The 144,179-nt window shown below is 38.4% G+C and overlaps 2 protein-coding genes across 5 annotated transcripts in view; one reads left to right on the top strand and one right to left on the bottom strand.

Annotated features, from left to right (window-relative positions):
* Window positions 1-38,790: 38,790 nt before the first annotated feature.
* Window positions 38,791-109,271, bottom strand: esrp1 (epithelial splicing regulatory protein 1). Of its 3 annotated transcripts, none has more exons than XM_039736339.1 (15): window positions 108,946-109,271; window positions 108,448-108,576; window positions 106,797-106,910; window positions 105,759-105,873; window positions 102,174-102,266; window positions 102,012-102,066; window positions 101,664-101,774; window positions 101,444-101,576; window positions 101,312-101,354; window positions 96,706-97,007; window positions 94,027-94,245; window positions 79,502-79,700; window positions 75,988-76,159; window positions 50,329-50,479; window positions 38,791-40,810 (listed from the first exon to the last, which is right to left on the bottom strand). In XM_039736339.1, the coding sequence occupies exons 1-15, from the start codon at window positions 109,075-109,077 to the stop codon at window positions 40,661-40,663; spliced, it is 2,118 nt and encodes a 705-aa protein (XP_039592273.1). In that variant the 5' UTR covers window positions 109,078-109,271; the 3' UTR covers window positions 38,791-40,660. The 3 variants fall into 3 exon arrangements, with proteins under 3 accessions (XP_039592273.1, XP_039592274.1, XP_039592275.1); XM_039736340.1 differs by having other exon boundaries at window positions 79,514-79,700; window positions 108,946-109,268; XM_039736341.1 differs by lacking the exons at window positions 105,759-105,873; window positions 106,797-106,910; window positions 108,448-108,576; window positions 108,946-109,271 and adding an exon at window positions 105,671-105,747 and having other exon boundaries at window positions 102,174-102,293.
* Window positions 109,272-135,132: 25,861 nt separating this feature from the next.
* virma (vir like m6A methyltransferase associated) overlaps window positions 135,133-144,179 on the top strand; it is a 161,687-nt gene continuing 152,640 nt past the window's right edge. For both annotated transcript variants that reach the window (XM_039736377.1, XM_039736376.1), the window contains exon 1: window positions 135,133-135,198. In XM_039736377.1, the coding sequence (XP_039592311.1) occupies window positions 135,136-135,198 (63 nt within the window). In that variant the 5' untranslated portion in view covers window positions 135,133-135,135. The remainder of the gene's footprint in view (window positions 135,199-144,179) is intronic.

The raw sequence follows: 144,179 nt of genomic DNA, 5'->3' as shown, positions 1-144,179 counted from the left end.
TGGAACCTATCAATTTACGCGACTGAAAACTGCTGCCCATATCACATTTACTGAATGAGTGCATGAGCTTGAGGATGCTGTTGCTACACAAGCAGTGTACTGACTATACTTGTGTGTATACTTTAAGTAAATCTGGAGGATTCCACCAGGTGGCAGTGCCAGAAATCATCACAGTGAAAAAACGTCCATTTTCACTGTGTTGAGAGTTGAGGGAACACACATGTTAAAAATAAAAATTGCATTCTGATGCTGTTGCGAAGGTGCAAAAAAAAAAGAAAAAGACGGCAACAGCAACACAGAAAATGGTATGCGAGACCTTTAAATGTATCTTGTCATTACGATAGAGAATATGCGATGTTTCTCTTGCCTATGTGAGAAATTGATGAAGAAAAGCACCACAAATACTTTCGCATGTCAGCATTTAAGTTTGATGATTTGCTTCACCGCATTGAACTATTCATTAAACATCGAAGCACGCAGACTGATCCTGTTAGAGCTGCAAGTCTGCCGTGACATATTGATAGTAAAAATCGATGCTGAAGTTACATGCCAAAACTTGAACACACATGCCACTCAAATTTTTGCTGGTATTGCAACTCACACACGCATCACGTTAATTCCTGACAACATCAAAAGAATGCTGGGAATGCATGGCAGCTATGATGTGTGCACGTAAGTGTTCTGGGAGGGAAGTATAAACTGGCCCTTAGTGTTAGTGGTAGTGAATAGAGGTTTAAAACTCTTGTGTACATTATTCGTTATTGCTACATTATATGCATTGTATTTCTGGAGGAGCATTCACTGATTGTCATCTCTCGTGCACGTTTTATCAGAGTCAGTCACAGAATAGTTGAACTGGGTCATTGGGTATGTCACAGTAGGTGATGACTTTATGGCAACGCACCTACGACTGTCTCTGATTCCATAAGATTATGTAAATGAAGCCTGCAACTAAAAATCGCTGGAAAAGTCACATAATATGACATGGGATTTACTCCAACTCAGTCTTGAAAGGGGCTGAGTTTACTCCGCCAGCACTGAACACAAGGCAGGACACAATTCTAAATGGGTCACCAGTCTGTTACTGGGAACACTTACAGACACACCAGCTGGTTACACCAGCCCACTCTGGAGTCATTAGTTGACCATATAATGTGAAGGAAAATAGTTTATTTGTGCTCTCATGATGCTACTTTAAAATCTGCTGAATGTTCACATTGATTGAGAAAACTGTCTCATTTGTGCACATAGAACATGCATCCTAATTCATCCAGAATTTCATACCACAAACCCTGAAACATTGTCTTTGTAACTTTGAAATAATTCAGTGCTAATGAATTCCTCAAAAAATGCAACTCTAGTTAGACAGCGGTTAAAGTTTCTTAAAATATATTGATAAATTTTCTATGTAACTTGGCTTTATAAATGAAATGCTGCATTATAGCTATGGTGTGCTGGGCTCAAATTCTGTAGCTAATTGTCTTTGTGGAATTTGCACATTGTCATTATGTCATTCCTCCCTGGTATTCCACTTTTCCTTCCAAATTTCAAAAAACATGTTTTGAGTTAAATGGCCTCATTTGAGTGTGTCTGAGTGTGTGAACGGGCCTTGTGCTGCTTGGATAGGCTCCAGTCCTGTAACATCCAAACCTGGTGTAAGAAGGCCCTTGTCCAGAACGAAAGCTGGAATGGAAGGACAGCCATAGACTGGCATCTCATCCAGGTTGGGTTTAGAACCCTTACCTAGACGGGAGGACAAAACATTGAAGCAATAGGGGAAGGCTCCTTTTTCAGAATTTTTATCCTCAATCCACTAGATGGCAGCATCCCTTGGGAACCATGTGGACACCTGAAAGTCATGATGGGAGTTGTAGTGCCATGAATCAGCCCTGCTAGGTCCCATGGGTATAGCCAAGGGGTGTTGTGGGGATTCAAGAGTCCAATTTGTTTGGGACTGCGACTTGACTTGTAAGGGCTTCCATTGAATTACACAATGGCACTGGGAAGTACTCCTATGTCTGGCATAAAAGGAAGCCATCCAGCCTCCTCCAGTGGAGTCAGAGTCAAGAGCAAGGAAGGCAACACTCACTGAAGGGAGGTGGACAAAGAGAATTTGCTTATAATTGTGCTTGTACAACCTTGGAAGAAACCTTTGTTAGGTTTGTTTATAAAAAAAACCCCTCTGTTTTGAACCCATGCATGTATTTGTAGGGCGGCATGGTGGCGCAGTGGGTAGTGGGTAGCCTCACAATTAGGAGACCCGGGTTCGCTTCCCAGGCCCTCCCTGTGTGGAGTTTGCATGTTCTCCCTGTGTTCCTCCAGGTGCTCTAGTTTCCTCCCACAGTCCAAAGACATGCAGGTTAGGTGCATTGGCGATTCTAAATTGTGGTGTCCTCTGTCACTTCTTCAACTTGTCCTTAAGGCTTCAAAAAGTGCCACTTCTGTGAAGAACATATTGCATTAATCCTGACCCAGTGACGGACTCTTCACCTAATAACTACAGACCAGCGGCACTTACATCTGAAGAACTTTGAGAGGCTGGTCCTGGACTATATGAGTCCTCTTGTGGTAGACCACCTGGACCTGTTGTGGGTTGCCTCTGGGACAAAGGATGCAATTATATATATTGTAGTACAGTGCATCCGGAAAGTATTCACAGCGCATCACTTTTTCCACATTTTGTTATGTTACAGCCTTATTCCAAAATGGATTAAATTCATTTTTTTCCTCAGAATTCTACACACAACACCCCATAATGACAACGTAAAAAAAGTTTAATTGAGGTTTTTGCAAATTTATTAAAAATAAAAAAACTGAGAAATCACATGTACATAAGTATTCACAGCCTTTGCTCAATACTTTGTCGATGCACCTTTGGCAGCAATTACAGCCTCAAGTCTTTTTGAATATGATGCCACAAGCTTGGCACACCTATCCTTGGCCAGTTTTGCCCATTCCACTTTGCAGCACCTCTCAAGTTCCATCAGGTTGGATGGGATTTTAAGATCTCTTCAGATTCAAGTCTGGGCTCTGGCTGGGCCACTCAAGGACATTCACAGAGGTGTCTTGAAGCCACTCCTTTGATATCTTGGCTGTGTGCTTATGAACCGTTGCCCCAGTCTGAGGTCAAGAGCGCTCTGGAGCAGGTTTTCATCCAGGATGTCTCTGTACATTGCTGCAGTCATCTTTCCCTTTATCCTGACTAGTCTCCCAGTTCCTGCCACTGAAAAACATCCTCACAGCATGATGCTGCCACCACCATGCTTCACTGTAGGGATGGTATTGGCCTGGTGATGAGCAGTGGCTGGTTTCCTCCAAACGTGACGCCTGACATTCACACCAAAGAGTTCAATCTTTGTCTCATCAGACCAGAGAATTTTGTTTCTCATGGTCTGAGAGTCCTTCAGGTGCCTTCTGGCAAACTCCAGATGGGCTATCATGTGCCTTTTACTAAGGATTAAGGAGAGTCTGGCCACTCTACCATACAGGCCTGATTGGTGGATTGCTGCAGAGATGGTTGTCCTTCTGGAAGGTTCTCCTCTTTCCACAGAGGACCTCTGGAGCTCTGACACAGTGACCATCGGGTTCTTGGTCACCTCCCTGACTAAGGCCCTTCTCCCCCGATTGCTCAGTTTAGATGGCCGGCCAGCTCTAGGAAGAGTCCTGGTGGTTTTGAACTTCTTCCACTTACGGATGATGGAGGCCACTGTGCTCATTGGGACCTTCAAAGCAGCAGAAATTTTCTGTAACCTTCCCCAGATTTGTGCCTTGAGACAATCCTGTCTCGGAGGTCTACAGACAATTCCTTTGACTTCATGCTTGGTTTGTGCTCTGACATGAACTGTCAACTGTGGGACCTTATATAGACAGGTGTGTGTCTTTCCAAATCATGTCCAGTCAACTGAATTTACCACAGCTGGACTCCAATTAAGCTGCAGAAACATCTCAAGGATGATCAAGGGAAACAGGATGCACCTGAGCTCAATTATGAGCTTCATGGCAAAGGCTGTGAATACTTATGTACGTGTGCTTTCTCAATTTTTTTATTTTTAATAAATTTGCAAAAATCTCAAGTAAACTTTTTTCACGTTGTCATTATGGGGTGTTGTGTGTAGAATTCTGAGGCTGTAACATAACAAAATGTGGAAAAAGTGATGCGCTGTGAATACTTTTCGGATGCACTGTATATGCTCCAAAAGGATTCTTCTCACCTGGATAAAGCTGGCAGCACTGTGAAGATGATGTTTTTTAATTTCTCCAGTGCTTTCAGTACCGTCCAACCATCCATGTTAAGTGATAGAGATACTGTATGCAGGTAGATGAGCCTATGGTGTCCTGGATAATGGATTACCTGTCAAGGTTTGTGAGACTCAAGGACTGTGGTTCTGGCACAGATGTGTGTAACACTGAAGCACCACCGTCCTGTCTCCTTTTCTCTTTACTTTGTACATCTCAGACTATAAACATAACACCAGGTCATGTCACTTGCAGCAATTCTCAGAAGATTCTGCACTTATGGGATGTAATAATAAAGGGTAAGAGACAGAGTACAGAAGTCAGGTCAAAAAGTTTGTTTCTTGGTGCAGAGAGAATTGTTTGCATCTTAATATCAGCAAAACCAAGGAACTGGTTATTGACTTTCACTGCACCAAAGAGCCCCTCTGTCCAGTCACTGTTCAAGGAGTGAATGTAGAGGTGGTTCACTCCTTCAGGGACTGGGCGGTCCACATCATTGACTGACTAGACTGGTCTTATAACACAGTGGAACTATATAAGAAAGGGCAGAGCAGGCTCTTTTTCCTCAGCGGACTGCATTCCTTTTGTGTAGGAAGTAACATTCTTCACCTCTTCTATAACTCTGCAATGGCCAGTGCGATTTTCTACACTGTAGTGTACCTAACAGGAGCAGCCAAAACAAGAAGAAGAAGTGTCAACAAGCTGATTAAAAGGGCAGGCTCAGTTGTGTGGTACACTCTGGACCCCCCAAAAAGAGGTAGCAGCAAAGGAGAAAATTAAAATAAAACTAAATTCCATTATGAACAATGCTACACATCCGCTCTCTGACACACTCATACTGATTACTTTCAGGAAACAAATTATTTAACAGAAGTGTGTCAAGAAACACTACTAGGATTCCATCATACCAACAGCAATATGCCTGTACAATGCCTCACTAAGCCTTTGACAGCCAAGTTAGAAGTTTCCTTGCTTTTTAATTTTCTTGCTTTTTATTCATTCTGGTGTGTGTTCACTGACTCATAGCTGAAGGAATTATTACATTGCACAATTGATTCCATTCAGGATAATTGCAAAGAGGTGTTACTGCTGGCAGAACTGTCCTGTAATTTTTTTAAGAACCTTTATCAAGTTGTCATGTTTTAAGTGGCTTTATGAGTTTAAGCCCACTCTGTTAAGGTTACCTTCAGTAAATTCTTCTCTTGTTTGGCACTTTCTAATTAGGCTAAGGAACAATTGGAGGTGGTAATCTGTTAATGACAGAGTCCCTTGTTTGGTAATTTGCAGATTGCATAAAGAATATCAGCCACTGAGTAAATGGTGTTACAGAGGGTATGGCTCACTATGCAGGGTATCTGCCTGAGGGTGAAGTCCTGAAAGTTACCTCCAAGATCTGTTGGTATGAACACCAATATTTGATTATTCCCTGGGAAGCCAGATGGACGTGAAAGGAGTCAGTGCCTTGGGAAGGTGGACAATATCATGTCTTTAATGTTTTGAGTCCTTCTAGTTTCATTCTCACACATGTTTTTGCTTTGGATTTTTTTGATTGTTTTAAAAATATGTTAATATAATGTTATTTTATGCCTTGTATTTGTTTACTGTCACTGCCACTTGTTGATAGCGCTTGTGGTAGTTTGTTGTTGGCAACAAGATGGCATTGCTGTCACATGGCCAATGGAAGCACTGATGGGTGACATCACAACAGGTCAGGTCATGTGAGGTAGGAGAGTATGCAATGGTACAGAGTATTGCCGCACCCACCACATGATGAAACAGGTCAGGGTCCTGGTTGGCAAACCCCCAGGCAGACACACAGCACAGTCCCACCTTCTGGAAATGACCCTCTATCTACCGCAAACCAGGTGTTACGTGAGAGTCCCCTTGGCCTGGTCCAGCCACTTGGGTCCTCACCAATGAGGATCCTATGAGCTGGATCACCTTTGGTGCCATAACTGATGCTCCCTCGCAATGCAGGTAATGTTCCTCATTCAGGACTCCATGCGCAACCACTCATGCGACACAAAGTCAAACCAGCGGTACCCAAAGATTCTCTGAAGAGACACAGTACCAAAGCAGTCCAATCGTCATCTCAGGTCACTGGATAGCATCCATGTCTTGCAACCATATAGCAAGACAGGAAGCACCAGGACTATAAAAACTTGGACCTTCGTCCTTTTTCAAAAATATCAGGAGCACCACACACCCCTTTCCTCATGACCCCCCATGCTCTCCCAATCTGTCTACTGACTTCACAGGAAGAGTCACCACAGACATGAATGTCACTGCCAAGGTAAGTAAACCTCTCAACATCACAACCTGGAATACTATTTAAAATAGAGGCACTATGAGTGTCATCTCTGTTTCATTGCAGTTTGAGTAGGTAGTTCAAATTTATTTAGGGAGCTATGATTTTGCTTGTTTAGTGATTTATGGGAGCAACGTGCTGGCTAAACCATTATATAATGACTGGTTCTCTCAGAAACAGCTTCTGACCTGGGCTTAAAAAATGATTTTTTTTTGTCAGGAGGTTTAGTGTGGAAAGGGGTTCAACTTGCAGAAGGAAGAAAGACCAGAGTAGAGAAAAGGCTGAAGAATCGAGCAGGAGCAGATATAAAATGTTAGTATGGAGAGAAAGTGCAGCAGGCACCTTACATGTTAGATTGGAAAGAAACCTGCATTTGTTTAGACCCATGGTGAATACAGGATATTTGTTTGCTTTTCTTTATATTTTCACTTTTTACTCTACAATACCAAAGCTTTCCTCTATTTTATTTATTTTTATAGTTATTTATAAAGAAAAATGGCTTCTTAGGCTCCATATTTGGTTGTGGGGGTCAACTCAAGAATGTCCCCCACTAATCACAATGTACATATTTTTATTTATGCCCATGTTTCAATTAACTAACAAAGACATAGATGCAAAAAAATTAAAATGCCATTCCGAACCCTTTAACCTCCTGCAATTGCTAAGACACAAAACCTTTCTCAGTGTCAACAAACATGCTGCTGGGAGAAAAACCGTCATGACCGTTTTGTAGGCCCTAGGCATTTACTCACCATTGTGTACAAGTCCTATTTTTGTCTAGTGTTGACCTTACTTTAACAGCAACAACAGGAACATAGACATGCCACATCCTAATACTAGCTCTAGGGTACAGTAAGTAAATTGCACTTATTGTTTGAAACATTTCTACTTTTATTAAATAATGTTTTCATTTCTGTTTATAGCTTTGTTGCTCTTTATTGTTTTAAAATGAGCAATAGGGATGGTTAGGACACATTTCAGAGACTCTTTCCTGAGTTCCATCCATCACATTTTTGAAACTGCCTTTGAAAGTCACATGTGGTCAGAAGTGCCCTAGGCACAGAGAAGAAACTAATCCTCATTTTTTTTTTGTTTGTATTTTTTCTTTGTATAATTATTATTTTGTCAGGAGGTATATGACACCATTCTTTCATAGGAATGTCAATAAACTATTTCCTCAATGATAAATGCAAATCTCTCCTGAATGTTCAGTCAGGTATGACACGCTCTAACACGCCATCATTGATAAACGTTATTTCTTGGTTGTGTCATCCAAATTCTTTAATTTAAATATTATTAAACAAGTGTTATTAATTTCATGGTACCAGAGGCATAAAACAGCACCTCTAAGTGCAAGGCAGGAACCAATCACCAGTTCTTCATGGGACCCAGTCATGCACACACCAACAAAGCACCAGCACAGAGTTTGCAGTTTCTCTAACACATACAGCACAGTACATCTTTGGAATGTGACAGGAGCACCCAAGTAGGTTCAAGAAGACCCCGCAAACACAGACGCCAACCAGGTGTTGGATTTCAACCCAGAAAGCTGCATCGATGCAGAAGGAAAACTAAACGCTGCAACAACATTATAATGTTAATGGGCTCTGAAAGGAAATACTCCTGTACAAAAAAAAATCCTACCAGTTATTGAAAGTTATGAAGTAATGCAGATTAAAAAGTACTATCCATAAAATACTGTACATATAAAAATTAAATCCACCAACCCAATACAGGGAAGTTAATCTTACAGAAATATTCATTATATGACAAACATCTCAATATATATTCTTTCTTTTCCATTTTACCATACCTGCTTTGTCCAATGCATGGTTGCTGAAAGCTAGAGTTCCTTCTTGTAGCGTTTTAGACACGAGGAAGAAAGCAACTCTGGAGAGGCCACCAGTCCACAACAGGACACACTCACAGTCACAGAAGGGTTTCTAAAGATACCTTACAGGTGGGACCCTGGAGATTATAGGACATCACGGACTCTGAGGGTGATTTTCAAGCTGCACCAAACTGCCTCAATGTCCGGTCACTTTTTAAGGTGTGGATGTGGAGGTGGTGCACTCCAAAAAATACATAGGGGACTGCATCATTGACTGGCTGGACTGGTCTTATAATACATTTGAACTATATAAGAAAGGCAGAGCTGACTCTTTTTCTTAGGAGACTGCATTCATTTAATGTGTCAAGTGACATCCTTCATGTCTTCTACAACTCTGTGATGGCCAGTGCAATAGTCTATGCTTTGGTGTTCTGCGCTGGTAACATCACTTCAAGAGATGCCCACTAAAGCAACAAAATAGTTAAAATGGCAGGCTCAGTTATAGAATACAGTCTGGACACCCTGGAGGAGGTAGAGAATGCAAGAATTAAAACAAAACTGAGTGCCATTATGAGTAATGCTGCACAACCCCTCTCTGACACACTAACACTGAGGACTTTCAGGCAACAAATTATTCAGCAGAGGTGTGTGAAGAAACTGTACTGGGGCTCCTTTATACCACCTGTGTAATGCCTCCCTGTGACTGTCACAGCAAAGTCACAAGTTTTCTTTTAATTTTCAAGCTTTTTAGTCATTCTGGTGTGTATTCAGACCAATGTGTGTGTGTGTGTATATATTTATCTATCTATCTACAATGCATCCGGAAAGTATTCACAGCGCATCACTTTTTCCACATTTTGTTATGTTACAGCCTTATTCCAAAATGGATTAAATTTATTTTTTTCCTCAGAATTCTACACACAACACCCCATAATGCCAACGTGAAAAAAGTTTACTTGAGGTTTTTGCAAATATATTAAAAATAAAAAAACTGAGAAATCACCTGTACATAAGTATTCACAGCATTTGCTCAATACATTGTTGATGCACCTTTGGCAGCAATTACAGCCTCAAGTCTTTTTGAATATGATGCCACAAGCTTGGCACACCTATCCTTGGCCAGTTTCGCCCATTCCTCTTTGGAGCACCTCTCAAGCTCCATCAGGTTGGATGAGAAGCGTTGGTGCACAGCTATTTTAAGATCTCTTCAGAGATGTTCAATCGGATTCAAGTCTGGGCTCTGGCTGGGCCACTCAAGGACATTCACAGAGTTGTCCTGAAGCCACTCCTTTGACATCTTGGCTGTGTGCTTAGGGTTGTTGTCCTGCTGAAAGATGAACCGTCGCCCCAGTCTGAGGTCAAGAGCGCTCTGGAGCAGGTGTTCATCCAGTATGTCTCTGTACATTGCTGCAATCATCTTTCTCTTTATCCTGACTAGTCTCCCAGTTCCTGCCACTGAAAAACATCCCCACAGCATGATGCTGCCACAACCATGCTTCACTGTAGGGATGGTATTGGCCTGGTGATGAGCGGTGCCTGGTTTCCTCCAAACGTGACGCTTGGCATTCACACCAAAGAGTTCAATCTTTGTCTCATCAGACCAGAAAATTTTGTTTCTCATGGTCTGAGAGTCCTTCAGGTGCAAACTCCAGGTGGGCTGCCATGTGCCTTTTACTAAGGAGTGGCTTCCGTTTGGCCACTTTACCATACAGGCCTGATTGGTGGATTACTGTAGAGATGGTTATCCTTCTGGAAGGTTTTCCTCTCTCCACAGAGGACCTCTGACAGAGTGACCATCAGGTTCCTGGTCACCTCCCTGACTAAAGCCCTTCTCCCCCGATCACTCAGTTTAGATGGCCGGCCAGCTCTACGAAGAGTCCTGGTGGTTTTGAACTTCTTCCACTTACGGATGATGGAGGCCACTGTGCTCATTGGGACCTTCAAAGCAGCAGAAATTATTCTGTAACCTTCCCCAGATTTGTGCCTCGAGACAATCTTGTCTCAGAGGTCTACAGACAATTCCTTTGACTTCATGCTTGGCTTGTGCTCTGACATGAACTGTCAACTGTGGGACCTTATATAGACAGGTGTGTGCCTTTCCAAATCCTGTCCAATCAACTGAATTTACCACAGGTGGACTCCAATTAAGCTGCAGAAACATCTCAAGGATGATCAGGGGAAACAGGATGCACCTGAGCTCAATTTTGAGCTTCATGGCAAAGGCTGTGAATACTTATATACATGTGCTTTCTCAATTTTTTTATTTTTAATAAATTTGAAAAAACCTCAAGTAAACATTTTTCATGTTGTCATTATGGGGTGTTGTGTGTAGAATTCTGAGGAAAAAAATGAATTTAATCCAGTTTGGAATAAGGCTGTAACATAACAAAATGTGGAAAAAGTGATGCGCTGTGAATACTTTCCGGATGCACTGTACTACAATATATGTAATTGCATCCTTTGTCCCAGAGGCAACCCACAACAGGTCCAGGTGGTTTACCACAAGAGGACTCATATAGTCCAGGACCAGCCTCTCAAAGTTCTTCAGATGTAGATGTGGAAAAAGTGATGCGCTGTGAATACTTTCCGGATGCACTCTATCTATCTATCTATCTATCTATCTATCTATCTATCTATCTATCTATCTATCTATCTATCTATCTATCTATCTATCTATCTATTTATTTAGAAACCTCCTTGATTGTATCCCCTTAGAATAAATCTTAAAGGAAGCCAGTGAAACATTCTTCAGCTGAGTTAAGAACAGCTCACTAGAAAGAAATAAGAGAAGTTAGAGGTGAGAGACAGAAAAATGGGAGTGGGGGAATGATGTGTAGTGGTTTTGAGTAATGACAAAGTCAAGAAGCCAACTTACTGCACTTCTTTATTCTTCTTGCATTCATCCTGACTTTTCCTTCTGTTTATCCCAGTTGGAAAAATAACTAGTCTAGGGTATAGATAGATAGATAGATAGATAGATAGATAGATAGATAGATAGATAGATAGATAGATAGATAGATAGATAGATTTACTGCCATAATTTTGAAGTTTTTTGAGGAACAGAATGTATTTCTTTGTTTATTTTGTGATTGTGACTTTATTTGTATTATATTTTTTTATTTTACCATTTTGGTTCTTGCTGGCACTGACATTTTGTGTTTCAAAGTGCCTTTTGCTGTTATCAATGCTCTCAGTTGATATTTTGGTGGTGTGCCGTGCGACACTCCTTGATTTAATTTTTATTTGCCTTTTTCTTGCATTATGTAATAAATTATTTGTTTCATTGTTGTTTTTTTATACTTGTAGAATCCATTTCTATAATCTTTTTCTGTCTTTTGTTTGCTATCATAATTATGAAAATGTAACTACAACATTTCAGTTGTTTTTTGGGGATTATCTTGAGAGTTGCTGTCTTGCGGGATTTTTGATTACCCATTGCGTTGGTTTCACACTGGAAGTTCATGGTGTGTGACATCATGTTGAGACAGTAGTTCTCAACCTGTGGGGCGGGCGAAATAACAAAAAGAGGGAGCACGAAGATGTGAAAAAAAGAAAACAAGAATCAAAAATATGAAAAATACATCTGTTGGAACTAAAACAAATTAACTTAAACTACATTCTGATACTAGAACAATAAATATAGAGCTAGATAAATGTCGATAAAAGTTAAGTAGGTATAATAAAATATGCATCTACATTTCAAAAAAATGTTAGGGGGGGGCGCGATTAAAACTGCTATGAAAACTCGGGTCGCAAATACTTAAAGGTTGAGAAACGCTGCGTTGAGATAAAGGTCATTCCTGATTTTTTATCTCTATCTGAGATTTTGGATATAATCCTTTAATAAAGCAAACCTTTGTTTGTTGCTTCTGATTTTTTTTTTTTTTGCATATTTGGCATATGCAGTTTTTGGTTTCATCTTACGTATTGGGCTTTGTTGAATATATTTTTCTTTATGGTTTTGCCATGGCTTTTTTTTCTTTATCTCATCTCCTGATTGTTAAAATCAGTAGCTAATCTTTCTATCTCTGCAGCACATGGTGATGTTAGCTCAATTCTGTAGTTATGACTTTTTCCATGAGTCTTTTGTCAACCATTCTGTTGGTTAGTGTGTTGTGTTTGCTGATTGGTTTGGCTGATTTTTTTATTTAAGGACTTTGCACCATGTTTTTAACTATATTTTTCCCCTCTCCTGAGTTTCTGGCTTGTTCCATTCCTGGTTTTTCCCCTTTTTGTCAACATTTTCAGAAAATACAGGCACATATGGATCCTCCTTTCCTGCACACAGTCTGTGTTCTTGTGTACACCTTCAATCTCCACTTCCTCTCATAGTGTGGTTGCTATCTTTTTTAAATGCCCCAATTCTGGGGTGGTATTCACTTGTCTTTGAAGGTATTAGGAGACTCGATAGATTACCAAGTAGAAAGTCAAAGCTTTTAAAAGTGTCTTAGATGTGTTTCACCTGATTTACACAGGCTGATACGATACATATGGTGGTGCAATGGTTGAGGAGTCTAGGGTTGGAATCCCAGCCTAGGACCTTTTTTGTGTGAAAGTCTCCATGTTGTCTTGTCAATGTGTTATCCTTGCAAAGGAGGGAGGATGGGGGAATCTGAATTTAGAAAAAGCATGCTTAGTGCTCTGTGGCAACCCCTAACAGGAGCAGCCGAAAGAAGATGAAGAAGAAATGCTATTGTAAGAGATGGCAAAATGGGGCAACAACCCTCAACAGATACCACATTGTCAGATTTAGTTTTTTGCTTAGTTTCTTTTTGTTATTTTGTGTCCTCCCTATCAACATCCTTCCAATGTCCATTAGATCCAATACATTCTTTTTGCGTGTAATGGTTCTTGAGGGCTTCATTTAGTTTTTATTTTTTGGTGCACTCATTGTTTTGTGTGATATGGTTTACTTTTGTTGCTCAGGGGGCGGCACGGTGGCGCAGTGGTAGTGGGTTCACTTGCCGGGTCCTCCCTGCGTGGAGTTTGCATGTTGTCTGCGTGGGTTTCCTCCGGGCGCTCTGGTTTCCTCCCACAGTCCAAAGACATGCAGGTTAGGTGGATTGGCGATTCTAAATTGGCCCTAGTGTGTGCTTGGTGTGTTTGTGTGTGTCCTGCGGTGGGTTGGCACCCTGCCCAGGATTGGTTCCTGCCCTGTGTTGGCTCCAGCAGACCCCTGTGTTCAGATTCAGCGGGTTAGAAAATGGTTGGTTGTTGCTCAGGTTTCCAGTAACGCTTTCTTGCTGTCTAAGGCTTTTGGCACAGGTTTCAGTTTTTGCCATGGCTACCATCGAAGCTTCAGTTACAAAAGGAATGACACTTTGCTTCAAATAACAATTAAATTCTGTTTAAGATTGTAGGTTTGCCCTTTAATTTGTTTGAGTGAATGATCATTTTGACCTTTGCTTGTTCTACATCAGGATTAGGATTTAATGTCTTTAATTCATCTGTCTCCCATACCTCAAATCTCTGGAGTACTACTCATCTTATGGACAAAGTGGCTCATTGGTCATAGTGTGGCCATTTTGGAATTATTGCAGTTATAAAAAGACAATGGGGAACTGCTTCTTTCATTACTTATATTTAATGTATTTCACATGTTTTGTTAGGGGCTTTATTGGTTGCCTTACAAAGGGTTATTGAAGAGACTGACAGAGCCGCGCTTTGAGCATAGCAACTTAAGGGAAATTTCTGGACAACACTTAGGTTATCAAGATAGCAACCACTTTTACATATTAAAATCAACATCTTAGTTAATATTTTGTCATTTTAATTACCTGCTTTTAAATCTAAACTCTGAATAATTGTACAATGCATGTTTGGAAAAATCATAAATAAATATAATATAGTAATATGTCTGTTTAAATGATTTATAAATGACTGCCTAAAGCTGTGTAGCTTACAAACATCTATGGAATTTTAAAGAGAAAAGTGTTCAGATTTCTTCCTGTTTTTCAGGCACACATTTTAAAATATATGAGAGCGTAGTAAATGGTGGCTACAGTTTTAAAATGAATCATTCAAGTGATTTTACATAATTTCTTGGTGCTTGATAAATTAAATCTGGACAGTGGGCAAAGTAATAAAAACAGAGATAAGGAGCATCACGTTGTATTTGTCAATAAGCTGTTGGATATCCCCTGGTTCGAAATGAAGCTGGAACTGGAAATTGTGGATTTATACTTTCTGTTTCTTAAACAACCCCCATACTGTTTCAGTGTTACATTGATCTAAATATGCAAGAAAAATTGCAAAATTGTAATTATTAGGTAATTACAGTATATCACCTCAAGACAGCATATAAAGTAAATGAAAGAATTGAGCTCAGCAGCAGACTGTTAGGGACACCTTGAGCAACAGTAGGCAGTAGTGAGGGGCTGATGTCTTCAGACTTCTGTATGCGTTGTGAAAATGATTTGACTCAACACACTGAAAAAGGTTTGGGGCAGCTACTCATCTATTGTCCCTGGCTGCAATGGGTTTGAAAATCAGACAGAAGTGTCTTCAATGGAGTCAAAAAGTGAACTGAGTACATGTTGTAAAAATGGCGGCTTTAAATGCCAAGATCGGAAGTGACATAAGGGAATCAGAATTGGCCTTCTTCTGACGTCACAACCAGAAATGACGTTGGTCTAGATGCCGGAAGTGGCGTTCTCCTAGGCCCAGGAACCAGAAGTGTCATCTTCAGGGATGAGTCAGACAGGTTTTCCCGGGTCTGGTATGCAGAGACAACAGAAGAAGGTTTAGTGGACCCTGCCACCCCCTGGCCTGGCGTGGAATTACCCTCACTTGGTCCATACAACGTCCTCCTCCTACTCGCACATGCATGACAGTGTATAAAAATGATTTAGGTAAGTATGACGTAAGCCAGCTAAGGCCAGTACTTGCCTGAACAAGCAAATTCTCAGGCCTTAGTAGTTTAATGCAATAAGTTGAAAGTATAAAATGTAGTATGTAAATCTGAAAGTATATTCTTTCCATTGGAAAAGATCTTTTATAAAGCAAGTTTTTTTTTCACATTTTTACTAAGTGACCAGGAAAAAGCTACAATTAATTTCCTTCTGGTGTGTTTTAAAATAAGACACAGGTCATGAGATTGGATATTTCTCTAAAACTGTAGAAATTCTACTGCCTAGAGGAACCAGAAGGCACTTTGGAATAGTTTTGAGAGCAGAAGATGATAAGTTCTAAAAAATGACACAATCTAATTGATTGAGATTGATAACCAATAAGTCAAAATTATGCAAATAATAATAACGCTAAACTAGAACTGAAGTTGTAAGACCACAGCACACAAATCTTTGACCAGAAAGTTAATACAATGAAACACACACACAAGAATTTATAATCTTGGATAACCAAGAAGTGCGTGCTGCTGACCTTTATACCATCATGACTTTGTGACAGTGACATCACGTGACACATACTTCTGATTGTCACAACCACTCCTCCATGGAAAAACAACATGGCATCAGTAAAGACTCAATATATTGATATAATATTTGACATTGTGGTCAGCAACACAGGAGCGCCACAGGGGACTGTACTTTCTCCGGTCCTGTTCAGCCTATATACATCAGACTTCCAATATGACTCGGAGTCCTGCCACATGCCAAAGTTTGCTGACGACATTGCTATCGTGGGCTGCATCAGGAGTGGGCAGGAGGAGGAGTATAGGAAGCTAATCAAAGACTTTGTTAAATGGTGCGACTCAAACCACTTACACCTGAACACCAGCAAGACCAAGGAACTGGTGATGGATTTTAGGAGGCCTAGGCCCCTCATGGACCCCGCGATTATCAGAGGAGACTGTGTGCAGAGGGTACAGACCTATAAATACCTGGGAGTGCAGCTGGATGATAAATTGGACTGAACTGCCAATACTGATGCTCTATGTAAGAAAGGTCAGAGCCACCTATACTTTCTTAGAAGGTTGGCGTCCTTCAACATCTGCAATAAGATGTTGCAGATGTTCTACCAGACGGTTGTGGTGAGTGCCCTCTTCTACGCTGTGGTGTGCTGAGGAGGCAGAATAAAGAAGAAGGACATCTCACGTCTGGACAAACTGGTGAGGAAGGCAGGCTCCATTGTAGGAATAAAGCTGGACAGTTTAACATCTGTGGAAGAGCAACGGGCATTAAGCAAACTCCTGTCAATCATGAAGAATCCACTGCATCCACTAAACAGTATCATCTCCAGGCAGAGAAGCAGCTTCAGCGACATACTGCTGTCACTGTCCTGCTCCACTGACAGACTGAGGAGATGGTTCCTCCCCCACACTATGCGACTCTTCAATTCCACCCGGGGGAGTCAATGCTAACATTACTCAAAGTTATTGTCTGCTTTTACATGCATTTTTATTACTATTTAATTTAATATTGTTTTTTGTATCAGTATACTGCTGCTGGATTATGTGAATTTTTCCGCTTGGGATTAATAAAGTATCTATCTATCTATCTATCTATCTATCTATCTATCTATCTATCTATCTATCTATCTATCTATCTATCTATCTATCTATCTATCTATCTATTAAAACATTCAAAAGTAAATGATAGAAATTGATTCAGCAACTCAAAAAACTATTGTTGCTTCTGTAAAATTTCAGATTAACACTTGAAAAACTTGAACAGCAAAAAATCTGAAAAATGTCAATGATTAACAAGAACATTTAGAAACAAATATTTAATAACAATAGTTGATTTGAATAAAAGCAGGAAAGGGGCATTTAAAGATGTAAATATGCTCAGTGTTGCCAATACTACTACTGTAGGCTGAATATGGTGAACGGAGTGAAGGACATTGACATTGCTTACTTTTAAAGGTCATATTTTAGATAAAATTTGTTTGTTGTGTACTGCATTTAAATGGTTAGGGAGTGTTAAAAATGTGTGCTGTAGAGTGAGGACTGAAAAAAAAACTCATTGTGCTATACTTTTCTGCCACTAGATGTCAAGCTAAGCCCTATTACAACAAAATTAAACCATCACTGGATTTTCAGTACTGTAACTGCCTTTCGACTGTCTACAATGTAAGTGTGATACTGCAGATCTATTCATTTTTCAAGACAATAACATTCTTGTATCCATTTCATCCAACAGAGCATGAATCTTTTCCAGTAGCATTGACCGCAAGAAGGAAATAACCCTGCACTGGGCCCACTAATCCATGGGAGAATATGGAGTCACCAATTAATATACTGTAATCTGAACATTTGAACGGTGAGGAAGAATAATCTATGCAAACATAAGAAGAATAAGCATGCTGTACATGGGCAGAAGATTCAAGCATGGATGCTTGATTTGTGAGGTGGCAGGACTACCCATTGAACCATTAACAAAAACAAATGACATCCATTATCCAACCCACTATATCTTAACACAGGGTCACAGGGGTCTGCTAGAACCAATCCCTGGGCACAAGGCAGGAACCAATCCCTGGGCACAAGGCAGGAACAAATCACGGGCAGGTCGCCAACCCACCGCAGGACACGCAAACACAAAGGACAATGTAGGATCGCCAATGCACCTAACCGGCATGTCTTTGGAAACCCACGCAGACCAACATGCAAACTCCACGCAGGAAGGACCCAGGAAGCGAACCCAGGTCTCCATACTGCAAGGCAGTGAGATTGTACAGAGCACCAACTTTAAAGATGTTAACCACTGGGGAAATCCGTCAAGTAACACAAGAAGAAGGGTGTCTTATCAAGTATATAAATATATAAAGTATATGATATAGAATAAACTTATATAGTATATAATGTAGGTATACCCTTCTGTTTTTAATACTCTTCAATTAAATGAAATTAGCATACAGTAAAGTATGAATCTGTGATGGAATGATGTCCCATTCAGGGCTCTTTCCTGTCCTGCACCTCAGTGCTCCTTGTATAGGTGCCGAAATCCAGCAATTTTGAATTAGATTAAGCAGGTTTGAGAATAAGTTCATTAGAGACAAGTACATTTTTTACATTAGAACAGAAAAACAAAATTGCAGTCTCCAGAAAAGTGAAAATCCATTATGATGTGATAGCCACAGTCATCAAGAAAAGGCAGGTAAAGGATTTGAGTTCTTCGACCATTCAGCTTGTTTCTCTGTGTTGTGTCATGTATTAACATTTAGGCTTCTGTCTAGGATTTTATTTAATGAAGGTCCAGATATCTGGGTGGTGGCTCATTCCTTGTAGGATTTATATAATGATAACCATAGACTACTTCAATTAAGGATAATTATTCCTGATTTTTCATGCATCCTTAATATTTTAAGATATGTGTCCCAGGTTTCTGTCCACCAAAATTGTACTATGGTGGTGCATCTTATCAATTGGTGCAAAGTCATCCCTATTAAGGAGACTACAGCAGGCAGCTGGCTAAAACTAAGTTGTTGGCATGTAGAAGTTAATATTTGCCGGGAGAGTTAGGCATTCTGTGGTGCTTTCGGATTGGGAAAATCATCATGGAAAAATACACTATGAGGTTGTTCTAACCTTACCCTGCAATTTTTAGTGATCAAAGAGACCTGATGTCTACAGTAAGTTTAACATCTTGTGCAAAGGTAAGTACCTCAGCTGTCACTGTTTCATGCCATGGCTCTTTAATTTGCGATTCGACAGGATATGTGTTTATTTGCCTATCGGATATTGATTAGACCCTGTATTAGGGACAACCTGTCAAAATCTGGAAATACTGAGCTACTGAGACTGGTCATGTGATTGGCGTTCTCCTTAGGCAGACAGTTGTCTTGACGGACAAACAGACAATGATGATAAATGATGATAAAAGGATTTGTGACACAGAGCTCTCCATCTGAGCAAATCCTCAATGAGTGATGAATAGTGCCTCTGGTTTGCACTGAACTACACACCTTGCACCCCACCTAATTCTTACAGAAAGAAACAAAGAATAGACATTTGAGACAGCAATTAAAAAAGAGGGCAAGTCCACAAAGTGAAAGAAAATGGTGCAATGGTAACTTTTTCATTGTATACATAAATCTGATTTATCTTCAGGGTTATGTTAGATGGACCCTGACATCTCACATGAAAGACAGCAGACTTACACTCAAATATCAAACACAACTTTGAATATTGTACTTCTTGGTCATCAAGATACCTCTGCTGAGGTTTATTAAAATAAACCTAATGAAGAAAATGAATCGCATCTAAAATGAAGAAGAGTTGAACCAGCTGCTTGTCATCCTTGGTTGGTTTCTTTCCTAGAATAGCTGATCACTGAATTGGTTCTGTTACTCATGACCTTGAACTGGATTAAATGGCTTAAATAATGGACAAGTAGAATTTTAAAATGACTTCTCAGCAAAACTTGAAATATATTGCTACTATAACTGTGATCAGTGGGAGCCCTCTCAAGCTATCCCCAACCTCAAAGAAGACCCAAAGAATTTGAAAGTATAAAATTATGAGGAATTTTCTAAAATAAAGGAAGGATAACTGAACAGGGAGAATAGTAAGTGTAAAAAAAGAAACAAAAAATGATAAAAAGGCTCATAGCTCACTGGGCCTCCCTGTACAGTAGGCGCCCCTGCTTGTCTCATGGGTTGCAACACTCTCACCTTCTTCACACCCTGGTCCACCTTCCTTCCTCTTGTTGGTGAAGTTCTTGCCCAACGCTTACCTCACTGCTTCCAGCTCAGTGGCCCCATGGCCAGAATGAGTTGTTAAGCCCTGGCCTCTTAGTGCTTCCAGGAACACCTGGACCTGGGATCCCGGACACACAAAGTCCTGGGGCTGTATGAGCCTCTTGTGGCCCCAAATGTTTCTGCACTCCTGTAGCACCATAAAGTTGTACTGGTGAGGTCCAGATGGGTTGTCCTCACCGGTATCTTTGAGGGTTTATGAGGTAACATGCCAGAGCTCTATATTGCTCTGTAAATGCTTGGAGAACTCCTTACAAAGTAATAGAAGTTTCCATATTTGAACTGGGACCCTGCATTCCCCAATTATGTGTTGGCAGCACCCTCTGTTGGTCACACGATACGATACAACTTATTTTTGTATTGCACTCTTCACGTTGCATTTCTTTAACACCATTTAAATGTAGTTTTCTAGTTGTACGCCAAATAATTTTTTATGTGGTCAATAAAATAAAACCATGGCAACATAACTGGTGATAGAACAGCTGTTACACCAGTCACACGGATAATTTCATATAAGATGTGCCTCATAATGAGAAAATGAGTATCATACGAATGAATCACTGTGAAGTTGGCATATTCTCACTGCGTCTGCATGAGTTAACAGCATTTCTAAGATACTCAGGTTTCCTCCCAAAATCCCAAAAGTGGGTATTTCAGATAAATGTTAGCTCTAATTTGGCTCTGTATGTGTAAATGTGTCAACTGACCCTTCACTCTTTTAGAACTTATTTTTAGGATGATAGTGTTACCTAATTCTTAAAATTAATCACTAATGTGTTTGTGTTTGAATGATTTTTTGTTGTTGTTGTTGTTATTGAGAAGACTGACGTTTTGACTGGCATATGAAAGTAAGAATTTCACTGGACTCTGTACACCTGACAATAATGACGCTCAGCATATAATTAAAAAGAGAAAGTATTCTACTGTGTAAATAATATGGCAAAAACTAAAAAAGGCCACCTAAATCTCAATGGCAACTGAACAGATTCAGACTTGTCTTTTATGAGTCACTAAAAAGGTATTAATAAGTCTAGCATAACAATATGGATTGTGCAATGCCATAGCTCTACAGGAATGTCTGTAGACTGGTTACACAGATTCACTGATAAAACTCAATTTTTCTTTTCTGCTTTTACTGAGAACTATTAAATATAGTGAACTTTTCCTAAAAACAGGCTACAATTTTTAAGTAGCTCTGTATAACATATAACATTTTAAAACCTGCATAATCCAATCCTATGCTGGCAGAGCAGGGTACAGGTAAACAGGCTTGGACATGGCACCAATCACACAGGGAACCAGTTTAAATTCACCAGTTAACCCAATCTGGATGTCTTTGGGAGATGGGAGAGAAAACCCCAAATAGACACAAGGAGAACATTCAGACTCCAAACAGACAATAACCACAGATTTGTTCCCTAGGTGCTTTATCTGTGACGGAACAGAACTAAACACTGTGCCACCATGTCCTTCTCAAGGATTTTTTTTACACTGTTCATAGGCTGTACTTTAGATTAAGAGAAAATGTTTACGTGGGGGAAACAGCATTTGGGAAAAGTCAAAAGAAATTGTGATTAGAGCAGGAGCCATCATGCTCCCTATCATCAATTAGTTCTATGAGCACATGAGAGATACATTAGGAAAAGACAGACCTTCCTGGATGTGTTATGGCTCCGTGCTTCCCTGTTTCACAATGTCTTGTTTGCACCTTTTTCCATCATTTAGGCTGCAGTGTTTTCTTTTTGTATGGCCCTCGGAAGATCCAGTTCTTGAGATACAAGAAGTCTTTAAAGACATCTCTCCATAGTTCTAGGGGTCAGAGGAGTGAGTGAGTGGATTGTTAAATTACTGGTTCCTCAGCATCCAGCAGGAAGAGACTTCCATTTCTTGATGTTTTGCTTCAGTTTCAGGGCATTGCTACAATTATGACTGCTGAACATTACAAAACATCTCAGCTTCAGGACGGAATTTGCAGATAATACACTCAGGGAGCCACAGTTTGTCAGATCTAAGTTGAGAGTGTGGGAAAAACCTGAGAAACTCCAGACACCTCTGAGCATGGTATTCTCTTCTCTTTTCAGCAGACGTCTTCAGAGACGGTCAGACTTAAGAAGTCCACACAGAGGTGCAAGGAAGTCTGCCACAGCCCTGAATTTCTTACAGTGTCAATGAAGCTATTTCTGTTCATTTGCCTCCAGGACACTATAAAAGTATCTGAGACGGATAAGTTGCTCCAAGCTATTTTAAATAGAGAAACTCTGTTGCTACAGCTGAAAATCATACTTTAACAAAGTGTAACTCAAGGGAAGAGCAAATTGGAACTGACTAACGCATTATTGAAGAAGAAGGCTTGTACCGTCTCCATCGACTGGCCCTTGATTTGCTTGGATAAAGCCATTCTTCATTGACGTTGTGCTTGTGACAACTGGTCAAAAAGCACCTTCTAAGACTCAGAGGTGGTTCCTGTATTAAAACAACTCTTGTTTAACGTATTGAATGTTTTCTTTCCACGTTTTTTCTTTTTGAGTTGATTATTTTAGGAAGATAAAGAGGAGGAGATGTTGAGAGCATGCACTGATAAGCGTGTTGCCGCACCTACCATACAACAAACCACCTAGATTGGGACCCAAGTGTAGCGGGAGACACCTCAGCACCACGGTGCTGGATTTCCAATCCTGCCACCAACCCCCAAGTTCTCCCTGCAAGTTGAAGGACCTGCTTACACCAGATTAACGTCATACCCAGGACAAAGCAATTGCAGGTTAAGGGCCTTTCTCAAGGGCCCAACGGAGTACAGTCAACTTATGGCATTTACGGGAACCTTCTGATTGCCGGCACAGATCCCTAGCATCAGAGCCATTTTCAACACGGGAATATTTTTTTTAATAATGGACGATGCTCAGTTTCACCTTTATAAGGTGAGAATTAACACTCTGACATATATTGTTTTGTTTCAAGCAGCTTAACTGATGACAGGGAAATTTTTGTATCCTGGATGACCAATGAACTTTTGGTGGTCCAACAATTTTGCCTTGTTGTATTCCTGCCATTAGGTTTAGGTGTGGATGTTTGAAAATAATTTTAAAATGATGTCATCTCAAAATTCAGCCACTTAAAAAACTGTCACTTGACAAGCAGGTTTTCTAGCCGGTAGTTTGCAAATCAAATCCTGATCTAATGATATACCAACTGAAATCCCTGAGGCAAGATATGAGCTTCTCGTTTAGTGAGTAATGGGGGAGCAGTTCAACAAGCTTTTTATTTACAATGGGTGATGTGGCTTTTGGATTTTATATACAGTTTTGCATTGTTTGGCTTTTGATTTGACTAATTTAAACAGTTGATATTTAACAAGCTGTTTAGGAATGGATTAAACAGTGTTTGTTGTATTTCTTTGTAGTCCACAGAAGTTGGCTTTTTTAGGGCTATGAATTAAATAAAAAGCTAATGAGAAGGCATCTGCTGTATACAGTATTTCAATGTATGCAGTGCATCTTGTTTTCAGGGTTGAAACCTGTGAAAATCTAATCATATAACATAGCAATGCTGCATGCTACGTTATATATTTCACTGATGTTTGTTTCTCCAGCATGTCGTCCTCCATTACACTCCTTATTCCTGTTATTTCTTCCTGTTAACATGTCCATCTCCAAGGCCAATGGGTCTCTCTTCCCTCAAGGTCTTTGACTTCTGGTACACTGTGCTTGCTCCCCTGGCTTCCTGTTGCTGCAAGGATCCAATTCAAAACTCTTGTCTTGACCTATAGTTCTCTGATCAGGTCTGCTCCTCAATATGTCCAGTCCTTGATCTCTTCTTATGTCCCTTCAAGACACCTCCATTCTGCCTGTCAGCTGGCCATCTCTCCTCTTGCCAGCCATGCCAAGACTGGACAATGTTTTTCTGCAGCTTGCTCCAAAGCTGTGGAATGATCTCCCTATGTCTAATCTTGCTGCACACAAATTACTTTAGAAGATGTTTGTGCTATCCTGGAGGTGTTGTTCTACCTGTACAACCTGATTCAGCTGCAGGTACCGCCTCATGCTACCAATAGTGACAAGGACACTAGCAAAACACAGATCTAGAGAAGAATTAGTCAGGGAGGATAAAAAGAGAACAATTGTCTGTGGCCACCACCTGCCAAACCATTCGTATTCCATTGCTGTTGCCTCTTCAGTGCACCTGTTGTTACTTTCATTTGCACCAAAGCAGGTGAAGTTGATTCACAATCGCTTCTGCTTCCTAACTGGACAGATTGATATCCCTGGCGCTTAATTGACTTGGTTTTAGAGTGTGATAAATAAGTGTTCCCTTAATGTTTTGAGCATTGTATGTAAATAAAGTGCCAGGCTAACATACTGTATATTTATATCTATCTATCTATCTATCTATCTATCTATCTATCTATCTATCTATCTATCTATCTATCTATCTATCTATCTATCTATCTATCTATCTATATATCTATCTATCTATCTATCTATCTATCTATCCATCAAGAAAAAGAACAAAATCATACTTAGGTGGGATGATCAAAGGGAAAGTACTGAGTATAATACACAGAAGCCTCAAACCAGAATTATAAAATACAAATCTGTCCTCCATGGGAACCACGTTTTACTCCGTAAAGACAATGAAGAGTAATCCCACCCTAAATGGTTCATGTATTAAAACCATCCCCTATCACACGGGTGTCAAACTCCGGTCCTGGAGGGCCGCAGTGGCTGCAGGTTTTCAGTCTACCATCTACTTAATTAGTGACCAGTTTTTGCTGCTAATTAACTTCCTTTGTCTTAGTTTTAATTAACTTGACTCGGGCCCCTTTGTTGTTTCTTTTTCCTTAATTAGCAGCCAAATAATAGTGAGATACAAAATAAGCCACTACATGACCAGCTCTCCTGTGCCCATCACACAATATCTGAAAATAAAGAAAGGTGAAGGTCTCAGTAAGGTTGATCTCTCAGGTCACCAAAACATCTTGATGGTGATCTTAGAAAAAACAGAAAAATCAACAGCTTTGGAAATGTCTTCTGTGGCAAAATGCGAGCAGCAGCAAGCCATGAAATTAAATAACGAGTTTAATTAACAGCAAGTATCGGCTTCTCGTTAAGGAAGTGATTGGAGTGAAATTGGTTGGAGTTTAAAGCCCCAATTTAGCTGGTCATGTGTTGGCTTGTTTCATGTCTCATTTCTGTTTGACTGTCATTTAATGAAGAAATTAATCAATTCAGAGCACTGACAGACGATGCTGCGGAAAACATTATGTAGCCTGCAACATCAACCTGCATGACTAATGTGGTGGTGGGTCAGTGATGGTTATGATAGGCATATCCTTGGAGGGTCACACAGACCTCCACTAGCTAGGCAATGGTACCCTAACTACTGTTAGATACCTGGATGAACTCCTCAGAGCCATTATCAGACTGCTGGTGCAGTGGGCCCTGTGTTCCCCCTCGTGCAAGACAATGCCCGACCTCATGTGGCCAGAGTGTGTAGGCAATTCCTTGATGCCATTGACAGGCCTGCACTTTCCCCAGACCTGAATCCAGTTAAGAACCTCTGAGACATTATGAATCTGTCCAAGAGCTCACTGATGCTCTGATCCTGGTCTCGGAGAAGACCCCCTAAGACACCATGACACCCCAGATGTTGTTGTGAGTGCATACAGGCACTGAGTCACATTATGAGTTGCCATGATGAAATTCACACAAGTTGGATCAGCATGTGATTTGAGTTTTTGATTTTGATTTTTGTTATAATGTTGAATCCAGTCCTTAATAGACTGGTGATTTTGGTTTCCATTGACCATTGTTATATCCTTTTGTTCTCAGTGAATTACACAGTATTACCCTGTAAATATTTTTCCCTTGAATATCTCATTCATTGAGATTTGATGTGTGATTTAATAGTTCCTTTAGTTTTTTTGAGCAGTGAACTTATTCATTTTTGTTGGTCATTGTATACAACTGTCACTTGCCTGTTTCTTCATATGCTTGCCTGTGTCAAAGCAATGATTGTCAGTTTTGTGCCCGCTGTAAGACTTGTGTATGCACAGCCAGCTGCATAAGCTGGTGCATCATAACAGCAGTTGTGTCATGTCGAAGCCAGGGTTTCTTCCCTGGCTGAGGTTTAAAATCATGTTTCATTATTGGTTTTGTCTTTGTATTTCAGCTGTGTTTGTTAAGCTTCATGTGTTTTCAGGTGGTCCCACAAAAGGCGGGGCCACCAGCCAATCACTGCCTAGAAATGCCCTTTGCTTTATAAACTTGGAGGGTCTCCCACAGTTCCTGATGGTTCAATTCAAACGCGCTAAGGAGTGGTAAGTTTACTTGTGCTTATTGTTATTTCTTTGAATTATTGGATCTCTAGATATTCCACCTATTGCTCTGTTTTTTTAAATTGCCTTCGACTTCTGCACTATTCGACATTATTCGACTTAGATTGCCTTTGCTTCAGGCAATTCCTTTTGCCCTGTATCTAAAAATATTCTGCATGTGCCTTTATTAGTAGACAGGCTCTGATAATGATAGCCTCCTCTGGTGGGAATTTTTGGAAGTGCTTTTGGAATTTTTATGAACTCTTTAGTACTTTGGGACTCCTAGTCCATGACAGATTGATGTTTTAAAAGGTTCCAGGTCATTTTTTCCTGATCTTTACCTCTTGTTTTGTTTTTATTTACTTTTTCAGTATTTTTTTTGGTCCTGCTTTTTTGTAATTGAATTTATTGCTAGGCTCAACTCTCTCTTCATTGAGTTGGATGGATGAAGAAGATCCTTACATGTCACATGTAGGCACTATGAGCTTAAGCATTCCTAAGCATACAAATCCTGAAAAATAATTCAAAATGTCCACTTGAGGGGATAAAACGTATAAAAACCTGGCTAGACACACAATGGCAATGAAGCATCTTTTTAAAATAAAAGATTTATTTTTACAAAAGTTCTGTTAACAAAAATAAGCTCCAAGGAGCACAAAGGCACAAAAGGCAGTTCCTTCAACAAGCATACAAGTGAACAATATCCCAATTCGATATCCCAGAGGCAAAGTCAAAACACAGAAAAAAAGGTCACAAAAAATCCAGTAAATCACAAAGTAGAAAATAAAAATGGAGGAACTCACCACACCACAAGCACATTCACAATGAACTGCAAGAAACTGTGAATTTTCCTTTATGGTGCTGAGTGCAGTCCCTTTGCAGTGACAGACAGTTGGCCAACCTTTTGGGAACAACCCACAAAAGACCAACAGACAGCTGTATGTGAGGCTAAGGGACTATGGGTCAGAAATGATGGTGTGTAATACTGAAGCACCTCAGGGAACTGTCCTGTCTCCCTTCCTGTTTACCCTCTACACAACAGACTTCCAGCACAATACCAGCGCTTGCCATCTACAGAAATGTTCAGAAGACTTGTCTATCATAGGCTGCATTAATGATAGAGATGAGTAAGAGTACAAGGAGACTTTGGAGGACTTTTTCTTGTGGTGGAGGGACAACAAACTGCAATTCAGCATCAGCAAGACAAAAGAGCTGGTGGTGGACTTCTGGTGTGTCAAGTAGCCTCTGAGACAAGTCACCATTCAGGAGGAGGATGTGTAAGTAGTGACAGTAATTCTGAACAGCATGTGTTTATCTCATTGTTCTATTGATTCATTCAAGTCTTTTGTGAAATCAATGTTATTATATTGTACTAGTGGGCTTATCCCCTGCTTGCTTTGCATGCCAACCCCTGTGGCCTGCGCTACGCACCAGCCACTTTGCGTCTCTGCTGCTCGTGTTGTGAAGAGGGGGGCTGAACGCACCCCAATGAGATGCAGTCGCTCCTCCATTACCCCCTCTTAATTGGTGAAACAATGGGAAACAAATAGTTTTTTTTACCTCTTCTTTGCTCTATCAGCTGCTGGCTGGCCTGCTGCGACTGCTGCTGCTGTGCCACGTGCTCTGCATCTCCAAATATTTAAAAGCCTATACAGCAGCTGTCTTTGTCATCTACTCTTTGTCTTTTGTTTCCGGACCCAGGCATGGTTAAATCTGTTGGCACAAAGACTGTTGGCGGGAGTTCTTGATATTTTAGTTTAAAAGCAAAATAAGAATCTGAAAATCTAACAACCACACATTAAAGTTTGATAAATTCCGAAAGGAATGATACCAAACATATATAAGTAGGTTTGAAAATAAGACTGATTTAAAGCGTGACATAAAAACATGACATAAAAACGTCACATAAAATCATTACACAAAATCGTTGCACTTTTAGGCTTAGGCTTTTATATATAGAGAGTAGATTATATAATATGAATATATTTTATTGTATTATATGTATTATATATACTTTACTTGACTTATGGCTGTGCTGTTTTAGAGAGAGAGAGAGAGAGAGCAACTTTTTCTGAGAAATGACCAGGGAGTGGACTAAGTCTTATTTGGGCTGAAGTTGCAGCCAGGGAGTCAGATAGCACTACTGTCAATGACTAAAGACTAACCAATATTCAAAGTCTTAAAACCAGTAAAAGATTCCAAAAACCATAATAAATCATAACTAGAATAGCTAACCAAGAACATACAAAGTTTATCCAATCTTAGATAATTATGTGATGCACACACTTCTAGAAATTGTTACAATGACAACAACCAGTGCAAAAGTACAAAAAAAATGGCGACACCCATGATAAAACAATATAATGGGAAGTAAAAGTTAAAGTCTTAATGTGGTGATACAAACACCCTGGGGGTGTTTTATTAATGTATTTAATGGTTTTAATTGATTTTACTTGCAACCTGACAGCTTAACTAATGCTGGTGAGGGATCTGCGTGTGAGTGTGTGCGTGTACTGGCTTAATAATGTAATTGCCGTTTACGTGATGGTGCAGTAATTAGCAGAGACCAGCTGTAGAGAGACTAGCCAGAGGTGGCCACCTCCAATCATGGAGAGCTGCAGTGGCTGCAGGTTTTTGTTCAAACACAGTTGCTTCATTAGAAGCCAGTCCACACCAATAACAGATGTTATTTAATTGCATGGCTTGTTTGTGTTTTAACTCTATATTGCCATTTCATTCTTAAACCAAAGATTTTTTTTCTTTCTAATGATACATGTGTCGTCCAAGTGATTTGAAGCCTAAAACGGATGAGTAATTTTCAGTTTTTCACTTTCTCTTCAGTTTCCATCTGAGTAATTAATTAAACCAAATAGTGAATGATGAATACACATGGGTGGAAATGGAGACAAGCTAGACGTAGAACTACTGGTTCCTTTGTCATTTGTATCTTATTGCTAATAAGAAGCAATTAAACAATGAATATAGCTGTTTAAGAATGAATTAAGCAATTAAGGGTTCAAAATCTTAACAAGCAGGAAAACTAAAATGAAACAGAAAATATCATTTGAGCCATAAGTGCATCATCAGCAATGAATGATTTCTCATGAAGCAATTGGGTTGGAACAAAAACTTGAAGCCACTGTAGCCCTTCAGGACCGACATTGTTCAAACCTGATTAAAAGAGCACGAGTTTTAAATAGCACTGTGGCTCTCCAGGATTGGAGTTGGCCACCCCTGGACTAGACAAATAAAAGGGAGTGGGTTAGTGAAGGTAGAGGAGAAGTTCATTTATTTTAAGGCCTGAGAGAAGGGATTGTTTGTTGGAGAGGTATCCATGAGAGAGAGACAGAGAAAGAGAGTGGACAGTATGGGCAGCATTAGTCCTGTTGACCAGTTAATGAGATCAGGACTGAAGCTTGTTGCAGAGATTCTAAGTAGTGGCTGTGATCAAGTCTGGTGAGCAGTGGAGCAGACAAAATAGATAGAGACCACAGGGGATTGCTGAAGATGGGAAGATCCAAGGCATGGTGGCATCTGATGGGGATGGCAAGGAGCCCTGTGGAGAATGACTGAGGTGGCAGCTCCAGAACTGTGGTTACCAGCTGAGGTGGCAATTCAGGTCTGCCATTACTGTCTGATGTGACAGATTGGGATATGGAAGACTGGGTACTTGCAATTCCTTGCAATGTCATAGTGTGGAAGTGAGAGAAAAATGAACAAAAAGAATAAACCTACCGACCTTTGGGACCTTAAATGTATTTATTTAATGTATTTATTTGCACCTGAGGGAACTGTTTTGATTTTAATGACAGGATTTTATTAACGTATTTATCGAATTATGTATTAAACAAAACTGTTTCACTTTTGTGACATATTAATTCTTTTTTTTAAATATATTTGTACACATTTTTGATCTAAAACTCTTACCTATCTCCTCATTTTTCCAGGTCCTTTTCAGTACATGACTACTGATTTCCCGAGAGGGTGGTGCCCATGGCACTGGGGCATCACATTTACTAGAAACCTTCTAGGACAAAATAAAAGATACTGATGAATTACTAGGGTAGAAACCCCCCAATAGGCTATATATCTTTAAGAAAATGGCTTCAGAATCTTCTTCTTCTTCTTTCGGCTGTTCCAGTTAGGGGTTGCCACAGCGGATCATCTTCTTCCATATCTTTCTGTCCTCTGCATCTTGCTCTGTTACACCCACCACCTGCATGTCCTCTCTCACAACATCCATAAACCTTCTCTTCCTCTTTTCCTCTTCTCTGGCAGCTCTATCCTTAACATCCTTCTCCCAATATACCCAGCATCTCTCCTTTGCACGTGTCCAAACCAACGCAATCTTGTCTCTTGTCTCTAATGTACTCATTTCTAATCCTGTCCATCCTCATCACACCAATGCAAATCTTAACATCTTTATCTCTGCTACCTTTAGCTCTGTCTCCTGCTTTCTGGTCAGTGTCACCATCTCAAACCCATATAACATAGCTGGTCTCACTACTGTCCGCATATTGATCTAGCAAAATTTTACACCGTATGTCCTTCCTGACGTAGCCCTCCCCATTTATCCAGGCTTGATACCAGCACTAAAAAACACACTGGTTTGTGCATCCCTTATGGCTGGGTTAAGAAAATGACTTCAAAATAATTATTAAAAAGTTAGGAAATCAACGCATCATAAAAACAGTAAAACAACAGTAAATGCATTATTTGCATTTTGTCTCAAAAATTTAATTAGATATGTAGTGTAGCAAGTGGCAGGTGGTGGTGTCCAGGCAGCGTCTCTGCCCCGGTTTCTGCTTGTTGTGTTGCAGAACCGGACCCTGGATAAGCAGTAGGACCCGCTTTGAGGGAAATCTGCCCTCGCGGGACAGGCCGCTCCGCTCGACAGTCTTCATTGGCGATGGGGCACTTTTCGAGTGGCTGGGGGTGGTACCCAGCCGGGACACCCAGGAGGACTGGAGGAGGGCTTACATCGCCTCCAGACCATGAGGGGGCGACCACCCTGGTGGCTTTGGGGACCACGGGAACTGAGCTTGGAAGCTCAACCCTATAGGGGCCCAATTTTCAACGGCAGGGGGTGCCCGAATGCCTGAGGAGCCCTGGCCCTCAGCAATTTTGCCACACCCGGAAGTCCTGGGGGGAAGAAGATCAGGGACACCCAGAATGCTTACGGGTGTGCGGCCGGTACTTCAGCCACACTGGGGGAGTGCCGGCGGAAGCTAATCGGGAGGCACCTGGACCATGTCTTGGTGTGTATAAAATGGGCTGCCTCCCTCCATTCGAGGGCTGGAGTCGGGAGAGGAGAAGGACAGAGCTCGGGAGGAAAGGAACAAAGGCGGCCTGAAGAGAGTGAGGCATTTTATTGAGGCCTGGACTTTGGGGGAGTTTTGGGTTTGTGTGCACCTTGTAAATAGTATATAGTGTAAATAAATGTGTGCATGGTGCTTAAAACCATGTCTGCCTGTCTGTGTCCGGGCCATCTTCCACAATAGGTATGATGTCTACTAATGTAAGAGTAGATTTAGAGTGAACACTGAAGAGATGAGGCTTTCCTATTAGACTCACTCCTGTCTTAGTTTTTTCACGAGTGAGGATGATAATCTTCAATCTAGTAGAATTTGATTAATTTCTACAACCATAGACAACCATCCAGAATCCTGAGGGGCAATCTGAACAGTGAAACTGATGGCATATTCTTCAAAAGAAACAGTGTTATGTTACAGTTAGGGCATTCTCCTGGTTTGTATTCATTTTCTGTTTTATGGTGTTTTTGTTATATTCTGTTAATTTTTATTATTACTTATTACTTATTGCCTCTTTAAAATAGAACCCATTTAATGCACATTGTGGGTCGAACTCTGGGTTCAAGGCCACCCCGATGTCTTGCTGCTGGGGGCTCCTTCTGGATTTATATTCTCAGTCATAAGTGAAATTCAGCAGTGGTGCATTGAGTTTGTGTAGGTGTCTGAGTAAGTAGTGCTTTTCATTTGTTATTTCTCTGGTTACTGGATTATTTTGCTTGTAGATATTAGATATTGTACTTGGGATTGTGTTTTGGGACTTTTGTGCCTTGGATTGCCTTTTTTTGTAACTCTTATTTGCCTTTCTTTTTCTGTTTTTGCTAATATTTTTTCTTTCAAAATATTCCCTGTTGGGAAGTGTTTATACTGTTTTTCATGGTTTCTCTCCCTTGTAAGATATTTTTGTAAAGTTTGGACCTTTTCTTTATATTTTTGAACATTAAAAGGCCTTTGTAGGCTGCAGCCAGCTGATAGTAGTTTGGGAACTGGCTGCCTTCAAGTGAACCTCTTCTGGGTAGGCCAGTGTAGGTCTTGTCTGCTTGTATGGGTCTTTTGGAGGCTTCACGGTCTTTACGCCATGTTTGAGACTCCATTTTACAATATATAGAAGTTGACTAAATAAAAGTGATTGAGTTCTTATTTTATTTTAATGCCATAGAGTATTATTTGTAATTAAGACCTGCCCCGCCACACATCAGAAAACACTGATTAGGCCTCAACATGAGCAGTCAAGCACCAAATGCTTTTGATTACTGTTTTGAAGTGTCCCAAAAACTATATTCACTTCCCTGTCACTAAAACATATTTCAGAGCTTGTTCTTTAAACTTCTAAATTTAAATGATCATTGCAAGAATATGAAAATAAAGTGACAAACCAGTACAACCACTGGCCTGATACACCCTTTCAAACTGAACCCGCACTTTCCCACCTCAATCTAACACCATAATACTCCCTTTTCTCACCTTCAGCAAGTTTCTCTGAAACATATCTGGTCTCTCTAGCTCACACTTATTGCCTGGCTCTACCCTCGACCCCCTGTTAAATGAAAACACTTCCAGACCAAAGTTATTTAGTGTGTGCTTATGTGAGGGACACCAAGTTTGAGCTCCTCCTAGTGGAATTTGTTTTCTTTGCATGCCCACAGAGGAAAGTTCACAAATATAATTAAATTCCCAACACAAAACATGGTTCTCTGCTGCACCTAATTGGGCTGAACTTTACAAAAAATGAAATCATACTATATACTAATACACCCTGCATAGAGGTGTCTCGAATGCCAGCAGGGAATTACGGACAGTGGAATTATAATGTACAACCGTGCTGGATATCAAGGGGGCCGCCAGGAGTCGCTGCAGAGAGGCCCAGGGATTTATATTTCCCGGAAGCATTCCCAAGTCATGGGAACGGAAGAAATTATATACTTCTGGGCTGAAGAAAAAGAGAAGTTTTTACCTGACCCGGAAGTGCTGGATAATCACATGGACTGAGGGCTCAGAAGCACTTCCTGGTCGTGGACTATAAAGGACTGTGGAGATCCCAGACGGATGAGCTGAGTTGGGAGGCAGGGTGGCTAAGCGTCTGGGAGTGGAGGGTTGTTTATTTGATTTGGGAATTGTATTGTTTATTGAATATTGTGGAGTGGAGGGTGCTTTGTGCACATTATTATTATAATAAATAATAATTCTGGACTTTTACCTGGTGTCTGACGAGTGGTCTGAGGGTTCAAGGGAGCGAGAAAGCCCTAAACTGTCACACTTCATTCATTCATTCTCAAACCTGCTTAGTTTTAGTTCAGTGTCTTAGAGGCCAGAGCCTACTCCAGGTGTTCACCACAAGAAATGATCTTGGACTGTGCAGCAGTCCACAGAAGAGCTCCATTAAAAAAATATATCGTTATATTTAACTGTATCATTCAAATACACCACAATCCTTGGTAAATCGTGGGTATTATTACATTTGTTACATTAATTGGTTTAATGGTGGAATTATATGTAGATGTTAAAATTGTTTTATGAAATGTCTAAACATTACTAGCCAGTGTTTATAAAGTATTTACACTTTCTTACAGACTTGTATATTATTTCATAATATCATCTAACAACATCAGACGTTGGAGGGGGACTATTTTATTTCAGCATTTACCTAATAGTCATTTCATGGTTTCACATGGGTCTTACTCTGGATGTTGGTTTATGGGTCAATTGTGCTTTGTTGTTGCTTTTTTCTTTGAATGAGTACATTTTAGTTTGAATTGTGTTATTTGTCCTATTTATTATTTAGATGTTTTGCTAGAATGTTAGAAGAACTGTGACAAAGACAAGCAATTCAGCCCAACAAGCTCATTCATCCTGATCACCTTGATTGTCCATGACCTTTTGTTAGCTTTATCTTTCCCTTGTATTTCCTTCATATGTAATTTACTGGATATTTGCTTTTGAACTAGAGGGGTCTGAACGGGTTCTCAATTAGTCAGTGACAACCTGATGCTGGGGTTACTCATCTCTGCAGCACCTGAGGTACTAGTAAGGATTTTTCAGATTCCTCAGCCTCGTAATGAGGACCTGGGGTCTACAGTATATACTGTATATGGTTAGGTCTCCGTCAGACTTTGAAAAGCCATTGAATTAGGTACTGTGGCCAATACTACTACTGTTGCATAAAGTAGTTTTGGTTAAATTTATTTGCATTGAATATTTGTTTTTTTCTTTTTGCTTTGCTTTTGAATTAGTAGTTAGGAATCTCTCAGATTGTGTACTAATTAAATTTTGGTTATATTTGAATGTTGATTCTGTGTTTCTGTGCTATGTATGAAAGTCAATGATAATTTAAATAATAGTGTTTGTTTTTGAGCCTGGGTTCCTTTTCTCTTTTAGCCTAAATCATAACAAGTTGTTTCTTTTTTACTTTGATTTTTGGAATTCCTTGAAAATAAATCGATTCTTTATATTGTACTAAATCCTGGAATCTCAGAACACTGATCTTGTTTTGCTATGTGAGCAGTTTCAGTTTTCTCAGTGCTGAAAGTGGCCAGTAGTCCAACACAAAAGAAATCAAACCCAGAAGAAAATCCCTTCAGTCTGAAATGTGTACCTTTACCAATAGAAACAATCCATATCGAGAGGTGTTAGGGATCCACAAGAGGCTTCAGCATACTTTAATTTTTCTTGGCTAAGAGTTGATAATCTATTTAGGCTTTGTTGTTTGTGCTTTTTGAGCATTGTTGCTTTCAGAGCTTTTCTGGTTTATTAGCTATTCTCTGGATTTGCTCCTAAAATACTCTTCTTTTCCTCTGGTCTTTACTTCATTAAAATATCAGTTCTTATCAATATCAATTTCCCCCTTCTATCTATCTATCTATCTATCTATCTATCTATCTATCTATCTATCTATCTATCTTCTGGACTAGTTATTTTTCCAACTGGGAACAGTATTAAAGCCAGATTTCCCCCTGGGACTTCTATCTATTGTCACAAAAATGACAAAAAGACATCAAAGGTTTGGGGCAGCCACCTGTGTAATATCCCCTGGATGCAAAATGGGTAAATTGTTGTGAGATGTTCACAGGTCAGAGTCCAAAACAGAACTGACATTGATAGCAAAAGATGGTGGCTTTATTTGTCAGAACCGGAAGTGACGTCAATTGGAGGCACTAGAACCGTGTGGGATTTCCCAAGAATGGTCTTCAAGGGATTGAGAAAGAAAGACAGTGCACCTTGCCGCTCCCTGGTCTGGTATGGAATTGCTATTATTCAGGCCCTTTAGCTGTCTCGCATGTGTGTGACACTATCTATCTATCTATCTATTGTCAGAGGTGGCTGGGGTGGTGACCCGGGACGCCCAGGAGGACTGGAGGAGGGCTTGCGCCTTCCCCAGACCACCTAGGGGCGACTGCCCTGGTTCCTTTGGGGGCCACGGGTACAAGGCTTTGAAGCTCCACCCTGTAGGGGCCGTGGTCACCGCCAGGGGGTGCCCATGTGCCTTTGGAGCCCTAGACCTCAGCACTTCCGCCACACCAGGAAGTGCTAGGGGGAGAAGGAGCAGGGACACTCGGAGTGCTTCCAGGGATACAGCTGGCACTTCCGCCACATGGGGGCGTGTCGGTGGGAGATTGCCAGGAAGCACCTGGAACACATCTGGGTGTGAATAAAAGGGGTGAATCATTCGAGGTGAGAGTCGGGAGTGGAGTGGACTGAGCTTGGTGGAGGAGGCAAGAAGGCAGCCTGAAGAAAGTAAGGCATTGTGTGGCCAGGACTTTGGGGACTTGTGGGGTTTGTGTGGCACTTATGGACCGTGTAAATAGTGTAAATAAACGTGTGGTGGGTAAAATGAACGTGTCTATCTATCTATCTATCTGTCTGTCTGTCTGTCTAAAGTATTAAAGGACATACACATACACACACCAGGAAGGAATAAACATAAGGAAAAGTCATGATGAATGCAAGAAAAGTGAAAAAGCATTCATTCAGAGGTTCCAGTCTCTGAGAGTGTGGTAAGTTGGCTTCTTGACTTTCCCAAAACCACCACACATCATTCCCCCACTCTGATTTTTTTGTCTCACACCTCTAACTTCTCTTCTTTCTTCCTAGTGGCATTTTCTTATCTCAGCTCTGAAATGTTTAACTGGCTTTCTTTAAGGTTTATTCTAACGGGCAACTACTGGGGAGGTTTCTAAATAAATAAATGGATAGACAGATAAGAGAAATAAATATAAATACACACACACTTTGGTCTGAACACACACCAGAATGAGTAAAAAAAAGGAAAGAAAACTTGTGACTTTGCTGTCACAGTCACAGGTAGACATTTTCTTCACACACTTCTGCTGAATAATTCATTGGCTGAAAGTTCTCAGTGTTAGTGAGTCAGAGAGAGGATGTGCAGCATTGTTCCTAACGGCATTCAGTTTTGTTGTGATTCTCTTATTTGCTACTACCTCCAGGGGGTCCAGAGTATGTCCAGTAATTGATCCTGCCTTTTTAATTATTTTGTTGATTTAGAGGGCATCTCTTGAATTGATGTTACCAGCTCAGAACATCATAGCACAGAAGATTGCTCTGGCCATCACAGAGTTTTGGAAGATATTAAGGATGTCACTTGCCACATTAAATGAATCCAGTATCCTAAGAAAATGAGTTATCTCTGCCCTTTCTTTTTTTTTCATGGTGTTATCATCGGCACTGTTTAATTGAAGGGACCAGAGCACCGAATTTTGTTTCTGTATATCGAAGTTGGAATGACAATGAAAGGTCCTTGATTCTTCTTATATGGCTCCAAGACCAGTAAAGCCAGTCAATGATGTGGACCCCCATATACTTTCTGGAGTGCACCACCTTGAATAGTGACTGGACATTGAGGTTGTTTGGTGCAGTTTGAAAATCAGCCTCAGAGTCAGTGATGTCCTATAATCTCCAGGGTTCCACCTGCACGGTATCTTCAGCTATCTATACCTGCATTCTGTATTGAACAGTACAATCAAAGCTTTCCAAACAAGACTTGTTAGCACTTGGCTTTTGTAAGAATTTTATTGGCCTCTGGCAGTCCTCAATGTCTTCAGTCTCTCTCTCTCTCTCTCAGAGAAGGAAAACTCCATTAGTTCAGGATTATCTGCCCTTAAGAGACCTTGGATGCTAGTTTCACAATCTTCTGCTTTTCTACTTTAAAATACTGCTTATGGTTTACAAAGCCTTAAATAATCTCGCTCCATCTTACACCTTACACTCCAAATCATAACCTTAGATCTTCAAATGAGTGTCTCCTTAGAATTCCAAGAGCTAAACTTAAAAGAAGTGGTGAGGCGGCCTTCTGCTGTTATGCACCTAAAATCTGGAATAGCTTGCCAATAGGAATTCGCCAGGCTGATACTGTGGAGCACTTTAAAACACTGCTGAAAACACATTACTTTAACATGGCTTTCTCATAGCTTCATCTTAGTTAAATCCTGATGCTCTGTATATTCAATTAATTATCATTATTATTCATGGTGGCTCCAAAATCCATACTAACCCCTACTTTCTCTTCTGTTCTTTTTCTGGTTTTCTGTGGTGGCGACCTGCACCACCACCACCTGATCAAAGCACAGTGATGTCCTTACATTGATGGATTAAAGGCCAGAAGTCCACATGACCATCATCATCAAATTCTTCCATGAGAACCCTGAATACAAAGAGGACTGATTGAGGTCATTTATGTTAGGTAGAATGCCTAGAGGGGGCCGGGCGGTCTCGTGGCCTAGAAACCACTGCTGATTTTATTTTTTTCTCCAGATGACTGGAGTTTTTTTTTTTTCTTTTTTCTGTCCTCCCTGGCCATTGGACCTTACTTTTATTCTATGTTAATTAGTTTTCCCTAATTTTAATTATTTATTTTGTCTTTTTTCTCTTTCTTCATCATGTATCGCACTTTGAGCTACATTGTTTGTTTGAAAATGTGCTATAGAAATAAATGTTGTTGTTGCTCACTTTCTGGGGTGCTTTTGGAGGATTATGACAGGGCCTATCACCGTCTAGTGGTCCCTATCTGCTCTTACTAGCGGGCAGAGATCCTCATCTCTCGACCTTGTTCTATGTAATACCACTGTTTACTATGAATAAAACCTTATTTCCAGTTTTATTTACAAAATAAGAAGGGTACCAATGCATTTTAAAAAGTGTTTTATTTATCAGTTGGGTAACAAGAATTTTGTCAGTTTTACTTCCATGTAGTCAAACTGAAGTACACACAAACTTAGTTCTGGTCAAATCCTTTCCTTTCATATTATTATTATCTAAGCAGACTTGTAAAAACATACATAAAGTTTCACTTCACGGACATTCCTCTTTTCTGAATCATTTAAATGTGACCTTTTCCAAGCTGCAATCAAAATTGTTTCCAGAAATACTTCAGCAATCGTGATGTATTTTTTTATTGGAGTATTTTAACAACACCCTCTTAAAGAGTTAACACTGCTTCAGTGTCACTACCCTGCTGGCTTGTATATGAACTGATGTATATTCCATTCACTGGACTTTTAAGAAATCAAACAAAAATAAAAACATCATGCAGCATTATGTGGTAGTTTAACTGGAGAACAGTGGTATCTTAAGATGTCTCTGTTTAAGCTCCTGAATACTGTGTTAGTTGGGCCAAAGGAAAAAAAAAAAAAGAAAAATAGTAAAAAAAAAAAAAAAATTGCAAAAGTATCATCAATACTTCTGTTAACATGCGTGTGATTATTGACTTTATAGTTTCACAAATCAGTAACAAGTAACAGTTGTTTTTAGAGTAGTATGCCGAATACTCCAGCTTCTGCATATTTATATTATACATTAGTAACAATATAATATTCTTCAAAATTATATTTGAAATATGAAATTCCTGTTAAGTGAAAGAGTGATTTTAATTTTTTTAATTGACTATAATATCGACTATAATATTGCAAGGTTTGGTAATATTTGGCAACATACAAAAGGATAAAAGTATTGTCTGTTAGTTCTGACCAGCGGAATAACTACTTAGAATGACTGGAGTAGGAATAGAAAAAGTAAACTGTTTATAGTAAGATTTGTTACTTCATCATGCAATAATTTACATATTGTATACTGGTACAAAAAGTACTGAATAGAAATAGATTTTATTATGTGGTATTTGTCTTGAATTCTGCAGATTAAATGTAACAATCTCAACATTAAAACACAACTTCTCTGTACAGACTAACCTGGAGCATTTCTAATGTTTTGTCAAGACACAGTAATTTAAGCTTTTATTCTTTTCCATAGATTATTATTAACAGCATACACACAGGGAAACATAACAACTATTACAGTTTGAAAACTGAATCAAACTAACCTTCCAGTAAAAAGTGATTATTGAAAGAACAGGGCAGCAAATGAATGGCAGAATTTACTAAAGAAGAAAATGAGAGTCCATAGTCATGCAGGTATTGGTTATGGTGTTTTAGGGCAGCCTGCTGTCTTTAATGTGTAGTAACACTCAGTCATCACTGCTGTCCTAAGAATGCCTGAACAAATATTTTTCTTTACAAAATACAAAATGACTAATAGTGAATCAGTAACTTTGCTACTGAGAATGTAGATAAAGGAAGACAAACATGCCATCGTTGGCACCATAACTCAAGTAATGATTGCTGTTTGAGACATTTGGTTTGCATTGTAATATACAAATACAAGTTTACAACAAAGAGTTAGAAATACAAATGCAAATCACAGTAACAGACATTATACATTGTACATGTTCAAAGTATTACAGCATAATAACAGATTTAGAGTATTGCTTTAAAGTAACATTGTGCAATTCAGAGTCAGCTACTATTTGGCTTTTCATACATATAATTAACTTATTTTTTCACTTTATAGACAAACACAGGGTCTTTCATAAGATATGTAAAAGTTTTAAAAAAAGTATAAAACAATTAAAAACAAAATTGAAGTGTTTCAAAATTTATTTTGGTATTATTTAATACGCTTTGTCAAATAATACCTACGACAATCAGAGTAATGCCTTCTCTCTAAAGCAGCTGAAGGTCCAGAAAATGACTCCCTAGGCAGTGATGGTTTATGTCTTGCTTCACAGACTGCAGGGTTGGCACCGTCACTAAAGCGTCACTGCCGGACTGACCATAACAATTACTAGTTGTCATTAAGGACTCAGGAGGGATCTGAACAAAGAAATCAGTTAAAATAAAACAAGTCAGTTCTGAGCCACATAAAATGTGAGAAACAGATAAAATCAAATTGTCGCCAGACCAACTCTAAGCATAAGGAGGTTTTAAGTTCTACCCCATCACCATCTGCAGGAATATAAACCCAAATTAGCATATCACTCCACTGTTAACATCAAGAAATATAAAATGGCTACTCTGTTCAAGGAGCTGAACCCTGAAAATGAACCTAACTGCAGTATCTTCGAATCACAGATGTTTTAATACATTCAATTATTTATCAAAACATAATGATAGAATAACTAGATTGAGCAAATGACTCTATTGTATATGTTAATGTCACATATATGGTTTAATATTGGCCATTTTGGATTTTGTTGAACTTGTTGTTTAAAGTCAGTGCAACTGAAGATTACAAACCAGAAAACACCAACTCCTGTCCGCAGGGCCTCCCTCTACCTAATGGTTGCCAGTCCAAATAAGTTCCCTCTGAAAGACTGGCATCTGCCAGTGAACTAACAATATTCTCAGATGCTCAGTTATTTAACAAACAGCAAATGGATATCAAATACCAAAGGAGATGGGTACATATGACAATATTTATAGGAGCTATATTTTTTACTTAAGTTCTTGATTGAAATTAAAAATATAAAATTAGCAAAAATGGCAATTAGCACATGTATAATTTGTATTATTTATATTTCAGTTAATTGCTGCACTAGGGGCAGCACCCTGGTGCATGTGGCTGGTCCTCCCTGCGTGGAGTTTGTATTTTCACCCCGTGTCTGTGGCGGGTACTCTGGTTTCCTCAAACAGTTGAAAGACATGCAGGTGAGGAGTATTGGCGATCCTAAATTGTCCCTAGTGTGTGCTTGGTGTGGGTGTGTGTGTGCACCCTGCCCGGGATTTATTCCTTCCTTGTGCCCTGTGCTGGCTGGAATTGGCTCCAGCAGACCCCGTGACCCTGTGTTAGGATACAGCAGGTTGGATAATGACTGACTGACTATTTGCTGTTCTAGTCACGGCTCTTTTAGAATAACTACATTTATGGAAAACACCTGAAGCTTGGCCATAACCCTGCATCTGGACTGTGGTGGTAATCAGAATTGAGGACGGAACTGACACACGTGTTTAGTCTATGCCCTAGCTGCTATCCTTCATCTCCTGCAAAATAAAGAGATATTTCTATATTATCAGCAAAGCAATCATCACTCTTCAGGAATTTTCTTCCTCGCTAAAGTGGCAAACTAGGATATACAATATATTAATTAGTTTATTTTCAAATGTAACACCATGGAAGACTGTCTATAGAACAGTACATTTGAACAGCAAATTTGAAATACATATTGTAAGTATGGCATTAAAATCAGTCAGAGTCCACAATACAATATCTACACAGTTTTCTGTTGTTAGCATTATGTATAGTATGTACAAATATTCAGCACAGAATGAAGATGGCACAAAGAAGATTGTGAGTTTAATTCTTTATTAGCACAGGCCTATAAGAGAAACTGTTCTGTAGTCAAGTGGTTTGCAAAACCACACTTTGTTAAAAAAACTCAAGTCAAGACTACACTGTGGAAATGAGCAATAAAGCACCAAAACAGTACCAAAAAAGAACAAGTATTATTTGTTCTATAAGCAATTGTCACAAGAGCTGGTAAATAAATGAAGGGTAATATCGTGAATAGTATGACCAGAAGCCATTCCAATGACTGGAGTTTGGTTCAGAAGTGTCTTTTCATCTGCACCATCTGGTAAATACGTTACCAAAAAAAAACATTTTGTGTTAGTAAAAAGAACTAACAAAGAACGCTCAATAAACTTAAAATGTTTTTGCTACAAAACACATGTCATGCACATATCTGCAGCAAACTCCTTGAAGGCACTGTGTAGTGAAAAATTCAAAGCCCCATGAAAATCAGATCCCTGTGTGCCTTATATGCCTTCAAAACTATCAGCATGCACAGAACTCTGATAGTGCTTCATTCTCAGCAGAGAAAAAGAGAGAAATTGTAACACTAGAATTACCAAAGCCTACGAAAATACTCGTAAATCTAGCCCACCTTAAATCCCTTCGCACCTCTCCGTCAGCGTCTTTTGTCTTGTAAATATGTTGATAAGCTGCAGGCAGCCTGCTATCACATTTCCTCACTGCCGCACAAAGTTTTCTCAACTCAAGTCTGTTTTCCTGCGTGTCAGTTGCTTAGAGGTGTATAAATACTATATTGTGATTTAGAACACATGCATTTCATTTGTGTTCCATGTCTACAACAATCTATGTAAACACATTGTTAAAAAAGAAACATTTTTCATGTTTTAGGAATAATTGACAAAATGTAGACATGAAGTGTATAATGTGTCAAGCCTGAAGTCCAAATATCAAATAAACACTTTCACAAAAGGTACAAGTATAACAAAAGAAGTGCACTTTTATTCAAGAATATAACTGCAGAAAAAGGACCAGTGTTAGGGTGTGACATCGACACGCCTTTGATATGACTGCTTTGGTGGTGCAGCTGATTGGTAATCAAAAGTTCACGGGTTTGACCCCAGATGACTCTGTTTGAGAAGTAAGCTGCTCTTATTCTTACTATTTTAGAATAAATACATAAATTTGATTTGAGTCTGTAACAGCCGGTGTAAATGTATGGTACTTGTAAAGGTTAGCTTTGTTTTTTTTTTTATTCAGTTTTATTCTCCCTGTCATGTTCACGCTTCCCCCGATCTGACACTGCTGTTTTCACATAAAGACGTCCTATAACAGAAGTGAACTCAGATCGGAGAAAGAATGCACGTTGCACTTTTGCCATTACTTTACGCTTTACTGCATTATGTTTTTGTGTCTCTCTCTGTCCTGTTACATTGCGAGTTTGACTGCATTATAAACCCATTAACTATGTTAAGTGCCTTGTGATTAATTTTGCAGTGGAATGCGCTCCTTACTGAACAGATTAAGTAATAAGAGCTGATTAGAGGCTGTCAAATGAGTTATTTACAAACTTATTTTCAAAGCTCTGAATTTCTCACTGCAACGGTAATGCCGCCAGCCACAGGATTTATCACATAACTATAGTAACTAGTAAGTAATATGCGGCATTCAAACTGTTAAAAAATGTGATTCCGATGAGTACAGGTAAACAGCACAACAAACACCATGGAAAGCAACACTTTTTTGCCCAGTATACTGGAATTTTTTTTTTTATCTGTGTAGAAAGACCACTCTGGGAATAAGAGGTTGTGAGGAGCAGGATCCAATCAGGGAACATCCAAGAAATAAGCACAAACCAATCTGGAGTATGATTAGAGTATTGATTTTGGAGAACTGCATTAATGCTGCCCACACTGAAATGCTGACACTACATTTTCCAAAAAAATACGGCTTTGGAGAGCATTTTTAAAAGTCTTTATTTTCAGGGGCAAAAAATAATGGTATAGTGTGGACAAAAGACAAAAATGGAGACAAATGTATCCATTTTTAAATTAAAATCCATTTGTGTGGATAAGGCCTAACATCAATCTTCTCACACCATGTGCATTTCCTACACCATTGCCAGGCAATGTAGCGCACACAGCAGCACCATGCAAATGAAACAATTTTTTGAAGCCAGTGATCAAACAACATCAAGATAGAAATAAACAATTAGGGTAAGAAAATCATTTTTGACTTGTGTTTTGCTTTGTGATTTGGATTCTATTTCGGTTCAAATAACAATTTTAATGGGACCAAGGTTGCTGACGTTCCTGACTAGGAATAATCCCAAATGAAAGACCCTGGAGATCTCTGCAGCACTGTTAATCAGGTTAATGGTTATCTGATTCACCTTACCTTGCTTCTAGCAGGTTTCATTTTTCACCACATACAACCTTAAAACTGTGAGTATGTTGCTGATAAAAGCAGAAAGTTGATTATTTAAATGAATTGAGTCATTTATCTGACTGTGGCATCATAAGATATGTTTGTGTGTGTGTGTGATTTCTTTCCGAGCCTAACTGGAAAGATACCCTCTTCGCATTTCTAAATATTTTTTAAAATATTTAAGCAATGATAAGCATGCAGATGCAAACTGACTCCTCTTTAATAGATCAGATTATTATTTGCACCTGCAAAACAAGAAAGCCTATTGTGCAATGGCTGCTCTAACCACCATTCCTAAAGTAGATATTTTCGGATCTTCACTCTGACCCCCACAATTTACTTTTAGGCTAACAGTACAGTATATGTTTTGGACTTCTGCTACTCTCTGGACAATTGATAGGATGATAACCTCTTGCAGTGCAGTTTCAAATATCATATATACTCGCGTATAAGTCAGGTCTTGAAACCCAAAAAATTGATAATAAAATCAGACCATGACTTATACGCCTGTTCAAAATAACAACATTTAATTTTTTTTTTTTTTACATCTTCTTGCTTCCTCCAATCTCGCACCAGTTTCTTAGAAACATCTAATTTTGTTGCAGAAGCTCATTTACCCATTTCTTTCGCCACTTCAATGACTTTCAATTTAAAACCAGAGTCATAATTTCTTCCGATTGAACACTCCATCGTAGATAAGGGATGCTCTTATGAGAAAGATGTATGAGGATGTGAGATACAAAAAAACACAAAACAATGCAAACATCGCTCAGGTATTACCGTGTGGTCACGTAGGCATAATACATATAAAAACAAAGGCAGTGTACTCCGTGATTACTCTCTCAGGTGGCCGTTAGCATATCATAATCTCTTGGACCAATAGCATGAGTTTTCCACATTCGACTTATATGACTGATGTTATAAAATACTAGAAATGATATGGTAAAATCAAGTCCCAGCTTATACGCGGCAGAACTTAAATGTAAGTATACACGATAGATCTGATGATGGAAGACTGCTAATTTAGTAACAGGGTATATTTTTCCAAAGATGGTGGTTATTTGCCAAAAGATGGAGTGCTTCAACAAGCAAGCTGAACAAGCATAAGAGGACAATACAGAACCTCAAAGAACAAAGCAAGACATTTAGAATATGGCGAGGTTATAAATATCAAGGAATCATTGGGTCAAGAGACAAGAAAGCAGCTCTAAGCATGCTCTATGGGCGATACCACATGCACTTCAGAACAGGTCATGACACCTGAAGCTAAGCATGTTCGGGCCCGCCCAGTACTGGGATGGGACACCAACCAGGAAAAAGCTTAGATTGCTACTGGAAGAGATGTTGGTTTGGCCAGCAAGGGGCGCCTATTCCATGGTCTGTATGTGGATCCCAATACTCCAATGCAGTGATGGGGACATTGTGCTATAAAATTGTGCTATCTTTCAGATGAGATGTAAAACCAAGGTCCTGACTCTCTGTAGTCATAAAAGATCCCTCGGTATCCTTCATAAGCAGTAGGGTGCATCGCGATGTCGAAGCTACATTGTCCACCACAGCCTGGTCATTCTGCCCTCCTAATCATCCCCTGTCTCTGACTGGCTAACTAGCTCTCACCCCATGACTAAGTAGCACCTAATGTGTGGTGAATATACAGGCGCAAAATGACTACTGTCGCTTCATCCAGGTGGATGCTGCATACTAGTGGTGGATGAAGTAGCTCCTGTCACACACAGGGTCTAGTTCTTGTTGAAGCACAGCAGGGGACTGATTATGTGCACTAATGCCTTCTCGCATTCCTTGCAGGACCACTTAAGTGCTTTCACTTTCTGTTCCAGCATAAAGACTACCCTCTGATGACGTAATTTCCCCCTGATGACCCACCTCTTCCTCCCTCTTCACTATATAACCCAGATGATCCCCCTGGTCTGGAGTCTACTATATGACTCGGTTCGAAGAGGTTACTCTTGTGCCTAATCAAATATTTTTGCCTTGCAGCAGAGATTTACAATATACGGGGTGGATCCCCCAAACCCTTTATCTTGTTCCTTTTGTATTATTACACTCCCCACTCACTGTGTATAGCGCTTTGAGTATCCTGAAAAGTGCTATATAAACGTAATGAATTATTATTATTATAAAAAGAACAAAAATTGTGAGTGCTATGACTAGAGATATAAATAATGAATCTGCAAGTTATGATGTTGCTGGCTAAAACAAGCAGGTTAAAGCAGGAATGTGACCTCTGACCATGCTATTCCACATGTTATTGAGGTAGGAGGGACAGAACAATGGATGCAGAAAAAAGCAAAAAAAAACAAAACGAAGAAAGAGTCAGCATTAAGTTATACTCGTGGAACTGAAACCACACACCCTTAGGGTCTAATGAGTCTGAACAAATATTTTATAAATATTTTTAATAACACAGTACAGCAATGATTCACTTATTCATTCATTAACTTTGTTCATTGCTCAGCAACACTTACTATAGTTTAAGATTTAAATACACCAGAGTGTTGTTTTGTAAAAGCAATGATGCTTTATTAATTGAAGTTGACCTTATTCATAATGTCGATCTATCCTGTTGTTTTTTTATTTTTATTTTTAGTGTCACAGAGAGGTAAATGCCATCCTGGAAGTATCAAAACCAGCTCTGTATGAAGTGTCATTGCAGTGTACCAGTTCATTTGGTGTAGCTAACAAAACCTAATCTGCATTTGTTTCAGATGAGGGATTAAACTGAGTATTTAAATAAAGGTGACCAAATATACTCCACACCAACAGTTGACTGGGCTAGTATTCAGAGTCATAGGCCTGGAACTATGAGAGATCAGTACTACACAATGTCATATAGTACTGCTGCTCCTTATTCAGAATATGTGTACTAAGACAGCATTTTATAAAAATATGGTATGTTACAAAACAGGTTCTTGGTTTGCTTTCCACATAGTACCTGGATAGCCTGTAAACAAATAACCCTTAGGCATACATAGTAGATTTGTAATGAAACCTTATACAGTATGAAAAAATGTAAACATTCCTTTCAAAACAAGTTTTGCTGTTTGAAAGAGATAAAAATAATTTGTTCTGTTTTCAAACATCTAAAACTTTTCAATGAAACCTACTTTTTTGTTTACGATGTCAATAACTCTGAAAATCAGAACTTACAAAATGAAAAGAATAAGGAGGTTGGCATGAAATTTTGAATTGAGGATGACAGTCCTAAACACAGACTTATTCTTTAGGATATGTGAATGGAGTCCAAGACTGGTAATGTGCATGTACAAGTCCAACTTCTGGTACATAGTATGATGTAAGTTTGCACAGAATGTGTGAAATCGTAATTAACACAAATTCTGAGAGTAGCCTTATTAAAACACTAGAGTGTACTGTACTGGTATGAAAAATGTCAATGTCATCCTTGAACTCCTTCTCACTTTATTATATTTTTTCATTGGTACAGTTTGCAATTGGTTAAGATAATTCAATTCATTTTGTTTTTGCACTCTGCTAGCCACGGCATACACATACTGAATAGCACAAAATGTGAAAACACCTAATGTTGGTGTGAGGAGAATGAAAGCTTTTAATAAACATTATATACTAGCTGTGTAAGCCCGTGCTGTAAAAAGCACAGGGTCCTAGAAGCTATTGAAATCATCAGAAAAAAAAACTGAAATGTAGAGATAGGTCAGGTAATTGAAAGGAACTACTCTGGGCATCTCTCTCCTATGAAGTTTCGTTTTGCTGACGTGCTCACATCGTTTGTGCATTAGCGGCTAAGCAACTGTTTTTCTTCGGAGGTTTCGTTCTGCTGACGTGCTCGCCTCGCTTCTGTATTAGCCACTAAGCGAGTGACTTTTTTTTGGAGGTTTCGTTTTGCCGACATGCAGGCCTCACTTGTGTATCCTCAGAGGTGGCGCTCTTAGCCCGACTCCACCTCTCACTTCCAGGATGGACAGACACACTCACTTCCACGCGTAGACGTTTCTAGATAAGACTAGGGGGTTCGATTCGCTCGCCAACCCCCCTGGCCTGCACTACGCGCCAGCCACTTCACGTCTCTGCCACTCACATTGTGAAGAGTGGGGCTGAATGCACCCCAAGGAGACGCAGTTGCTCCTCCAAAACCCCCTCTTAAACAGTGATACAATGGGAAACAAATACAATTTTTTTTACCTCCTCTTTGCTCGATAAGCTGCTGGCTTGTTGCTGCTGCCACGCCTTGCGATCTGCACTCACGTGGCGCTTCGAACATTTAAAAGCCTGTACAGCAGCAGTCCTACTCTTTGTCTTTTATTTCCAGCCCCGGACGTGGTTAAATCTCTTGGCACAAAGTCTTGTCTCACAGGACGTGAGTTCTTCAAATTTTTTAGTTTATAATTTAAAAAACGGAATAAGAATCTGAAAATCTAACAATATCACATTAAACTTCGATAAATTCTGAAAAGAATGATACCAAACATACATATGTAGGTTTTAAAATAAGCCTGATTTAAAGCATGACAAAAAATGTTACATAAAATCGTTGCACTTTTAGGCTTAGGATTTTATATATATAGAGTACATATATTTGTCATTGTTTGTGTGGCTAATTTTTTTCCCCTCAAAGTGACCTATAAAATCATACAGTTTTACAAATTTTACAAAATCAATAAAAAGTAGCAACAGAAACCAGCAACCTTGTGCTTTAAGGTCCAGTCATCCAAGCACTACACAGCCCTATCTTGTAATACAGAAGATCAGAAACAAATGAGTCTGAAACTGAGTATGCAGTGAGATCGCTAGATGTTACCTAAAGAAGACACATACAGTAAAGGGTTAACCAGTCAGAGCAGTTCCATGCTGTAACACAAACTCTTGTTCATGCAAGTCAGACTACGAAGTGGTATGAACCTACCCACATGAAGCAAAGTGTAAGGAAACTGAAAAAAAGAAGGAAAACCTGTTATGTTTGCTTTTCCTTTTTTGAGCATAATGTGCCGACTACTTTGCCCTACCATAGATCACTTGTTGCAATTTCTGACTGTCCTTTCTGATCTTGAATAGTCGTTTTACTTGATAACATCTACAAAGCCACACAATGTATGCCAACACTATTCATTTTGCAAAGAAAGGTTAAACAAGAGCTTTAGTCTTTAAATTTTGATGAACACTATTCATTTACAGCCTGACTATCAAATTGATGCCCAAAAGAAAAACAAAATAGGAAAAGTAGTGTTCCTTTGTACACAAACTAAGAAAAAACACTCATTTTAAACTTTTCCAGTATATTCACAACATGAGAAAGCAATTTTGAATTCCAACATGTGTAGCAGTATGACTCCAAAACTGCACTGGCTTTGGTTCCAGTACAGTAGAGTGTTGTACCGTGTTAGCCATAGATTGATACAGGAGAAAGTAGGGTGAAATGACACCTTTTATTGGCTAACTAAATAGATTACAAATGCAAGCTTAGTTAGCCAATGAAAGGTGTCATTTCACCCTACTTTCTTTGGTTCCAATGTAACGGCAGCTAACTTGATGAGCTCAAATGTTTATGAAAAAAATCATATCTCTGCATTCAATACACGAACCCCTCACAACCCACTTTCAATTAAAGATTTCACCCAGTTGCATGTACTGTTAGTAATATATTAAGTGCAAGATGACAAACCTGGTATCCATGGAATAAATTAAGAATGTCTTTGACGCCAGCTCCATAAGCCATGCTCTGCATTCTAATCATCGCCCCGGGCTGAGGGGCAACAGTTGGGGCAGCTGCTGCAGAGGGGAAGTAGTTCAGGCTGGTTGGGGAGCCAGGAGGACTGCAAAAGAAATATTTACAGTTTAACCCCTAGAGGAAACAAACCTTTAAAGAATTTAGCATAAAACTAAACTCACAGCTCAGTCAGTTGCTTTACTTTGTTATCTTCTAAATAAAGAAAATTACTCATTTTATTGAATCAAAGGATAGATATTGTGCAACTAAAAAAGCCAATTTCAAAGAACCTTCACTTTAGATTTTATTTTATTGTTCTTAATACCGTCTTTATATATAATACGCTACCGTGGCTGTTTGTTTGTCTGTCCAGCATTTTAAATCACCTGTAGCTCACAAACTGACCTATTGATCTGATATTTGGTACACATACACTACGTGACATCTCCTATCCGCTTTCGAGGTGATGATGAACCTCCAAGGTTATTCCTCTTTTTATTTTTATTTTATTTTATTGTAGAATCAGCTCTCGGCAGGGCGGCCGTGCGGTGCATGTGTACTAGTGATGGGAAGTTCGGATCATTTTACTGACTCGGATCTTTGAGTCTCGTTCAGCAAAATGAACGAATCATTTTTCGAGTCATTTCGTTCAATTCTGTTTCCGGCTCAGACTGCATAGGTTAAGCTTATGGGGCTGTCACGTGATGAACGAACGACTCGAACCCGAAGACTCGAGAGATGAACTAATCAATTCTGTTTCCGGCTCAGACTCAGTTGGTTAAGCTTATGGGGCTGTCACGTGATGAACGAACGACTCGAAAAACCCGAAGACTCGAAACAGGTGTGTCGCTATGCGCATCTGAACGAATCACTCCCACGAGACGACTCGTTCTTCCCGAGTCACATTAAAGCATCGTTCAAAATGAACGAATCGTTCAAGAACGACCCATCACTAATGTGTACGGGTGCCACTCTCATTCCCAACCACCTTCGTCATCACTTCCACCACCTCTTCATACCTTAAATCATTCTTGAGGCAGATTGAAGACTTAAGTGACAGCTTAGGTGAAAAATGCCAGAAAATGTACTAATTAATTACAACAAAAACACTGTATTAATCATTTTTAACATGCAAAGATGCCGAAACAAGAAGAGAAGAAGTGGGCCGCTAGGGTGGAGAAAAGAAGAGCAGCTCAGGAAATGGCAAGCACATCAACCTCTGAGCAAAAAAAAGCTAAATGTTCAGAGAAAGAGTATGAAAGTAGGAATGCTCAAGTCAGTGTATTCCATGCAGTGCGCCGTTACTGGTAATGTAATAAATGAAAATAACATTCTCAAATTTGCTTGATCCCTGTCAGAGTCACAGTGGATATCCTAAACGAAATGCTCACAAGGAAGGAAACGGCCTTTGACATCCACCAGTACATTGCAGAGCCCACCCTTGGCCTCATCCAAATTTATAGCTCCAATGTAAAATTAAAAAAATAGTCAAAGATAAGAGTGGATAGAGAACAGGAGTATTTCAAGAGTTTACAGAAACATAAGAAAATCAGTGAGTAGTAATTATTTTAAAATCATGTCATCATTTCACATGTGGTCCAAAGGATGATAGAAAGAAAATAAAGCTGGGCCACATGACTTTCTTGGTCCATCACTATGTGCCTGCCTGCTCACTAAGGTCCTCTGATTCTGGCAATCTTGTTGTACCCCACACTAATCTACACTCCATGGGTGACAGGGCCTTCAGCTGTATAGCGCCCAGACTCTGGAATGACCTACCGAAATTAATCAGATCAGCTGACTCCATGAATTCTTTTAATAAATAACTCAAAACTCATCTGTTCAGGAAGGCTTTTAGCTCTACTTGACTTTATTACCCTTCTCTCAGTTTACCTCTCTGTCAAGATGCTCATGTAACCTGTGTGTGTGTGTGCTAGACCATCAATTATGTTGTCTGTTAGGCTTTCTCTGAATTTACTGTCTTCTTTATTTATTTATTTGGTTTGTACTATGCTATATACTGCATACCCTGCCATTCTTTCTTATATTCTGTAAGTGCCTTGAGCATGGGAGAGGCGCTATATAAATAAAATGTATTATTAAGCTTGGTCTGGTCTTCTCTGTGTTAATTCCTGTTATGAAACTGTGCATGCTATGACCAGATGGCCACTAGAGGCCACTATGCTAACACATTATGGCTCAGATCTGAACTGAAGTAACCCGAATTCAGAGGAAAGAGTGGGCATCCAAAACACACAGAAAAACCCGAGTTCTTTCTTTTTTGTGTGGAGTTTGTTCTAGTAATTCATTTCCTCTCACATTTTAAACAAATAAGGGTTGATTTGCCCTTTATGAGTGAGTGTGCCCTGCAAGGGACTGGCATGCCATTCAAAGCTGGCTTGTGATTTGCTTCCAGTGCTGCCAAGACAGTTCTGGTTTGTTTAATATCTGTCTGTTACCACGCATTTATACAATACTAGGCTCACCCACCTTTAAGGTGACCGACTTTTAAGTTGACCACTTCTTAAGGCAATTCAATATATAGATCAATTTGATATTTTATACAAACTTATTAATTTGGTGATATTGCATTTGAGCGGTATTACTTTAATACTTGTAGTTTCTGTTATTTTTGTGATGAAATTTAAACTTTTTTTCTATATTGAGGTCGCCCTTTTGAACCCCCCTGATATTTACTACGCGGTGAGGCATTTGTACTCCATCAACATTAATTATTTCCAGAGACATAATTTTGTCTATTTTTCCAGCGCATCGTGCACAAAAGCAAGGGAACGATGGGAGCACCAGAACTCTGCTCATATCATGTCGCTTCGTACACGCAAGCTGCAAGTAGTAAGTCTGTGATAAGCGGAATACCGCTACGCTTTCCACTCACGGGACGGAAGGACAATCCCGACCGCTTTTATATAGTAAGAAAAAAGAAGATATCGCACATTCTGGAGTAGAAAATCATCTTTTACCCGGAAAAACGAAACTACAAATCCCATCGTGCATTGCAAAATGGACGGGGCGTGTGTGAAACTCCGCGCCTGCGTAGCACTCACGGGACGGAAGGACAATCCCGACCGCTTTTATATAGAAGGATATGGGCATGTCTAAGTCATGAGTGTAAAAGTATCAGGGACAGGACAGGACTTCACGTCCTATTCTGTGGTAATGAACAAATGCCAAATATCAAAAAGCTCTGCAGAATGCCAGAAGAATTTACAAACTATCTTTTTTTAGCACTAGTACCTATAATAATAATACACTTTATTTATATTGTGCCTTTCCCATGCACAAGGTGCTTGTTTTCCCCAGATCTTTCCAAACTGGCTACTCATGTTAGCATGGTAATGTTTCCAGAAATGAAATGACCTTGTGAGGTGGGGCTGCAACCTTTTACTGCTGTAACGTGTTCAACATAAGCTTTCTTATTCATTAGGAAATGTGATCTATGATGACATGAAGCTGAGTCTTGATGCTATTGATAATTCCCAGACTACTGACACTGTTGCCTCTCAAATGGCTGCTTCCATTTCCTTCTACCCACATCAGCCTCTCAGATTTCTCCAGTGAGTGTTATTCTTTGATTGACTTTTCACTCTGGATTGGATTTACTTTATTGTCATTCAAACCATACAAGGAGTGCTGAATGAAATTTTGTTTCTCTAGGCTCAAAGTATTAACACAAACATAAAGACAACTGCACGTTATACAACAACAGATAGATGTGATAGTATAAACAGACAGAAAATATGTATAATTCAATAGATAAACTGGTGAATAGTTGTAAAGTGTTCAAGTGATGAAAAACATTAACATAATGCACAGACATAACATTATTTTAGGAGATGTGAGATTCTGATTATATGTGTTCAAACAGTGGGAGTTGAATCGTCTGATAGCCAGTGGGAAGAAAGTCCTACTGAGCCTGGCAGTCTTGCAACACATGCTGTGGTAGCATTTGTCAGAGGGCAAAAGTTGGAACAGATCATGGGCTGGGTGGGTAGCGTCTCTGACTATCTCAGTAGCTCTCCTAAGGCAGCGAGACGAGTACAGATCATGTATAGACAGGAGGGTGGTTCTGATGAGTTCTTCTGCCATCACCTTGGGTATGACGTTAATCTGCATCCAGCCCTGTATTTAGGCTCTCCAAACTGCAGGGAAAAACCTGGGGGTTGGGGGCAAAATTGGCACTCCAGACTGTGAGGCTGCTGGTCAAGATGCTCTTGATAGTGCCTCTGTGGAATGTTGTGAGGACAGGAGGGGACAGGTTTACTCCCCTTATCTGCCATAGAAAGTGAAGGTGCTGCTGTGCTTTGACAAGTGATGTGGTGTTTATATTTCATGTCAGGTTATCCATTATGTACAACCCTAGGAGCCTGTGTTTCTTTCTAACTCCACAGTGATGCCATAGATTATAAGTGGAGTATGTGCCATGTATTTCTTCTTGAAGTTAACAATGATCTCTTTCATCTTGTTGATATTCAGTGACAGGCTGTTGTTGTCACACCAGAGAATGATTTGGTTCACTTCCTCTCTGTAGGCTGAGATCATCATTGCTGACAAGGCCCACCAGTGTTAGTCTGCGAATTTGATGATATGATTCGAGTCAGGCTTGGCATGACAGTTGTGAATCATTAAAAGTGAACAACAGAGGGCTCAGAACACAGCCTGGGAGACCCCAATACTCATGGTGATGGTCTCAGAAATGTTTTTTCCAACACGTACGGTCTAGGGTCTGTCTGTGAGGAAGTCCCATATCCAGTTGCATAATAAGGTGTTGATGCCTAGTGGGTCACATTTTCTTACCAAATGCAGGGGGTTAACCGCATTAAAAGTGTACCTAAAGTCAATAAAGAGCAGCTACACATAACTGCTCTTGTTTTCCAGATGGTCAGATGTGGAGTTGCTGATATAGCATCATCAGTGGAGTGGTAAGGGTGGTACACAAACTGAAATGGATCAACCATTGCAGTGAGTTTGGATGTTATATGGTCCTTGACCAGCCTTTCAAAACACTTCATCACGATGTGGGTGAGAGCTATAGGGCGATAGTCACTGAGCGTTGATGCTGGTGACTTCTTTGGCACTGGTATGATAGTAGTGGCCTTGAAGCACAGTGGTACAATGGCTTGCCTCAGGGAGGTATTATAAACGTCTGTAAGGACGCACATCAGTTGGTCAGCACATTTCCTTAGTATGTTGTCAGGATCTACAGGCTTCCGTGGGTTGACCCTGCGCAGTGGGGTGAACTTCTTTGCCTTTCATTCCCTTGTTGATGCAGGTCGCTACAATTATCACCTTTTGCTCATTAATTCAAGAAATTTTAGATTTACTTTTTTAATTTTGACTTTATTCTTTTTCTTTGACTGATTTTCCTCTGTTTCATTTCTGCTCACACCGGATGATATTAAAACTGGATTTCTTGCTTTTCTCTTTCTGTCTCTTTCTATCATGTTCTTTTTTATTTACAACATTTTAAACAATTTTTTTTTCTGGACTTAATTTTTACGGAATGACATTTCATGATGTTTTGATGGTGTGGTTGGAAAGTTGTAGTGCTTACCCACAAACAAGGTTTATTATTCTTATGTGTCAATATTTTTCTGGTTATGCAGCCTAACACAGGGCGTGGAATTGGGGTTTGAGGTATTTACTAATTTTCTTTTGCTGCTTGGTTTGTATCCATACTGGGGTGTTTTTAGGGGTATTCTGTAAACATGAAGGACTTGGTTCAAATGTTAAATGACAGAATTTTCCCTTTCTTTGGTATAAAAATAGACACTTTGTTTTAGCTTGAATTTTGTTTTCTGGTTAAAGAATTAACCAGACTTTAAGACTTAAAGCCCAATTTCAAAATATGTAGTACTCTGTAGCTATCTCAACCCCTGCTAATATACATACACATGGAGCAATTATACTTGTCTGTCACAGTCTTAGCCTTTAAGCACTCTCCTTGAATTAGGATGATGCTGGTAGATTCTATCACTTGCTATCAGAAAGCCAGATAAATAAAGAACACTTAGTGCTTTGCATATTCCCGTGCATAATATCAGCCTTTATTTTTCCAGAGCCTGGTCAACTAAATTGTAAACAATTTCAGGTAATTCTCACCACTATTAAAAATTCCTGCATCAATCTACTTTTTGACAAACAAATCATTCCTATTCTTCACCATTCCCTACATTTCATATATTTACTCTACTAATTCCCCCCTTGATTTAAGTTATATTTTATTTGATGACCTCCCCCACTAAAGAATATTCTTATTTTTTCCCACTACCATTCTCATGCTGTACTGCATTGTACAGTACATTTTATCTCTTACTCACTTTCCTATCCTGTCATTATTTAGTACATATCCAACTACCTCTCTGATCAAAACTGCATTCCTTTGCAGCTCTTTTCACTTGCCTTCTGATGAATACTGTAAGGAGGTTATGCCATGCTATATATTGCTACTGTATATGGAGGTTTAACACTTCTTTACTACAAAATGTATTTTCATTACCACTAATTTCATGTAGCTGGTTATCAAAGGTACAATTTACAGTTTTTTACTTTCTTGAGACAACAGAAAACTTCTAAACTTGGACTGCACCTTCTGTCTACAGAGAACATGGGTCCAACATGTTATTAACCAGTGAGGAATTGGACTCCCTTCATTTTCAGCACATTGAGTTTAAGATCCCCTACACGCAGGCCAAGGAAACTTGTAGACTTTTGAGATTCGTAACTTCCAATTTGTTTATCATAAATAAGTTGATGTCTTTATTGGTAAATCCACTGAAACTGAGAAATGTTTTCTGGGGTTCATCATTAAACAATTTTCTGACAAACCCAATGTCTCCATTTCTAAATTCTTTTCTGAACAAGCTGATTTATTATCCATCTGTCTCTTATGAAACTTGTGGAGGCTGAAAATTCTATGAGGGTTGGGAAGTTCCCTTGTCCAGATGCGCACTCTGCAGAATCTTTGTATTGGGGTTGGTGTAGATGGTTTGTTTTAATTAAATTTTCTAAATACAATTTTATTACAATTGAGGTGTGAGTTTAACTTTATGTGCTTTATTCAACAAAAATTGATTATCAAAAAGATATTTTGTGCATACTTTTTTATTTTTCTTCTGAAAACATGAAACATTTAAATACAGAGATTTATTTGAGATCATTAACAGTCTAACATGTAGTATGAAATGCTACTGTCATGCTCTGTCTGTGTGGCATTCACAAGATTTTTTGCTGTTTAATTCACACCAGAGCATAAGAACTTATGTTGGTGGCAATCTTATTTAGTCTGACTGCGGCTCTGTCTCATTATCTTATTTCTAATATTGTAATATAGTATTTTGCCTCTCATACACTACAGCAAGCCACACTATGAATTTTGTCTTAAGATATTAAACTTATTTTTAATGTATTCAATATGCCTTTACAGCTACAAGTCAGTGTTATCTCAAGTTAGGTCCTTAATTCCACACAGGTACATCTTTGTGAAGGGAATATTAACACATCATTATGTGCCAACTAAGACCTGTAGGTAAGAACTTAAGGCCCAGTCAGAGGTGTTCATTATTCCTAATCTCTAAAGATTATTTACCGTATTATTTTGATACCTAATTATAACAATTCCACTTGTCTTTTTAGTCCACATGGAATTGTTTTGATAAGTGAAGATTTACCATGAGTATTTTCATGTTTGATTTGCCATGACTCTTGTTCCCAGTCTGTTAAATGTTTGCTCTCCTCAGAGGCCTGTAGTGATACTCAATAATAAATAATCAGTATGGCAATGTGATTAATGCTCTAAATGGTTGTGCAGGCATATTAGCTTTATTTATGCTATATTTATATACTGTATTTACATATTCTTACTCAAAGGTTTACCTTGCATTTGTACACCCACATAATCATTTTTCTTAAAAAAGATAAAGATCTTTTATATAAACAATAAATACCAAGAATTATATAGATTCAGAAAGAAGCAGAAGAATATTCTGAATATGTTTATGTGTTTATTAAGCAATAAACACTAGTGCTATCCCTATGCCGGGACTATGATTGCACTATTGACTTAATGTCAGGGAGCCCAGTGCCTAAAGCGAATGTTTATGCCTTGTCACAGCTTTAACAGGAGGCTATGGAACAATATACCACAGAAAACTTGTAGAATGGTTTTATAACCCCGTCCATTAGCCTGATAGGGGCAGTCTTCTTTTTTGTTGAGAAAAAAAGACGGGGGTGTTCAACCTTGTATTGATTCTGGAGAGCTAAACTGAATTACCCTGAAAAGAAATTACCACTTACCACTTATATTCTCAAATCTGAATCAAATTATTGGCTCTACAGACTAACAAAATTAGATTTAGTGCATATAATCTTATTTGAAATCGGGAGAGGGACAAATGGAAAACTGCCCTTCATATCACGACAGGACATACCATATGGATTAGCTAATTGTCTGACGTTTTCTAATCCTTTGTTAATGATATTTTTAGAGACTTATTAGGGAAATGTGTATTAGTGTACATTGATGATATTTTGACTTTTTCTGAGAACATACAGTAACTACTCATGTGAAATATGTTAAGGAAGTGCTTTGCCCCTTTACAAAAGTAACCTACCTATTCATTAAAATACAGAAATATGAGTTTCACAAGGAAAAGACTTTGTTCTTGCGGTATGAAATTTAATGGACTGGTTTAGCTATGCATAATAATAAGATCACTGCTATCCAGGATTGGAAACAACCTGTGAGTGTTAAATCAATCTAGAGATTTGTCAATTTTGCTAATTATTATTGACAATCTATAAAAAAAAATTCAGTTCGGTTATAGCTCCTATAACCTTGTTAACCTGGAACACTCAGTGTAAATTTCAATGGTCAGAGGAGGCGAACAAAGTTTTGGAACATATAAAAGAATTGTTTAGCACAGCCTCCATTTTACATCACCCCTATACTGAATTGTCATTTATCATGGAAGTAGATGCATCCAGTTTCAGAACTGGAACCATACTTTTCTCAATGATGTCCCAAAATAGGAGTCATTCACACTTGTGCCTTTTATTCAAAGAAATTAACTTCTACTGAGGGAAACTACAACACAGGAAACCGTGAGGTGCTGGCAATTAAGCTGGCTTTGGAGGAGTGGCGTCATTTTTTAGAGAGAGCGACATTTCCTTTTGTTGTCTACACTGATCATAAAAACTTGATGCATTTAAAGTCAGCAAAAAGAATCAATGCTCACCAGGCTCGATGGGCTTTAGTCTTCAGCCAATTCCATTCCACATTAACATATAGCCTTGGCAGAAAAAAAGGAAATCTCCTTTCTAGTATTCATGAGCCTCATGGTTTCATTACCTATTACTGATTCAGAAAATTTATTGGCATGCTTAATGTATCACATGTGGAAGATACTTTGAATCAAGTTCGTAGTGCTCAAGGGCAGGCAAACCCCACTATTAAAATGCCAGATGGGAAACTTTTCATCTCTTTTAATTTAAGAAATCAAGTATTAGATCTGTGTCATCAATCTGCTATGTTTGGACATCCGGGGGTGGCCCAGACGATTCATTTATTTAAAACAAAATTTTGGTGGAGGGGATGGACAATGGATGTAAAAGAGTATGTAGCTGATTGTTGTCAATGTAAGAAAACCACTGGAGGCTCCAGCCTCTTTCTGTACCATCATTTCCCTGGGAATACATTTCTTTAGATTTTATCACAGATATGCCTCTGTTGATCTGCCTCGACAGTGTAATATCTGGTGCATTGGAAGGGGTACGGTCCAGAGGATGGGTCCTGTGCAATGTTTAATGCCCTTCATGTCCCTCACCTGGGTTCGTACTTATTTCCTTTGGAAACTGGACGGACTGGTCTGGAGGACTCGTCTTTGACAGGGGGTTCTGTTTTGATTTAGGCTGAATATTGAAGTTGTTGTAGCCTTTTCCTGTTATAGAAGCCATATTGTGCACCATTGTCAGGGTCATATCCTGCATTTCTAGGGGCCTGACCTTTGGGGTTATGACCTTGACTTAATCCGCAGATGGCATAAAAGGTCAGGCTTTTGCTCTGCGCTTTATCAAATCTGCAGATAAATTCCTTATTTACATTTCTGACCTTTTGTGCAATTACTATTTTTCTCTCACCTTGTTTTTGATTTATTGTGTATTATTTGACTTTGAATTTTGCCTCTTGTCAGGGGTTTGGTTGCTTCGGTTTATTTTTATTTTCATTTGTTTTGCCTTTTGCTTGCTTCTCCCAGTTTACTGAAGAAACTAGTTATCTATTTTTCCTGCAAAGACAGGACAAGTATCTGCAGTATCTATGGAAAGTGACTGAAATTTAATAGAAATCTAGAATAATATTTTAAATTCACATTTAATTAAAATCCTGTCCTAGGAACTGTACCTGAGATTATGCTAATCAATTAAATAAGTTTACAATTGAACTAGGTATTTTTAACATGGGAATAGATTGAAAATCATTTTCAGCCTTACTTGTGGGACTGTTAACACTAGAATCCATGAAGCCTATGAAAAAGTCATAATACCGGGCTACCTTAAATTCCCTTGCACCTCTCCATCAGTGTCTTTGTTTTGCAAATGTGTCAATCAGCACAAGCAGCAAGCAGTCTGCAACCCCATCAATGACCGACTCAGCTGAAGTCAGTTGCAAAGTTCTCCCAGCTCAAGTCTCTTTATCTGGGTGTGAGGTGAGTTGTATAGGGTAAATAATATATCGTTATTTGGAATACATACATTTCATGTATGTTCCATGTATACAATGATCTGTGTAAATGTAGGATGATAGGAAATGCAAGGCAAGAAATGTTGAACACATAACTAAAACAGAAGCATTTTCATGATATAGTAATAATGACAAAATGCTGACCTGAAGTGTATATAATGTGTGAAGACTTAAGACCAAATATCAAATAAACACTTTCAAAAAAGGTATAACAAAGCAAGTGCGCTTTTATTCAAGAATAAAAAAAAGAAAAAAAAAGAAAGAAAGTCGACATGTCTGCTTGGCTGGTGCAGAGGTAAGAGTTGCTGCCTCATCAGCAAAAGGTTGCAGGGTTAAGCCCAGACTTTCCCCATTTTGAGTCGTGAGCTGCTATTATTATTATTATTATTATAATATAATAAAAACATACATTTGATTTACCCATGGTAAATTTTTGCTACTTGTAAAAGTTAGCTTTTTTTTATTCAGTTTTATTCTCTCAGTCACATTCACGTTGTGCAATGAACTTACCTCTCCCTCTCTGAGTTGATAGCATTATCTCCATTATTTTCACAAGAGCAGTTATGACCACAGTTGGTGCTGTTGGTGATGCCTACTCAGAACTATTTGTTGTACCAGCAATCAAAGATACGATGCACTGTGACCACTATCAGACTATTATTCAGCATTTGCGCTTTGACAACAAAGACACTTGTGCAGAATGTGTGAGAAACAATACATTTACTGCAATCTCCGACATCTGGCAACGTTTTTTTTGAGAACTGTGTTTTGAGTTACAACCCAGGGCAACATATTACCGTTGATGAACAACTGTTTCTAATCAAAGTCCGCTGTCCTTTCTTGCAATACATCTCAACCAAGTCAGACAAATATGACATAAAGTTTTGGATTGCAGCAGATTTTGAGACAAAGTACATGTGCAATCCCAATCCATTTTTAAGAAAATATCCCAGTAGTCCCATGGGAGAAAGACTTTCCAATACTGTGGTCATAAAGCTTATGTAGCCATTTCTGGACAAAGGCAGAACTGTAACAACAGACAGCTTCTTCATGTCACTTCATGGAACTTCCACCTGCAGCTAAAGTCACTTCAGTACGTGCGCAATTCTCCACGCTAGTGTTTAGATCTGGAAGTGCCATGCTGACAGTGTATGTGCCCAAAAAGAAGAAGCCTGTCTGCATTCTCAGTACCATGCACCATAACATGGAGATTGGACAAGAGAGAAAAAAAAATGTGTTCAAATGACATAGCATTTTCAAATAGTAACATGTTCATGTATGAATGTGTGTGTGTGCATGCGCGAGAGAGGCAGAGACAGACTTGGTGTCATTCAAGTGGTTAATGGAATGTAAAGTTTAAGAATAAAACTGAATGACAAAAAATTCAGGTGACAACAAGATACCAAGAAGACTTGATTCACCAGCGTTTGTGTGTCTGCTTATATCCCTTCAGCTATATCATTTACAGATAGCAAAAAATGTACAGACTCCAATCAAATTAATATTTGTATTATATTTTAGTAATAATAATAATAATATCAGCTCACTACTCAAAACAGGGAGAGCCCAGGCTCAACCTGCAACCTTTTGTCTATGAGGAAGCAGCTATTACCTCTGGACCAGCCAAGCAGACATGCTGACTTTCTGGCAATTGAAATTTGGGCTTGGGTTTTTTACTCATTGACAGCAATATGCAAATTGAATGATTTACTTTTCTTCGGTTATATTCTTGAATAAAAGCGCACTTGTTTTGTTATACCTTTTGTGAAAGTGTTTATTTGATATTTGGACTTCAGTCCTCACACATTATACACTTCACGTCAGCATTTTGTCTTTATTACTATAACATAAAAAAGGTTTCTGCATTAGTTATGTGTTCAACATTTCTTGCCTCACATTTCCTGTCATCCTACATTTATGCAGATCACTGTAGACACGGAACACACATGAAATGTATGTATTCTAAATAACGATATGTTATTTACTCTATACAATTCAAGGCACCTCATACCCAGGTAAACAGACTTGAGCAGGGAGAACTTTGTTACTGACTTCAGCTGAGTCGGTGGGGGAGGAACAGCAGTCTGCTTGCTGCTTGTGCCAATTGACACATTTGCAAAACAAAAATGCTGACGGAGAGGTGCGAGGGAATTTAAGGTGGTTCGACATTATGACTTTTTTTGTAGGCTTCATTGATTCTAGTGTTAACCCACTTTCATAAGACATAGCAGGAAAACATGTAAAAATTCCTGGATATTAAGTATCCTATATATAAATAATAATAATAATTCTTTGCATTTAAATGTCTACGCGTGGAAGTGTGTGTGTCTGTCAGGCCCAGCAGTGCGAGGCGGCCCAGAAGTGTGAGGCTACAGCATGAAACTCAAAGAGCCGGGAAGGTGGCCCCAAGTTAATGAGTCGGAGACAAACTCGCTTACCCGCTGACAGACAAGGGGGGACGAGCATGTCCGCAAAACGAAACCGGCGACTCTGCATTTCAATTTTTTTTCTGACGATTTCAATAGTTTCTAGGAGCCCAGGCTTTTTACAGCACAGGCTTACACAGCTAGTGTAGAATATTAGTCTCAAATATCTTCTTTGAATTTTTTATGGCTCAGTAGGCTGATGTAATATTCAAGACATCCCTTTCCTGAAACCAGTTCTTTAATTATAGCATTACAGTGAGCAATAGCCTACCATAATGGCACTGTTTATGAGACACACCTCCTATTTTACAGAGCTAAAACAGAGTGCTTAAAGCTGTCAAATATCACATAAGTAAAGGGGGAAATTAATTTCTGTTTGATATATATTACCAACACTATCAACATGGTCTAAAAAGGGTATACAGTTATTACTGGAGTTGGTGGTTGTGAACCATTCCTGGCTTATAATCACCATGAAGTATTATTGTAGCATGAGCACATATAAATAATCAAGCATTATCTTCCAGCATGAACAGCAACCTGCTTATGTGACAAAAAAATAATACAATTGTACTACTAACTTAAATCTTCATTTGAATACAAATGGTTCAGGCCTGCTTGTTGAAGAACAGGTTGTGCTACTTAACAAGGTTGTGTTGCTTCAGTCTAAACTAAAACACTGTTGTATGAAAACACACAGATAAAAAACTATTTAAAAGGAACAAAAATAGTTTTTGGATAAAACATCCAAATTAGAAAAAGTGTCAATATAGCGTATATAGCTACATTTTTTCAATAATGTTAACAAAGAAAATTACAAAGACTAATAAAATCATGCGCCATAATATGTTATTTTGAAATGCTGAGTGATTCAGAAGCGAGCTATGAAACATGTGGGCGAGATAAGACTCAGTGAGATTAAAAAAACCCTAAAGGGATCACTGACATTTTCTCAAATTATCTCTTCCTGGCCCATCCGCCCTTTACACTCCTGTCCTTGTCAAAACATTGGTGTGTCTCAATCACAGAGAGCTGGGTGTCTGTTACAGGGACAGGTTCACAAGAACATTGTGCTTGATAAAAAAAGGCAGCATATTCTGACAAATAAAGAAATACATTTTATTTTATAACTGTTACACTTTGATTGATGGAAATCCCAGCTCAAAATCCTCCCCAAAACATTCCTTTTCAATGTTTAGGAAGAAGATGCAATTTTCTTTTTTGTTCTTTTAATTTGTTTACTTACAAATTCTGCCCTTTTATCATTGATCTATACATAATATGAGAACATAATATTTTCAAAGACAATCCTGTTCAGGGTTCTAGTTGTTGGAGCCTGAGCTCACAGCTTAAGGCTGGCCTATTCAAATGGTGGCCCAGAAGCAACCTCCAAGTGGCCAGCCCGTGGTCCCATCAGAAACACAGAGAAAAACTGAGAAAAAAACATTTTGTGATCCATAAGAAATTCCAACGTAAATTCCTATAGTAGTACTGACCAAACGTAGCCTAGCCACATTCAACCCACTGTACAGTGCATTGTATTGTTGTGTGTCTAGAAGCGGTGGTAGTAGTCTATAATACAGTGATTTTTTTTTTTTGGGACAATTACCTCAGCCGCAACAGCTGGTTGTAGCATCAACTATATATTAAATGAGTCTAAAATGAATTTTTTTTTTTAGTTGTATTCCAGTTTCATCAAGTGAGTGTGAACATGGGTTTTCGCAAATTAATCTAATTTTTACTGGTTACTGAGAAGCACCGTCTCTGCACTTCTCTTCAAATGATTGGTTGGCCCTCCATTCAAATGCTTTGTTCCTTCAGATTCACACCTGTTACAAGGACAATGATCAGCCACTGACAATTAAAGTAAAGAAAGAATTAGAAAGACTGCATTTGATGAAAAAAATGCAACAAGTCTAGAATTTTCATTCAATCAAATTAAGAACTGATGCTTTGCGGGACTACATAACAACTTTTTAATTGAATGCAGATCTCATTATTAACCTGCAGTTCATATTCTTTATTTCGGAAATTCTATGTTAGTAATTTTAAACTATCAAACACAATATTATTTAGCACAGTACATCTGGGCAGGTGGTGTAATGGTGGCACTGATGTCTCGTAATAAGGAGATCATAGGTTCACATCCTGGGTCTTCCTGGTGTGGAGTTTGCAAAGTACTTTGAGTAGTGAGTAAAGTGCTATACTGTATAAAGGTAAAGAATTATTATAATACTTGATGATTTGTCTATTTCAAATTTTAAATGTTATGTTTTTTTCACCAAATAAACAAAACATGCAGTTCTAGGACTCACTGCCTCTATATACCTTCACAGTACCTTACAATGTGGCCATTTAAAATGAACACACATGTTGTATTCATGTGTGTTAGTTACTGTTATCACATGCTGGTAGTTTTTTTTATTCTGTTAAATGCACTTTGTGATGTACCTGGGTCATATATGACCAAAACATTTATTTTATTTCAAATGGGAAACAAATGTTACTAGTAATACTGTGCACCATTTTGTTTTTATCCACTTTGAGATATGCCTAGGTTAGATGTGATCAAAATGTTTATTTTTTTATTTCAAAAGTGGAAAAACGTATTGCTACTACTTCACACTTTTTTTTATTGTTTTTATACATTTTTTATGTACCTGTGTCAAATGTGGGCCTCTTGATATACAATATTTTTGTTTTTTCTATTGTGTTCCAGAACCCCCCGCGATAGGTGAAAATCCGCGAAGCAGAAACCATATGTTTGTATAGTTATTTTTATATATTTTAAACCCTTATAAACTCTCCCACACTGTTAACATTATTAGAGCCCTCTAGACATGAAATAACACCCTTTAGTCAAACGTTTAAACTGTGCTCCATGACAGAGATGACAGTTCTTTCTCACAATTAAGAGAATGCAAACATATCTTCTCTTCAAAGAATGCGTGTCAGGAGCAGAGAATGTCAGAGAGAGAGAGCGAGAGAAAAGCAAACAATCAAAAAATCAATATGTGCTTTTAAGTATGTCGAAGCACCGCGATAAAGCGGCATTTTTTAGAGGAGCGTCCTATCTTCTAGGCAAACAGCCCCTCTACTCACATCCCCTCCGTCAGGCAGAGAGAGTGAGAGAGACAGAGAAAAGCAAACAATAAAGCAGCGCGCGGGAAGCACATCGTATATCATTGAGGAATTTTATTTAATACGTAATACATTCTCTGATTGGGTAGCTTCTAAGCCATCCGCTAATTGCATCCCTTGCATGAAATCAACTGGGCAAACCAACTGAGGAAGCATGTAGCATAAATTAAAAGACCCATTGTCCTCAGAAATCCACAAACCAGCGAAAAATCTGTGATATATATTTAGATATGCTTACATTTAAAATCCGCGATGGAGTGAAGCCACGAAAGTGGAAGCGCAATATAGCGAGGGATCACTGTATATATATATATATATATATATATATAGTCACAGGTAGCTGGGGGCGACCGCCCTGGTGGCTATGGGGACCATGGGTACAGAGCTTTGAAGCTGAGCCCTGTAGGGGCCTGTGGTCACCGCCAGGGGGCGACCCACTGCCTTTGGAGCCCTGGACCTCAGCACTTCTGCCACACCCAGAAGTGCTGGGGGGAAGAGGATCAGGGACACCCGGAGTGATTCCGGATGCAGAGCCGGTACTTCCGCCACACTGGGGAATGCCAGGGGAAGATTGCCAGGAGGCACCTGGAGCACATCCGTGTGTGTATAAAAAGGGCTGCCTCCCTCCATTCGATGGCTGGAGTCGGGTGGAAGAGGACGATGTCTTGGTGAAGAGGAGTGGAAGCAGCCTGAAGAGAGAAAAAGGCATTGTTTTGAGGGCCTGAACTTGAAGGTGATTGGTGCTGCGGCACTGGGTTGTGCGTATGTTCATTGTAAATAGGACTTGTAAATAAACGTGTTGTGGTGCTTAAAAACATGTCTACCTGTCTGTTTCCAGGCTGTTCCCCACACTATATATATATATATATATATATATACAGTATATATATATATATTGTGGCATCCGCCCCGGTGCCTGAATATCCCTGGAGCCCAGCACTTCCGCCACACCAGGAAGTGCTGGGGGGAAGACGACAGGGGACACCTGGACAGCTTCCGGGTGCGCAGCCGGCACTTTCGCCACACTGGGGCGAGGCTACGGAGGAGTGCCGGGAAGCAGCTGGAGCCCATCCGGGTTCCTATTTAAGGGGCTGCCTCCCTTCAGTCGACAGCGTAAGTCGGGTGGAAGAGAGATGGAGCTGGAGAGAGGACTGGAGGCGGCCAGGAGAAAGAGGCACGAAGGACTGTGAGGCCTGAACATTTGGGGTTTGTGTGCACTGAATATAACTGTAAATAAATGTGTGTTGGGTGAAATAAGATGTCCGCCTGTCTGTGTCCGGGTTCAAGTCCACATATATATATATATATACATATATATATATATATATATAGTATATATATATATATATATATATATATATATATATATATATATATATATATATATATATATACACTGTGTGCACAATTATTAGGCAAGTGAGTATTTTGACCATATCATCATTTTTAATGCATATATTCCAACTCCAAGCTGTATTCACTTGAATGCTTATTTTATTTAAGCACGTCAGGTGATGTGTATTTGTGTAATGAGGGAGGGTGTGGCCTAAGGAGATCAACACCCTATATCAAGGTGTGCAGAATTATTAAGCAGCTAGTTTTCCTCGGGCAAAATGGGCCAAAAAAGAGATTTAACTGACTCTGAAAAGTCAAAAATTGTAAAAAGTCTTTCAGAGGGATGCAGCACTTTTGGAATTGCTAAGATATTGGTGTGTGATCACAGAACCATCAAACATTTTGTTGCAAATAGTCAACAGGGTCGCAAGAAACATGTTGAGAACAAAAGACGCAAATTAGCTGCCAAAGATTTGAGAAGAATCAAACGTGAAGCTACCAGGAACCCATTATCCTCCAGGACTTTCATATTCCAGAGCTGCAACCTACCTGGAGTGCCCAGAAGTACAAGGTGTTCAGTGCTCAAAGACATGGCCAAGGTAAGGAGGGCTGAAACCCAACCACCACTGAACAAGAAACATAAGTTGAAACGTCAAAACTGGGCCAAGAAATATCTGAAGACAGATTTTTCAAAGGTTTTATGGACCGATGAGATGAGAGTGACTCTTGATGGACCAGATGGATGGACCTGTGGATCAGTAATGGGCACAGAGCTCCACTCCAACGTGGAGGTGGGGTACTGGTATGAACTGGTATTTTTAAAGATGAGCTAGTTGGACCTTTTTGCATTGAAGATGAACTCAAAATCAACTCCCAAACCTACTGCCAGTTTTTTGAAGACACTTTCTTCAAACAGTGATACAGGAAAAAGACCATGATTTTTATGCAGGCCAATGCACAAAAAGCTGATCGTCAACAGATCAAGAAACTGACAGACTCCATGAATGGAAAGGCTTATGACTGTTATTGGAAAGAAGGGTGGCTATATTGGTCATTGATTGATTGATTGATTTTTTAAATGTCAGAGATGTTTATTTGTAAATTTTGAGGTGTTTGTTTATTATTCTCACTATAACAGATGAAAATAAACAAGTGAGATGGGAAAATTTTCATTTTTCCTTTAGTTGCATAATAAATCTGCACACTAATAGTTGCCTAATAATTGTGCGCACATATGTATTCCCCTGATGATGTTCACACTCACATTTCCGTTGTGAAACATTCAGGTTTCAGGTTTATTAACATTTTGGATTGACTGATAGCACTGTGTTTGTTCCATATTAAAATTAATCCTCAAAAATACAACTTGCCTAATAATTGTGCACACAGTGTGTATATATATATACACACACACACACACAGATATACCTGTATACAGATAGAAACAACTCTGGTTGTTTCAGAAATAGGAAATTCAAAGAGAATTTTAAGTCAACAGCAGGGAGCCCAGAACCACAGCACAAGATCTCTGGAGAATAGGAAAAAAGTACCTGTCTCCCTCTTAAATAAAAGTGGATTCCACGTGTCATGAAAGAACTTTACCCAGTAGAGAAACCATGTTGCTCCACTGTCGACACCCAAACCCTTCTAGGGACTGTAAGCTTGCAATAACAAACAAAACCGGTCTGTCTAGGTGTGCACAGCAGTTCGGCACACTTTAGATGATAACAAAAATGACTTCTAGTGAAAAGGTGAACTTAGTCTATGAATTGATTGTAACTGATCTTCACACTTGTCTATTGTCTTTTTATCTTTTTACTTTTCCTTTTATCCTTTTCACAAAATATTTGTAGCAGCATATTTTGCTGATTGACATGAGAACATACAAAATATTTACACAATCACTGTATTTAAACCAGCTCAGGAAGAGGATGAGGTAAGTCTGAATTGTCTAAAGCATTTGTGAGAAAAGTACTTCCTATTCAAGTGAGATGCTTGTTTTATATTTTCATTGCCATTATAATAGTTAAGAGGTAGCTGTAGGATGTATATACAGTATGTTAAGAGGTAGCTGTAGGATGTATATACAGTATGTTTGCTGATTCTGAGGCTCTGTTGTCATTCACCATCAGCGATTTCAGGCAGGGTCTCATCCTGCAACACCTTGCTTCGGTCAAGGTACTCTAAAAGGTACTCTAAGCTAGCACTTAAAGCCACAGCTAGGCACATAGCCATTCTATATTGAGGGCGTCTTGTGTTAGCAAAACAATATTATTTAGTCCTAGAAGAACACATCTGAGAGGAATAATTCTGTAAATGGTCACATGCGCCAACATGTCCTCCATGTTTCCATGTATGTAAAAATGGATGTTTTAAATTACACAGATGGTTAACTTTCAGTCTGCTGAACTGAAGAACTCTTTTACTTTATGTGTTAAGCTTAACTCTCACTGTATATACTATCTGTTATTGATCATATATGTTTAACATCAATCAATACTTTTGGTTTGTGCCTAAGACTTATTGGGCCATGATATGCTACTTTCAGTCGCTGTAAATATATCAGTGTCAAAAATTTCACGGTAATTGCATCTTTGCTGAGAAGAATGAGAGAGAGAGAGATAATGATAACTTTCTTTGGAATTATGCTAATCAAAATTTATATTTAAAGAGGTATTGGACTGTCTTAGGGCTGATTAGTATTAATCAGAGTAGAGGAGAAACTGCTAAATTGGTTTATTCATCAATTCTTTATGCAACTCATCAAAAATCTCTTTGCAAATAAAGGACCAAGTCAAACTAAACTCAAAAAAATGAGCTAACCTTAAAAGGGAATTTTGGTTTTACTGCCTTTAATCTCCTTAACTGTGTACTCAAAAGAATTAAATTAAGTAGTTCTATTGGATCAAATGCCTTAGTTTGGCTTCAAAGTCAGTCTTCTATAAACCGGGAGGTCTAGTTTTCTATTAAGATGCAATTCTTACTCCAAATAAATTCCTTAACATGGCTTAAACAAGACCATCCAAAAAAAACTTTTTCAAGAGTGATTTCCCAGAATAAAATATAAGTTATAATGAAACACAAGCATTCTCACTTTCTATGGGTAATTTTCATGGCCAATACTTTCAAAAAGCCCAAAACCTTTCTTGTACAAGGCTCCTAGGCACAAATATTTTTTATATAAAAGCAGGCTTTTTGTTTCATATTTGTGAGAAGTTGTAAATAGAGTTTTGCAAGCCATGCTTTTATTAAAGAACAATGAAGTTAAAATATTGGGAAATAATGTTCAGTCTCTTAAAGCAGAGGGTTCTTTCATCAACATTGGGTCGTTGACAATGAAAGGCCATTTCACATTATGGTATACATCAAAGATGGGAGTCTGTAGTAAGAGAAGAGTGCTACAGAAAAATAAACTGAATGGAATATACATTTTACGACAATATTAGTAAAATAATCAGATTTAGATTTTTACATTTGATTATTGAAACATGATAAAAATAAGTCTATTAATGTAAGCTACTACTGATTTTTGCTCAGTTCCTATTGGTTTGCTCACAGATCATAATCATATGTGGCTTATTTATTTGCACATAAGTGTAAGAGCTAGCATAAAATAATTATTCAGGCAGGTATAACTATTAAATACTTATCCATACTGATTGATAGTTTATAATTCCACACATCACTTGAGTACACACTATCTTCCACCAAAACCTTGACTTATTCAGCTTTCCTTTATTCATCCATTAATCTATAAATTTCAACTGAGTCGATAAAACATCTTTTGACCAAAATTCTGAAGTTTCTTTTACAGCCTCCTATTCAGACTGAGAGAGAATGCACCCGCATGGTGAAGCAAACTGCTATTACAGCAACAGTGCACAGTAAAAGAACAGCAGAAACTCTACCTTGTGTAGTCTAAGAAAACTTGAATCCTCACAGGCAATACCTCATTACCATTCAAGGTACTTGTTTTTTGTTTTTTTTTCTAATTACCAACCATGTTATTCCGACTTGCACTAAAGAACAAAACTATGTACCAAATCAAAATGCAGTAGCTAAACAAAAAATGTTCACACATGCAAATGCTGCATTGTTTTATTTTCCATAAAGCTTCATATCCTGGCATTACGCCACTGTATTGTTTCTGTTATTATATCATCCCCCTACAGTGACATCCCTGTTTCAATACCAGGTGAAGAGTCATGAAGCAGTGACACTTCAAGTACGTACATCTTTCTGTGCTATTTATTTTGTGGCCCTGCACCTCGGGCTATCTATTCACTGGTATGTTGACTCATTAGTTTCACAGCCTTGATGTTTAGATTCTGTCTTTTCAGATACTCTTCGATTATGATCCCAACTGCCAAAAACCAAGAGTGGCAAATAAAATAGATATCAAAAGTCACACAACCTTATTGAAATTTTAACTTTCGTGCATGTAAAGGCTCAAACCATATGGAGAATCATTTAACACTTTAATTTTTTTTTTAGTTTTAATAAAACCAGGTAGCTAATATTTATGTAATAAACAAATAATTCTTAGAAAAAGTTTTGGTTGAACACCTTTTATAATAGATGTTGTATCTGAGTTTACATTTAACCAGTCACATTTCAGATCATGCACAATTGTAATTTACCTCGTCCTGAAATCAAGTGTTTCTAATTTGCCCTAAATAAAAGCAGCTGCTCCCTTAGGATTTTATTTATCCTTTGCTGTACAATGCTTTCAGATAGTCCTCTCAAACAGGTCTTTATTTTATGCTACATTCATGTATTTAGGTGGCAATCTAGGAATAGGAGTTTCCCAGAGGTTCATGTGAGTACCCTACGAAGAGGTAACTCCCAGTGGGACAAGTCAGAGAAAACAATGCTATCCAAATTAGCCAAGTTGTGAAGCTATTTTGACTTTTAATAGTATAAAATAAAAAAAATCCAGGCGAGGTATAAATGGAATTTCTTTTGTGGTCGAATTGTAATTGAAGCAAAGCAATACACAGTCATGCATTTAGTTTGAGTTTTATTTTCATGTAAAAATAAAGCTTCTCTTTAATCAATCATTGTGTTGATCAAGTACCACATTTCTCCTAAAACCTTAACCAGTGAAGCGAACACAACAAAATGGAAAGATGAGACGTAACTGAAAATCTTCAATGCCATGTGAATGTAGCATATAGACTATATAACTTTGTTTGCCCTAGAACTACAGTCAAATATCGCCTGTCTTCCTCCAAAGTCTGAAAAGACACACTGTTTCTTGTTATATTCTTGCCTGTTGATCTTTTGTGTTCCTTAATGTCCATACCTCTAACCTCCAATTTTCTTCCTGCTTTCCTTGCTGTCTTTCCTTCTGATTTCTCCACTACTGCTATTTTGCCCATTTTATGGTGTATGTTTTGGAAAGAAAGGTCACCAAAAATAAATTGCTTTTCACTTAATAATCTGTCTCTAGTTGTGGCTTGTATTTCTTATTCTATTCTCCTTTCAGGCCCTCCCTGTCACATATTCTGTAATAATTAGTCACTTTTAGGCCTTGCAGGCACAATTCTTTGCAAGGTTATTATAGTTTTGCCTTTTTATATTAGTTTTTATTTCTATATTTTTTCTGACCTTACTTAGAAATCCAGTTTAGTTTTAGTTTTCCTTCATGCTGTATTTTTAGTTTTAGTTTAATTTTTATGTCACAAAGACATTTCTATTTTATTTTTATATCTATTAGTTTCAGTTTTAGTAATTATGGCATGGAGCTCCTACTGAGTTTAGTTTTGTGTCATAATCAGACAGAACTGTACACTTAAAAGATTTGGATACGAGTTTAATGTTAGTGGAAGCTTACTACACTACATGGTTTAGTATCTGGTTTTGTTTTTGTCTAATAAAAACAAGCATAATCAAAACTAGATACTGAATATGAACAATTTTACACAATTTTATAATTTTTTAAATATTTTCTCTTGAAAATCACGGGGGCTTAAGAAGAACAGGGCTCTTAGACTTGAATCAGTTTGCAGATGCCACCTAGCTGTATTGAGGGAAACAAAGAAAAACAAGCATGTAGTGTGAAGGTTAGGGGCAGTGAGACTTGAATAGCCCAACATAAAGGACAGTAAACCCATAATGAGCAGAGCAAGAGCAGGTAATAGCAGTATGGACAGACATAAAATGACAGGGACAGCATCTGAGATTAAGAACAATATATACATTATCTAACCTGTTTATCCAGAGCAGGATTACAGGAAACCTGGAGCCTACCCAAGCAGGCTTGGATATAAGGGAGGATAAATCTCTGGTATGTAATATGTATGATATGGCTGATGTTAAGAACAAAATTACTTTCACAATATCAGGTATTTTGAGTTGTGAATATGAACTAAAAAAGATAAATGAATAAATATATAATAAATACAAAAACCCATTAGTATGTTTAGTTTTACATCACTTGGCAGACTCTCTTCGCCTACCTACCTTTGTTTGTATTACTTCATTGTTAAACAATGTTTTTAAAGTAAAAGTGATGGGTCTGCAATAATATGCTGATCTTGTATGATGACCTAGTAAGTCTCTCGATCAGTGTCGTTTAATTTTCAAAAACCGGGAGTGGTCTCCCCTAGACTTTCTTGTATACTCAGATATGGGGATGGATATTTGAGGAGTAAACCGCAAGACAATGATTATATTTTTATATTATGTACATTAAAGAACCATCAACAACAAATGAAATCAAATTAATAATATATTGAACAATTATTATAAAAGTAAAGTTAAATAAATCGGACTCTGCAGCTGCATGAATAGAAAAAAAAAAAAAATCGAGTATGTGTTCAGGTAAAGTACCACTTCCGGGTGATGGATTTGGCCCAAAAGTTAATACAGATCTACAATTGTGGTGTAACAACCACATGCCGAATTTCATCCATCTATCTAGTAGCATTTTTGAGTTATCGTGTTTACATGCACACAGACACACACACGTGCGCACATATTTATTTTTGGACTCTGGGAGGTCTATAACGTCAAGATTCATCAAAATATCAAGGTTGAATTTTTTCATGATTACTATACTTTCTCTATACTTCGTATATGAGAAAGTAAAAATGATTTCTCCTGTGCAAAGAGGCAGCTGGATTGCTGTCAACAAAAAGCAGTCACCTGAGAAATAAACTGAAATGTTACTCGTGATTTTTCTCTCCATATGGTAAACATTCTGCTGACCAGCACATTCTGATTTCAGCTGTTTAAATTACATCTTGATATACAACTAGCGCAAAGAAAGGCGGCACGTAAATCGCTTTCTATTTCTCACGCTTTACGCACCCACACTCAGCTTGCTCTGTCACCGCAAATGCTGTGTGAACAGCCACCCTCCGTCAACAGCCACTGTTCACTGGATGAATATGTGCGGGCGGCTCGTGGTGGATGACTTTCTGTTTTAGAGTTAAAACTTACAAGGGTTAAAGACTAACAGCAAGAATATTCATTCAAAAATGAAACTAAAAATATTTTAGTAAATTATTATTTCATTACAGTTAGTCTTTCCAGCTATTTTAATAGTTAAGTTTTAGTTTTTCATTTCGGTGTTGTTAATTATTTTACTTAAGTTTATGAAAATGTTTTTCAATAATAGTTTCAGTTTTGATTTTAGTTTTCATTAACTATAATAACCTTGGTTCTTTGTCATAATCAGACTATTGAACAACCTCATTATACACTGTAGTTGGTTTTGTTCTCTGTGAGTATTCTCTAGTAATACTCAACTGGAGTGACTTGAGCATCGCAAGATAATATTCCAAGTGCTCTGTGATGACAAATTACACAGATGTTGAAAAGACAAAAAAAAAAAGAATTTCATTATCCTGAATTAAATCTAACATTAATATTGACACAACATTTGAAGTTTTTTTAAGAACTGCTGAATAGTCTCACCTATGGGATTTCAAAACTTTGAAAGAAGCCTACCTTGGATAATAAGCAGTGTAATTCATAAATAGCTGAGCACCAGCTGGGTAGAATGCTGTGGAAGGCTGAAGGGCTCGAGGGCTGAGAAGAACTTGGGGTTGATAGAGGGTGGCAGCCTCTGCTGGAATAACAGCTGCAGGAGGAGGAAAGGCATACAATGGCGGAGATAGGCCTAAAAGAAGAAACGATGGAATTCAATGGAAATCCTGGTACAATGCACAACCATATCTCAGAATGCTACTAGAATTTTACTTGTAATGTGTCAAAAAATGTAAAGCCAATTATCTTTTAAAAAATGTTGATGAAAATTGTTGATTATACAATAATAACTTAAAAATCCAATGGTCATGGTAAATGAAATAATATACGAGGGGGTACCCAAAAATATCTGGAATCTGTACCTGGCGTACAATCTAGACTTAGTTGTGAATTTCGCCTCTAGGTGTAGCATACTTACAGTATTCTGTGACGGTCTGCCAAGTGACGTTGCTCTGTATTGTTCGTACGGCATTCCGTGTCATTTTTACTTGGTGTTTATTAAATGTTTATTAATCAGCTGCTGCAACTGTAGTGATGCTTGAAACTGCTTTTACAGATGAAGCTTTAAGTAAAACACAGGTCTATGAGTTGTTTTCGTGTTTCAAACGAGGGGAAATGTCACTTGAAGATCAACAGAGATCTGACCAACCTTCCACAATTAGGAATGACGAAAATCTTGAAAAAGTTCGCAATGCAATTTACGAAGATCGTCATTGGAATATTGAAGAGATTTCTGAATTGACTTGTGTGTCTTGGTGTTCTTGACACATTCCCTATTCGCCTGATCTTGCTCCGTGCAAGTTTTTCTTGTTCCCGCATATGAAAAAAGAACTCAAAGGAAAGCGTTTTTGTACCATGGAGGATGTCAAAGAAAAATCGCTGAAGGCATTGGACAACGTTCCTCTTCAGCAATTCCAAAAATGTTTCCACCAGTGGGAAAACCTTTGGGACAACTGCATTCATTCACATGTAGAGTACTTTGAAGGAGACTAAAGTTTCAGTAAGTAAAAATTATTAAAACAATTTTTTTTTCAATTCCGGTTATTTTTTAGGTACCCCGTCGTATTTTAATAACCTAAGCCTTTGCTGGTCATTGTTTTCAAAACAGATGCAACTGTCTTTCTCATGACAGTGATCTTAATTGTGAAAGAAAGCCTCAGCTCCCTCTGCTAGAAATTTTTTGAGAGCTGAAGTCAAACAATCTTCCTTCATACATCTACGAATGGGCTAAGAGATCATGGTTAAGAAGTGGTGATGATGGGAACTGATTAAAAGTACAATAAACATGAAGTATCTTGGCCTAAGCAAGAGCAAAACCTTTCTTAATGGCTCACTTTTTCTTTCATAACAGCAAGAACAATTTGTCAAACAAAACTGAATAACTACTGCTATACCCTACTTGACAGTGAAGGAGAGATCACTTCACTTATATTGCTCCTGAAATTTCCAAGTGAATATTGTGTTATAAGTAGTTTGCCTTATGCCATGTCCTGTGCCTGGTTAACTTATTTCCCATTTAATTTATTTCCATAGTATTAATCTCTCTCTACTTCTTCTTATATTCACAACAGTAAGATAAATTAATCTGACTGAATGGAATAATTGGTGAGTTGGAAAGTTGGACATTGGAGGCAAGAGAAAAACTGAATTGTGACAGCAATGGTCCAGTAAGCTTTGTACAATTATTCTGTGTAAAATAATGAGCATTCATAGTGTAAATTGAAATATTTCTGTGACCTGTTGGGTGGCTCAATGGCCAGTGGTTCACACTGCTGCCTCATGTAATCAGCATTCAGAGTACAAATCCCATACACAGTCAATTTATGGAGTCGACACGTACTTCTTGTGTCTGTATGTGTGTTTCTCCAGATGTTACCGGTTTCTAGGCACAGATGTGCAGGTTAGGTGGAACGTCAACTCTAGACTGGCCTAGTATGTGCATGGGAGTGGTAGTCTAGTGCCCCGTTCAGGGCCATTCCCAACAATTCCCATAATGCTGCTAGTGACTCTGTGACTCTAAACCAGATGAAACAGGTTTATTAATGTTATGTTATTCACTGTCTGCATGCACATCAAAAAAGTTCATCCTAGAAAACATTTGCTGCTTCAGAATATTCCAAGCAGACACAAACATTTCCCTCCGTGATCTTGTCAAACATTTAATAGTGAATCGTGGTGAAATGAAAAACCAGAACATGGCTAAATGTCCATTTTTTCAAAATCACGTCATCTTATTACAGACTAGCTGTAGAGAAAAAAACACCTCCTTTTCAAATTCTAAAAGATAAGGAAACACAAAGAACAGTGGTATCATAGGCTCATTTTACATGCCCATGTCCCATTTTAATATCCTGTAACACTTGCCTTCATAACGCAGCTTAAAGCTAACAAGCTGAAGATGTGTTGACAAAATGCAGCATATTATATGGGATATTGGCCTCTAATTGATATGGTACAGACAAGATACAGCAGGCAGCCCTTCCACTCCCTCAGAGGCACTGAAAGATGTCACTACTGTTCTAATGTTCTAATATGTACAAATTAAATATTATTCACAAAATTCACAAAATTTTGTCATTGTATCTTATAGTCCATGTCCTAAGGGATAAACAAGTCACACTCAGAATCTCTCAAATGATTTTAAACATTAAAAAACAGTCAGACTTCAAGATTTGCAACTTAATGTTTTTTGCTCACCTGATCACCTTCAATATACCCTTTCCTAATTCTTAGTGATTGACTTTGTTTTCATAATCTTTATTTCAAGTAACAAAAGCTTTAGTATACAAATAACACACAGGTTTGCACACCACTGCCAAAATGAAAGCCACCCACTTAGAGAAAACACAGTACAATAAAGAACGTATTCATTTGCTCATTCAGAATAATAAAAGAGTGAGTTGCAAGAATTGTATTCAAAGGCCACCAAAAGAAATAGATTGACTAGAGGATCCTCTAATATTTATAGACGAGCAATTTAACCACTAATCTCAAAAGAATCTCAAAGTTACTCTTGTGATGAATGATTTAACAATATGTACTGAAGATGGTACTTAAGTAGCAATGAGCTCAATGCAAATATAAATTGAATTGGTTCCACTGAACAAATTGCAGTTCTAAAAAGCAATACATACTTCTAATATACAGAATTGGCATTACTGAAATAAATTAATTATCAGAGTGTTTTGAATCTTTAAGATGATTTTCTTTTATCGCTACCCTTTCCATTAAGTGTAGAGACTATGCAAGACTATAATTTGGTCACTTCTGAATGAAAACATCAACAGAGTAACTTAGGCTTTCCACAACCAAAAGGAATCAAATACTTTCTACCTTGCTACTGATCTTAGATACCACCAGTGTCCTTTTCACATTGTGAATCAAAAAGAACCCAGAAATGGAAGATTTCAAAAGAAAGCTCCAGCACCTACCAGCATGTAGCGTAGAGCAGCGCCAAGACCCAAGCAAAACTTACGTCGTAACTTACATGGCGGTGGGGACAGGCCATTTCGGTTTAACGTGCCCCCCATTAATACAATATTCATCTCTTCTGCTGAACACTGAAACACTTCAATGTATCGATCCTTCATTGTCTTTTTGTGGCACTTCTGTGCTGTCAGGAATGCTCGATCTGTGGACTTCATTTGGATGAAGGCATCTCCAGAAGGTCGTCCCTTAGAGGATAAAATGAAAACATATTTACCCTGATGAGATCTTCAAAAATTACAAGAACACAACAGCTGGAAAATGTATTAATCATAAAGAAGGAAACCAAAAGAAAACAGATTTTTTTTCAATATGTAAATCTAACAAACTAATAACCTGCAAATATCTATCCAGTGTTTATCAATACAAAAACACTATACTGATAAAACATTCAAGAAAAAAAAGTGTGCCTAAATATTCACTTTTTGAGGTATAGTAGAAATGCAAAAATATGCCAAGTGATCTTACATTGTTTTATATAGTCATCATTAAGTAACACTCCTAATAAAACACCATTATACAGTAATATATTATCATATACACCATCCTGAGGTATCTCACAATGACCGAGGTATAATGTAACTGTATGCCACATGACTTGCTCATATGTCTCATAGTAAGTTGGAAACAGAGATGCAGGTGTAAAAGTCAATTACTTAGTTACTAAACATTCGTTAGTGTACAGTTACGGATTACAAGCTGTCTGGATACGTTCACTCAGAATGCCACACAAGTATAAATAAAAATATAACATTATATCTGACAACATCATATACATGTTTTGATACTGTTACATTTCTAGATAGATAGATAGATAGATAGATAGATAGATAGATAGATAGATAGATAGATAGATAGATAGATAGATAGATAGATAGATAGATAGATAGATAGATAGATAGATAGATAGATAGATAGATAGATAGATAGATAGATAGATAGATAGATAGATAGATAGATAGATAGATAGAATCCCTTGTCCCCTATGAAATGAATTAATGTGGCAATAACATTTTGGTTATTTCTTACAATTTTAACGTTTCTCCTAATAATAGATGAATTCATGATACAGTGATTTATGCTTTAAAGTGCTAATCAGACATATATGTATTTTTCACTCTGTTTGCATCAGATTTAGCTTCCATTTAGCTACACATATTAAAGTATTTTTACCATGTGATAGAAACATCAGATTATTAGGTTTCAGACATTACTGTTACAAACAAACTTCACAAAAAGATGGAGAAGTAGTTTAAGCAAAAAAGTATTTTATACAACCAGTATCTTGTCAAAATATTCTACTTAAAGACAGAAAGTTGGTGAAGGAGGGTTTTTTGGAAATTATGCTTCATACTACTCTAGTACTTGCTTACTGGTTGCCTAGCATAATGGTTTAAGGTCTGGCAGATACTTGTCAGTCTTGTTAGAATTCATTGAGCCATTCAGAATTTCAGGTTTTTTTGTAAACCAAGCCACCTGAATACAGTTGAAGAGCCAAGACCTCAGCTACAGACAGCAAACTTCTTTATGGTCCTGTTGTACCAGAGATTTTTGCTCTCAGGATGTGTTTTATTCCTGTTTGTTTCAAAGACTTAAAAGATCGTTAAAAGCCAATCTAAGTGCTATTTTTCTGTAATGTTTGAGTGTTTTGCTTCACTTTCTATTTTAAGGTGTGTTTGTTTGTTTTCTTTGGAAACAGTAAGCTGTAGGCTACTGCATTTCATGAAGCATGTAGCCAAAGCAAAACACAATGTGTTTTCTTGATGTCATTTAGGACAGGAACAGCATTGTAGGAAGTGCATTTCTGTGTCTCCAGTCCCAACTTACAGTTTCCTTGTTGGTGATCCCAATCTTTGCACATACCAGCCAGTTAAAATGTCTATGAGATACTCCTTTAGCCTGTGTTTTGCCCAAATATACATGTTTCCTTAACTGAAATTCTTTTCAAAGGTGACACAATTACAATTATGCTGATTTTGGACTTGATAACTGTGGTGCATCTTGTGGAAAAATAGTGCAGAGCTTTTTAATAAAAAGACTAGGAATCAGTCTAGCTGAGGTGATGTTACAACAATTTTCCTTAATAGGTAACAGAGGAGAGAGATGAGGGAGAACAGGCCAGGCTCGGTTCAGCAAGAACTCCTCAGTTTCTAAAGCACTGGCAGCAGGATTCTACCTAATTCAATATGGAATTTCACTGGAAAATTTTTGTTGCATTTTGTCAATACACTTTAAATGGAAGGCTACATACTTTGCTGCCACAGAAAATCTTAATAATAATAGCAATAATAATAATAATAATAAATAATGTTATTTATATAGTGCCTTTCCCATGCTCAAGAAGGATTAATGTGATGTGCTTGCTGTTGTTGGTTCGTGTTACGACTCTTGCAGGGGAGTTTTGAATTAAGTGGAGATGTGATATAAGATTTCATGGGGCACCTGCCAATAGGGAGTTACAATAATCAATTGGGGGTTTGTGATAAAAGCATGGACAAGTTTATTAGGATCAGAAAAAGGAGAGGAATGACGAACATGGGATATGTTATGGATGTAAAAGTAAGAAAGTTTCTTAATGTGGTTTATGTGGGCAGAATAAGAGAGGGAAGAATCAAAAATGACACCAAGATCCCTTGCAACTGAAGAAGGTCTAATGAGATCACCGTCAAGAGTGACTGAAAAGGAGCTCATTTTAAGTTGCACTTTAGTGCCAATTTACTTCAGTCCAGCTTTGTTGCAATTAATTTTAAGGTGTTATGCTTCATCCAAGTTTTAATTTCACTGAGGCAGGTTGGGAGCAGCCCTGATGAAGTTTAACTTTTAACACTGAAATAGAGTTGAATATCATCTGCATAAAAACAATAACCCTGTCCAAATCTATGAATAATATGGCCAAGGGGAAACATGTAGATACAGAAGAGTAGAGGGTCAAGGACAGAGCCCTGAGGAACTCCTTGTGTGACTGGTGCTAAGCTGGACCTGCTGTTACCGGAACTAACAATCCCTTGCCTATCAGTCAGATAGGACTTAAACCACTGGAGGGAAGTGACAGAGATACTCAGAATGCTCTCCATTCTAGACAGTAGAATGTTATGTCTGACAGTGTCAAATGCTGCACTGATGTCTATAAGAATTAACATGCTTGTTTGTCCAGAGTCTGCTGCCATAAGCAAATCATTGGTTACCAGAAGCAGAGCAGTTTCACAGCTGTGCTGTGCTCTGAACCCAGACTGAAAGAGTTCCATCGAATTATCAGAAATTATGAAATTAGTGGGAGGCTACAACACACTCAAGAGCTTTTGACAGAAAAGGTGAGAAATACACCGAAAATTGTTAAGACTGTCAGCATCAGTACAAGACTTTTTAACTTTGGGGTAACAGAAGTGATTTTAACAGTGGTTAGCACAAAGCCATTGTCAAGGGATGTATTTATTATACATGTTACATATTATTATTATTATACAGTGAGGATTATGACATGAAGGCAGTATTTAAGAAGTGTGGTGGGGATGGGGTCCAGTACACAAGTAGTCAGCCTCATCTTACAAAGCAGGTCATTAACAAATGCAGATGTGACTGGTGAAAATTTAGAAAAGGAGCTGAATGGAGTGGGAGGACAGAGAAAAACATAAATGGATTATGGATTTATTTTAGTTGGAATATGTAAATCTTTAATTTTACCATGGAAAAAGTGGAATAATTTTTCACAGACCATACTTTACTGCCACAGGAAAAACTTAAGAGGAATGATGATGTCATCAAAAACTGCAATGCAATGTTGAATGGGCAGTTTAATTATACTGATGTGTTTTGAAGTAGTAAATGAATCCAGCCACAGGGGATGCACAAACCAGTGTGTTTCTTCGTGCCGGTCCCAAGCCTGGATAAATGGGGAGGGTTACGTCAGGAAGAGCATCCGGTGTAAAATTTTGCCAAATCAATATGCGGACAACAATACAAATTTCCATACCGGATCGGTCGAGCCCCGGGTTAACAACGACCGCCACCAATACTGTTAGTCAACAGGGTGCTGGCGGAAATTGGGCTACTGTTGGCCGAAGAAGAAAGAGAAGAAGAGGGGGGAGACATGTCCGGAGGCAGGAGGAGAGAAGGAAGGTTAAGAGAGTGGAACTGAGGGTAGGAACTTTGAATGTTGGCAGTATGACTAGTAAAGGGAGAGAGTTAGCCGATATGATACAGAGAAAGAAGGTTGATATATTGTGCATGCAAGAGACTAAATGGAAGGGGAGTAAGGCCAGGTGGATTCAAATTGTTTTATCATGGTGTGGATAGGAGGAATAATGGAGTAGGGGTTATTCTGCAGGAACAGTATGTCAAGAGTGTTTTGGAGGTGAAAAGAGTGTCAGACAGAGTAATGATTATGAAGCTGGAAATTGGAGGTGTGATGATGAATGTTGTTAGTGCATATGCCCTGCAAGTTGGGTGTGCGATGGATGAGAAAGAAGATTTTTGGAGTTGGATGAAGTTATGAACAGTGTACCCAAGTGACAGAAAGTGGTGATTGGAGCAGATTTCAATGGACATGTTGGTGAAGGGAACAGAGGAGATGAGGAGGTGATGGGTAGGTATGGTGTCAAGGAGAGGAATGAAGAAGGTCAGAGGATAGTGGATTTTGCCAAAAGGATGGGCATGGCTGTGATGAATATGTATTTTAAGAAGAAGGAGGAACATAGGGTGATGTACAAGAGTGGAGGAAGATGCACACAAGTAGATTACATCCTATGCAGAAGAGTCAATCTGAAGGAGATTGAAGACTGCAAAGTGGTGGCAGGGGAAAGTGTAGTTAAGCAGCATAGGATGGTGGTCTGTAGGATGATGTTGGAGATCAAGAAGAGGAAGAGAGTGAGGGCAGAGCCAAGGATCAAATGGTGGAAGTTGAAAAAGGAAGACTGCAAGGTTGAGTTTAGGGAGAAGGTGAGACAGGCACTGGGTGGTAGTGAAGAATTACCAGACAGTTGGGAAACTACAGCAGATGTAGTAAGGGTGACAGCAAGAAGGGTGCTTGGCGTGACATCTGGACAGAGGAAGGAGGAAAAGGAAACCTGGTGGTGGAATGGGAAGTACAGGAGAGTATACAGAGGAAGAGGATGGCAAAGAAGAAGTGGGACAGTCAGAGAGGTGCAGAAAGTAAACAAGAGTACAAGGAGATAAGGCACAAGGTGAAGAGAGAGGTGGCGAAGGCTAAAGAAAAAGCGTAAGATGAGTTGTATGAGAGGTTGGACACTAAGGAGGGAGAAAAGGACCTGTACCAATTGGCTAGACAGAGGGACAGAGCTGGGAAAGATGTGCAGCAGGTTAGGGTAATAAAGGATAAAGATGGAAACGTACTCACAAGTGAGGAAGTGTGTTGAGCAGATGGAAAGAGTACTTTGAGAGGCTGATGAATGAAGAGAACAAGAGAGAGAAGAGGTTGGATGATGTGGAGATAGTGAATCAGGAAGTGCAACGGATTAGCAAGGAGGAAGTAAGGACAGCTATGAAGAGGATGAAGAATGGAAAAGCTGTTGGTCCAGATGACATACCTGTGGAAGCATGGAGGTGTTTAGGAGAGATGGCAGTGGAGTTTTAACCAGATTGTTTAATGGAATCTTGGAAAGTTAGAGGATGCCTGAGGAGTGGAGAAGAAGTGTACTGGTGCCAATAGTTAAGAATAAGGGGATGTGCAGAACTGTAGTAACTACAGGGGATAAAATTGATGAGCCACAGCATGAAGTTATGGGAAAGAGTAGTGGAAGCTAGGTTAAGAAGTGAGGTGATGATTAGTGAGCAGCAGTATGGTTTCATGCCAAGAAAGAGCACCACAGATGCAATGTTTGCTCTGAGGGTGTTAATGGAGAAGTATAGAGAAGACCAGAAGCAGTTGCATCGCGTCTTTGTGGACCTGGGGAAAGCATATGACAGGGTGCCTCGAGAGGAGTTGTGGTATTGTATGAGGAAGTTGAGAGTGGCAGAGAAGTATGTAAGAGTTGTACAGAATATGTATGAGGGAAGTGTGACTGTGGCGAGGTCTGCGGTAGGAGTGACAGATGCATTCAAGGTGGAGGTGGGATTACATCAGGGATCGGCTCTGAGCCCTTTCTTATTTGAAATGGTGATGGACAGGTTGACAGACGAGATTAGGCAGGAGTCTCCATGGACTATGATGTTTGCTGATGACATTGTAATCGGTAGTGATAGTAGGGAGCAGGTTGAGGAGACCCTGGAGAGGTGGAGATATGCTCTAGAGAGGAGAGGAATGAAGGTCAGTAGGAACAAGACAGAATACATGTGTGTAAATGAGAGGGAGGTCAGTGGAATGGTGAGGATGCAAGGAGTAGAGTTGGCGAAGGTGGATGAGTTTAAATACTTGGGATCAACAGGACAAAGTAATGGGGATTGTGGAAGAGAGGTGAAAAAGAGTGCAGGCAGGGTGGAATGGGTGGAGAAGAGTGTCAGGAGTGATTCATGACGGATATCAGCAAGAGTGAAAGGAAAGGTCTACAGGACGGTAGTGAGACCAACTATGTTATATGGGTAGGAGACGGTGGAACTGACTAGAAAGCAGCAGACAGAGCTGGAGGTGGCAGAGTTAAAGATTCTAAGATTTGCATTGGGTGTGACGAGGATGGACAGGATTAGAAATGAGTACATTAGAGGGTCAGCTCAGGTTGGACGGTTGGGAGACAAAGTCAGAGAGGCGAGATTGTGTTGGTTTGGACATGTGTAGAGCAGGCATGTCAAACATGTGGCCCGCAACAGAAATCTGTGCGGCCCGCATGACAGATCCTAGTTAGCACTGAACTTGTACAAAATGATTACTATCGTTTGTGATTGAATCATTCTGCATCTTCAGCGTTACTTATTGACTTTTCTTACTTCTGCCTTCTGACAAAAGTGCGTTTTCCCATGGAATTACGGTACCGGAAATGTCATCTGCTAGTATAGCCATGAGCCTTGACCAAAGTTAATGAGTCGCAATGTCACAACTGAAGTGCTAGGCTGCAGCAGCGGGCAGCAGAGGTAGCCTTAGGCATGTGCAGACTGTGCACCTGCACAGGGCTGCCGAATCCCAGGGGCCCCCACACCAATATATATTGAATATAAAACAGAAAGAGAAAATAACGACATAGCTGACAGCAATGTGGCCGAAAAAACATTGTGTTTCTTGTTAATTAGTACGCTGTATTTACTAATGTCGCTAGAGTCGGAGCAGTAAGCTATATGTAGTATTATAACGTTCTGCCGTAATGAGAATATCATGGGCCACCACTTGGTTTTCAAGTTATGGACACGCGCATATAGCAGCGTGTCATGAGCACGAGGTGGCTATGCAGTGTCCGCAAAAGACGTGGCCATCCACCATGCATAAGATACCATATTGACATTGGCGGGCGAAGGGGCCACTGATTCTTTCTCTGCTCAGGGCTGCCACAAGCCTAGAGCTGCCTCTGCAAGGCTACATTACTGGCTGGGCTACTGAGACTGGCCACTGGACAGAACTGACCATTACGAGTAGTAATAGCCCACATGTTTTACATTTTTTGGTCTAGTTTTATGTAATTTTGTGCTAGTATTGTAATGAACAGTTAGTGCAGACTACAGCTGAAGATCTGAAGTGGACGAGAGATGTTGGTGAGTTGTTTATTAACATATTTTTGTGATACTGAGTTTGTAAAATTAGTGTAGGTCAGGTGGTTTTTTGCATATCGGCTTATTTTACAATATAAACTTTGAAGTAAACTTAGTAAAGTAAAATTTGATTTTTGGAGGATTTGTTTTCCAACTTGAATTACTGAGCAATGAATTCAGTGAGCGTTTTCGTGATTTCAGTTCACACGAACAGGACTTTGTGCTGTTGTCTTACGTTGAGAATGCACCTGAGAATATCCAAATGGAATTGATTGAACTGCAGTCAGATTCTTTTCTGAAGGCAAAATACAACGAAGTTGGTGTGCCAGGCTTGTATGCTTACCCGCCACCCTCGTATGTGCAGATCCATAAGTTGGCATCGAGAGTACTGTCTGTGTTCAGAAGCACTTACCTTTGTGAGAAATTGTTTTCGTTAATGAAAGCTACCAAAACCCCACATCGCTCAAGACTTACTGTCGAGCACCTTTCATCCCTCATGAAAGTTGCAGCTGCACAAGATTGCAAGCCTGATATTGACAAACTGATTAATAACACGAGATGTCAAGTGTCAGGACAAAAAAAATAGATCTCACACTGTAAGACTCCTATATAAGCAATAAATATAATATAATAATATAAGGACCTAGCTAAGAATCTAAGACTCGAATTGTACGCTGTTGTATGGAGAGTGTATGGAAATAAATTGCTTTTCTTTAAACTTTAAACTTTAAGTGTTACATTTTTTAAAGTTTTCAGTATTGAAAAGAAAGCTACAGTAACTTTGTATAATAGTATAATACTATTTGTTACAGTGCGGCCCGCTGACGCACATATGGCAGTTGAAGCGGCCCACCAATGGTAGTGAGTTTGACATGCCTGGTGTAGAGGAGAGATGCTGAGTATATCGGGAGAAGGATACTAAGGATAGAGCTGCCAGACAAAAGAAAAAGAGGAAGGCCTAAGAGAAGGTTTATGGATGTGGTGAGAGAGGACATGCAGGTGATGGGTGTAAAAGAACAAGATGCAGAGGACAGAAAGATATGGAAGAAGATGATCCGCTGTGGCAACCCCTAACAGTAGCAGCTGAAAGAGAAAGAAGAAGTTTTGAAGTAGCAAATGGCTTCTGTGCTGGCAGACTTCACAGTTAATTTAAAAAACCATTCAGAAGAAGAAAGGGGCCATGGAGAGGCTTAACCTAGAAACAAACCACACTTTGATCCAAACATAAGAAAGAGCAGGTACAAACATGAAAGAGGTAGTACCAAAGTGTTTTTGGTCTTCTTTAATCTAAGCACCATATGTTCCACCAGTTTTTCCCTATCTAGTAAAGAATGATCTTTTCAGTGATGACCTCTTGTACTGATATGATAATGGGATAGACAAGATGAAATTCCTGCTAAAAGGACCAGGGGCCTCATGTATAAACGATGCATATGCACAAAAATGTTGTGTACAAACGTTTTCACGCTCGTATAAAACCTAAACTTGGCGTAAAGCCACGCACATTTTCACGGTAGCTCCAATCCTGACATATGCAAGTTTTCGCTTGATTTTGCAAACTGGCAGCACCCAGTGTCAAAGCAGTGCTGTTCCAGTGTGGTTCCCCTTACTTTTTTAGATCCACATCCCTGACGCGGCTTTAAAAATAAACTGAAATTAACCACATATTGTTTATTAGTTTAATGCATCTTATTGTAATTAACCTGTAACAATATAATGGTCCACAGAATGGTCAAACTATTCTAAATACCATAGCTGCTTTAGCGTTGTTATTCTCACTGCACCTTCTTCTTCTTCTTTCAGCTGCTCCCGTTAGGGGTTGCCACAGCAGATCATCTTTTTCCATATTATTCTCACTGCGCCACTCTGAGTATTTATAATCACTGTATCTGAGTGTGGAATCACAGATCTACAGCAGCTGACTGGAAAGAGAATTATTGGTATACAGCATCTAGCACACGCTGCTTTAGCCATGCTGTCTATTGAACTGCTCTCATACGGCAAACACTTCAGAGCTTTTCTTGTACTGACCTCGCAGTTCAGAAACTGTTTCATCCCCAGAACTATAAACACAATCAATCAGTCAATCAAGTGCTCCTTGTAGAACACTTTGTAATTATAAGCACAATTACCTCACTGTAAACTTGCGATAAAGTTATAATATTGCACAACCTGAACCACTTTATAAAGCGAGTATTTACATATGATGACAATATCATTTTTAAGATGAAATGCAGCAAAATATGTTTATTATATTATACAGATAAAACTTTAACTTCATTTAAGTAATCAATACTGTTAATAATTAAACATGTGAGGACACTGTGCCGCAGCGCTAGCGAGGAGCTGGTGCTCCATTCACGGATTGTTCCTGCCACGTGCTGTATTCTTGCTGGGGCGACACTGGAAGGATAGATGGATAGAATAATTAAACATGTACCACGAAGATATTTCAATGTTTCTTAAAAGTTTTGAAGAATTGGTGTTCTAAGCTTACAGATGGCTTAACGTCTATTACAGAGCTGATTGTGTGGCGATTGGGTATTTGGGGAAAGAAAAGTAAGGACAGGAATTGGGAGTTAGTACGTTTGAAAGAGATAGCACTGCTGCAACAAATTATTTCATCGAAGGTCGCGCACGGCACAGCAAGCATCTTGATATCTGACTTCTTTTTTATTTCGGGCACAATGCGACTTTGTGAACTTGAGCTTTCGAGTTTCTATGACACTCTATGTCACTCAATCATCTTCCTTTTGTTGTTTATACCACTGTTTAAACAAACAAATAGTACGCTTTTCCGTTCCTCCACTTGGTATTCGCTGAAAATCTTCTATTTCTCCCTGTGCTTTTGCCATTGTCTTTTCACAGAACGCTGAGCTTAAGGGCTATTTATGTTGATTGGCATATTCAAAGAGGCGTAATCCTGGGAGGAGTTGGGGGGGTACAGCAGGCGCGTCAACGTGTGTTACTTTTCATGCTGACTGGGATTTATGTAGCGGAAAAACATGGAAGCTGGTGTTCACACACATTTATGCATCTGGATTTTTTTGTGCGTAAGCACATTTCCGCGTTTGTCCGTACACCATGTTATAGTGTGAATTCTTCGCATGGCGTTATGCATGAGGCCCCAGGAGACGAGAAACTAATTTTTGTCTAAGACAGGCCAAGGTCAAAACTGGTAAAAAGAAACTAAAAACAAAATACCAATATCCAGAACATTAACCAGGGACATAGTCAAAGGAACAAGTAAGAGTGTGCACTTAAATACTGAGAAAAAGAAAATAACTACAATTGCACGAAAAAGTTTTATTTTTATCAAGAAAACCTAGGCAATTTTTAACATTGTGCCACCATCTTAAATAGTGGCAAAGCTGATAATGTCATTTGTTCACATGTGTTTAGTCTTTACTGTTCTCACACAAAATTTTTATGCCATTCTCATACACAATAATTTAAGGGTATGTGGGAGTGTAGCCCATACTGGTATCACTGGAAGCAATACAGAAGACAACCTCAACGGGGAGCAAAGTCCTGTTTACTATTCTTCAAAAGTTATGGGTAAAACATTAAATCCACTCTATCATTTAAAATAAAATTAATTTTCAAATCCTAATGGCAGAATTAAACAAAATTCCACACTTATTAACCTTTAGTAGAATTTATATGAAAACAACTTAAAGAAAAAATTCCCCATGAAATTAAAAGAATAAAGAAGGCCTCAGGGAACAGGTAAATTACAAATTCATGTTGTTCAATACTTGAGCCCCAGACAGTGGTCATGGCACTCATTATACTTCATTAATCTCCAAATTTATGTAACAGCACTAGATAGATAGATAATATATAAAAACACCAATGAAAGTTAGAAAGGCTAGAAAGAGGACACACCTTGAAACCAACAGTCACAATTAAAATATGACCCAAGTAAATCAAAAACAAAACAAGTCTTGAAGGTGTGGCCATGACTGAAGTCCAGGCCAAATCTGGCATTGAGAAAAGCCTTAGCCAAATCTTCACATGAAGGAGTGGCCATGAGCAGAGCAAGGTGTGTTAATTAACTCAACTGGCATTTTTCAGAAGCTGTAATTTGTAAAGCCCAAATGACTGATATTGCTTTTATCAACCAATTGTCTCTGCATAAATTTCAACTGACTGTGAATGTTTCAGCTGCTTGTGAATTTTACTTCCACAAGAAATTCTGTAACAGCCTGCTGTTTCAAGCCCATATAAATGCATAATATCATTTTCAGGGCCAACTGTATCTGATCAAATAAATGGTTGTTCCAAGAGACTGAAGTAGCAAATGGGAGATTTCAAATTAACCTCTGAGTAAGCCAATCGAGTATTTCACAAACATCATGGAGTTCCGCTTGTTTTCAAGATATATAAGAAGAGACACTGTGGTTGAACTGGGAAACATCAAAGTGCAATTTGCAGCAACATCTGGTAACAGGGCTATAATTAAAGAACCCATGAAAGTTAAAAAGGCTAGGGCATGCTTCATTGCTAAATAGGATTCTGCAAGTACTGAATTTGTGTCACTCGTTTGGCTTTTGAAGGCAACCTGATGTTCATTATTGTAACCCATAAGTGAAAGCACATATTTCAATGGTACATTGAAGAATAAAGCACAGGTAACGACAACCCAAGTGATTTTCTAATTCTGGATTTGGGCACAGGCATAAGGAATAATAAAGTCTAAGAAACCTTAAAAAATAGCAAAACAAAAACTATTATACAGAAGTTCTGAAATAAAGGATTAATGATTTCACATGGGAAGTTGTGGCAAATATAAGAAAAGGAAGGAGAGTTTTGGAAAATTAAAGCATCAGAAGATTCTAAGTCATTTGAAATTTGAATTAATTTAACTCATCCATTAAATATTACTTGTTAATATCTAATGATGCAAATATAATCTCCTAATAGCAAAAATTACAAGTCAGATTACTTCACTGATAATCCATACTTTAAAAGAATATTGGTAAAAAAAGCTTTAAAGAGTTGGTTTAAATGGAAATATTCTGAATTATCTTGTAATTCACTAGTTCAACAGTACATACATAATAATGTTTGAATTTTCATATTTAGCATGGGTTTTAAGAGGTATTTTTCAGTGACTGAACAGAAAATGTCAGAGAATACATTTAGAATGTAAGTGAAATGAAGTTCATGATATAATATTCATTCTTTATAAATCCTATGCAGAAATCTCCACAAGATAACAAACCCCCAATTGATGTAAAACTGATGGGGGGTCCCGTCTCTGACACACATTAAAATTCAAGTCTTGCATTGCTATTTTGATATTTATGAATGCCAATATTTTTTCCTTAATTGATAGTAGGGTAACTATTTGATGGATATACCAGTATTTTAAAGCTGCTGTTAATGTTAGCATTTATATATATATATATATATATATATATATATATATATATATATATATATATATATATATATATATATATATATATATATTTATTTTATTGCAGAAAAGGCACATTACTGTTCACTGAATGGGATTTCTGGTTGTGCCGTGGTATCTAAAGGTGTTGAGTATCATAAAATTTCACTGGTATTGGTATTGAATACAAAAATTCTGATATTGAGACATCCCTATTTTCTATATTTACATAATTATATCAATAGCAAAATAATATTTATATTTCTAACATAATCAAAATAAATCTTTCAAAAAAATTTTAAACAATCCTCTTATATAATACGCTACTCTGGCTGTTCGTTTTTCTGTCCAGGATTTTAAATCACCTGTAGCTCGCAAACAGTTTTACCTATTGACTTGAAATTTGGTCCACATATACAATGTGATGTCTACTATCCTCTTTCGGGGTGATGATTTTTATTACTATTTTTATTTTTATTTTACTTTATTTTAGAATCAACTCTTGGCAGCGCGCAGCAGGGCGGCCATGCAGCCACCATTCTCATACCCTACCACCTTCGCTAATAATTCTTGAGGCAGATTGAAGACTTAAGTGCCAGCTTAAGTGAAAAATTAAAGAAAACGTACTAAGTAATCGCAACACAAAAACTAACGTAATCAGTTTTAACGCGAAAAGATGCTGACGAAAGAAGAGAAGCAGCGGGCCGCTAGGGTGGAGAAAAAAAACAGCTGTTCAGGGAACCACTGAGCAAAACAGAGACAGAGAAAGCGAATGAAAACTAGGAATGATCAAGTCAAGTGTATTCACTGCATGTTATCGTGCAGTACGCCGTTACTGGTTTTCCTATATTTATATTTCCTATATTTCCAGGAACAAAAAAAAATCCAATAGTATCAGATTCAGATTAAAAATCAGACTTCTTATATATTTTGTGTCAATTAAAAGAAATCTTTGTTTCTTTCTTTGTTTGCTGTACTAACACTGATCATTTTATAAGTATGGATGACATTTTTCTGGGGACTACAATATGAAAAAAGATCACTGAAAAAGAAAGTAGAAAACTGAGTAAAACCAAGCAGAATAAGTAGAAGAAACACAAAGAATGTTCAGTATCCTCTTATTATTGAATACATTTAAAAATATCTTGTATACGATGCAGCAAAGCTATATGACATGTAAAGAATATCAGATCAATAACAATCCAATAAAACAAAAAAAAACTTATGCAATATAAAGGGACATAATGTACAGTATTTGAGTTGAAATCTTATCACATTAGTGTCTACCACAAAGAAACTACATGCATCTGTGGTGGTAATTATTTTTTCTGACTCTGCACTTAGTAACAAATCATTATTTAGTTCATTTAATCTAATAATGGAAAACCACAGTATCTAAAGTGGTCCATTGCTTACTACTGTACGTAGTAAGAGGTGGAGAACATCTCATCTACAAGGACCAAGAACATAGTAGGGTCTACCTGCTGATTTAACACCATGTGAACTCCATGAGGTCTGATGTCAGCGGTGTGCTCTCCAAGAAACTCCAGGATGTCCTCAATGGTTGCCACATAGGGAAGACCTCTAAGGCGGACACAATCGCGAGTGCTGGGAGGTGGCACAAAAGGCTGAGGTAGTACAGGAATGATGGGAGGAGGAGTAATTGGAATCAGAGGTGTTGATGTAAATCTGTTGAGCACCTAAGAAAGAAAGAAAACTGACGTTTCTGTGTTGTGGTACAACTTACATGCCACCTATTGGTATTCTATTCACAAATGAAAATTCAGTGATTGATCACAAAGTTTTTTATTTTGTTTTTTTTTTTAAACATTTTTTTAATGCAAGCAAGCATTGTAAACAGAGAATTTTCATTCATTTTTGTGATCTAGTTCAATCATATCTTTCAGGGAATAAGTACAAAAAAAGGTCCAGTGTGTGCTATGTCCCTGACTATTTTTATAAACATTTGTGGATAATAATGCATTATTCTTTAATATTGCTATATAACATGTAATGTATAAAAATGGAGTTTATTTCTGGTGCCTTTATGTCACCAGGAATAAACACCATTTTTATACATTATGTGTTATTATCACTTTTGCTTCACAGCTCCTCAAGACTTAGCTAAAATCAAGTTTAAATTACTGTGTAGACTTTGCTGCAACTTACAATGTTTGCATGCGTTTTACTGTAGGTTTTCCTACCACATACTGAAGACATACACACAGGTTAAGCTCATTGGTGATTCTAAAATAGCTAACATGAGGGTACCCTGTGATCCATTGTCATCATATAGAGGGTTGGCTCCCGTTATAGATAGATAGATAGATAGACGGACGGAGGGACAGACAGACAGACAGATAGATCGATCTTAATTTGTCTCTAGGGGGAAATTTAACTTTTTAAAGAAGCTCTTCACATACGTACATACATAAACATACACACACACACTATGGTATGAATTCACACCAGAATGAATAAAAAGCAATAAAGGTAAAAAGAAGGAAAATGTCTGACTTAGCTGTCACAGTCACAGTGAGGCATTATGCTAAAGTATTGTTGTTGGTACAAAGGAGCCCCAGTGGCCTCTCTTGACACCCTTCTGCAGAGTAATTCGTTGACTAAAAGTTCTTATAGTTAGTGTGTCAGAGACAGGAGGACGTGCAGTATTGTCCATAATGGAACTCAAATGGGTTTTAATACTTTTCTTTCCTACCACCTTCAGGGGATCCAGAGTGCATTCCATAAATGAGTTTTCCCTTTTAATTAGCTTGTTGATTCGGTGGGCCTTTCTTGAAGTGATGTTACCAGGCCAGCACAACACACTGTAGTAAATCACACTGGCCATCACAGAGTTGTAGAAGATGTGAAGGAAGTCACCTCCCATATTGAAGGAACCCAGTTTCCTGAGGAAAAGGAGTCGGTTCTGCCCTTTCTTATATAGTTCCAATTTGTTATAAGACCAGCCCAGTCAATCAATGATGTAGACCCCCAAGTACTTGTAGGAGTGCATCACCACTACTACATCCACTCCCTGAATATTGACTGAACATAGTCAATAACCTGCTCCTTGGTTTTGCTGATGTTATCAATAGATGCTAGAGTGATGGGTTATAGGGACCTGCAAACCCAAGTAAGCTTTCTAAAATAGATAGCTTGTATTTGAATACATAGAAAAGAAGAAAACAAAATATATAAATATAAATATAAACATAAATTGTGGCAGAAGGCTGGAGCACTTATCTGGGCTGGGACACCTTGAGTATGGAAGGACCGGAGGAAAGAATATTTTCAAGATTGTTTCTCCTCAGGACCGACAGAGGTCTGTCCCCTTGATTTGTAGCGGCCTGGACTTTTAAAGGGTCCTATTTGGCAGCACTTCCACCGCACCCGCAAGTGCTGCCAGAAGAAGCTCATTGAGCGGGTGCCCTATAAAAGGAGCAAAGTCACCACCACTCAATGGCCCGTATATACTGTGTATATATATATATATATATATATATATATATATACACATACATACATATATATATATATACATATTTTGCTTTCTCCTCTGGAAGCAACATTCTCATTTGAGCCTGCTGCTGTTTAAATCGAATTTAACAGAACTAATTAAACAAACAGGCCATGCAGGTCTCACTCTCATAAAAATCAATCAAAGCTTAGGTAATAAAGGCATTACAGTCATTTTTATCTACAAAGTACTTTGTAAAGAAAAAAATATCAGACATATCTCCCTAAGGAAAAATTTGATTTTGTTTTTTTCATATTTCTACCTTTAACATAATTCATCAGCAGATGTATCTGTGACTAACAATTTGTTATTTATTAAAAAGAAATACAAAACTACTTCTGGCTTGCATGCCTACAGTAGAAGTCAAAATATTTTGTTATTACCTATCTGGTACCTTACAACATTGGCTGATACAATTGGTTACATTTAATTTGTTTATTTCTAATTGGACCACAGAGAGATGAAGTGACTTCCTCATTATTACACAGACATACTGTATAAGATTGTCCTATTTAATTCAGCTTTTCCAGTTGAAATATATCAGCTTTGTTTTTTTATGAAGTGTAAAGTAACAAATAAAACAATGTGTGGGACACATATAACATCCAAGAACTGGAGAGAGCAGTACACAAACGACACTAACCTGTTGCACTTCTGCTGCTGTGCTCTTGAACAGCTCAATGTATCTTTTCCCCAAAATGTCCTTGTGTTTCTTAAGTGCGTTTTGGGAGTATTCTTCACAAGCAAACAGTACAAAAGCATCTCCAGTGGGTCTGCCATCTGGATATTTCACAAAGAGAATTCCTTCTTTCCCACCAGTGACTAGGCAGCTAGGACCAAAAAAAGCCAACACTTCTTCAGCAGTAGCAGTGAAAGGAAGACCACGCATGCGAATGATGATTTGATTCTCCTTGGAAAGGAACTGGGCTACCTCATTGGAAGTTCCTATAAGGGACAAAGAATGAAAAGGGTTGCATTTTAATGACAGCAAAAAATAACTGCTGGTCTGTCTAGTCTACATGAAAAGTGTCCAGTGGCAGCCACACCTGATCCTTTACCTAAAACAAATGTTCTTATTTCAAAGAATAAGATATTAAACATGCACATTTTATTATTGTTAGATTTACACAGAAGACACAAGTTCAATGCCTAAATATACTCATTTGCAAATCTGAATCCCATTAAGTTTCACAAGATATTCATTGTGTGATTAAAAAAAAACTCATAAATTAGGATACTGTAATGAGTGGAGTGTTGGATAGGAGGATTAAAGGAAGAAAAATATTAAGGAGAAAGGAGAGAGAGAGAGAGAGAGAAATAAGTGCTCTGGTATTGATGACACATGGGGTGATAATCCCTGTAACTGTACTGTATGCCAGCGAAGAGCTTTCGACAGGGACATCCAAGAAATGGAGAAAGAGATATGGCATATTCATAAACTTCCTCTGGGTCATTAGAGATCCCAAAGATCTCACGTCTGAGTAGGAGAGTAAGGCTGAGGCAGGGCGATTGCAGGAAAGGTTAAAATGCCAATTGAAGGCAGCAGCCAGCCAAAAGCTGTGGTAGGGCTGCCTTTGAGATGTAGCCGTTCCTAAATAAATTATGCCTAATGGGTGATGGGAGATAAGAGAAGGACAGATGAAACTCAGACCTTGTATTCCAGTTGCAACTGAAGTGATGCCAAGGCTTGGACAAAAGCAACCCTTGGACGGGATTTAAAGCCATAAAGCAACCTTGACACTACTTGTATTTAAATGGGGATGGGAGGTTTGAGAAATGCTGAAATTATGAAAACAAAGCATTTTGTGGTACTTTGATGAGAATACCTGGGTGAATCATCATTTTGGTGGGCAGGGAGTGACACCTGTTTAGGAAGGCATAGGGACATACTGGTTTTCTTGTTCAGTCTAGATTTTTTGGAGTTTCTTACATGTATCCCTTGCCTTGCGTTTAGTTATTTATTAAACAAACTCTTTTTGCATATTTAAATCTTCTGAGTGTCATTTAGATTAGCAGAGGCACTTTGTAAACAGGACATCCTTATGATAATATTCATAGTGATCATTGTTTTAAATTCATCCAGAAAAACAAGCATGGCAGAAATGTAGTTGACTTTTAACCCTTATGCAACTAATGAATAGCAGCCAAGATGCATATGCATTTGACTTTATTAAATAAGGCTAAACAGCCATTCTACTAAGTGACCTACTTGACGGTCAAACAAGTATAAAAGGTCAGCCTTCCAGTATAACTTTCTAAAAGGGCCAATCTACAATGTAATAATTAAAACCAGTGCTGCATGAATGAGGATATGTACATAAAATGGAATGTGTCCCAATCAACTAAACATATTTCCTTATATTCAACTCACTTCTGACAGACCAAAAAAAGGAAAAAAAAAAAAAAAAAAAAAACAAAGCCATAAAAACCTGTTCTTACAAGATCCATAAATTATTAAACAATGTGCCTGTGGAGCCCCTAAGGCTGAGGACGGGAATGTGCAGGTAGTCAGCGCTGAATGGAATTTGCAGACTAAAAGTTGTCCAACAGCTTTCAAAGCTCATTCCAAAAGGGTTTCTCAAGAGACATTCAGACATTTAACATGTTCCCACTTTTTTTAATACCTGTTTGAACCTTTATTTCTTTACAGCATATTTCAAGATACATTTTTATTTCATTCCTTTGTCATTACGGAGCCCTCAGTCTTAAACATAATGGAAAAAAATGTAAATTTGCTGAAATATTTTTCAATATGTTCTGAAAAGGCACCAAACATAAACTTCACATTTTTTCAGGATTTTTCTGCTCCTCTCCTCCTCTAAAAGGGCTTATGTCTAAATCAGAATGATGTAATAGCCCAAAAATGTTTTATTATTATTAGAGAATTTAAATAAAAATATATGGATGTTACAGGATACATACATTAGTGAAAACATACTAAATAGTATTATTTTCTTTAAAAGCAGATTTTTTTCAGTATAGAATAAAAATTGTATTTTTTGAAAAGATACATACACACACACACATTGAGCCAACAATCTGTTATCTACCCCAATTATCCAATTTAAGGTTGAAGGAGTTTTGAAGTAATAGAGCAGGACTTGCACACAAAGCAGTCCATTGGAAAGCACACACAAACACTTACCCCACTCCAATCTGAAGTGTCTAAATAAAACAGAGAGAATGAAGAATATGCAAAAACTTCACACAGAGCGTACAAGGTAAAATTCAAAGCCAGAGAGCTGTAGCTGTGAGAAATTATTTTAGAATAAGTGCTAAACTGCCATCATGCTTCCCCTCAGACACACCCACACAAATGAGGGAAAATGTGAAGTATGCAGTAATTACAACGGATAGAAGCTGATACAATACAAGAAATCTGCAGTGGCTTATAGGTAGTTTGAACACGCACAATGTAGCATTCTGCCATTATTCTACTTGAACCCAAGGTTAACTGATCATGGATGCTGCATTACGAGACTGCATTATTGTTAAACAATGTGCCATATTGAGATTTCTATGAGCAGAGGGAGTGAAACTTGATGAAATTCACTGAAGAATGGTGGCTCAGAATGCAAGGGAAAACACAACAAAAACATTTATGAAGAACAAGTGTGACTAATGAAGCTGGATCTGGCTGACCATCAACATCTAACACATAAGACCACACCGACATAATGAATTTCTTCAGGGAAGACTGACGGATTATATTGTCCATTGCTGCCACACTTTTCGATATCCACTATAGATGTGTACATGCTGTAGTGCATTATGACTTTGCGTACTGTAAACTTTGCACAAAATTTGGTACCCAAACAGCTTACTGATATGCACAAGGCAACATTCTTTGTTGGATTTCAGCAGGTTTCACTCCCTCTATCCAAAGGAATCTCTCTAAATGGCGTATCGTTTAACAATAATAATAATAAAAATTCTTCTTATATATCCTTGGCCTATCTTCATCCTCCCAGTAAACCTTCTTTGCAGCTCTTCTCCCAAATCTAAAATCATTTTGCCTCTGGAACGGCCATCTTTGGAATCCCATGCTGGGATCACTGCAGAGCAACATATCAGCATCCCTTCCTGCTTCAAGTTTGGGCTTATTTGGTTACAGTAGGCTAAGGATCCCTTTTGTAGTCCCAGGTCTTTTTCTACCTCTGCTCAGCACTGAAAGATACATTTCTTTAATCTTGCTCAATTCCTTTCACTAATTTTGGGGGCATTCAAAAATTTGTAATTGTCTTTGCTGTTAGGACAGAAATTCTCCACATTTCTTAAGCAGTCATAAGTTGTTTTAAAAAGTTATCTTTTTTATGTGCATATTTGCCATATTGTGTTATCAAATATATAGCTTATCTACATACAGATAAATGAATGTGAAAGAAAAACAAAAAGCAATGGCCCAGGCTGCCTCTTGTGCCTTGCTGCGTGGTCTGCATGTTGCGCTGCGCGTCGATCATTTAAAAGCCTGTACAGCAGCAGCCCTTTTGTCTCATTTCCTTGTCTTGAGGGACGTTAAAGTGTCTCCGAGAAATTGTTTGTAAGTAGGGCGTGACATGAAAAAGTCATCGTCTCACGGGTCTTGCTTCCTAAGGTTGTAATGTCTAGTCTTGTGTGATGTCAAGTGTCTCTCCAAGATATAACAGATTATGGATCAACTCTCTCTCTCTCTATATATATATATATATATATATATATATACTGTGGTGGGCTAGCACCCTGCCTGGGGTTTGTTTGCTGCCTTGCGCCCTGTGTTGGCTGGGATTGGCTCCAGCAGACCCCCGTGACCCTGTAGTTAGGATATAGCGGGTTGGATAATGGATGGATGGAGAGATATATATATAGATATATATATATATATATATATATATATATATATATATAGATATATATATATATAGTTGATCCATAATGCTTAACTGGATTGTTTCAAAGTTAGGGTTGTTAACTTTTCACAGATGTACAGTACATTGGATGTGGGAATATTTTAGTTATAAAATTAGGAAAATATGTTCCAATATAAGTATCAATTGTTATCTATTAATAGTATTTGGGTGAAGCTCAAGAAAACATTCAATGTCAGAAATATGCAAAGATTCAGAAAACACTGAAAGAAGCACAATACCTTTGAAGGAATTGTATATTAGAATTTAAGGAAGTTCTCTGTAGTTTCAACTTAATTTAAGATTGCCCTTATCAACCTCATCATTATAATTTTAATAAAAAATGTAAAGAAAACAAACTATTACCTCCAGCAATTTTAATAAAGTCCTCTCCTGTTGCCTTGTACACCTAAAAGAAGCAATGTTTAAAACTTCAGTGTTAAACAAATAATAAAAACTTTCAAGCATATATTCTTACAATTGGATTGACATTATTACCTCAATGTATCTGTTTCCCATATGGTGTTTATGTCTCTGCAGTGCAAGATCTCGATGTTCTTCACTCACAAACCTTACCAGTGCTTCTCCATTCCTTCTGCCTTGTGCATTTAAACAGAGTGCAGCTCCACCTCTATCAGACAAAGCATTAAAAAATATTTCATAAAGCATGCAATTTTTTGGGACATCAATAGTATGAAATAAAATGAATATAACATACTTAGCTATGTTGAGACCCCGGAAGAATCTTGCAATATCTTGATCAGAAGACTGCCATGGAAGCCCACGTGCACGGATGACAGTATTGTCATCAACTATTTCCATCTTACTGCTGTAGATGACAAAAATGCAACATGTTTAAAGAAGTTACTTTTCTGTTAAAATGTTTTATGACTACAGCTATAAACTAAATGAATCCTGAAAATGCTGTGATGAATAAACCAGGAGATATATAATGTTTGGAGAAACAGAGTACAGTATTTTCTTTTGCCATTACAAGAGCAAGAGCCAAAAATATTTAATATGCAAATTCAACTACAATGTATTTTATTTCCCGATTTTTACTCACCAAGTTCCTGTTTCAAATTTGTGATTTACTCTTTCTGGTTCAATAAAGGTATGACCTAAAAAGTGGAGGAAAAATATATTAAAATTGTTTGTTTAACAAATAATCTATAAACAAGGCATATGAAATCATAAGAGATAAACACTGATTTAACTGGTGACTTACTGAATGGGTCTGATGCCATGGTGAGAATAATTTTAGCCATCATCTGAACCTGAGAACTGGAATATGTAGAGCTGTCTACCTCAATATTTAAATCTGCATATCTTGCATTAAGGATGAGGACTTTAAAAAGATAAACATTAAGACAATTCTTTCACATGATGTTTTGTATTAAACAGGGATAGTAAAACAGTTTCAAAATAAGCAATCAATTTGTTTAAAATTAACTGATGGCAAGGAAAATTTTTGTGTTAAATCACAAGAAAAATATAACTTTAATGTAACTGTAACTGAGTCTACAGTTTATTGTATATATATATAAATATACATATATATTATATATATATATATATATATATATATATACACTGCTCACAAAAATTAAAGGAACACTTTAAAGAAACACATTAGATACATCAGATCTCAATATGAAGTTGGATATCTATACAAATAACGACAGGGCAATGTCTTAGGAACAAAAGGATGCCAAGTCTTTTAATGGAAATAAAAGTTTTCTGCCTACAGAGGGCTCAATTGCGTAGACACCCTAAAATCAGAGTGAAATGAAGATGTGGCAGGCTAGTCCATTTTTACAAAAACTTAATTTCTGCTACTCAAAATGCTTTTCAGTATCTTGTGTGGCCCCCACGAGCTTGTATGCATGCTTGACAACTATCGGGGCATGGTCCTAATGAGACGACGGATGGTGTCTTGTGGCATTTCCTCCCAGATCTGTATGAGGGCATCCCTGAGCTGTTGTACAGTCTGAGGAGCAACCTGGCGGCGCCTTATGGACCGAAACATAATGTCCCACAGATGTTCTACTGGGTTTAAGTCAGGGGATCGTGAAGGCCATTCAATTGTTTCAATTCCTTCATCCTCCAGGTACTGCCTGCATACTCTTGCCACATGAGGCTGGGCATTGTCGTGCATTAGGAGGAAACCAGGACCTACTGCACCAGCGTAGGTACGTCTGACAATGGGTCCAAGGATTTCATCCTGATATCTAATGGCAGTCAAGATGCCGTTGTCTGGCCTGTAGAGGTCTGTGATTCGCTCCATGGATATGCCTCCAAGATCATCACTGACCCACCACCAAACCAGTCATGCTAAATGATGTTACAGGCAGCATAATATTCTCCACGGCTTCTCCTGACCCTTTCACGTCTTTCACATATACTCAGGGTGAACCTGCTCTCATCTGTGAAAAGCACAGGACGCCAATGGTGGACCTGCCAATTCTGGTATTCTATGGCAAATGCCAATTGAGCTCCCTGGTGCTGTGCAGTGAGCACAGGGCGCAGTAGACATTTGGGCCCTCAGGCAACCCTCATGAAGTCTGGTTCTGGTTGTTTGGTCAGAGACATTCACACCAGTGGCCTACTGGAGGTCATTTTGTAGGGCTCTGGCAGTGCTCATCCTGTTCCTCCTTGCCCAAAGGAGCAGATACTGGTCCTGCTGATGGGTTATGGACCTTCTATGGCCCTCTCCAGCTCTCCTAGAGTAACTGCTTGTCTCCTAGAATCTCCTCCATTTCCTTGAGACTGTGCAGGGAGACACAGCAAACCTTCTGGCAATGACACGTATTGATGTGCCATCCTGGAGAAGTTGGACTACCTGTGCAACCTCTGTAGGGTCCAGGTATCGCCTCATGCTACCAGTAGTGACACTGACTGTAGCCAAATGCATAAACTAGTGAAGAAACAGTCAGAAAAGATGAGGAGGGAAAAATGTCAGTGGCCTCCACCTGTTAAACCATTCCTGTTTTGGGGGTCATCTCATTGTTGCCCCTCTAGTGCATCTGTTGTTAATTTCATTAACACCACAGCAGCTGAAACTGATTAACAACCCCTCTGCTACTTAACTGACCAGATTAATATACCATAAGTTTTATTGACTTTATGGTATACTCTGATTAAAAAGTGTTCCTTTAATTCTTTTGAGCAGTATATATATATATATATATATATATATATATATATATATATATATATATATATATATATATATATATATATATATATATATAACTCAGAAACAGAATAGCATGGAATACTCAGAATTCAGCTGTGCAAAACAGGCAGTCACTAAAACTATGGTAGTTTTATCTCTCTTAACCCATGTAATTGTTAGTGGTTGGACAAGGCAGGAAACATCACTGGACCTGTATATTGTTGGACTCCACTTCACTACATCCACCCACACTCACTCAAACAAGAAGAATTTAGGGTGGCTAATTAACCTACAAGATGTATCTTGTAATGTTGAATGGTCATGGGAAAAAAATAAGGCAGCAAGAGATCTGCTCTCTTTCATCTGCAATCTGTGGGTTTAAACCATGGTCCAGACAAAGTGTGCATGAAACTTGTATATTCTTTGTATCCATATATGTTTTTTATGATTAATCTTTGACATCAGTAACTCCAGGAGAGGCCCCAAACCCTTGCACCCTGCATTAGAATAAGCAGGTTAGGAAAACAAAGAAACGAATAATAAAACAACAATAACAAAAAAGATACTTAAAAGGGTGGCTAAGATACTATGTCTCTGTTGACCAAACTAAATAATGGGTCATTTTACTATCATGATTTCAAGGAACCAAAACACATTGAAATTTACAAGTGAAAAGGAACAATGGATAGGACCAACTGCCACAGAGCAGACAAGTTTCTCCAATCATCACACCTTAATTTAAATGGAACGACCAGTAACTGTGTAAGAAACAATAAAAAAATACAAACTTAGAAAAATCAGGTTAATCAGAAAACTCACCATTGCAAAAAAAATAGTAACTACAAGTATTTCTACTTTGCTTCACCTAAAGATTATTTATTAACAATGCTCAGAACCGTCTCTACTATCCATGAGAAAATAATTAAGAAACACTGTATCTAATTTTTTGTCATTTCAAGGATACTTTGCTTTAACCTCAATATTTGTATAACTACAGCAAAGCATCCAAAAGACTGGCTTTATTTATAATGCCAAGTATACATTCCAAAAAAGAGTCAATTGACATCTAAGTAAATCTACAAATTTGGCTAAAACCTTAATCCAAGGCAACTTGTCAACTAAGTTGAAGCAACATGCTCATGGTCGCACACTGTCAGGAGTGATTTTTGAACTCACAACCTCCAGGTTTGAAGTCCTAGGTCCAAACATTAACCACTGCCTTTCAATAATAGTTGCAAAGAAAACAAAACGTAATGCCATCGTGCAATAATGCAATTAAATACCAAAACATATTTTATAAAGTATTCACCCAGAGTAGGGCCAAACCTGCAGGCTAATCTTTGAATGTGCATTGGATGGCTTCAATGTTAAGTTAAGCTGTTGAAATGGTGAGATTTTGTAAGAAACATTCAAAGAAAAAAAAAGTGTGTAAAAATATTATTCATTATTTAATCATAACATTTTCTTAGGATAATGCAAATGCTCTCTTTTCACCTTTAATATTCAGAATTGATTTGTTAGCATAAGACACAATTTTTTTTTCTCACTTTGTTCTCCATTTCTCATTCTTCTCTTCTGTCCATCCATTTGCCTGTCATTCCAATACATTATGAACAAAAATTATTCCAAGGATACATTTTGCCATTAGGTAAACATCCAGCTCCTTTATTTCTGGGGAATCTGGAAAGCATTTCTTGAATTCTTTTCTCAAGTCAAAGAAGGAATACATGCAATCCGGCAACATTATATTCTGTTGAGAGGAGGATTAAAATTGCTTTTACATCTTATCCTAAATTTGCAATATATTAAGTAAGCTCAAAATTTCTTTAGCAACCATATCCAAATAAAAAAGCACACATTTCATAAAATAAGTTTTTCTTTTGTTGACATCACTGAAAAATGACACTAGAAACCTTTGTTGGGGTTGTTACTTTTCCATTACTTAATGTTTACTTTTCCAAATCTACAGCCACAAGACAGGGCAATTAGCCAGCTAATTACAATCCTGTGCTTTCTGTTCGGATTACCTTATGTGTTACTAAGCCTCAACGATATCTTAATCTTAACATGTGACATGAAGCAACAGTGAAATAATTAAAAGACATATTGTCATCAATTAATAAAAGGAGCATGAAGTTCTGCTTAATTATGATAAAGCATGGCCGATTAGATGTAAGGGTTTCAGATGATAGTAAATGAATGAAACTGGAGGTTATAAAAAGCAAAGTTATACATTTAATATGAGTGAAACATTATGAATTTATGTGCTAATTTGTAAGAAATTTTTCATCTGAATATTTTTTTTATTGAATATACTTTGTTAATCCCTGAGAAGAAATTGTCTTTTCACATGATGAACAGGGGTCAGAGCACAGAGTCAGAAATTGCACAGCATCCCTGAAGCAATATGAATCCCAGAGCTATAATAAATAAAGATAAAATTACAAATAATTTGGCTACTGCTTCCTATGAATGGTCTGAAGGTGAAGCACAAGATTTTATATCTGTGAGAAATTTTTGTTAGGTATTTTCACATGATAACAATATCCCTCATGCTGGTCATATCGAACAAAAAATATATTTACTTAAGCAGCTCATGGAGATGAGTTCTTTCCAAAACCTTTTTTTTATTCACATATGGTATTACAAGCTAAAAAAAAAGAAAGAGCTCACCTTATTAGTTGCTTCAGGGTGAAGAACCTGACGGATGTGGAGCTGTCCATCAGTACACAAACAGAATGCAGTTCCTCCTCCAAGGTTGATTTCATTGCTGACTTGCTGGGTAAACTTTGTGGGAATTAAAACACAATACCTTTCAAGTTATCATTGAGTACTGATTAAATATATACCTTTCTAAAACTGAAGTAAACATACAGTGCCTTCAGAAAGTATTCAACTGAAATTTCACATTGACACAAGTATTCAGACCTTTTGCTATGACACTTGAAATTTGGCTCAGTTGTATCCCTTTCTATTGATCATTATTAAGATGTTTCTATGCCTTGTTTGGAGCTCACCCAAAGTCAATTCAATTGATTACAAATGATTAGGAAGGGCACACACAATGTGCATTTAGAGCAAAACCCAAGCCATGAGGTTGAGGGACTCATCTGCAAAACTCATAGACAGGACTGTGTTGAAGGTTAGATCTTTGAAGCATACTAATATCTAGAACACTGAAAGTTCCCAAGAACACAGCTGCCTCCATAATTCTTAAATGCAATATGTTTGAAACAGTCATGGCTCTTCCTAAAGGTGAGTGCCGGGCCAAACTGAGCAATTGGGGGAGAATGGCCGAGAGGTGGGCAAGAACCTGATGATCACTCTAGCTGAGCTCCAGAAAATCTGTGTGGAGATCGAAGAAACATCCATCAGGACAACCACTGCTGCAACATCCCGCTAATCAGGGTTTTAGGCAAAGTAGCCAGACAATACATTAAAATGTACTTGGAGTTTGCAAAAAGGCATCTAAAGGATTTTTCATTTTGCCATTCTGGAGTAATGAGTGTTCCTTGATGTGGGAAAAAATAATTTAAATGATTTTAGTGTAAGACTGCAGCATAGCAAAAAGTATAAAATGTAAAGAAATCTGAATACTTTCTGAAGGAACTGTGTATTTATTAGAAAAGAAAATGAGTTTATCAAAATTTCTCCAAAACAAAGAAAGAAAACTTGTATGTTTTACATAAGATGTCACCAAGTGAGCCACTTCAGTTATCCAAATTAGAATACTTTCTAAAGTTTCAGATGACAAAATACTTTTTTTATTAGATAGCAGTTCCCGTGTACATTTTGTGAAATCAGTAACTAAGTACTACTAATAGTTTTACTATATGTCAACTGGGACTAAATAATTTAAAGTCTAAAAGAAGAGTGGGAGTGATGGTTATTAGAATGGCATGGAATTCTTTCAAAGCCCTCCAGTCTTTTTTCTGAGCTTGTGTTTAACTTGTTTGTCAAGGAAACTCCACCCATATTACACTTTAAACACCATGGCCTCCCATTTCTTTATTATTCAAATACAAATATTTGCATTGAGATTATAACTAGGCCTTTGCATGAATGCATGGGACATAAAATATCCTTTTGGAAAGCCTCTTAACAGTTCATGTGATTAACTTCTTTTTTGTTAACACAGAAGGCATCATGGATCACATATTTATATAAAAGGCCCAATGTCGCACTCACTTTAAGTTTGTATTCCCTGTGCCAAAGCGATCTGCCAGGATGCTGCAGTTATCTTAACTAATTAATGAGCAATTAAATCTGTGTAAACACTGAATAGCAAGAATACTCAGCTTCTCCACCCAGACGTTGTATTTACCTGGTGTAAGGCTTGCTCTAGAGGTTCTGCAATACAGATGTCATTTTCTTGGAGGCCACTTTGCGCTTTACATTCATCGGTCAATTCCAAATAATCGGGCTTTACTAAAACTTCACATAGTTTTCCAGTCTGAGGAGAGAATAAATAAGAGAGGGTCGTTGACTTTTAGTGTTTAATTTCGATGTATTTCGTTAACATTTGCTTTGTATTCGTCTGTTTTATGGCTACTTCGCACATTAAAATACGGAAAACAAACACTTCTCGTGTAACTTTGTTCGAGCAGATCTGCCGCACGGTTGCAAAAGAATCTGGAGTTACTGCACCAGCAGTCGGTCTCACTAGGTTCTTCACCAAAGCCGCAGCTGGCGTGCTAAGACACGCGCTTGTTCAAAGTTACTGTTACCAAAAATGCTTTACTACGTTCTTTTTACAACAAAAGAAAAAAGCGTATTAAAATCGAATACGTTATATATAGATACATGCACACGTTGTATGTACCTTCTTGTTTGTCAGATCCACCACTTGCCACACCAGTTGAATGATCTCTTTCTCATCAGATCCTAGTTTAGGTCCGCTGACACCCGCAGTCGAACTAAATAAAACCACCAGACGATCAAAAGGTGCCGTCATGGTGAATGGAAGAAGAACGAGAAACCCCCCACCCCCCCGAAAAGAGAAAAGAAAGAACCCCTTCACCCCAGAATATAATGAAAAGAAAAAAGAGAGTTAACCCACACCTAACAACACCTATGTGTCGCAAGAGCTGGTGACTGCCTCGCTTTAAGTATTCACTGACTTTTGTGATTGCGTGAGAATCTATGCAAAGGAGGCTGTCCTCCTTGAAAGCCCCGTAATGGCTGCACATCCCCCTATTTTGTGTGCACTTACCTGCCCATCGCCCACGTGACTCAGGTAACACATACCTGCCTGGGCCGGGGCACAACGCCATTGGTGAGTTTAAACAGGGACGTGGCACACTGATTCCAACACATCGCAGTCGCAGCTCTGAAACAGTTGTGCATATGCATACGTCTAAGGATTACATTAAGCGTTGACCATGTTCAGGTCTTACGAAATCAATTTAGTAATTCAAAATAAAAGGGAAAAGAAAACACATGCATAAGAGCACATTTCTTTAGTTACAGCATTCTTTCGATTTAGGCGACAATTTAGAAACGCCCAACTGAGAACAACATCAGGTGACGTTCAAGTAAAAGCTGTCAGACTGAACTGTGCGCCTTTCATCCAATTACGGTATATCACAGAAGAACTACAAAAGTATCTGAAGACATGGCGTTTAGCGCAAAAGCCCGCGGTCCAGCAATATTGCAATAAAACAAACATTATAGTCCAGCAACATTATACTGTACGTACAAAAGCTACTGACAGCATCAGTAAGGGAAGTTGACCACCGCCATCAGAGAATACCGTTCCTTTCATCGGGGTATACGTGGTATGCATCAACCTTTAGGTAGGTGGTTCGAGTAAAAGTAACAAGCACATGAATGCCAGGACGCAAGGTTTCCCAGCAGAACATTGCTCAGCGCAGCACACTGCCTCTGCCGGATTGCCTTCTTCCCATTGTGCGTTCTGCTGTTATGTCTTCCCCATAAACGACTCACACACGCACCCGGCCGTCTACATGATCTAAAAGAAAACGGTATTCATCTGGCCAGGCTACCTTCTTCCGTTGATCCATGGTCCAGTTCTTACGCACACGTGCCCAGCTTTCGTCGGAGAACTGGGGATGGCATTTGCACTCTGGCCCATAAACTGCGATGCACTATGCGTTCTAACACCTGTCTCTCCGGGCTAGCGTTAACGTTTAAGGATTTGTTCTGTTCTGTGTATTGTATTGTATTGACCCCCTTCTTTTGACACCCACTGCACGCCCAACCTACCTGGAAAGGGGTCTCTCTTTGAACTGCCTTTCCCAAGGTTTCTTCCATTTTTCCCTACGAGGTTTTTTTTGGGATTTTTTCCTTGTCTTCTCAGAGAGTCAAGGCTGGGGGGCTGTCAAGAGGCAGGGCCTGTTAAAGCCCATTGTGGCACTTCCTGTGTGATTTTGGGCTATACAAAAATAAACTGTATTGTATTGTATTGTTTATCAGCAATATGTGCTACAGCAGCTCTTCTTTGAGATCGGACCAAATGGGCTAGCCTTCGCTTCTCACATACATCAATATCATGATGACCCAGTCACCAGCTGTTCTACCTTGGCCCACTTTTGGTAGGTGGTAACCGCCGCATATCAGGAACACACTAAAACCTGCCGTTTTGGAGCTGCTCTGATCCAGTTGTCTGCCTGTCACAATCGGGCCCTTGACAAAGTCGCTCAGATCCGTACGATTTCCCATTTTCTCGTTTCCAACACATCTTCTTCAAAATCTGACTGTTCATTTTCTGTCTAATATATCCCACCCCATGACAGGTGCTAATGCAACGAGATAATCAATGTCAGCGGTTTTAAGGTCATGGCTAATTCGGGCTGCTACAGGATAAATTAATATTACTTGTAAAGTCATTTTGTATATTATTGAGGATTATCATATTTTCGACTTGCAGTGCATGTATCTTTGGATATACTGTTTTATGCATTAACAATTCAAACAAATAGGAAAGGGAGAGTAGCAGTTTTTTGGCGCTGGGGTTACAGATAATTTTCAAAACCAAATATTGTCATTTGTACAATATATAAATCATTAACACTGTAAATCTACTTTTAAACATTACATATTGAAATGTATAACACTTACCCCCATGACACTGTAGTTGGGATATAGCGGGTTGGATAATGGATGGATGGATGGATGGATGTTACTTTATAAAATTGCGAGTTCTACCATTTACTTTACATGTTTTACTGAGCTTATAAAATAACAGCTTTCTGACTCTGAAAAACGACGCGACATTCCAAAATATATACATTAAAGGATATACTTTTGACATTCTAGAAAACAATTACTTAAAGTGTAGAATCTTTTAAAAATCTGCATAGTAAATGACACCATTCCATGCATCAGTTCGTTATTTTGTAACCAGTAAAAGTAGTGAACATTTCCACCAGTATTTAAAAAAATACCATTTCCAACCCATTCTACGGAATTACTACTGGTAACAAGAGAAACGAATCCTCATTTTAGACATTAACGGGACCCTTCTGTTATTTCGCAATGTGAAGGAGATGACAGGTTCGAGTCCTCAGTCCTCCCTGCGTGGGGCCCAAAGCGCCTTGAGTAGCGAGAAAATTCTAATAATAAGTAAAAGTAATTATTAACAATAATGATGATGATTATTATTTCATTCAAGTAATGGGTTATTTTCTTTTACTGTGAAATGCAGTTTTAAACAACATTGATTTTGGGTTTTTCTCAGTTACTAAGACATTGAATGTTATTTTTTAGTATCTTTTACATTGTATGTGAAGAGTGATTAAAGGCTCTTTATGAAATCATAAACAACTGGCCATACCACCAGACGTCAATGTGATCAGGTGTACGCAGCTCCCATTGTTTTATATTCTACAATTGTACACCTGTGTCAATGGTTTGGTGCAGTTTTTATTATTTTTCTATTTTATTAGCCGGACATATTCCCAAAAAGCAGTGGTGTGGCATCCCTTCCAAGTCAGCTTCCAACCTTCAGCTCATGCTTCCCAGAATGGCTCGTATATCACACCAAAAACTTCATCTTTCACGTGACTTTGACTGAGCATAAATACATACAGATGACGGAGAACAGTTTATGAATACCATTTAATAATTAAATCAAGAGTTTAATTTTAGTGAACTCTAATTTTAAATAAGTATGAATCAGAAACGGAAAACAATATTTAACTTGTCGAAATGACTGTATGTTGAGGATTAGTTTGAAAAATGATTGATACATATAATAGGCGGACAGAGTTAGATCAAATGTAAAATTAAGTTCAGAATAATTTACCTTTTCAAAGACTGCCTCCAATGTACATTTGTCTTGTAAGTCCAATTTAATAGCAGCTGGCTCCATTTCGCACAGATACGTCGACAAGAGCATGTAAAAATCAGAATAGAAGAGGACTACATAACAGCAGAATTAAACTGATATATTCTATTGGTTAAAAAAAAAACAAGTTTGATCAAACATTTATAGTAGTAGGCCTAATGTTCACTGGCTTAAGGAACAAGTAATTTATCGGGCAAACATAAAATTAGTGAAGTGGGCGTCAACATCTGAACATACGAAAGCGTTTTTTTTTAATATATGATAGCCATCCATCCATCCATTTTCCAACCTGCTGAATGCGAACACAGGGTCACGGGGGTCTGCTGGAGCCAATCCCAGCCAACACAAGGCAGGAACCAATCCTGGGCAGGGAGGGACACACACAAACTCACCACGCACACACTAGGGCCAATTTAGAATCGCCAATCCACCTAACCTGCATGTCTTTGTGTCTTTGGACTGTGGGAGGAAACCGGAGCGCCCGGAGGAAACCCACGCAGACACAGGGAGAACATGCAAACTCCACACAGGGAGGACCCGGGAAGCGAACCCAGGTCTCTGCGAGGCAGCAGCACTACCGCCGCGCCACCGTGCCACCCATATGATAGCCAAGAAAGGAAAATCACAAACAAAAGTGAAAACATAAACTAAACCTTTGAACTGATGCACCAGGAACGAATAATGGCCAAATAGTGGATTAATCAGAAATCCATGAAGTGAAATATTTTATTAAAAGTTCTACATTATGATGAACACAAGCTGGTTTATAAATGATGCAAGCTGTTGACTACACCTAATCTGAGTTTCATATTTACATTCTGTGTAATAAATAAATAATTTGATAAATAAATAAATAAACTTTAAAGTGAACCTAAGCGAAGCAAAAAAAAAAAAAACCAAGTTGTCGCTGAAGAGAGTAACTAACCTATAAAAACGATAAAGGTTTTAGTAAAGCTGCATTACTATTAAATTCGACAGTAGACATAAAGTTGAAGGAGTCTGGTTACTTCTTTATAACTTTCAATTAACAAGAAATGACATTAAGAAAAGGTTTGGGATGAAAGCATATAGAATCACTGTCATCCTCCAGAGCTGGGTAATGCTTTGGTAAACACCTTGGGTAATTAGGACGCTAACTGCATTACATGACTTGTCTGTAAATTTTATAAGAAGCTGCAACTAAAATTACAAGGTGACATGCAATTTATAGGCTTTCTTTTGATTAAGCTTAATGGGTTTTAAATTGCTAATTATTACAGCTCAGTATCTTATGATCTCTTGAAATGACCTTATTTGAAAATTATATATTAAATAATAGTTTCTCATCATGTATACTGAAATGAGAAAAAAAACAGTCAATAATGTATCTACAATTTTGCAGGCCATGCACTTCTTAAAATCATCTTGAGGTCATGTTGGAACAGACAGTCAGTCAGTTATTTTCCAACCCGCTATATCCTAATACAGGGTCACGGGGGTCTGCTGGAGCCAACACAGGGCACAAGGCAGGAATAAACCCCAGGCAGGGCGCCAGCCCACCGCAGGGAACAGACACTCTTTCCCTTTTACTTTACTTGTACATCTTCTTTTATGCTGTATGGTTACTGCTGGTGATAAGCACTGGAAATGGACAGGACTCAGCAGGTTTGTATGTGCTACTTTACTGCATGTATGCCTGTCTAGAATGTAGAAATGCAGAATGATATTGAGATTTAAATTTGCAAAGCCTTGTGCTGTGGTCTTATGCTATGGGAAATTTCTGAATTTCTGATATTTTGGGATAAATGCAAGATTACACCTCATTGTGCACCAAAAGCAAATGAAATTTCATTCATTTTTTAAATAAATTAAAAATCAAACGAAATATATCATACATATATGTTGCATCAATCTTACCACAGAGTGAAAATAAAATGTAATTTCCAGCTGACCCACTTATTAAATTTTTATTTAATTATTTGAAATGAGGTGAAAAGTCAATGTTACATCACAACTCTGCTAATTCGGTCTCTTTGAATTGTCCTGTTAGGAGCTACCAGTTAGAGTGGTATTCATGTGAAATCTCCCATTTTAACACAATAATACAATACAATATATGGCATTAAGTGGTGATTAGTATATGGGAGCTAGATTGCACGGAGAGCTATTGAAAAGAGTGAATACATTTAAATATCCGGATCAGTGGTAGCCTGAGATTGAAAACTAGATGCAGAGAGAAAGCTCATAGAGTGCAGTATGGATGGGACAATTGGAAGAAGGTATCAGGAGTATTGCGTGATTGAAGAATTAAGGAGAAGGTTAAAGGCAAGGTTTTTAAGACAGTGGTAAGACAAGCAATGATGTATAGAGCTAGGACAACGGTGGTAAAGTTAGCACAGGAGAAGAAGTTAGATATGGCAGAAATGAGGATGTTGACATGAATGTGTGATGTTACAAAAAAAAAGGACAGAATAAGAAATGAAACAATCAGAGGTACAACAAAATTGGGGGAGATATCTAAGAAAGTACAGGAATGTAGGTTGAAGTGGTATGGACATGTGATATGGAAAGACAATGAATATGTGGACAAAAGAGTGATGGGAATGAAAGTACAGGGGCCTCATGTATAACGCCTTGCGTAGAACTCGCACTATAACATGGCGTAAGCACAAAAGCCGAAATGTGCTTACGCACAGAAAAATCCAGATGCAGGAATCTGTGCGTACTCCAACTTCCGCGTTCTTCCGCTACATAAATAAATCCCGATCAGCGTGAAAACTAACGCTCGTGCACGCGCTTCATGTAACGCCCCAAATCCTCCCAGAATTACGCCTTTTTGAATATGCAAATCAATATAAATCGCCCTTAAGCTCAGCCTTCTGTGACAAGACAATGAGAAAAGCACGGGGGAAAATACAAGAATTTCAGCGAATACCAAGTGGAGGCAAAGGAAAAATATACTATTTGTACAAATAAACCGTGGTATAATCAACAAAAGGAAGTTGATCGAGTGACATAGCGTGTTGGAGAAACTTGAAAGCTCACATCCACAAAATCGCACAGTGCTGGAAATAAAAAAGAAGTCACATATCAAAGTCGCCCGTGAAAAGCCGAGTTGTAAGCCCACTGTCTGAGTGTCATATGAAAGCTTATTAGGGTACAGAGAAAAAAGGCACACAGTGGGGAAAAAGCACGAAACGTCAACTTCAATCTCGACATTTCCACTTTAATCACGTAGTTTATTTTGTCATTAAAGTAGAACATCGTAAACTTCATCTTAAAATCGTTTAATTAACCAGTTTCTCAAATCACATCGTAATTAAAGTAGCAAGTTAAATGCTTTGTTTCGTATTTGATCTTCTATGTGCCTATGTGTGTGAATCACTACTTGCTTCCTCAACCGGCTCTCTTCCTCCAACTGGACACAGAATCCATTACAATTGTGATATTACAGCTCTCTGAATAACTAAAATACTGAGATGTATACGTGATATCATTTTCATGATGACAGGAGTTAAAGCACGTTATTAAACATGGGTTTCACTTCGATGAAATAATTTATTGCAGCAGTACTCAGGGGCGGCTCTAGGCTTGAGGTGGCACTGGGCAGAGGAAGAATCGGTGGCTCCTTCGCCCGCCAATGTCAGTAAGGTAGCTTATGCACAGTGTATGGCTGCATAGCCGCCTCGTGCTCATGACACAAGCATTTAACTTCTGCCGAAATTTGCCGCTGCGTTTTTAGCTGTGTTGTTATTTTCTCTTTCTGTTTTATATTCAATATATATTGGCGTAGTCGTCACTGCAGTCGCCACACAATCAGCTCTGTAATAGACGTTAAGCCATCTGTAAGCTTAGCGTCGATTCTTTAAAACGTTTAAAGAACATTGAAATATCTTCGTAGTACATGTTTAATTATTCTATCCTTAAGGACACTCCCAGTGAAGAATATAGATTATTTAAATGAAGTTAAAGTTTTATCTGTAGGCCTATAATTTAACAAACATATTTTTGCTGCATTTCACCTTAAAAATGACATCGTCATCATATGTAAATACGCGCTTTATAAAGTGGCTCAGGTTGTGCGATATTATAACCCTGTTGTTGGGTGCGCTGTTTGACCGGCATCGGACCTTTGTCAGTCGTGCGCAAGGAAAATGGTCGGCCGATCTTAGCCTTGATGCTAAAACTGGGGCTGATCATCTTTGTGATCCGAGACGGACCTTTGGGAGCCTGTAAGGTGTCATAAAAGGTAAGTCATCAATGGGAGCAGACATCCTGCTCCTATCTGCTTGCAGCGCTCGGGGTGTGTACAGAGAGTACAGAGAGCGTGATTGACAGATCCCGCGAGAGGATGTACAAGAAAACTTTAGAGAGAATCTATGACACACCCAAGGAACCTGGCAGTACAGCCCAAAACACCCCTTGAGCATCCGTTACCTCACCCACCTTGTAAAACCATGCCCTTTATAAAGCAAGGCATATGCCCAAGTGTTTAAAACAATAACTATCAGAGTGGATATACAAGGAAAGGTTTAAGAGAATCTAGGACACATCCAGGGAAAAAAACCTGGCAGTGCGTCCCAAACACACCCATGGGTATAGCGTTACTTTGCCCACCATGTAAAAACCATGCCCTTTATAAAGCAAGGCATATGGTAGATGCCCAAGTGTTTAAAACAATAACTTTCAGAGTGATGTACAAGGAAAAAGGTTTTAGAGAGAGTCTATGACACACCCAAGGAACCTGGCAGTACAGCCCAAAACACCTCTTGAGCATCCGTTACCTTGCCCACCTTGTAAAACCATGCCCTTTATAAAGCAAGGCATATTTCAGATACCAAAAGTGATTTAAAACAACAAGTTTTATTCAATGATTCAAAAAAAGATGCCAAAGTGTCTTAAAAACAACAAATTTTATTGAAGCAAAATTCCAAACATAGCAAAATAAGATCTGGTCTTCACTTTGAGTTACAAATTGTTTGCTATACATTAAAATTGTTTAAACTATGACTAAAAGCAGGAGAAACAGCCGTAAAATAATCACACAAGCTTAATTGTATAAAGATTTGCAATTCACTTGAAAAGAAAAAAACACAAGAAAATGTATACATATAGGTGCATGAAATGAAAATTCAAAACCTGGTCCAACAGTGAGTCGGTAATACACCTAAAATAAAAATGTTTAAGCCAGCAAATATACTTTATATATTTATATTTCACTAAATTATGCAAACCTATTTTCTGTTTGGAACAGAGCCGACCACATAAAGCTGGTCTTCACAGGCTGAATCAGTTTTGCATATCCATCAATGGGTCTCTCTCCTGCTCAAATTCAGCTATAACATCATCCACATCAATCTTGATAGCTTTACGAAAACAAGGGAGATTGTACATTTTAACAAAGCACGCACACAGGACACAAATCTATCTTTTCTAGCCCTTTTGAGCATAAATAAGCTATGTCTATATGCAATAATTGGTTATATTACAAAATGTGTCCATCTGGTATGCATTTTTTCTCTTGACATTCCATACATTTTTCCACTAAATGTTCAACAGAGCTAAACACATAAGCCCAAATGACTGAGCGACCAATATGGTCATAATGAATCTTTATTAGATATAATAAAAGGAGAAAACCTTCTATAGGTTGCATTACGTGTCACGCTGGGCAGGGACCTGGTTTTCCTTGTTCTAGCTGCCGAGTCTTGGTTCCTCTGACAACAGAAACAAAACACAAACAGTTAGCCGACAGAAAATATAACTCAAACAGATCTTGTTTAGCATGGATAATGCAATTTGCTTAGGTTTCTGTAAATTAATGTTGGTTTTAAAAAATAACAGTAATGGTGATTAGAGACAAGTTCAAAAGCTGCTGTCCGAATCTTGGACTTTGTTGCATGGTCTTTTGTATAAGCGAAAGTGTTTACTTCAGCAACAAACTGCTTCAGACAGTTTAGTATGAATTTTACTCGGTTTCACAATTCTTAAGCCACACAAGGCTTTAACCAAATAAAACACCGTGTGTATTAATCTTTAAATACTGATCTGTCGACAGATGCTGGAAACACAAGGGTGTATTTCCTCAGGATCACATTCTAGTAAAAGACAAGTGTGCCCATCCTGAGATTCGAACCCAAACGGCATGCTAAACAAGACCCAGTTAATACATCTTACACAGGTGCAGAACACGTAAGCTACAACAGACTTTACATAATGCTTCATTAAAATCAATCCGGCTCTGTGACTGCGATGGCTGACAAGTGTTTGAGAAAATACACAGGTCTTGAGACTTCCGCCTTGAAGTTGAACAATCTTTCACACTGTGCTTAAATACGTCACTGGCCATCGTCACTCTATGGGGGAAAAAAAGAAAAGAAATGTCAAGCAAAAACGTGTTGGAATGGATGAGTGAACAATACACTTACAGTATGCACAAACAAGCACAGCTGAGGTTCAAGAGAAACAGAACAATTGTTTCAATGATCAATTACCAGTAGCAAGTAGATTTAGCAGAGATGTCTTATTACTCAAAATTCAATGATGGATATAAAATTTATCCTACTTGTATCAATGTGCTCTCAAAATATGCTTGGGCTGTGTAAATAAAAGGCCAAGACAGTTTCTCTGGGTTTTAGTTTGATCTTTAGACAGAGTCGAGTTCCTAAAAGCTACATACAGGCCAAGGCAAAAAATTTATAACACATTGGTACAAAACTTCTAAGACAGAACAATATTGTACATTTGTACATTTGTCACGAACAGCGATGTAAAGGCCAGCATAGTAAAACGGTTCAAAAGCACCTTAAAATCCAAAATGTGGAAATATTTTACATATGCCAATACTTTTCGGTATATAGATGTCCCGTCAGACGTTCTGCAGAGTTATAACCACAGTTTACACACCACGATTAAAACAAGACCTGTAGATGTGACTCCTGAAAATGCCCCGAGTGTTTGGAAAACAATCTATGGTAGGGCGGCAAAGAAAATCTACTCCGTGCACTTTGAAAATAGGTGATCATGTCCGAGTTTCAAAATTAAAAGTGTATTCGAAAAGGCTATGAGCAGTGGTTTATAGATGAGATATTTATTATCGTTGACTCTTTTAAAATGAATCAAACCTGTCTATAAACTAAGGTTACCCAGGTGATGAAATTAAAGAGAGATTTTATGCAGAAGAGTTACAAAAATAAAGCCCGATGCTAACCAGGTGTATACCGCATCCAGAAAATTCTAACCACTCACGGGCAGGTGGTAGAAACAAGCATGTGTTGGCAAAATGGCTTGGTTGGGACAAGAAATTTAACAGTTGGGTCAAGACTTCAGAAGTGAAAGACAAGGAGTTGAGAAACCAAGAAAAAATGTCTAAAGTCAGAAGTGCATTTTATATAACACTGCTGAGTAATTCATCGGCCAGAACTTTTCCCAACACAACAGCATCATTAACCATTCAGGTAGCCAAGACAATAAAACAGCCCAGAGACTGGAAAGTGGCACTGGTGGAACTGACTTACCCACAAATGTTCAATTCCATCACCCAGGAAGCACCATTTACACTAATGAATGAGGAAACAAGAGAGTATGAAGTGACAGACCCAGAGACAGGATGTACCAGAAGGTTTCAGAGAGAGAATCTATTACACACCCAAGGAAACTGGCAGTGCAGCCCAAACACACCATGGGCATCCCATTACCTCAGCCACCTTCCAAACCATACCCTTTATAAAGCAAATCATAAAGTAAACACCAAGGTGTCTTAAAAACAATAACTTTATTGTATATTTCAAGGACACACACAGTTTGCATCCTTTACCTCATGATCTAACCCAACCCATCTGTTATAACAGGATACATAAAGGGAGAGAAAAAAGGATATCAAAGTATCTTAAAACAACAAGTTTATTGAAGCAAAATTCCAAACATAGCAATTAACACGTAGTCTTTGCTTTCAGAGTTACACACTGTGTGCTATACATTATATATATATTTTTACATGTATGAATAAAGCAGGAGAAACAGCAGGAAAATATTCACTGATACATACAGTATATGATGTGGGCATCATAAATGTTTATGTTGGTGTAATGCACTCCTAGACAATAATGTTTTGTACTGTATGTTGCAAACTTCATTGAAAAGATTCCTTGAGCATTCTGTTCATAAATTTGTCAAAAGAGACTTTGGGTAAATTACAGTATGAAACTGCTTAGGAAAATTATACAAACAAGCTTGTGTGAATGAGATCAGTAACCCATTTGAAAAGAAACAAAAACACAATTGTATACAAGTATGAGAACACAATCTAATTGCAAACCAGGTCCAAACCTATCAGTGAACCAATAATACCCCTAAATAAAAGTGTTTAATTCAGCACATGTTTAATATATTTGTATTTCACCAAATTATGCAAGCCTATTTTCTCTGTTTGGAACAGAGCCGACCACTAAAAGATGGTCCTCACAGGCTGAATCAGTTGTGCATAAGCATCAACGGGTATCTCTCCCTGCTCAAACACCGACAGAACATCATCCTGCACCTTTCTCTTGACAGATTTAAGAAAACAGGGAGATTACACATTTTAGCATAGCACAGACACAGGACACAAGTCTAGCCTTTCTACCCCTTTGGAGCATAAATAAGCTAGGTCTATAAGCCCAAGAACGTTTTTAGACAGGCATAGATCCAAATTACCTGTTTAGATTTCTCTGGTTCATGTTCTACCGACTGGTTATCTTCTATAATGATGACACCGGTCTCTGCTTTAGCGGTATGTTTTGTTGTTGCAGAATCCATGTTTTGCTTCTTTCTAGTAAAAGAAAACAGATAATGGTGTGTCTCGGGATGGACCAGCAAGCTCCAATGCCACGAGGGACCAGCGAGAACGCTCGACTGGCCAAGCGACACAGGGACACGGGTAAGCTGGGATCGGCAAGATCCGATGCCGCGACGGACCAGCGAGGGCACTCGCCTGTCCAAGCGACACAGGGACTATGGTTAGCGTAGCCAGTTAAAACCTTGCAAAAGTGGTGGACTCAGCCAACCAACTTAAGCTCGGTCAAAGGAATTGTTAGCTGTAAAACAAGCGTTGGTGTCTCCTTTCTGACTTGGACAGCGGTGGACTCAGCCGACCTGCTAGGTCTCTGTCATAAGGAGATGGCTACCAGTGCTTGGTTTTAATCAAAGGAGAGACAGAAAATAAAAGGAGAGGAAAAAGAAAGAAAGAAAGAAAGAAAGAAAGAAAGAAAGAAAGAAAGAAACACAGCACAACTTACCCAATTCTTATTACTGAGGAGCCGGGCCTTTGGGTCCAAATATCTGTACTTAAATATGCTTTTGGGCGAGGCTTTTACAACGCTGGGGCCAATCAAAACGTTTTAAGAAAAGATTTTTTAAGATAACCCGCCAACATATTTTTAACCAATCAACAAACACATGCCGCATGTTAAGCTAGCCAATGGAATTACACCATGCTGGTTCGGGCGTGTGCTGAGTGCATCCAGCGCTTCCCAAATTCAGAACCGACAATCAGGATACACACCAGGCAGCTGTGATGTGAATGGTCTCATATGGCTAAAAGGCAATATGGCGCGACTGAATAAATGTGTGAACTGGTCTGTCAATGAAAACGGTGTTAGCATATGAATTTAACAGTAACAGACAAAATCTTTGTAATACTGCACATGCAATGGTGGCGCACTCTAACCCAGGAGATCTGGTTTTGCGATTGGGGACGAGAGCAAAAATAAGACGGTCTAGCTATCTATCTATCTATCTATCTATCTATCTATATTATCATGATTAAAATATGAATGTGTGTTATTCTAACATAGCCCCATAAACAATTAGTAAAAAAAAATGGAATGCTTTTCTTGTCATTCTTAATAAACACAATTTAATTTATAATACGCCTAGAAGTTGGTAAGACACGCTAGGGCTAATGGTTTTGTAAATAAATAAAAATCCGGTAACGCTTTAATATTTATATATAAGTCATGAATGTGTGTACACGTTTAATTAGTCTTTTCATTCCTGGCATGATTAACTTGTACCTTTAAAAAGAAGAAAATGCATTATTTTGGTGCATAGCACCCATTTATTAAGTAACTAGGATATGTTAAGGAAAAGAAGCAGCGTTGCTACTCTCTGTATTGGCCCGTGGCGCATGTATAGAGCTGTCGCTTTCTAAATCAGCACATCGGGGTTCGCACCTGGACAGTACAATATGACATTGACTCTTAAAATGTGTATGTTATTATGACCTTACATTAGGCCTACGGTGTGTCATTCTTTTATAGACACATAAATGAAAAGGTAAAATGGAATTCTTTTGTCGTTATTCTTAATACGCGCAATTTAATTTATGATAGGCCTAGAAGTTGGTAAGTCACGCTGGGGCAGACGGTCTTGTAAATAAATAAATAAATAAAACCCGGTAACGCGTTAATATTTATGTATATATAGGTCATGATGGTGTGCACGTGTAATTTGACTTTTTATCCCTGGCATGATTAACTTGTGCCTTAAAATAAGAATAAGAAGAAAAAATGAACCAGAGCAGCGCATGCGTGTGTTGTCCGGTGGCGCACCCGTAGAGCTGTCACTTTCTTAAGATAGGGGATCTGGGTTCGAGTTCGAGTCGGGCAGACAACAAAAGTAAAACATTGACTTTTCAAATGTGTATATGATTATGCATTACTGTATGTTATTCTATTATAGCCAAGTAAACTAAGTGGTCAAATGGAATTCTAGCAGGAGTTTGAAATGAGTAATAGATTTTTACTCGGAAGGCAGATAGGAAGAGCATGCCAAATTTTAGGGCCATCACACTGAAAGTTCTGCCACCCATAGTTACAAACCTGTATTTAGCTACGGTGAGTAAATTAGCGTCACGATGATCTTAAATCCTCACCCAGGGTAATCCGAAACACGTTTCTAACGGTTCAAAATCCTTATAAATAATTTTTCTTTACAAAAGTAACACTCGTCAGGGGGACACTGGAATCTGTTGCTGCTCTTTAAGATGAGGCGAGTGTAGAGGGCCTTGTTGGAACATTCTAGATGTACTCTATTACATAAAATGAAATGATAAAATTCATTGGAATATACGTTTCATCGTCTGTCTATAAGTGATAACGGTGGAACATTCCAGAGGTATTACATATAATAAATGATGCAATTTAATTGTAGCACCTGTTTTACAGTTATGTTTCACCATGTGTCCATAAACGATAACAGCTGATTACGTCATGTTTGGTGGTTATTGGTCTATTATATATAACATGGACGGAATTACACATTAAATATTTTATGCATTTATTATGGAGCATTATGGCTCGCTTCTTAGATTCGGATGAAACTGATGATCACCTTTCCGATTGCCACAGAATTAAGATTTGTATATTATATATTCATGCATAATTAGTGAAAAAAACTTACTTTGTCCCGGTCTGGAGATTGCTCCCGAAGGGATATAATGCTATTTGTATGTACAAAGTCAATTTTAAAATACCGCCACAATATTTCTTACCAGGATTTTCAGCACGTGAGAAATTGCTTGAATCTCTATTGATGACTGTCTCGCCGAAAAAGAGCACCATAAAGGAACCCTTACACGTCTTAACGACATTATTAGTATGACAGATCCCAGGTACGAAAACAAAAACAAAATAAATAAATAAATAAATAAATAAATAAATAAACATTGGTTGTTTAACGAATCCTTTCATTATTAAAACCGATCTGGATGCTGTAAGTATTTGTTCAACCAACAAGCAGTGGGGCCTGTGTTCAGTCCAGGGCCACTGTTCATTGCTTGGAGCTCAATGGACCGCAGCGATAAGACCCTTGCTGGCCAAGGGCCTCACAAATGGGCACACGGTAGAAAAAGAGGATGGGCGTGTGTGATTATTGGGGCCCATCGGCGAGCTGAGTGAACGGATGTACGTGTTAGTATTGTATAACAGCGAATAAGATTGTGTTTGCAACACTTTTATATTGCAAGGTGTGCGCTGGAGAAAAAATATATTACTACGATTTCACGAGTTTATATCCTTAAGTGAAGAAAACCAAAAGATATCCACTTTTTGTACATACAAATAGCATTATATCCCCTTCGGGAGCAATCTCCAGACCGGGACAAAGTAAGTTTTTTTCACTAATTATGCATGAATATATAATATACAAATCTTAATTCTGTGGCAATCGGAAAGGTGATCATCAGTTTCATCCGAATCTAAGAAGCGAGCCATAATGCTCCATAATGCAAAATGCATAAAATATTTAATGTGTAATTCCGTCCATGTTATATATAATAGACCAATAACCACCAAACATGACGTAATCAGCTGTTATCGTTTATGGACACATGGTGAAACATAACTGTAAAACAGGTGCTACAATTAAATTGCATCATTTATTATATGTAATACCTCTGGAATGTTCCACCGTTATCACTTATAGACAGACGATGAAACGTATATTCCAATGAATTTTATCATTTCATTTTATGTAATAGAGTACATCTAGAATGTTCCAACAAGGCCCTCTACACTCGCCTCATCTTAAAGAGCAGCAACAGATTCCAGTGTCCCCCTGACGAGTGTTACTTTTTGTAAAGAAAAATTATTTATAAGGATTTTGAACCGTTAGAAACGTGTTTCGGATTACCCTGGGTGAGGATTTAAGATCATCGTGACGCTAATTTACTCACCGTAGCTAAATACAGGTTTGTAACTATGGGTGGCAGAACTTTCAGTGTGATGGCCCCTAAAATTTGGCATGCTCTTCCTATCTGCCTTCGAGTAAAAATCTATTACTCATTTCAAACTCCTGCTAGAATTCCATTTGACCACTTAGTTTACTTGGCTATAATAGAATAACATACAGTAATGCATAATCATATACACATTTGAAAAGTCAATGTTTTACTTTTGTTGTCTGCCCGGACTCGAACCCAGATCCCCTATCTTAAGAAAGTGACAGCTCTACGGGTGCGCCACCGGACAACACACGCATGCGCTGCTCTGGTTCATTTTTTCTTCTTATTCTTATTTTAAGGCACAAGTTAATCATGCCAGGGATAAAAAGTCAAATTACACGTGCACACCATCATGACCTATATATACATAAATATTAACGCGTTACCGGGTTTTTATTTATTTATTTATTTACAAGACCGTCTGCCCCAGCGTGACTTACCAACTTCTAGGCCTATCATAAATTAAATTGCGCGTATTAAGAATAACGACAAAAGAATTCCATTTTACCTTTTCATTTATGTGTCTATAAAAGAATGACACACCGTAGGCCTAATGTAAGGTCATAATAACATACACATTTTAAGAGTCAATGTCATATTGTACTGTCCAGGTGCGAACCCCGATGTGCTGATTTAGAAAGCGACAGCTCTATACATGCGCCACGGGCCAATACAGAGAGTAGCAACGCTGCTTCTTTTTCCTTAACATATCCTAGTTACTTAATAAATGGGTGCTATGCACCAAAATAATGCATTTTCTTCTTTTTAAAGGTACAAGTTAATCATGCCAGGAATGAAAAGACTAATTAAACGTGTACACACATTCATGACTTATATATAAATATTAAAGCGTTACCGGATTTTTATTTATTTACAAAACCATTAGCCCTAGCGTGTCTTACCAACTTCTAGGCGTATTATAAATTAAATTGTGTTTATTAAGAATGACAAGAAAAGCATTCCATTTTTTTTTACTAATTGTTTATGGGGCTATGTTAGAATAACACACATTCATATTTTAATCATGATAAGATAGATAGATAGATAGATAGATAGATAGATAGACCGTCTTATTTTTGCTCTCGTCCCCAATCGCAAAACCAGATCTCCTGGGTTAGAGTGCGCCACCATTGCATGTGCAGTATTACAAAGATTTTGTCTGTTACTGTTAAATTCATATGCTAACACCGTTTTCATTGACAGACCAGTTCACACATTTATTCAGTCGCGCCATATTGCCTTTTAGCCATATGAGACCATTCACATCACAGCTGCCTGGTGTGTATCCTGATTGTCGGTTCTGAATTTGGGAAGCGCTGGATGCACTCAGCACACGCCCGAACCAGCATGGTGTAATTCCATTGGCTAGCTTAACATGCGGCATGTGTTTGTTGATTGGTTAAAAATATGTTGGCGGGTTATCTTAAAAAATCTTTTCTTAAAACGTTTTGATTGGCCCCAGCGTTGTAAAAGCCTCGCCCAAAAGCATATTTAAGTACAGATATTTGGACCCAAAGGCCCGGGCTCCTCAGTAATAAGAATTGGGTAAGTTGTGCTGTGTTTTCTTTCTTTCTTTCTTTCTTTCTTTCTTTCTTTCTTTCTTTCTTTTTTCCTCTCCTTTTATTTTCTGTCTCTCCTTTGATTAAAACCAAGCACTGGTAGCCATCTCCTTATGACAGAGACCTAGCAGGTCGGCTGAGTCCACCGCTGTCCGTCAGAAAGGAGACACCAACGCTTGTTTTACAGCTAACAATTCCTTTGACCGAGCTTAAGTTGGTTGGCTGAGTCCACCACTTTTGCAAGGTTTTAACTGGCTACGCTAACCATAGTCCCTGTGTCGCTTGGACAGGCGAGTGCCCTCGCTGGTCCGTCGCGGCATCGGATCTTGCCGATCCCAGCTTACCCGTGTCCCTGTGTCGCTTGGCCAGTCGAGCGTTCTCGCTGGTCCCTCGTGGCATTGGAGCTTGCTGGTCCATCCCCGAGACACACCATTATCTGTTTTCTTTTACTAGAAAGAAGCAAAACATGGATTCTGCAACAACAAAACATACCGCTAAAGCAGAGACCGGTGTCATCATTATAGAAGATAACCAGTCGGTAGAACATGAACCAGAGAAATCTAAACAGGTAATTTGGATCTATGCCTGTCTAAAAACGTTCTTGGGCTTATAGACCTAGCTTATTTATGCTCCAAAGGGGTAGAAAGGCTAGACTTGTGTCCTGTGTCTGTGCTATGCTAAAAATGTGTAATCTCCCCTGTTTTCTTAAATCTGTCAAGAGAAAGGTGCAGGATGATGTTCTGTCGGTGTTTGAGCAGGGAGAGATACCCGTTGATGCTTATGCACAACTGATTCAGCCTGTGAGGACCATCTTTTAGTGGTCGGCTCTGTTCCAAACAGAGAAAATAGGCTTGCATAATTTGGTGAAATACAAATATATTAAACATGTGCTGAATTAAACACTTTTATTTAGGGGTATTATTGGTTCACTGATAGGTTTGGACCTGGTTTGCAATTAGATTGTGTTCTCATACTTGTATACAATTGTGTTTTTGTTTCTTTTCAAATGGGTTACTGATCTCATTCACACAAGCTTGTTTGTATAATTTTCCTAAGCAGTTTCATACTGTAATTTACCCAAAGTCTCTTTTGACAAATTTATGAACAGAATGCTCAAGGAATCTTTTCAATGAAGTTTGCAACATACAGTACAAAACATTATTGTCTAGGAGTGCATTACACCAACATAAACATTTATGATGCCCACATCATATACTGTATGTATCAGTGAATATTTTCCTGCTGTTTCTCCTGCTTTATTCATACATGTAAAAAAATATATATAATGTATAGCACACAGTGTGTAACTCTGAAAGCAAAGACTACGTGTTAATTGCTATGTTTGGAATTTTGCTTCAATAAACTTGTTGTTTTAAGATACTTTGATATCCTTTTTTTCTCTCCCTTTATGTATCCTGTTATAACAGATGGGTTGGGTTAGATCATGAGGTAAAGGATGCAAACTGTGTGTGTCCTTGAAATATACAATAAAGTTATTGTTTTTAAGACACCTTGGTGTTTACTTTATGATTTGCTTTATAAAGGGTATGGTTTGGAAGGTGGCTGAGGTAATGGGATGCCCATGGTGTGTTTGGGCTGCACTGCCAGTTTCCTTGGGTGTGTAATAGATTCTCTCTCTGAAACCTTCTGGTACATCCTGTCTCTGGGTCTGTCACTTCATACTCTCTTGTTTCCTCATTCATTAGTGTAAATGGTGCTTCCTGGGTGATGGAATTGAACATTTGTGGGTAAGTCAGTTCCACCAGTGCCACTTTCCAGTCTCTGGGCTGTTTTATTGTCTTGGCTACCTGAATGGTTAATGATGCTGTTGTGTTGGGAAAAGTTCTGGCCGATGAATTACTCAGCAGTGTTATATAAAATGCACTTCTGACTTTAGACATTTTTTCTTGGTTTCTCAACTCCTTGTCTTTCACTTCTGAAGTCTTGACCCAACTGTTAAATTTCTTGTCCCAACCAAGCCATTTTGCCAACACATGCTTGTTTCTACCACGCCTGCCCGTGAGTGGTTAGAATTTTCTGGATGCGGTATACACCTGGTTAGCATCGGGCTTTATTTTTGTAACTCTTCTGCATAAAATCTCTCTTTAATTTCATCACCTGGGTAACCTTAGTTTATAGACAGGTTTGATTCATTTTAAAAGAGTCAACGATAATAAATATCTCATCTATAAACCACTGCTCATAGCCTTTTCGAATACACTTTTTAATTTTGAAACTCGGACATGATCACCTATTTTCAAAGTGCACGGAGTAGATTTTCTTTGCCCGGCCCTACCATAGATTGTTTTCCAAACACTCGGGGCATTTTCAGGAGTCACATCTACAGGTCTTGTTTTAATCGTGGTGTGTAAACTGTGGTTATAACTCTGCAGAACGTCTGACGGGACATCTATATACCGAAAAGTATTGGCATATGTAAAATATTTCCACATTTTGGATTTTAAGGTGCTTTTGAACCGTTTTACTATGCTGGCCTTTACATCGCTGTTCGTGACAAATGTACAAATGTACAATATTGTTCTGTCTTAGAAGTTTTTGTACCAATGTGTTATAAATTTTTTGCCTTGGCCTGTATGTAGCTTTTAGGAACTCGACTCTGTCTAAAGATCAAACTAAACCCAGAGAAACTGTCTTGGCCTTTTATTTACACAGCCCAAGCATATTTTGAGAGCACATTGATACAAGTGAGGATAAATTTTATATCCATCATTGAATTTTGAGTAATAAGACATCTCTGCTAAATCTACTTGCTACTGGTAATTGATCATTGAAACAATTGTTCTGTTTCTCTTGAACCTCAGCTGTGCTTGTTTGTGCATACTGTAAGTGTATTGTTCACTCATCCATTCCAACACGTTTTTTTGCTTGACATTTCTTTTCTTTTTTTCCCCCATAGAGTGACGATGGCCAGTGACGTATTTAAGCACAGTGTGAAAGATTGTTCAACTTCAAGGCGGAAGTCTCAAGACCTGTGTATTTTCTCAAACACTTGTCAGCCATCGCAGTCACAGAGCCGGATTGATTTTAATGAAGCATTATGTAAAGTCTGTTGTAGCTTACGTGTTCTGCACCTGTGTAAGATGTATTAACTGGGTCTTGTTTAGCATGCCGTTTGGGTTCGAATCTCAGGATGGGCACACTTGTCTTTTACTAGAATGTGATCCTGAGGAAATACACCCTTGTGTTTCCAGCATCTGTCGACAGATCAGTATTTAAAGATTAATACACACGGTGTTTTATTTGGTTAAAGCCTTGTGTGGCTTAAGAATTGTGAAACCGAGTAAAATTCATACTAAACTGTCTGAAGCAGTTTGTTGCTGAAGTAAACACTTTCGGCTTATACAAAAGACCATGCAACAAAGTCCAAGATTCGGACAGCAGCTTTTGAACTTGTCTCTAATCACCATTACTGTTATTTTTAAAACCAACATTAATTTACAGAAACCTAAGCAAATTGCATTATCCATGCTAAACAAGATCTGTTTGAGTTATATTTTCTGTCGGCTAACTGTTTGTGTTTTGTTTCTGTTGTCAGAGGAACCAAGACTCGGCAGCTAGAACAAGGAAAACCAGGTCCCTGCCCAGCGTGACACGTAATGCAACCTATAGAAGGTTTTCTCCTTTTATTATATCTAATAAAGATTCATTATGACCATATTGGTCGCTCAGTCATTTGGGCTTATGTGTTTAGCTCTGTTGAACATTTAGTGGAAAATGTATGGAATGTCAAGAGAAAAAATGCATACCAGATGGACACATTTTGTAATATAACCAATTATTGCATATAGACATAGCTTATTTATGCTCAAAAGGGCTAGAAAAGATAGATTTGTGTCCTGTGTGCGTGCTTTGTTAAAATGTACAATCTCCCTTGTTTTCGTAAAGCTATCAAGATTGATGTGGATGATGTTATAGCTGAATTTGAGCAGGAGAGAGACCCATTGATGGATATGCAAAACTGATTCAGCCTGTGAAGACCAGCTTTATGTGGTCGGCTCTGTTCCAAACAGAAAATAGGTTTGCATAATTTAGTGAAATATAAATATATAAAGTATATTTGCTGGCTTAAACATTTTTATTTTAGGTGTATTACCGACTCACTGTTGGACCAGGTTTTGAATTTTCATTTATGTACCCTATATGTATACATTTTCTTGTGTTTTTTCTTTTCAAGTGAATTGCAAATCTTTATACAATTAAGCTTGTGTGATTATTTTACGGCTGTTTCTCCTGCTTTTAGTCATAGTTTAAACAATTTTAATGTATAGCAAACAATTTGTAACTCAAAGTGAAGACCAGATCTTATTTTGCTATGTTTGGAATTTTGCTTCAATAAAATTTGTTGTTTTTAAGACACTTTGGCATCTTTTTTTGAATCATTGAATAAAACTTGTTGTTTTAAATCACTTTTGGTATCTGAAATATGCCTTGCTTTATAAAGGGCATGGTTTTACAAGGTGGGCAAGGTAACGGGATGCTCAAGAGGTGTTTTGGGCTGTACTGCCAGGTTCCTTGGGTGTGTCATAGACTCTCTCTAAAACCTTTTTCCTTGTACATCCACTCTGAAAGTTATTGTTTTAAACACTTGGGCATCTACCATATGCCTTGCTTTATAAAGGGCATGGTTTTTTACATGGTGGGCAAAGTAACGCTATACCCATGGGTGTGTTTGGGACGCACTGCCAGGTTTTTTTCCCTGGATGTGTCCTAGATTCTCTTAAACCTTTCCTTGTACATCCACTCTGAAAGTTATTGTTTTAAACACTTGGTATCTGAAATATGCCTTGCTTTATAAAGGGCATGGTTTTACAAGGTGGGTGAGGTAACGGGATGCTCAAGGGGTGTTTTGGGCTGTACTGCCAGGTTCCTTGGGTGTGTCATAGATTCTCTCTAAAGTTTTCTTGTACATCCTCTCGCCGGGTCTGTCAATCACGCTCTCTGTACTCTCTGTACACACCCCCGAGCGCTGCAAGCAGATAGGAGCAGGATGTCTGCTCCGCCCCATTGATGACTTACCTTTTATGACACCTTACAGGCTCCCAAAGGTCCGTCTCGGATCACAAAGATGATCAGCCCCAGTTTTAGCATCAAGGCTAAGATCGGCCGACCATTTTCCTTGCGCACGACTGACAAAAGGTCCGATGCCGGTCAAACAGCGCACCCAACAACAGGCAGAGATCAGACCGCGGGGGGAAATGACCATTAACTAGGTGGCATATGGTGGGTACCGGAAATGCCAGGGGCGGACATACACCTGTCAAAATCTGATGATGTATAATAGTGACGCTCCTATACTACTGTGGGACAGGTGAGGAGGTTTGAGACAGTTTTAGGAGTGTTTTACACATAATAAAGGAAACGTTCATTCCAAAATTGTGAAGCAGTAAGAAATTAAAGGAAACTCTGAGGTGGATAAATAAGGAGTTAAAAGGAAGATACAAAGGAAACACAGCAGTATAAGGCATAGAAGACTAGTAAGTCAAGTACTAGCTCTAGGACATATGAAAGCATGAAAGCAATGATTAAAAAGAATATTAGGAAGGCTAAAAGACAGTTGGACAGAAATATTTCACAAAAGGTAAAAAGATGACAAAAAGAGTTTCTTTCAATAATTTAGTAGTAAAAGAACGGTCAAGAAGGAGGTGAAAATTATTAGGAACAGTAAAGGTGAGCTTGATAATACAGTGAATTAGCAAATGCTTTGAACTTGCACTTTATTAAAATTTATACATGTGAAGAATATGCTGAAATCTAAAAAATCACCAAGAACAGATAACATTTATCCTTGAGTACTTATGGAAGTTAGGGAGCACGTATATAAACTCTGTGCAAATATAAACTTTAGTGCAAATAACTAAAGACTGGAAACTAGCAAATAGTGAATATTGACATTCACCACATGTAAATTAATGGAAGCCATTATTAAGGAACAGATTGCGCAGCACATGTCTAGAAGGCAAGGAAGGTCGTGTTTCACTAATATGCTGGAGTTCTATAAGGGAGCAACCAAAAGCATATGATAAAAAAGATGCGTATGATATTATTATTTTTTTTTTCAGAATACGTTTGATAAGGTAGCACATGAAAGAACTGGGAATTCAAGGCATGGTCTGAGGGTGGGTACAAAATTGATTAAAACACAGGAAGCAAAGTGTAATGGTGAGGGGAATTTTTTCGGAATTGAGGGATGTTAAACGTAATGTCCCTCAAGGACCTGCCCTGGGGCTGCTGCTCCTTTTAATATACATTAATGATCTGGACAAGGATATTATCAATAAGACAGCTAAGTTTGCAGATGATACCAAACTGAGTGGAAGGGCAGGTAATTTAGAATCAGAACAATTGTTACCGAGGGATTTTGATAGCATAGGACATGGGCAGATGAAATTTGAGTAAATATAAAGTATTGCATGTAGGAAGAATAAATGTTACATTTGAATGCACAATAGGATCTCTGAAACTTGAAAGTACCCCTCATGAGAAGCATCTAGGAGTCATAATGGACTTATCACTATCTACATCCACATAGTGCACAGAAGCAATCAACAAAGCCAACAGGTTGTTAGGTTATATATCACAATGTGTGCAGTATAAGACGAGGGAGGTTATGCTTAAGTTATATAATGCACTAGTGAGGCTTCACCTGGATTACTGTGTTCAGTTTCGGTGTCTGTATTACAAAAAAACAAAAAAGACAAAACAAAACATAGCAGTGCTGGAGAAAGCTCAGAGAAGAGTGACTAGGCTGATTCTGGGACTAACAGGCCATGAGGAGAGACTGAAGGAGTTGAACCTTTTCAGTTTAAGCAAACAGAGATTAAGAGAGGACATGACTGAAGTTTTTAGAATTATGAAGGAAGTGTTTCTCAGCTCTTACTTAAAAATAAATTCTTCATGAAGAACACAGTGATACAGCTAGAAATTGTTTAAGTCCTGATTTTACACAAATGTTAAAAGTTATTCTTCACACAATGAACCATAGCCATGTGGAATAAATAACAAAGAAGTGTGGTTGAGAATAGCACTTTTGGGTCCCTGAAAATCTTAACTTGATTGTATTTTGGACCATTTTGATCTGCAGGCTTAAGTGGTCCTGGAGGGCCACAGGGGTAGAAAGTTTTCGTTTCAACCAGTTGTACAATTAGAAGCCAGGCCTAGCAGATAATGTATCTAGTTATTCAATTATATAGCTTGTTAGTGCTTTTACTCTTCTAAGACAAACCTTTGTCATATTATAGTGTTTATGTTTTCTGAGAACATTGTCCATTATTAGAGTAGATTCCTAGATCTTGGTCCTTTCCCTTATTTCTTCCATGATGCAAGTATGCAGATTTAAATGGAAGTACTTTAGCTAGAGAGCTGGTGGTTCTTTTATCATTTGGGCCTCATTATTAACTGATGGTTGGTTAGGAAAACATACAACAATTAAAATCTAAATGCAACTGTTTAAAGATAAAATAAGCATTATGATTATTTGTAACAAACAAGGTAATTACAACTAAGTCCAGAAAATACTGCTTTAGAAGTAAATAAACTGGTTCTAATAAAAAAAAACTTGTCAAACAGAATGTAGCTGAGAAGCCCTGAAAAGGGCGAATAAGATGGATTAGCTTGTTGGACTGGATGTCCTGTTTTCCAGTGTCCCTGTAAACCTAAAGAAAGTTTTTTTTTTCCCAGGATTAAAACTTTTTTTCTCTTTTTATAGCCGTACTTCATCGTTGTAATAGAGAACTGCTAAAATTAAGCTGTAAAAAATGTTTGGCCCTACTCCAGGATATACATCTGATTCCTTGAAACCTTGCATTACACTACGGGGTGATATTAATTAACACTTTAAAATCCTCAACAAATGTTTACCGATCCTGTACGCCTTTGTGATATTGGAAGAAAATACGTGAAGTCGATACAAAAAAGCTCGTCTATCTCACACAAAAAACTGAAACATTTCTGTTGGAAATGTCGATGTTTTCGAAGCATAATTACTTTGCGACGTTTTAGATTTGCTTCTGTTTCCATAATCCATTTAAATAGCGTAACTCTCAATATTGGTCAATGTTCCGGAAATATTTTTCACTCCATGCTATGCTAAAATAGATTACAGAAACAAGAATTCTTAACAGCATCTTCATCTTGTTTGATTTTGGTTTGACATGTTAACTTTTTTTAAGCTCAGAGGAAGTATTTTGTTAAGTCGCCAACTGTAATCTACTACTATATAAATAAAATGTATTATTATTAACTTATACAATCCTCGACCGCTGCGCAGTTCTTCAACTCCGAAACACACCATGTTTAATGTCGCCTTTTTTTGTTTCCCCGGAAGTGCGCCAAAAGCGGAAGAACATTTTTTTACCTAGGAAGTGCAACCTTGTTTACGTCACAACCATGGCGACTGAATCTGCCATGGAGCTGCTCTTTCTGGATACTTTTAAACATCAGAGCGCAGAGGTAAATTTATGTTGAGCTTTTTATATTTTTGGAATTGAATTCGAATGATGATGAACGAGTGGTTTTGCGTACTAGTCCTTGTGCACAGGTCTCTTCAACTTGTTCCTTGTTTTCCTGTGCTGACACTTGGCGTTAAGAATAGTGGGCGACCTAAGTTAGCATTGTAACTACCTCTGTTTCTGTACGCAGGTTGTGAGAAAATTGCGGTGTGCACTGCTTTGTCCGGAGTGAGTGTGTCCGTATTTTGGTTAAGATGAACATGGGTTGGTTTTTATGCTCGTTATTCTTGAAGAATTGCAGGGCCGTTCACAAAAGAAATCTCACAAGGACTTAGAAACCCAATGCTACAGGATGAAAAATGCACCAATGATCTGAAACCGAATGGATAAAGTATAGGCTTTAAGTACTATCCTTGTTGCATCTAAAGCCGGATAATATGTGTTCGAGTCTGCTGTAAACAATCGAAATTATGTAAGTGTGAATACTAAGTCACATGAAGGAAGGAAAAAATATATATAAAACAACCGAAACGCCGCAGTTTGGTGTGAATATAGCATTTGATAGATAATAATAATCAGGGCATGTTTATTTGGCTAGGGGTAAGATTGTATATATGAGTGCCTTATTGTGACCCTTGTGGTTTCAGTTTCGCGCCTGCTTTGACGGAAGGTGCAGACCACCCCCATCCCCCAGGTACTCAGAAATCGTATAACGTAAATTAGTTTAAAGTAACCATGAAACGTACACTTCTTCCACGATGCAATTCATATTACAAATTAGGCATTGTAATACACTATTCCTAAGATATGAAATCTTCATCAGAATGTACTGTATGGTTAGTTTTTCCATTAGATATTCATTAATCAAAGCATTGCAAAATAAATTCTAATCAGTATGCATATGTGCAATTTTGAACGTATGTTTTTGTAAGCCTTTTCTTTTGTATTAAAATAAAACTGTCCGATTCTGGGAAGAATACCAAGATGGAAAGGCACACAGTAAAATGGCAGGTAAGCCCAAGAATCGTTGCCATTATTTAACTGAATTTCCCCTTGGGATTCTGTCTGTCCGTCCGTCCGTAGCACCTGTGACCATGGGAAACATCCATCCTTTATCCAAGCCGCTATATCCTAACTACGGGGTCTGCTGAAGCCAATCCCAGCCAACATAGGGTGCAAGGCAGGAAACAAACCCTGGGCAGGGCGCCAGCCCACCTCAGGGCACACACTAGGGACAGTTTAGAATCGCATGTCTTTGGACTGTGGGAGGAAACCCACGCAGACACGGGAAGAACGTGCAAACTCCACATAGGCAGGACCCAGGATGCGAACCCGGGTTTCCTAACTGCGAGGCAGCAGCGCTATCCACTGTGCCACCATGCCGTCCCCATGGGAAACACTTTATAAAAAAAGAGCAGACATCAACTGGCAAGCAGGCACAGCAATTTGTGCCCCCAAATGTCTGCTGCTGTCGGTGCGGTGTCCACTGAAGTCCTCTTTTCTTCTGTGAGGGCTCTTGTTTATTCTATGTTCCGAGAATCTCCACCTGCATTCTCGATCTGTCCAGTGTTTGTAAGGTGTATCTTTGTCACTCATGAATCTAGTCCATCCCATCTTAATCTGCTGACTGCTGCAATACAAATATAAAGTATTTGCACTACAGTAATGTAATACGTGTTCAAGGCTGATTAGTACATTTAAGGAACAATATCACTGTACTGTTACTCTCAGCAATAATGACCCTGTAAAGTTACTGCACCACATAAACCATCCAAATTTAAACTTATTTTGTTTTTCCAGTTAACATCAAACATTGTTTAAACAATTGCTGTCCTTTTGTCTTGCTTGAATGCCTTAGTTACCCCATTAACAGTGGGTCCTGACTGGATCTATGAAGAACTTATAATGTCATATTTACTTTTAAGAAAAATGAGGATGTCCATATTCTGCATGAAGGTGAAACATCTCCGTTGTGGCAATTTATGGTTTGACCAGAAATGCAAGCATTAGAAATTTGGCTGCATTTTCTCTCTCTGTCATGCCAGAGAACTGCTGTTGAAAGTAATGTAAGGTCCACTGCTGTATAATTCCTTCTTGCCTGAATCTGTGTCTACTTCTGATTCAGTATCAGTGAAAGATATATTGGTTACTTGAGCCTTCATTCACACATCTGTGGCTCATTAGAGCAGCAGTAATTTTGGCTTGCTGCTCTCAATACCAAGTATAAAGAGTATACTTGGTATTGGGTATAAAGTTTGAGTTTAAAGACTGTTCCAATAAGTTTAGTGCTTTAGTGGATTCATGAACCAATGTTGTGAATTGCCATACTCATCCGAGGCAAAATTAATTATTCACCTATATTCAACATGCAGTGTGGCCTGCTTTGATTTTGGACTATTGTACTTACCTTCTCATCTGAGCTATGCTGTTATAACTTAAGAGAAGCTTTTTTATATTTCAGTCTGTAGGTGTGCATCCTGCCTACATACACAACCCTGCTCCATTTTAAGTATTTAACAGCAACTCTTGTTTAGCGTTAGAACATTAAACCATTTTATGTATTAGAGGTCTTCTTGATTTTGGTTTGCTTGTTTGGTAGTTTAATTCATAACAGTTGTAAACATAATTGAATATAATGAAAACATTCAGGCATTATGCCTGCTTAAAATAAAGTACTGTTCTGCTTCTTTCATCAGCTGCCACTAGTTAAAGATTTTCTTTTTTTACCTTTGCAGTGTTAATTAATCTTTATTCATCTGTTTCCTTTACAATTAATATCTTTCAAAAAAGTGGGAATATGCATCGTTCAACTGTGGAAGTGTTCGGTGACTAATTAGTGTTTGGGGTTTTTATGTTCTCTCTGTGCCTGTGTGTGGATTTGTTTGTTAGTGAATTTGTGTCGCTAAGTTATCTGTTGTATAAGAGAGTGTGGTGGTATACCTCATGATAAACAGGTGCTTCTGCCAGGACTGCTTTCTGCTTTGTACCTAATGTTCTTCATCTTCTATCAGCTGCTCCAGTTAAGGGCAGCCACAGCGTATCATCTTTTTCCATACCTTCCTGTCCTCTACATCTTGCTCTGTTACACCCATCACCTGCCTGTCCTCTCTCAACACATCCATAAATCTTCTCAGGCCTTTCTCTTTTCCTCTTGCCTGGCAGCTCTATCCTTAGCATCCTTCTCCCAATATACTCAACATCTCTCCTCTGCACATGTCCAAACCAACGCAATCTGGGCTCTCTGACTTAGTCACCCAACTGTTAAACCTGAGCCGACCCTCTAATGTACTCCTTTCTAATCCTATCCATCCTCATCCCACCCAGTGTAAATCTTAGCATCTTCAATTCTGCCGCCTCCAGCTGTGTCTCCTGCTTTCTGGTCAGCGCCACCATCTCCAACTCGTATAAGATAGCTGGTCTCACTACTGTCCTGTAGACCTTTCCTTTTACTCTTGCTGATATCCGTCTGTCACAATTTACTCCTGACACTCTTCTCCACCCATTCCACACTGCCTGCACTCTCTTTTTCACCTGTCTTCCACATTACTCTGTATTGTTAATCCCAAGTATTTAAACTCGTCCACCTTCGCCAACTCTACTCTCTGCATCCTCACCATTCCACTGACCTCACTCTCATTTACACACATGTATTTTGTCTTGTTCCAACCGACCCTCATTCCTCTCCTTTCTAAAGCATATCTCCACCTCTCAAGGGTCTCCTCAACCTGCTCCCTACTATTACCACAGATCACAATGTCATCAGCAAACAGCATAGTCCAAGGGGACTCCTGTCTAATCTGGTCTGTCAAACTGTCCATCACCATCCCTGATGTAATCCCACCTCCCCGTTGAATGCATCCATCACTCCTACTGCAGACCTCACCACTGTCACACTTCCCTCATACATACCCTATACAACTCTTACACAATTCTCTGCCACTCCTAACTTCCTCATACAATACCACAACTCCTCTGAAGGCACCCTGTCATATGCTTTTTCCAGGTCCACAAAGACGCAATGGAACTCCTTCTGGCCTTATCTGTACTTCTCCATTAACAACACCCACAGAGCAAACATCTCATCGGTGGTTTTCTTTCTTGGCATGAAATCATACTGCTGCTTACTAATCATCGCCTAGCTTCCACTACTCTTTTCCATAACTTCATGCTGTGGCTCATCAATTTTTTTCCCCTGTAGTTAATTCAGCTTTGCACATCCCCCTTATTCTTAAAATTTGGTACCAGTACACTTCTTCTTCACTCTTTAGGCATCCTCTTACTTTCCTAGATTCCATTAAACAATCTGGCTAAAAACTCCACTTCCATCTCTCCTAAACACCTCCATTTTACTACAGGTATGTCATCTGGACCAATGGCCTTTCCATTCTTCATCTTCTTGTTTGTTGTTCTTACTTCCTCCTTGCTAATCCGTTGCACTTCCTGATTCACTATCTCCTCATCATCCAACCTTCTCTCTCTCTTTTTCTTCATTCATCAGTCTCTCAAAGTACTCTTTCCATCTGCTCAACACACTCTCCTCCCTTGTGAATGTGTTTCCATCTTTATACTTTACGACCTTAACCTGCTGCACATCTTTTCCAGCTCGGTCCCTTTGTCTAGCCAATCAGTACAGGTCCTATTCTCCCTCCTTAGTGTTCAATCTCTTATACAACTCATCATACGCCCTTTATTTAGCCTTTTCAGCTTCTTTATCTCCTTGTACTCTTGTCTGCTTTCTGCATCCCTCTGGCTATCCCACTTTTTCTTCGCCATCCTCTTCCTCTGTATACGCTCCTGTGTTTCAGTATTCCTCCACCAGGTTTCCTTTTCCTCCTTCCTCTGTCCAGATGTTACACCAAGCACACTTCTTGCTGTCACCCTTACTACTTCTGCTGGTCTGCTGTAGTTGCCTAGCTGTCTGGTAACTCTTCATCCCTAAACTCAACCTTGCAGTCTTCCTTTTCAGCTTCCACCATTTCATCCTTGGTTCTCCTCTTCTTGATCTCCAACGTCATCCTACAGACCACAATCCTATGCTGTGTAACTACACTTTCCCCTGCCACCACCTTGCAGTTTTTAATCTCTTTCAGATTGACTATTCTGCATAGGATATAATCTCCCTGTGTGCATCTTCCTCCACTCTTGTATGTCACCCCATGTTCCTCCCTCTTCTTAAAATACATTTTCATCACAGCCATGTCCATCCTTTTCACAAAATCCACTGTGATCTGTCCTTCGTTCCTCTCCTTAACACCACACCTACCCATCACCTTCTTGTCCCCTCTGTTCCCTTTCACCAGTATGTCCATTGAAATCCAGTCTAATCACCATTTTCTGTCCCTTGGGTTCACTGTCCATCACTTCATCAAACTCAGTCCAAAAATCTATTTTTTCTTCTCCATCGCACACCCAACTTGCGTAGCATATGCACTAACAACATTCATCATCACACCTCCAGTTTCCACCTTCATAATCATTACTCTGTCTGACACTCTTTTTCACCTCCGAAACACTCTTGACATACTGTTCTTTCAGAATAACCCCTACCCGATTTCTCCTCCCATTCACATCACGATACAACAATTTGAATCCACCTCCAATCCACTTGGCCTTACTCCCCTTCCATTTAGTCTCTTGAATGCACAATATGTCAACCTTCCTTCTCTCCATCATCTCGGCTAACTCTGTTCTCTTACCAGTCATACTACCAACATTCAAAGTTCCCACCCTCAGTTCCAGTCTCTTTAACTCCCTCCTCTGGACATGTCTCCCCCCTCTCCAGAGCCTTGTCGGCTAACAATACTGGTGGCGGTCGCTGTTAACCCGGGCCTCAACCTATCTGGTATGGAAATCTATATTGTTTTTAACATATTGATCTGGCAAAATTTTACACTGGATACCTTTCCTGCCATAACCCTCCCCATTTATCTGGCCTTTGGACCGTCACGAAGATAAGTACTTTGTACCTTATGCTGTCTGAAAAGTTTTTGTCCGTCTACAACCCTAAACTCAATTTGTCATTAGATTCTGAAATAAATAAGCTGATATCACTTTAAAGCAGCAACAGACAACTTAAATTTCTTATCAACAGCTTTTACTGTACTTGCTCTGCTTAACACAGTTTTCTTTCACTCATTAGGATTTTCAAATTCTGCTTTATCACTACTCTTTCTAATTGAAAGTATGAACTACAGTACTTAGCGGAAGTTCGCTCACCGTCCAAACTCAGACAAGCAGTGTCCGTTTTAATTGGGGGGACAAATTAAAAACTCATTAAAGTTGCTTTTCTTGCAGTTTGATTTTTGCGGTGAAAAGCAGCTGAGTTAGATTGTTGGCTAATCTATCATTGTATCACTAGTATTACCAGTAGTGTAAAAATTTAGTACCCTTATGTTTTCTGAATCTTGGTATAATTGAATAATTTCTTGTTACATCCCTAGAGTGTATGTTATGTCTCTCTGTTTGTTCCTGACAAGTTAGTTTGTGAAAGACAGAAATGTTTAACTAGCACAAAATGTTTGCCTTATTTAGCCAAGGCAGTCCTAATTGCAGTCACCAGTTTACAGTGGTGTGAAAACTATTTGCCCCCTTCCTGATTTCTTATTCTTTTGCATGTTTGTCCCACAAAATGTTTCTGATCTTCAAACACATTTAACCATTAGTCAAATATAACACAAGTAAACAGAAAATGCAGTTTTTAAATGATGGTTTTTATTATTTAGGGAGAAAAAAAATCCAAACCTACATGGCCCTGTGTGAAAAAGTAATTGCCCCCTGTTAAAAATCACCTAACTGTGGTGTATCACACCTGAGTTCAATTTCCGTAGCCACCCCCAGGCCTGATTACTGCCACACCTGTTTCAATCTAGAAATCACTTAAATAGGAGCTGCCTGACACAGAGAAGTAGACCAAAAGCACCTCAAAACCTAAACATCATGCCAAGATCCAAAGAAATTCAGGAACAAATGAGAACAGAAGTAATTGAGATCTATCAGTCTGGTAAAGGTTATAAAGCCATTTCTAAAGCTTTGGGACTCCAGCGAACCACAGTGAGAGCCATTATCCACAAATGGCAAAAACATGGAACAGTGGTGAACCTTCCCAGGAGTGGCCGGCCGACCAAAATCACCCCAAGAGTGCAGAGACGACTCATCCGAGAGGTCACAAAAGACCCCAGGACAACGTCTAAAGAACTGCAGGCCTCACTTGCCTCAATTAAGGTCAGTGTTCATGACTCCACCAAAAGAAAGAGACTGGGCAAAACGGCCTGCATGGCAGATTTCCAAGACGCAAAACCACTGTTAAGCAAAGAACATTAGGCTCATCTCAATTTTGCTAAGAAACATCTCAATGATTGCCAAGACTTTTGGGAAAATACCTTGTGGACTGATGAGACAAAGTTGAACTTTTGGAAAGCAAATGTCCCGTTACATCTGGCGTAAAAGGAACACAGCATTTCAGAAAAAGAACATCATACCAACAGTAAAATATGGTGGTGGTAATGTGATGGTCTGGGGTTGTTTTGCTGCTTCATGACCTGGAAGGCTTGCTGTGATAGATGGAACCATGAATTCTACTGTCTACCAAAAAATCCTGAAGGAGAATGTCCGCCATCTGTTCGTCAACTCAAGCTGAAGCGATCTTGGGTGCTGCAACAGGACAATGACCCAAAACACACCAGCAAATCCACCTCTGAATGGCTGAAGAAAAACAAAATGAAGACTTTGGAGTGGCCTAGTCAAAGTCCTGACCTGAATCCAATTGAGATGCTATGGCATGACCTTAAAAAGGCGGTTCATGCTAGAAAACCCTCAAATAAAGCTGAATTACAACAATTCTGCAAAGATGAGTGGGCCAAAATTCCTCCAGAGCTGTAAAGACTCATTGCAAGTTATCGCAAACGCTTGATTGCAGTTATTGTTGCTAAGGGTGGCCCAACCAGTTATTAGGTTCAGGGGCAATTACTTTTTCACACAGGGCCATGTAGGTTTGGATTTTTTTTTTCTCCCTAAATAATAAAAACCATCATTTAAAACTGCATTTTGTGTTTACTTGTGTTATATTTGACTAATGGTTAAATGTGTTTGATGATCAGAAACATTTTGTGTGACAAACATGCAAAAGAATAAGAAATCAGGAAGGGGCAAATAGTTTTTCACACCAGTTTATATATAACAAGGCCTACAAAAAATTTCAGAAAAATAATATTAATAAAAGAAGTATTTGCCCCTTTCTTGATTTCTTATTTTTTTTTGCATGTTTGTCACACTTAAATGTTTCGGATCATCGATCACTTTTAAATATTAGAGAAAGATAACCCAAGTAAACAAAAAATGCCGTTTTTAAGTGCTAATTTAATTTATTAAGGGAAAAAAATCTGTCCAAACCTACATGGCCCTATGTGAAAAAGTAATTACCCTCTAAACCTAATAAAAGGTTGTGCCACCCTTAGCAGCAATAACTGCAATCAAGTGTTTGCAATAACTGGTAATGAGTCTTTCACATCGCTGTGGAGAAATTCTTGCCCACTCTTCTTTGCAGAATTGTAGATTATGGTTATCAGAATCGGCAGAAAAGAGATGTTATCACTGTCCTGCCAAAAGTAGTACATTTGCACATCCTTTTAGTGGTATCCTTTAAATATATCAGACAAGCACTAGCAGCATGAAAAGAAGTGATTCTGATCTCTAATTTTGCATATCTTTTAATCACATGTACATAGGTTTATTGTGAAAATGCTATAGCAGGTAATGGGAAGCAGCACCAATTTGTAGTAAGGGTGGGTGGATTTAATTATTTTATTATTATTTATTTAGTTTTTGTTAACAAGATGACTAACATATCTGTAGTAAGCTATTTAAATAATTATATTGTATACTAGGACTTTGAGAATGAGTTCCCTTAATGTAGGAAGTGATATCCTTCACATTTTCTACAACTCTGTGATGGCCAGTACAGTTTTCTACACTGTGTTGTGCTGG

Source organism: Polypterus senegalus, chromosome 15, assembly GCF_016835505.1.
Source record: "Polypterus senegalus isolate Bchr_013 chromosome 15, ASM1683550v1, whole genome shotgun sequence".
Lineage (NCBI taxonomy): Eukaryota > Metazoa > Chordata > Cladistia > Polypteriformes > Polypteridae > Polypterus > Polypterus senegalus.
This window is presented reverse-complemented; position numbering and strand designations above follow the sequence as displayed.

Bases quoted from the DNA above. Each gene is read 5' to 3' on its own strand.
- esrp1 (XM_039736339.1), bottom strand. From the start codon at position 109,077: ATGACGGCACCTTTTGATCGTCTGGTGGTTTTATTTAGTTCGACTGCG. The intron at 108,577-108,945 runs GTACATACAACG...TTCTCTCCTCAG, and splicing joins TGGATCTGACAAACAAGAAG to ACTGGAAAACTATGTGAAGT. The intron at 102,067-102,173 runs GTAAGTCACCAG...TCCACTTTTTAG, and splicing joins CATGGCATCAGACCCATTCA to GTCATACCTTTATTGAACCA.